The sequence below is a fragment of the Onychomys torridus genome, chromosome 16 (genome assembly GCF_903995425.1).
Source record: "Onychomys torridus chromosome 16, mOncTor1.1, whole genome shotgun sequence".
NCBI classification, from domain to species: Eukaryota; Metazoa; Chordata; class Mammalia; order Rodentia; family Cricetidae; genus Onychomys; species Onychomys torridus.
This window is the reverse complement of record NC_050458.1, coordinates 7,148,502-7,252,326: the sequence shown is the minus strand read 5'-3', so window position 1 is coordinate 7,252,326 and position 103,825 is coordinate 7,148,502. Positions and strand designations below refer to the sequence as shown.

At 44.6% G+C, this 103,825-nt stretch overlaps 1 protein-coding gene and 1 non-coding gene across 2 annotated transcripts; both read left to right on the top strand.

Annotated features, from left to right (window-relative positions):
* Positions 1–5,334: 5,334 nt before the first annotated feature.
* Positions 5,335–5,525, top strand: LOC118597542. The gene has a single exon (XR_004946845.1). It is a non-coding gene; the product is annotated as a U2 spliceosomal RNA (small nuclear RNA).
* Positions 5,526–13,112: 7,587 nt separating this feature from the next.
* On the top strand, positions 13,113–90,029 carry Dpys (dihydropyrimidinase). Its single transcript, XM_036208465.1, has 10 exons — positions 13,113–13,409; positions 27,712–27,870; positions 30,450–30,629; positions 32,695–32,884; positions 44,082–44,238; positions 45,188–45,329; positions 47,557–47,699; positions 79,779–79,986; positions 87,782–87,921; positions 89,617–90,029. The coding sequence occupies exons 1-9, from the start codon at positions 13,146–13,148 to the stop codon at positions 87,908–87,910; spliced, it is 1,572 nt and encodes a 523-aa protein (XP_036064358.1). The 5' UTR covers positions 13,113–13,145; the 3' UTR covers positions 87,911–87,921; positions 89,617–90,029.
* Positions 90,030–103,825: the final 13,796 nt, after the last annotated feature.

The window sequence follows — 103,825 nt, the reverse complement described above, 5'->3', positions numbered from 1 at the left end:
TGTGATGGAGCCTACCTGGGGTGTGACAGCGCAGCCAAGGTGTGATGGATCCATGGGGTGTGACGCAGAGTACCTGGGAAAGTGGGGGAGATGTGATGGAGCGCACCCAGGGTGTGATGGATTGTACCCAGGGCTGTGAGGGTCCCAGCAGCAATTCTACTGTCGATTCCCGCCATCCCTGCCTAAGCTGGAAATAAAAAGGAAGGAGTACATTGAATTCGCTTGCTGCATACTGGGTTCCCACCGCAGCCACCTGTTCATGCTTTGCTGCCCTCCAAGCAATCTGCCCAATTGCTTCTGGTACCATTTCCCTGAGTTCCAAAGAAATAACATCCTGACTCCAGCTGTTTTGGTCAGGGCCTGTTTAAAGCCCAGTGGGAGACAGTGGAAAGAAGCCTTTTCCCAGAGTCCCCCAGCTCTCAACGGAAGTACACCCATGACAAGTTAAATTGGAATGTTGGTTTGGATTCAAAGTTGACCTTAACTTCAAGGTGCTGGAAGGAAATCTTACAGGGTTTTAGAATTTCCTTGGCCTCAAATCTATATCCCCATGTTGTCACATGCACATACATGAAACCATATCCATGTATGCGTGGCGGTTTGCCACTGTGCTATGGTGATATACGATGTTTTCTCTTTAAAATGCTAGGACCTTTTGGCATGTGCCAGCTCCTGAACGTGATGTGAATCCCAGGTTCACACTATCACAGGGCACTCTGAGAGTTTTTTGCTGCCTCTTCTGAAAATTCTGAAGTAGAATTTTCAAAGCAAATTAATCCATTTTTAAGTGCCTGTCATTGCCCAAGTCCTTCACAGTCCTGAGACACATAAAACACTTTTTTTCTAGCAATGATGACAGGATTAAGGTCTAACCTCATTCATGTCTTACTCAGCAGTTGAAAGAAGAATCACAAGCGAAGTTAAATTAGCAGTTGAGAGAACACTGGTCCCAGCTCATCGTGATGAAGGCTCGTGGAACCTGGGACTCATCCTAATACATAATCTGCACTATCTCATGAGATTATTGTAGGGAACAGACGTTTGTCAAGGTCCCAGGCCGTCTACTGCTGTGTGGCAGACTGTCCCAAACTTTCTGTTTAAAACCACTACAATCCTGCAAATCAGAAACTTGTGGCTGGGGAGTTCCTACTGGTTGCCGGCTAGGAGCTCAGGAGTGTGCAGAGCCTGGGGTGCTGTAGGGGAGTCTGTCCCAGGGTCTTGGTGTGCTTCCCTACAGCATGGAAAGCAGGATCTAGAAATAGTCAATGGACCTCTACAGGAGCAGCAGGCTTCTTATAACTGACTGAGTTACAGACCTTCTAGAATATTCTGCCACATTCAGTTTTTTAAATCAATAGGGCCAACCCAGATCTAATAGGGAAGGAAATCAACTCCACAATCTGTCATAGAAACAGCAAAGAGTTTGTGACACCCCTCCATGTCACATACTGACTCATTAAAAACATTGAAGTGCTATTATAATGCTTAAGTAGAAAGACAGTCCTATTGTCTCCAAAAGAAGCTTGTTTGCTAAAAGAATATGAAATCAGTTCCACTCTCATCTGCTAAGTGTATTGATTGTATCCTATATTTCTTTATTAATTAAATTTTAATAAAACAGCACTGGATAGGGATGTAGCTAAGTGTGGTGATTTGAATAGGAATAGCCCCATAGACTCACGTGTTTGAATGCTTGGCCCACAGGAAAAGGGACTATTAGCAAGTGTAGCCTTGTTGGAGGAAGTGTGTCACTGTGGAGGTGGGCTTTGAGGTCTTACATGCTCAAGCTAGGCCTGGGGGGACAGTCTCTACCTCTGCCTGCGAATCAAGATGTAGAACTCACAGCTCCTCCTCCAGAACCATGTCTGCCAGCATGCTGCCATGACAAAAATGGACTAAACCTCTGAACTGTAAGCCAGCCCCAGTTAAATGTTTTCCTTTATGAGAGTTGTAGTGGTCATGGTGTCTCTTCACAGCAATGGAAACCCTAACTAAGTGTCATAATACTTGCCTAGCATATTTGAGGTCTTGGGTTCAATTCCCCACCATGCACACAAACCAAACATCATTTATGCAACTTAAGAGAAATATTTTGGCATTTTGTAAATACTAATGATGCACAGGTTTTACACTTATAATAACTTCTATCTCTACATGACATTTTAGAATTTATTGGAGGCAGCAATATAGTAGCTCAAAGTCCAGAGCCAACTTGCCTAGATTGTAATCTTTTCCTTCTCCTTACAACCTAGCAAGGCACTTCATCACAGAGAACATATGTAGGATTGTTGTTGCCAAAGGCATCTTCTGCATCTGCTGAGATGATCTTGTGTGTTCTGTTTGTTTGTTTGTTTAAGCCCACTTATATAATTTATTAGATTTATCAGAATTAGCCATCCAAACATCATCATGGACATCAGCAAGTGACTCTGTCATGAGAATCAAATGTAGTATAACTTTAGAACCCAAATTAATTCCTCCTGAACTGCATTTTCACTTGCAGACCCATAGATTGGTTTGCTATTTAGATTTGAATGGCCGCATAATAAAAGTTCCTGTTGTAAGAAGATTAATAACACTTGACAGTCAGTAGGATGGCTGTGATGAAGAGAAGAAACAGCAAGTGTTGGCAAGGAGAGCTGGAGAGCTTCTCCAGGTGCCACCAAGCCCCCGCAGTCCCACAACCTACGTATAAAATAATCACTCAGAGGTTTATATTACTTATAAACTATATGGCCATGGCAGGCTTCTTGTTATCTACTTCTTTTATCTTAAATTAACCCATTTCTATTAATCTATAAGTTGCCACGTGGCTTGTGGCTTACCAGTACCTTACATCTTTCTTGTCATGGTGGCAGCTGGCAGGTCTCTCCCCAGCCTTCCACTTCCCCCAATTCTCTTCCCTGCTTGTCCTGCTTCCTGCCTGGCTACTGGCCAAACAGTGTTTTATTTATTAACCAATCAGAGCAGCACATTTGACATACAGAACATCCCACAGCACTTCCCCTTTTCTTTTTTTTCAAAAAGGAAGATTTTAACTTTCACATGGTAAAATTACAGATAATAAAGCAATTATCAAGCAAGAATTACAGTTACACTGTCTAGTCTATTTATAATAACTAGTCTATTTGTATTTGGCAAAATTAGAGAAGATATCCTATCTATCTTATATTTGTGAATCTAAGGTTTTATATCTAACTTATCTTTTATCATAACTAAGGAAAATTGTAACTATCTAGCTTCAACTACATCAAAGACCTCAGAAGGATATAATATTACCTGAGAAATGGGAGAAGGATGCAAGCAACTTTCAGGAGTCTTGCATGGTAGACAGAGACAGCTGGCAGCCTGGACAATCACCTAATGTTCCTTTGTAAAGTTGGGGCATTTGTCTTCAGCCCACAGGGCTAGAGTCTCTCAGTCACTTCTCTCAGTGTCCTGTAGAATGTCTGGCAGTTTCCTCTGTGAAGCAGGAACCTGAAGGACCATTTTGTCAAGCAAAGTTTAGTGGTCGCCTTCCTATGGGTCCTGCATGTCCAGTCGATCAAGCAGTCCAGGCAAGAACAGTTTCTTGCCCAAATGGCTATTTTTGTCAAGGTGAAGATAAACTCCATATGAAGTGTCTTCAATGCCCATCCTCCTCTCTGAAGTAAAACGGTGTTGCCAGGAGCAGACATGTCTCACTGTGCAGAAAAGGCTAAATTTTTAAAATATTTTAAATGCCATATTCTGTAGGTCTTTGAAGTATTTGAAGATTACCTATCTGTCTGAAATACATCTATGAATACTAGAAGACTTAACTAACATGGCTATGAGTATGATTATCATAAATGACTAATTATTAATCTATTTTAATTATTCATTACAATTTTAAATGAGCTGTACAAACATAATACCTTAAACAGAGTAGAAATATACACACAGTATAACAAAATTAACTTTAAGTTTGTATCAATAAACTAAATCTATACCAATGTAAAACATTTTAAACAAGTTGTTGCTCTTTAAAAGTAGGTTCAGCAATCTACCCTTTTATCCTATCATATCTATATCATATCCCCTTTTCTTCTTTAGAAAGAGATTGTATTTATAATCAACCTGTTTTAAATAAAAATATTGGTTTTTATCTGTCCCACACCAGAGGGCTCTTCTGATTTGGGACACAAGAATCTCTTAATTTTTTTTTTTTTTTTTTTTTTTTTTTTAATCAGTATGTCTGGGTTTAGAGAAAGAGTGAGCCAATTTCATCTCCAAAGCCAGCTTGATATATTTGGGAATTTGGGCATAGTTTCTCCTACTACTTCCTGCTGGAGGGGGTTGCTGTATCTTATGGGGACATAAAGAAAATTTTAGGATTATGGAGTAGTCCATGAGCATGTATTGTTTGAGCCAGTTGCCTTGAAACTGTTTTGGATGTTGGATCATCTGGGCCATTCAGGGGGTCTTGGCTGGTCAAACCTGATGTATCTTAATCTGGAACAAATCCATAGCCTCTGGCTTTCTGTGGAAACAAAAGCAGAGACTCTTTTCCAAAGCAATATATCCTTATATCCAAATTTTGAAGTCAAGGTACCTTTAAATTTACATATTTGTTTAACTCAACAGCTTTTATGATCAAATCTTTTTTTGCAGTTTAAAATCCCAAAGACAACACAATTTCACCAGATATTGGTGAAATTATTAAGGCCACTCCACGTAGTTAAAAGGGAGGTTTATTTTGTGGGGTAGCTTACAAATGAAGGGATAGGTTAGGTTGTAGGGTCTGGCAAAGGTATGGTGCAGTCTGGCAGTGTTCTCTGGAGAACTCTGCTCGGTCTACCTCCAACGTCCAGGGTCCAGGCACCAAATGTTCCCTCGCATCTCGATCCTGGGTCTTCAGCATCCTCTCTCAGCCACGCCTTGTAGGTGTGACCGTTTACTGAAGCCTCAATGGGGTTGGAACTTCCAGGCCAAGGCTGGAATGGCTACCCACTACATCTCCCCCTTTTGTCTAAATAAGAAGGTTCTAACCTAATACAAGACTATATACAAAGAAATGGCTATCAAATATTGTCCAGGAGTAATGAGGGATAATGACCTAGATAAGATGGAACTACAATCAAAACAAACAATATCAAGCAAAAACCACATACTAAAATCCAGGGAAGTCTAGAGCATGGGTAGGTGGCTTGTTACAAAGATCATTCCAAAAGATGTCCTAACCTAAAGACCCTGAGTCTAATACTTAATATATTCTATCTAAGATATTATATATGTATATATACTAAGTTGTAACTATAACTGCTAGTCTTCAATCTCATCAAAGACCTGAGAAGGAATATAATAATACCTGAGATCGCTTCTCGGCCTTTTGGCTAAGATCAAGTGTAGTATCTGTTCTTATCAGTTTAATATCTGATACGTCCTCTATCTGAGGACAATATATTAAATGGACTTTTGGAAGTAGGTGTTGGAATAGGAGCTTGCTCCGTCCACTCCACGCATCGACCTGGTATTGCAGTATTTCCTGGAATGGTGTACCCCCTTGGGGGAAAAAAAAAGAAAAAAGAAATAATACCTGAGAAATGGGAGAAGGATGCAAGCAACTTTTGGGAGTCTTGCAAGAGTAGACAGAGACAGCTGGCAGCCTGGACAGTCACTTAATGTTTCTCAGCATCGTTGGTGCATTCAAATTGGCCTCAGGCCTAGAGTATCTGACAGACCATTTTCAGAAGAAGGAATTCTGAAAGACCATCTTACCCTGTCTTGGCAAAGTATAGTGGTCGCTTTCCTTGTGTCCCGCTTGTCCAGAAAGGACAGCATTTGTACTGTCAGCAGTTGAGGCAAGGGCAGTTCTTTACCCAGTAGGCCATTTTGTGCCAAGAAGACAAACTTCCAAATGGAAATGTCATAGAAGCCCAACATTCTCTCGGGATCAAATTGGTGCTGCCAGGAGCAAATGTGTCTCACATCAACAGAATTCTAAGTTATTTAAATGCCATATTCTCTAGGTCCATGAAGTGTTTGAAGATTACCTGTCCATCCGACCTATGTATCTATAAATCTGGATAACCTATCTAACATAATTATAGAGATGATAAGCATAGGTGACAATAACTCTATAAGTCTTATCTACCTAAACAACCTAAGGACTAAGGCTTCATGTAAACAAGGCAAACAGTCTGTAAGCAAATGTACAGTAAAAGGACAATGACTTTAAAATTGTGACAATACACAAAATATCTTTAACAGAGGTAGGAATGTATAGTGCAATATGCAATATGACAATAATCCTAAATATGTATCAGTATACAGAATATCTTAAACAGAAGTAGAATGTACATTACAATATGACAGATATAAATTTACATTTGTATCAATATACAAATATTTCAAATTAGAGTAAAAGTATGTGTACATTATAACGAATATAGTTCTGTATTTATATTAATATACAAATTATCTTAAACAGGAATATAAAAATAGTTTATATTTGTATCAGCATATAAAAATTCATAACAGTGCAAATTATCTAAGGCTGCTATTTTACTAAATTTGTTTACTAGTATATACAATAATCTACCATAATATCTTATACCTATCCATTCCATTTCTTCTTTTCCTTTTTTTTTTTTTTTTTGAGACATAGTTTCTTTCCTTAAGGAGAGTACTGAGTTTAACAGTTTCTTCCACCCCCAACCCTATAACCATCATCCATGACCCTGAGAAATATGAAACCTTAGGGAGAAGGGGCGTGGTTTTCTTAGAATTGCTTCCTGCTCTTTAGGGGGCGATGTTATCTCTGTTGGGTATTGTGAGAAAGCTCAGATAGTTAAACCTCAGTTACACTAACTGTAGATTCTGCAGCAACTCTCAGAGTAATGGGTAAGATTGTCTGAAATTCTGGCAAGAAGTGTAGTATGATGATTACCATGGCATCATTCTGGATTGGGTAGAGTTGTTGTTGTCCCAAATCACAAGGGTGTGGAATCGAACGCTTCACACACTCCTGGTGAGGATGTGAAATCATGCCACTGCTTTGTAAATACAGTCTGGAAGAGCCTCAGAAATCAACATAGCCACCACATGAGCCAGACATGCTATTCCTAGATACAACTGAAAACATGTCCGCACAAAAACGTGTCCGCAAATGTTCATACCAACATTATTTCTAAAGCCAAAATGTGGAAAATCTAAAAGCTCATCAACTTCATAAAAGAATAAACATGACCAAAAAGGCTCACAAATGTGTGTAGTCCCATTGATATAAAACATTCAGAAGGAGAAGCTTTATGAAAATATAAAGTTTCTAAGTGGTTGCTTAGGGCTAGGAAGGAGAAATGAGAAGTAAGGTGTCAAAAACTACACAGAGCTGGATGGTGGTGTCGCATGCCTTTAATCCCAGCACTCGGGAGGCAGAATCAGGCAGATCTCTGTGAGTTCGAGGCCAGCCTGGTCTACAGAGTGAGTTCCAGGAAAGGCGCAAAAGCTACACAGAGAAACCTTGTCTCAAAGGAAAAAAAAAAAAACCTACACAGGACAAGCAAGACAGACTGATGCCCTAGAGGACAGGTCATTCATACCTCCTAAAGTCAAGTCAGAGCGAGCGAGCGAGCAATAAAGCGCTGGAGGACATTAGTGAGTCTGGCCAATAGGGTCAGGGTCAGTTTACCTGTGTCTGGTTGGCTCCTTCCACAGAGACTGTGAGACTGAGAAACTGTGTTCCCTTATGAGTATGTTCAAAGGGGCAGGTCTGAGGCCCTGGACGAACCAGTCCCAAGTTATGTAGCTTTCAAGAAGCTGTGAAAAGATACAACCACACTTAATTGGACAAAGAAAGATTCTCCAGTTACAGTGCTGCTCTAAGAGGGGCTTGGGTGGGATGACTGTTACAGGGTAAAACGCCTTAAGGTTTTCTTGACTATATGAGTATAAGGCTTCTCTGGGAGATGACACTATCCTAAAATTAGAGATAAGAGAAGCTTGCAGATCTCTGTAAATATACTAAACACCATTGAATTATAAATGTGTCAACTTTACGGTACATCAATTAAATAACAATAAACTTAAGAATTAGCTCTCTCTCTCTCTCTCTCTCTCTCTCTCTCTCTCTCTCTCTCTGTGTGTGTGTGTGTGTGTGTGTGTGTGTGTGTGTGTGTGAGAGAGAGAGAGAGAGAGAGAGAGAGAGAGAGAGAGAGAGAGAGAGCATGCACATGAACATAGATATAATGTCCTCCTTTTGTTCATTTTTCTAAAACTGTTCTGTAAAGGAATTTACTTATTCTGCAATAATAGACTTTATCAAATTAAAAGCAACAAAATACTGCACATCACCATGTGGTGGATTTAATGCAGTGACCGTGGCCTCCTACAGCCTTAAAATCAGATCAAAGCAGTGTTACTTCAGCTGCAGCCGGAGTAGCGGCTCTCCCCTGTCAAGTGAAAGTGGTATTCCCACCTGATTTGGTTCATTTGTTTCACATGTGTGTACATGCATGTGTGGATACAAATGTGTGTGACGGATGTGTGTGCACCTGACTGTGGAGGCCTGAAGCCCTTGTCTGGACTCATCCCTGAGTGCTGTCTTCTGTACTCATGAAGATGGTCTCTATATGAACCTGGAGTCATGGGTAGGCTGATCTAGCTAGCCCATTTGTTGTGGGGAATCCCCTGTCTCTGCATTTCCGATGCTGGAGTGCCCACTCAGCATTTCGGTGGATTCTGGGAATCCAAATCCTGGTCTTTGCACTTGTATCTCGAGCACTGGACCCTCTCCCAGCTACCACCACCCCATGGAGCTCTTGTAGAAATGAAAGAACATGAAAAGGCTTAAACCCATGCCTCAAGTTCTCAGTTTCACCAAATGGTTCACAGACATTTATGGAGGGCCTGCTCAGCCAGGTCTTGTTCTAACTGGCCCAACTTCTGTCTGACACCGTGAGACCTGCCTTGGAGCAATCTTCCCTTGATATCGACCAGAGGCTTCACTAAGGGACAAGGGACACATGTCAGCAGGGAGCCAGGCTGCTACCTCACTCAACTGTAGACCAAAGTTTTGGGCACCTACAATCCCAGAATTTTCTGTCAAAATGGCTGACATGTAGTACAGACTGGTTGGCCTCTCCTCTTGGTCTGTCTTGCCTGGAGCTGGATAGTGTCCACAGGCCTGTATATCCACACAAAAGAGCACCAGGTCTTTCCCTGGACAGGACTGGGCTGTCTGGGAAAGTAAAGGCTCACTGTCCATAAGCCTTCCCAAGTCTGTCACTGGGGATGGAGTACCCAAGACACACGTGAATCTTGTGAAAACTGGCTACCAGTTAGAAGGAGATTTACAGTCCATTTGCCTTTTTTTCCCCCCTTAACTCCTTAACGTGTAGCTGTGAATCTGAAACTTCTCTGTCCCCCACAAAGGCTGCTTGCATTTTAAAAATTACTATAAATGAAGAATCAGTGCCTTGAGAAGGTGTATACTTACACTTCCTTTATAATTAACATGCCTTTGCTCACAAAGAACATCCAAGGCTTTCGATTATGACAATAAAAACACATTTTCCCCAAAAAGCCACTTGTTCAGATTTTTCATGTATCATATGCTAAGGTGTGTTCCCACAGAAAAAGGTAAATGTTGATAGGAACAGCTGGATGATAAAGATGAGAAACAGTGGGTGGAGCATACAAGGACTTCAAAGAGGTTACAGATTGCTGGACTCTATCTCATTACTTTTTTCCTTCATTGTATGTGGCGTCAACAGCTTGACTTTTCTGCAGATGTCCAAATACACGTCAACTATATTTGATATGAACACTGTAGCTGACATGAAAGCTAAGTCCCAAATAAGATTATGAGAATCAAAGGTAGGACATAATGTTGGAAATGCAAGACAGGGGCTCATTATGTGAAGGAGTCCCAATGATAATATCTTTTAGGTGAATAATCACTCTCAATACATTTTTTCTTGATCATAATACAGGAAATTTGCTCCATGAAAAAGAAAGTACTATATAAATCCAGAATGTCATAATTTTATTATATGAAACCAAACTTACAGAGTCCACAAAAGGATGTACTAGTCATAGTTGAGGAAAGACTAACAATTCTGTATTGATATAGATGCTCAATTCCAAGGACAAGAGCACACCAAACACACAGGTAAGGTTTCAAGAAGCCGGCTGTGGTCTGGCTCAGTAGAAGCACATTTGCCTAGCCTGCCAAGAAGACTGCGAAGGGACAGCGCCATCTAGTGGTGAACATTGGCATTGCCGTTGCTTTGCAAGGTATTTGGTTCAGTAACTTTTCAAACTTAACTACTTTGAAGTAAAAAGTGAGAATTGAAATGTAAAAGATGCTAAAGCTGAGTTCTGAACTCCAAAGAGTTTAAAAGACACTTTTGATTACAACATTAATACAGACTAAACGGCCCTTCATAGAGTCCCACTGCACCAAGGTATAAAGTTCGTCTTACACAACACTCTACAATAGACCTTTGCATCCCAAATGACATATGACACGGCTCCTGCTTGCCAGAACGTCACAGATCAGTGGCCTTGAGTAGCTGGTGACTCAACACATAGACAGTTAGCTATTATTTCCCCCACAGCAGCACAGTCACTGTGTTTGCAAGAGTTCACAAGAGTAATTTTATTCCAGCAAATACATATTGAATGTGAGTTGGGTGTCTAATGCAGAGGGGAGATACAGCCCCCTGTCTTCTCTTCTTTTTCAGGCACACGGGTCATGCCTTGTCTGCCCATGGCTGGGGCCACTTCTCTGATTCACATCCAGGTCACCAGTCTTCCCAGGCCACTATTGTCTTTATAAATATAATATAGGGCCGGGCAGTGGTGGCGCACACTTTTGATCCCAGCACTCAGGAGACAGAGCCAGGCAGATCTCTGTGAGTTTGAGGCCGGCCTGGTCTACAGAGAGAGTTCCAGGACAGGCATCAAAACTACGCAGAGAAACCCTGTCTCAAAAAAATCCTTGTAATGACTCTGAAGTGGAGCCTGATCCCCTGACTCCAACCAGAGACTCTCGGGGTTCCCTTCTAAGTTACAGTTTATCCCAGTGCATTCTGCCTTAATATTGTATGAATTGGGTCAACATGAATTAGAAAGTGACTTTCTTGCTTCACCAAGTGCCTGACAGGAAGCAGCTTCAGGAAGGGTTTGTCCTGTCTCCGTCAGGGGGACAGAGTGTGTCCTGGAGAAAGCATGGCAGAGGGAACCCAAACCAGGTCACACTGTATCTGTAGTCAGGAAACAGAGAGAAGCAGGAAGTGGAGCCACTCCCAAACCTCGAGGCACGCCCCTAGTGACTTGCTTCCTCTAAACTGAGGCTGCATCTGCTAAAGATGCTCCAACCTCCTAAACCCACCATGAGCTGAAGACCAAAGATTCAAGCCCAAGAGCCTCTGAAGGACACTTCAAGGTCAAAACACCAGACACAAATATTCAAGCCTTGACACTTGGCTGACGGCTGCCTGGCATCACTGTGGCATTAATCATAGCTCCTTCCCAAACGAGCCTCTCGACTCAGGAGGAAGAACCAGAGATAAAATGGTTTTGAGTCTAAAAAACAAACCCTACCTAGTCTCCAGCTCACTGCTGCAGCCTTCCGGAGAGTTTAATTCTAGAAATACCCAGCAGCCTCTATTTGAAGACTCTCAGAATGTAAAAGGATGCAGAAGAAGGGTGGGCTTATAACCTTTTGTTGTGCATCACTCTTCACATAGGCAGGATGAGGCCCTGGAGTGTCTGGCCCACGCTCCACAGCAGTTCATATCCAAGACAGAGTCTTAATCCTAATTCCTCTCTCATTTTCCTTCCAACCCTCGGTTCTGCCTGTGTTCCCAAATCTCACTTCCATCACCCATCCAGGTAGAAGCTCATTATCAGGCCAGAAAGTTCTCTCCCACTACAGAGTCACCCAGGGAGCTGGAGTGTCAGCAGAAACAGGCAACAGTGTGTGGAGGCCAAGTGCCCAGACTGAGCACAGTTGTTCAGGCTCAGCCTCCATCCTGAAGGTGCTGAGTGGGAAGGGTGCCCCCAGACCAGCGACAGCCTCCTGTTCCAGCAGCCAGCATCCTTCTTAAACTCGCTCTCTTTCCTCCTCTATGGTTGTCTGAGAACCATAGTGAGCCATTTCCTCCCACCTCTGAGATACCCCACCAGCTTCCAGTTAATCAAATGTGGGAAGTCTGTGTTGTGCTGTGTCATGATACGAAGTGTCCAAGATAAAGAAACCTTTGAAATCGTTCATGTGGACAATTTCGGAGACTGTCACTGCGGCAGGGACATCCAATCGCGCTCTCCTGGGGGTTATTGACTGGCCCAGGCACAGCTCGTACTTGTTTCTTTGTGTATAGAATTACCCCTTTCACCAGCACACAAAGGTCTCCTGATAATAATTATATAAGCTTTCTGAGGTTTTGGTGTTTTTCCCCCCTGTCTTGACAGCCAAATGGTTTTTAATCATTTTGAGGCGTGGATACGCTGATGCTTTGGGAAATTTGACACAAGTCTGCCCAGAGGTCCGTCTCTCAGGCTATTGTAGATCACACCCTGCCTGCCTTGGTCTGCTCTCTGAGGCCTTCCTCGGCAGCCCCAGGCCTCCCTCCCTGTTTAGATTCTGCCTCTGTTCAGCGCCATCCTCTCCTTTGCTTATCCATCTAGACACCAGAATCCCAAACATGCCAGCACAGCCTGCCAGTCACAGACACTGCGCGGGTTTGCTCAGGATTTGTGAAGGGGGAGCCAGGTCCACGTGGGTCTGCTCTGAGGTGTGATTGCTGCTGGTGCTGTGGACTTATGTGGGCTCCCTCTGTCTTTTGGTGTAAGAGTGCTCACAAAGGAACCCAGTCAATTTCTACCTGTCACTAAAGTACCTTCCCTAGGAAGGTAAGCCCCTGCAGTCTTCAAATTCCCAGACCTTTCCCCTCTCTTGACTCGTAAACTCTGCTGACACCTAGATTCAGCGCATCAGCCTGGGGCTGTGCTCATGACTTTGTGCAGGGCTGTGGCAGGCCAGCCCTCCCCTGGGGTGGAGCCACACCTGTGTCCAGCACTTAAACCCTTGCAGCCCAGCGGGTGCGCGAGTTCAAAGGAAAGTCTCCTCCTCGGCGGCTCGCAGTCCCGGGCTGGATAGATCCCCAGCGCCCCTGGCCATGGCACCGCAGGAACGACTTCTCATCCGCGGGGGTCGCGTGGTCAATGATGACTTCTCACAAGTGGCCGACGTGCTGGTGGAGGACGGCGTGGTCCGGGCGCTGGGGCGGGACCTGCTGCCTCTCCCGGACGCGGTCCCGGGACTGCGCATCCTGGACGCAGCCGGCAAGCTGGTCCTGCCCGGAGGCATCGACACACACACGCACATGCAGTTCCCGTTCATGGGCTCTCAGTCAGTCGACGACTTCTACCAGGGCACCAAGGTACCCAACTCCCAGGCCTATTATCCGGGCTCTCTAGCGGGCCCACCTCGCTCGCTCCTGCGCGGCGCTAGGGACTGGAGTGGAGTGAGACACCTGAACTAGCTGTGGGCGCAAAGGACGCCCATCTGGGGTGAAGAAGCTGTATGCTGAGGTCTGTGGTGCAAGCCCAGCATAGAGCCCCTCTACTCCTGGGTAACCTGGCACTCTGGAAGCTCTCACTTCCCTTGCATTCTTTTCTCTGGGCGCCATCTCCTGGTGTCTGAAATCCCTTTTGGTCAAGATAGTCCATGGAGGTATCGAAGGCGCCAACCGTCTATGTGATTGGCTTGTTTTTCAAATAGGCCCTACCAGCGTTTTCTCCCTGTTCTCCAGCCCCGAACAAGGGAAAACTCCGTTCATCTAGAACAGTGGTTCTCTACTTTCCTAATGCTGCGACCCTTATTACAGTTCCTAAAGTTGTGGTGACCCCAACCATAAAATTATTTTTGTTGTTATTTCATAACTCTAATTTTGCTACTGCTATTAATTATAATGTAAATATCTCCTATGCATGATGTGTGACCCCTGTGAAAGGGTCATTGGACCCCCAAAAGGATCATGACCCACAGGTTGAGAACCACTGACCTCGAAGTTCCTGTTGTGGTTGGAGAGGCCTGGGTGTATTGGAAGCCCACGGAGTCTACACGGGACCCAGCCCAACCCTGTAGAACATCCTGATTTTGAAGATAAGCATTCTAGGAGTGCTCTCCAACCTCACTTACTCCAGGGTGACCTCTCTAACCCCTTCTCCCACCCACTTGCTCCAGACAACAGCCAATATGGTTTCTTGCTGCTTAAGTACCCGCCCTTAGTGACGTGCAGGACACAGCCAAATCTGAATCCCAGGAGAGGAAGGCATGGGGTCTCTAAAGGAAGACCCAGAAGCTCCAACCAATGAAATGGGTCAGAAAGGTTTCCTCCGAGCTTCTGAAGCCAACAGGGGGTTAGCAAGGTTACAGGAAATGAAAATTGAGTCCTCAGCACCTAGGCTGAAGATGTCAAACCCACGCTGTTTTTAAGTCTTGCCCTAAGCTGCCTTGAGAGAAATGTCTTCTTCCAAAGGGAAGATACACTGATTTCCTCAAAGCCAAGGTTTTTCACTGGATTCCTCTCTGGACTGTGTCTTGGTGTATCCAGCCACAGAGGCCTAGTACAAATCGACAGCCTCTCAGAGCAGTCCACAAGTTGTTTATTTCAGTTACTAACCTGGTTTGTGACCCTTGACCCTCCTCACACCTGCCCCCATCCAATTCCCCAGTCCTCCAGAACTAACCAGAAGAGTTCACAGAAAGGAGGAAGGCAGGCAGATTTGACCCAGGGAGAAGGGTTGGGGGCAGTCTGCCTAATGCAACATTCTGAACACTTGTTCTTAGTTACTTATTACCAATGTCCATCAACATGATAATAAATATCTCTTTTGGCAGGGAAAGCTGTTGCCTTTCAAAATTAGAGTACTGTATTATGACTGTATCTTTTCCCTTTTTACAAAGTGTCATGAACTGATTTTTATATTTGGAATGAATCTGTCAGCTATTAGAACAATTCATGATTATGGATAAGTAGAATAATAACCGATAAGTTTTAAAGGGGGGGGGGATTGGGGCATTTAGCTCAGTGGTAGATCGCATGCCTAGCAAGCACAAGGCCCTGGGTTTGGTCCTTAGCTATGAAAAAAAAAATATCTCCAAGCACCTTCTCAACAACCACCCATGTTTTGGTGTATTCTCTTATGCTTATTAATTTTGTATACTGTAGATTCTTTTCTTCCTTTCTTCCTTCCTTCCTTTCTTTCTTTCTTTTTTGGTTGTTGTTTTTTGTTTTTTGAGACAGGGTTTCTCTGTGTAGTTTTGGTGCCTGTCTTGTAGACCAAGCTGACCTCGAACTCACAGAGATCCCCCTGGCTCTGCCTCCCGAGTGCTGGGATCAAAGGCATGTGCTGCTGCCGCCGCCGCCGCCGCCGCCGCCGCCGCCGCCGCCACCGCCACCACCACCACCACCCACCAGGCCCCATACTGTAGATTCTTGATACCATTTGGGGCAGATGTGTGTGTGTGTGTGTGTGTGTGTGTATGTGTGTGTATATGTGTGTATGTGTGTGTATGTATGTGTGTGTGTGGTGTGTATGTGTGTGTATGTGTGTGTGTATATGTGTGTATGTGTGTGTATGTATGTGTGTGGTGTGTATGTGTGTGAATGTGTGTGTATGTATGTGTGTATGTGTGTATGTGTGTGTGTGGTGTGTGTGTATGTGTGTGTATGTATGTGTGTGGTGTGTATGTGTATGTGTGTATGTGTGTGTGTGTGGTGTGTGTGTATGTGTGTGTGTGGTGTGTATGTGTGTGTATGTGTGTATGTATGTGTGTATGTGTGTGTGTGGTGTGTATGTGTGTGTATGTATGTATGTGTGTATGTGTGTGTGTATGTGTGTATGTGTGTGTGTATGTGTGTGTATGTATGTGTGTATGTGTGTGTGGTGTGTATGTGTGTGTATGTGTGTGTGTATGTGTATGTGTGTGTATGTGTGTGGTGTGTATGTGTGTGGTGTGTATGTGTGTGTATGTGTGTGTGTATGTATGTGTGTATGTGTGTGTGGTGTGTATGTGTGTATGTGTGTGTGTGGTGTGTGTGTGTATGTATGTGTGTGTGTGTGGTGTGTATGTGTGTATGTGTGTGTGGTGTGTGTGTGTGTGTGTGTGTGTGTATGTGTGTATGTGTGTGTGTGTGGACTGTGGGCACATAACTTGGAAATGCAGCTTCGTGCCAGTTGTTCCATTGACACTATTAGCCTTTATTAGCCTTTTCTGTTATCTCAGACTCAGCATTGTTAACAGGTGGCTAATGTCAGGCATGTCTTTGAGACCCCCCATCCGCAGGGCAGGGAGCGGCTGCCCTGTCTACCACTTGCCAGACTCACTTCAGCATCCTCTTGAAGGCCAAGCAGTAACTTCCCGTCCTTTGTTTCTGGTCAGGGTTCCAGATGCAGCAGCTACACAGGGGAGCTTGGAATGCTGAGGACATGGGACACGTCTTGCCTTTCTTAGGATCAGCTGTGTGTGTGTTACACCCATTCCTTGGACTTTCTGGAATTTTTACAGCAAAGAGGTTCACAGCTCCCCCCTGAGAAGGCATCCCCTTGCAGCATGTGATAGAATGCTGCCAGAGCAGGACGGGACTTACCCAGCGGCTGCCTCTTTAGATATTTCTCCATTTAAAGATTGTCAAATGTTAAACAAAACACATTTCTTAGTGAGCCCAGGATGTTAAGCAGGAATTGATATGAGCAGAGCGAGTAATGTCGAAGGTTTTGTAAACACACAATGCCAAAGAATACTCACAAAGAGTCTGAATTGCCAGTGTTGACCTTGAAAATGGTTGCTGGATCTCAGGATAGCAGTTCAGAATGGCCCAGAAAGAGACAAGGCTCCGTAAGGGGACCAGGTGGGCAAGGGCCAGAGCCACATAAGCAGCTGTGCAGGGGCCTGAGTTCCGGGAGGAGAGGCCAGGAAGTCCTTTGTCTTCCCGCCTAGTCTTCACAAGAGCTCTCAGGGTGGTGCTGATGAGCCAGCCCTTGGTTTGTGAAATTAAGAACAAAGAGATCGTTTGTAGAGAACAAATGTATTACATATTTCAGGTCCTAGAGAAACACCATTACAGTGCTGTTTAACTAACGTTTATCCCATGGAGACCACGCTGTACACCAACCGGGCTAAATTATGCATTATCTTTTACAACCATAGGTGTCCTTATCTACATTTTAACAACTGAATAAAGAATTAAACAAGTTTGTAGATGTAATTCTAAACAGACTTATTAAATAATGCAGAGTTGAAAGCCCAAGAGGTCCGAGCAGTAGCTGAGAGCTGAGACTAAAACCTTTTCTTACCCTTCGCTGCCGCTGACGTCCTTCCCCTCAGAAAGAGAGATACTTCCTGTGTGTCTGTCATTTTATTGACTTTCTGTCCTGCCTTCTCATTGGTTGTAAACCCAACCACATGACCTCCTCATCACTGCCTGTCTGTACAGACCTCCAGGTCTTCTATGGTTAGTATTGAGATTAAAGGTGTGTGTCTCCATGCTGGTGGTATCCTTGAACACACAGAGATCTGCCTGTCATGTGATTGGGATTACAGGTGTGCAGCACCACCACCACCACCACCACCACCTGGCTTCTGCTATGGTCTGACCCCCAGGCAACTTTATTTATTAACATACAAATAAAATCACATTTCAGTACAAATAAAATATCACCATACAAGTGACCTGCCTAAGGTGGCACACCTCAGAAATGTCCAAGTTAATGGCTTTTCAAAATTCAGCGCAGCTTGACCCCCGTCTCTAGAGTTCTGCCCTAGTAGGCTCTGTGCTTTTGGGGAAACAGCCAATGTTCTGGTCTATCAGAGTGGCCAATGATGGATGAGAGAGCTGTGCAGCTGATGTGTAAATGTGAGCTGCAATTCTCAGAAATAAGCACAGTCATCCTGAGGAGCTGCGGCTGCCCTGCTCTTCACTCCCCAAGCTGGAGGCAGTTGAAGTTATCAAAAGGAATACTTATCACAGGCCTTACATTCTTAGGGCATCTGAATATACATTTCCAGCCACGCCATCTTCGAGGGCATAGAAAGAAGTAGGTGCCCTATGCACAGAAAGTCATAAAGTAAATCTGATATATTATGCTTTCAGGAGATAGACCCAAAGGTTAGAGTAATGCTTCTTGCTTTCTGCAGCCACAGGGATGATCATTTATAGTATCTGACAAATAGAAGGAATACTGTTTGTGGTATTCTTTTTACTGATCACTTGATTGTGATGGGGCCCAATTTAATGAAATAGAGGCCAACTAAAGGTTATGCACTTTGTGACTCTAATTCATGTCAGGCATTGGTTTAAAGCGGTAGTGGGCTTACTTAATTACAGGGAAAAGCTTCTGTCTGATGTCACTAGTGGACACCGTGTCCTGCTGGGAGGGAGTCTTTTTCCATTTTGTCATCGCTCCCCGCTAAATGTAGAGCGATCTTCCGAGAACCCAGTGGCTACGGAGAAGAACAATGGGATTTTTAATTTAGTGGATTCTGTGAATTCAATAAACCTGAAGGAATTACATCTTGGCTCTTAACTACGTTCTGCAAGGGTTCAAATGTATGTATTTGTATTGAGACAAAGGCCCAGGTTGGGCGCGTGAACACGTACTCGAACGCAAACAGATTAAGCAGCTGCTGGTGGACCCCTCTCCTTATAACTGGGGGAAGCATCCCAGCGTGCTTTTATGCTTTTTCTTCTTTTCTGTTTTCTTCTGTTGCTTTCCTTTTCTTTTCTTCCTTCCTCTTTTTCTAAAGGACAGAAAGTTCTGCTTTGCTTTGGAATGTCTTGGTGAAATGCCAGGAGAGCGCTCACTTCCAAGGGGTGTGATTAAGCATCTTTACAGTTGTATTTATAGAGCTTCTTCACCTTGTAGAAGAAACCTTGAAATCCCCTTTTCTATTGTTTGCCAGAATTAGACTTTGCTATAGAGCTGGGAGGCTGACCTGGTGACCTCTGGCACATCACCTCCTGCCTTGGAGTGTTAGCATTCCCTAGGTAAATAATTCAACTAACAAAACTGTTTAGTGTCTGTTATAAATCAAATATATACTTACCATCCAGCTCTTAGTAAGTTGCTGGAGATTTTATAGACACTCAATATGTATTAATATAATAAACTTCATTTAAAAATAAAAATATGCGATAGAATAAAGAAAAATAGTATTTAGATGATCTACACTCTTAAGATTTTCTACCTATCCGTTCAGACTTTTCTTCGTAGGGAGACATACAAGCCTGTGTTTATTCTACGTTAGCGGTGTGCGTTAAATGCTTCCCTGTGTCATTAAATGTCACAGGTATATACAACTTTGTGGCCCATCATTCTTGTTCAGACTGTCTCAATTTTTCCTGTTTAGCCTCTATATTTCTTGAATATCAAGGTGTATTTCTACCAGTCTTTGGACTTCACAACTGGGGAATCTTAGAAGTTCTTCCAAGTCAGGGCATGGCAAACCAAACGTACCCACCTTCCAGGCTTCTCTTTCTGTTTTTCCAGCTATCGATGGCTACAGTCTCTTCTTCTCTGTGGAGGGTCCATGGTGGTTACTAAGGATTTCATTGTTGTTATTGTTGTTTGCTAGTATGTAACAGCTAGCCAGATAGGCCAGCCATTGTTCACATGCTCGCTAGTTGCCTGGGAAGTTGTTCTCAGAAGGCCTTGCTAGGACAGGTAAATGTTAGACAGATCTTAAAGGGGTTTGATACACTCAGAATAGTCATAGTTTGTGCCCCTTTATAGCCCCCACTCTACATCCTGGCCATTCCCACATATTGGCTTTATTTTTAAAATTACCTTATTTCTTTAATTACTAGACAGGCTAAGCATTGAATGTTTGTATTGTGTTAATGTTTGGATGTCCCAGCTCTGAGCATTTGTAATTTTGTGCTTTTTAAAAATGTGTATTTAATGATCACAGTTAGTTTTTGACTACTCAAAAGAAGGAGAAATAACATCTCAAAGATGAACTTGGAACTCTGATGTTCAATAGGGCTTTGTCCGTGTGTGTGTGTGTGTGTGTGTGTGTGTGTGTGTGTGTGTGTGTGTGATGTGTGTGTGTGTGATGTGTGTGTGTGTGTGTTGTGTGTGATGAGTGCGTGTGTGTGTGTGTGTGTGTGAGTGTGTGTGGTGTGTGTGTGTGTGAGTGTGTGTGTGTGTGAGTGTGTGTGGTGTGTGTGTGATGGGTGTGTGTGTGAGTGTGTGTGGTGTGTGTGTGATGGGTGCGTGTGTGTGTGTGTGTGTGAGTGTGTGTGAGTGTGTGTGGTGTGTGTGGTGTGTGTGTGTGTGTGTGTGTGTGTGTGTGTGTGATGGGTGTGGTGTGTGTGTGTGTGTGTGTGTGTGTGTGGTGTGTGTGTGTGTGTGTGTGTGTGTGTGTGTGTGTGTGTGTGTGTGTTGGTAACCCAGAACTTGCCTCCTTCTGCCGTTCAGGCTCAAACACTCTGTATTCTTTTACTTCCAGACTTTCTTCCTCATTCACTTGACTCCCTGGTTCTGTCAGGAAGAACTCCTTTGCCATCTTGGGGAGTAACTGGGAATGTGAAAGTTAAAATGGCAAGCGTTAGTTTAGTCAGAGAAGACAGATTTTGGTTTTAAGAACATTCATGCATGTAGGTGGGGATTTGTGGAGAAATGTGTTTTCAGCAAGTGCTTAGAACTTGGGGCTTACGTGCATCTGAAGAGAATATGAATGACTTCCTGATAAGGGTAAATGGGGAGGAAGAACACATGCATGGAAAAACAAATGAGTTTTAGGAAAGAGAACTAGACCTAAGGAAGCAGATAAGGAAAAGGACAGTCTTGACGTGATGTCTATTTAGGCTTCTAGGCCAGTGATGAGTCATCCATCCCTGGATGCAAAACTCCTAGAGTGGGTATTCAAAATAATTGGGTCTTTGGGATGGCTCTAATTGATGGTAGAGGTGAGAGTACAGAAAATACCTATCCTGAAATGTCTTTGGCTCAAAATTTTTATGCTGCAGTAGCATATTTTGGATACCTAGCTGCCAACTAATATTAACAATTTCTTTAGATATATTTAGAAATTATATTAGTTTAGCAAAATGGCTGTAGTAGGATTTTTTCTCTTGGGTCTATGATTTCTCCAGCCATGAGTAGTTAGTTGGCTTGGTTTACAGTATCAAGCATGAATTTCCTCCTTTTGAGCAGCCTTAAGTCCAATTAAACAGCAGTTGGTTACCCCCAAGACAAAAGTACCACTATTGCCCACCCAGTCATTCTAATTGTGGAGGTCCATTTGTTTACACCTGGGTGGGCTACCGATTCCTCTTCTCACTTGGCAGTTTTCATAGAACCTTCTGACACTATAAGAGACAATCTTTAAGGAGGAGGCTTCCGGGTCGGTTTCAGCTTGATTTCTTCAAGCCCTGCATCCAAAGTGTGTGGCATCTTCTACATCGGGTCTCACCTTCCAGTACTAGGAGGCAACCAAGACAGGGGAGGGGAAACAGACAGTGCTGTGGCATCCTTAGAGCCCTGGTGCACATTGATCTGGGAAACTTTATACAACACTGAGCATCCAGACCTTCCACGTTCATACTAAAGGATCCAAGACTAGGGATAGCCATAGTTCTGGGATATGGCATTTCCTGCTAACTTGCAACATGCATAAGTTTCCCAATTTGTGAATGGAAAAGTCAACCATTATTCTTCTATCTCAAAACTTTCGAGCAGCTTGGTCTCTCCTTTCCTTCTCCCTTAAACACTTCAGAGTACATTTATGAGCCCAGCACTGTAATGGGCACAGGGCATACAGAAATTAAGCAACATCAATAAATCTCAAGGATGGGGTCAAAGTTCCCTGGAGGTCTCTAGACTGTGACCAAGGCTGAAAATCAATCAGTAGGGAAGGTAGAGAAGGGATCAGGAGAGGGAGGAAAATGAACGGCCTTTCTCTCTGAGGTGGAAAGGGCCGTGTCTCAGAGAAGGAAGGACAGCCCTGTTAGGGAGGCATGGATAGGTTGGGAGGAGATGACAGCAGGAAGCTGGGGAAACAGGTAAGACGTGACACTCACCAGGACCTTAAGGGCTGTGAAACAGCTGCTCTCTTCATCTTAAGAGCAGAGCAAGGTCAAGGAAAGATGAAGCCCCAGTCTCGTGTATGGCAGGGAGACCCCTTATCTTCCAGTGGAGAGTCCATTCTCTTCCACCCCACCCCGGGTGGGGGGGAGGAGCTCAAACTGCTCACAGCCCACGTGTTGCTCTCTTCCTCCCTCCTCCCCCACCCCTTCTCTTTTCTGCTCTAGTTCATCTAGTTGGGCTAAGAACACGGTGACACGGAGCATGGGAGGTGATAGTGCAGGACACCTGAATTTATCAGGGCGGCCTTGTTGGGGGCTTGTTTAGGGACTGGATTAAGAATTGAGGGAAGAAGGATGGTAGGTCTCAAGTGAGACACCTAAGTGTCTAGTGCAAAGGGATAAATAATGTCCTCAGTATTTCAAACCTGTGGAGTTAGGAAAGCGAGTGTGTGCAGGCCACCTTCAAAACCCCAAACAGATGTGTGGGGTTGGGACTTACATTGAGACTATAAAATCTGTTCTCATACATCTTAGTGACCATAAGAAAGCTACCAATTCGGCCCAGAGCTTTCCTCCCTAAGGCCCAGCTGTACTGTGAGGTTTCCTTTTGTTTTATTTGGGTCCTGTAGTAGATTTTAGGGAACCAAAGTCACACTTTTCAGGATGAGTTTAGACAGGGAAAATAGCTGACACCATAATTAGAAGACTATGCTTTGGAGACTTTTCAGCAGTGGTTTACAACCCAATACACTCTTCAATAAGAACTTGTGTTATGTGACCTCATGACCCACTGTGAGATAGTTTATCTCTAAGTAAGTTCTACTGTATTTACATTGGAAACATGGTAGGTTCTTTCATCCCCCAAACAGGAGTTTAGATAAATTGGAAGTCTTTCAAGGGCAACCGGCCAAAGAAGTTAGGAGCTGGGAGAGTTATGAGCCAAGATTAGAAAGGTTAAAACATTTTTCTTGGCTGACAAGTAAAGGTGCTGTCAATCAAGAGTAAGGACAAAAGAAATGTTGGCTCCCCAGTGAGAGACTGTGCTCTCCCATTCCCTGGAGTCTCCCTGTCTGGGGGCGGGGGGGGGGGGGGGGGGGGGGGGGGGGGGGGGGGAGGCAGGAGAGGGAGGAAGAGGGGGGAGAAACAGAGTGGAGAAGAAACAAAGGAGATTGCTCCTCTCCTTCTCTTCCCTGCTTCTAGTTAATTAGAAGATGTAACGTTAGCCCCGGAAGCTGAGATCTTCTTTAGATTTCCAGGAGTGGAGGATCCTCTGCCTTCTAAAACGATCACCCACATCCCTGCCTATGATTTATATATCATAAACCTGTCTGTTTGCCTCTGTGTCATATAAGTGCAAGATGTTTTTTCTTAAGACAGTTAGGCTTTTAATAGAAAAATTAGCAGACATTAAAAATAATGTTTGACTAGAGGAAGTAGGAACTGACCCATCCCCATACCACCCGGAAATTCCCACTGAAGACGATTGTCTTGGCTGGGGCTCTGGTGCTCACTCTCATGGAAGCTTCTGTTCTTGGTTCCTGCACATCTCTCCCAGAGCCTCTCTAGCATCTGCTACAAGATGATTTCCCTTCCTTTCTCCTGCACCTTACATTCAGGGTGCTCCATCCTGAACGCGTGCTTCTCCAAAGTGCCTGGTGGTGCTCTCCTCTGCCCTGCCAGTGCTTACATTCTGAGTGTTACCATCAAGTCCCATTTTGCCCCCCTTTGCCCCACATGTAACCATTGTCCTGTCTTCCTCCTCTGGACACTGCCATTTTCTATGGCCCTGGATGGCCTTGATTCTGTCCTTTACCATAGCCTGCTGGGTTTCTGACTCTTCTCCCCATTTGCTTTCCCCAGGAACAGGCATGCATTCTGGAACACAATGGCTCTTCCCTACCCCGCTTTTGCCAAGTATTCTAATTAGCGTTCTCTGCTCAGTCTCCTCTATCTGTAATGAGGTTAGCAATGCTGGAGAGCTGGAGAGCTGACTGAGAGGATCATGTGGCAAGCATGTGCCGTGTGTTGGAGATCATCATAATTATTGACAGCTTCCATATGTACGTCCTACTCTTAGATTCAAACTTGCCCAGATCTCTGATTGAATTTTCCCCTCTGACTTCCCAGCAGCCTTTTCTGTAACTCTTCCGGATAATTTTGTAAAATTTTCCCACACTTAGGATTTTCTATAGTACAGTATATTGTATTATAATTACTTACTTGTATTTCTGTCTCCCCCTCTAGACCAGCAGTTCTCAACCTGTAGGTTGTGACCCCTTTGGCAACCCTCTATCTCCGAAAATATGATTCATAATAGTAGCAAAATTACAGATATGAAGGAGCAATAAAAATAGTTTTATGGCTGGGGGTCACCACTACATGAGGAACTGTATTAAAGGGTCACAGCATTAGGCAGGGTGAGAACCACTGCCCTAGACTGTCCACACCCTGAGAGCAAAAGAAAGAATGTATGGTTATTTGTGTGGCCCTTCCTGGCTTCTTCCATTCCATGTAACAGTTGTGTGTGATTGTGTCTTCTTTTATAACATTTTTATTAGGAAATAATTCAGATGCAATACAACTCAGCCCTTAACTGTGTGGTGCCATGGTTTCTGGAATATGGACAGTATCATGGAGACAGCACCAGTCTGTTTTAGAACATACCCTGCCTCTGTCCCCGCACCTGCCAAACTGTATCTTAGGACCACCCTCCTCTCCAACATGTCCTTCAGCCCAGCCAACCTCTGTTCTCCTGTCTGTCCCCATGGACTCTTCTCTCTGGAATGTTTCCACAAATTGTGCAATGAGCGCTCTTTCGTGACTGGTCCCTTTCATTCGACATCATGGTTTTCAGAGTTCATCTGTACTGTGTGGCAGAGGTCACTGTTTCATCCCTTTTAAGGTCAAATACCAGCCGTTGTTTGTCTACTCGTCAACCATGGGTATTTGGGAACATTCTACTGTTGACTTGACTCGTTGTGTGTAGTTCTTGAGGTAGGCATGTTTTCACTGATCTTGAGTATATACTGAAGAGTAGGTGCGCTGGGTCATGCTCGCTTTGTTTAACTTTCTAAGAACTCCTGAAGTGTCCACAGCATTATATCTTCTCACCACCTGGAACATTTGTTGTACACCCTGACAACACTTTAGAGTGGATTCATGGTGAACATGTGCTGAGACCATACAGTAAAACAATTATTTACAGAACGTTTGCACTGTATGGGATGATGTGAACGATCTAGGTGTACACACAGGAGGGGGTGCCTGTGGTATGTACATCACTATGCCATTGTGTATAAAGGAATTGGACACACACCAATCTTCTCTAACCCACTAAGAGCGGTAGCACCAATTCCCCATGTTCTGAGGGAGCGTTGTATCTAATTTCTATACCTCTCACATGTGGTGGGTTTTCTCTATCTGTAGACTTAGAAAAGATTTTTTCTTTCTCCTAACACTTTAATGAACTGTTTTCTACTTGAAAAATGCTTCCCATCCCTGAGGGACACTTTCTTGTATTTGAAAGGCACTTGAGAAAGGAAGAAGGTGATGAGATTAATCTCTAGTCAAATAAAAATACAAAACCTGAATTTTTTTCCAAGTCTTGTCATTGTAACAAAAGGATTTCTTGGGAAATGCAAATATGCATTTTCTGCATGAATAAGGACAATGTTATTTAAAGGTGGTAACAAAGTGTAGAATCTTATATAAAGAAGTAAGGCAGTTAAAAGTGGGAAGAAGTGGAAATGCACCAAGTGACTTCAGAAAGAATAAAAAATAAAGTGTGTGTGTGTGTGTGTGTGTGTGTGTGTGTGTGTGTGTGTGTGAGAGAGAGAGAGAGAGAGAGAGAGAGAGAGAGAGAGAGAGAGAGAGAGAACAGAGCTGACATCCCAGGCTATGAGGGCATTGGCTGCAGCTGGGGTGCAGTGTGGGAAAGGGGCAGGGCTGAGTTTGGAAAGCCACTGTCCCTCTTGGATTACCACAAAGCCACATCTCAGGAAATGAGATGTGATGTGTGTAAGAAAAGTGGAGCAATCTCAGGTCCTAAAGAAATGAAGCAAAGGTTCCTGACAGCTCTCAGGAGGCGACGGTGCTGCAGCCTTGCTCTGCCTGAGTCCCTCACTAGCCGAGGGTTTCAGTGCCGGCATTGCCCTCACTTCTGGGATAAAGAATCAAAGGATACAGAGGAAACTGCTCAAGAGACCCAGGCAGGCGTAGACTCTGAGTGGTGTACTGTAGAGCAGTGAAGCCCCAGAGTCCCTGCTCTAACACTGGGCCGCCATTCTTCTATGATTATGTTTGTTTTCTTCACCTACATTGTTTGAGTACAGCAATTAAAAATACATTAACCACCTTGTGATTTTCGTTTAAATTAAATCAATTCAAATAATGAGTCAAAGGCATTTGTTTTTGTAATAGTTTTTAATTACTTGTAATGTAGTGTAATATGCCACCAGGTCTATCGAGGGTTGAGGCAGGATACAAGGACTCGGGGACCAAGTTTATAAAGATTAAACCTCATTCCAGAGGCAACAAGAAGCATAAGTTTCTAAAAATTTCACTTGGCAACAGAATAAGCACGGACTTACAGAGTGCAGTATGTGGCCTGCGTTAACAGTGTGTAGAGGTAGGAACAGGCCAATTAGCAAAGGCCTCCAATGCTTAGCATTTCTTTGTGGTGAGGACATTCCACATCTTCCCTTCCAGTTAGCAGGAAACACACAGTACTCTTGTTAATGATGTTCGCTCTCCTGTGCTAGTGAAACCTGAATGTGTTCCCCTTGGTCACTCTACTGTGCTGTCAAAACCAGAGGGTAGTAGTCAGTCCCCTTACCTAATTGCAGCTGTGTTCCACACCCTGGTCCTTAACCTTCTGAGCTAAGTGGCTCATCTGCAGGCTGGAAATGCCCTCCACACTGAGGGTCCCTGAGTGGATGTTTAGGGCAGAACTAGCGAGAGAAAGACCAACTAGGAACCTGCTTAAATAGTTCACAGTTAGAGATGAAAAGGTTCTGAGGTAAAACCAGAGTAGGCAGTGACCACAGACATAAATCAAAGACAGATGAAAGTATCCCCAGCCGCTTCAGGGTACAGAAGCTTTATCCTGGGAAGTTTTCCAGGGTTCTCTGGATAGATCATAAGACTACAGGAGATGTAATTCCTTAAAACAGATCCCAAGGAAACGGGATTTTACAACAGCGAGTATAGTTGGTTTTTTGTTTGTCTGTCTGTTTGTTTTGAATTGCTTATATCTTTTCTGCTTTTCCCATCTGAGGGTTTCTGCTTGGTTGTTTTTTGAGAAATAGTCTCACAGCCCAGGCTGGACACCCACTCACAGCAACCCTTCTGCTTCAGCCACGCAGGGACTGGGATTGAGGTCATGAGCCTGCACACCCACCCATTGCCATTTTTCTTTACAGTCATGTTTCTTTTTCAGAAGTAGCTCCAGGCATTTTAAGACTTTGAATTTTAGTTTCTGGGGAATCTCTTCACGCCTCTTGGGTCTTTTTAAAAGCAAAGTCTTTGGCATTTCCTGGACCCATCAGATAGGCTCCGGGAATTACTGATGTGTGGCTTTCATAGAGTGACAGATCACCTAACCAGAGACGGGAACGACTAATTGGCCAGAACCCTCTTGTGATTGCAGGCTGCTTTGGCTGGAGGAACCACCATGATCATCGACTTTGCCATTCCTCAGAAGGGCAGCTCCCTCATCGAGGCCTTTGAGACATGGCGGAGCTGGGCAGACCCCAAAGTCTGCTGCGATTATAGCTTGCATGTGGCAGTAACATGGTGGAGTGACAAGGTGAGGCGGCTGACTTCCAACGAGTTCTGTCCAGTCCCCTCCCTCCCTCCCTCCCTTCCTTCCCTCCCTCCCTCCCTCCCTTCCCTCCCTCCCTCCCTCCCTCTCTCCCTCCCTCTCTCTCCCTCCCTCTCTCCCTCCCTCTCTCCCTCCCTCTCTCTCCCTCCCTCCCTCCCTTCCTTCCCTCCCTCCCTCCCTCCCTTCCTTCCCTCCCTCCCTTTTCCTTCTTTTCTTCTCCCTCCCTCCCTCCCTTTCTCTTATTTTGTGAGAGAGCAGAGGCAATGGTGATAGCTTTTAGCAGTCCCTGTCACACTTTATCAAGTGCAAGGATCTCCCAATACAGGTTCCCTTGTGTTCCTATGACCAAGGCTCAGTACAGCCTCCAATGACAGAAACTTATTGTCTCTCAGTCTTGAAGGTTAGAAGGCCAAGATATCTTGTGATTGCTTTGTCCTGAGGGCGAAAGGCTCTGTCCCATGCTTTTCTAGAAGCTTCTAGCTCTCTGTGGTAATCTTCTATGACCCTTGCCTTGAAGAAGGATCATTCTGACTTCTGCTTCCATCTCCTTGTACAAGCCTGCATTTCAGGTTCCTCTTTTCCAAGGTCAGCAATCTTTGGGAATTAGAATGCACATCACCTGTGGTGAGCCTGCTTCTAAATAAGGGCTTAGGACTTTTTGTATTGTTTTGTTTTTGGTTTTTTCAAGACAGGGTTTCTCTGGGTAGTTTTGGTGCCTATTCTGGATCTCAATCTGTAGACCAGGCTGGCCTCGAACTCACAGAGATCTATCTGCCTCTGCCTCCCAAGTGCTAGGATTGAAGGCTTGCGCCACCACTGCCCAGAACTTACTTCTTTAAGCCTGAAGGCCGAAGTCCAGTCTCAATACACCGGAAGAGGCAGCTTCCCATGAGGCTTCTCTTTCTGGCTGTGGACAACTGTCTTGTCTCTTCATCCTCTCTGAGCCTCCCCTCTGTGCCAAGGCTTGGTGCCCCACCTCACCCCACACCAAGTTGGAAGAGATTTTATTAGCTATGAGCAACACTCCTGCTATGTGTAGCTGAAGTTTTTTCTGATCCTGCCCAGCCCCATGGACCCTGCAGCCACATAATCAGTCAGAAGCTTATATTAATTAAAACTGCTAGGCCATTAGCTCAGGCTTACCACTGACTAGCTCTTACAACTAAACTCAGCCCATTTCTGTTAATCTATATGTTGCTATGTGTTCCATAGCTTTACCTGTATGTCATTACATGTTGCTCCCTGGACAACAGGCTGGCTTCTACTGACTCAGCCTTCCACTTCCCAGAATTCTCCTTGTTTGTTTATCCCACCTATACTTCCTGCCTGGTTACTGGCCAATCAGCGTTTTATTTATCAACCAATCAGAGCAACACATTCACAGCATACAGAACATCCCACAGCAGATATGCTTGCTGTACTTGTGTGTGTGTGTGTGTGTGTGTGTGTGTGTGTGCATGTGTGTGTGCATGTGTGCTCATGAGTGTTTGTGTGTGTGCATGTGTATATGTGTGTATGTAAATGGAGGCTTTTCTCTGTCCCATCCCATCCCATAGGCATTTTTATATAATCACTCAGAGGCTTATATGAATTCTTATCTATGGTTAGCCACGTGGCTTGGTGCCTTTTCTCAGTACAGCATTCTCATCTTGCTTCCTCTGCCTCTGGCTGGTGACTCCTGACTCTGCTTCCCATCGTCCTCAGTTTGGCTTTCCTGCCTAACTTCCTGCCTAACTACCCTGTCAACTTTTCATTAACCAATAAGGGTAATACATATTCATAGTATAGAAAAGGATTGTTCTACAGCATGTATATGTGTGTGCATGTGAGTTTGTGTGTGTATGTTTGTGCAACTGTGCATGTGTGCATATGTATGCAAATGTGTGTGTGTGTGTGTGTGTGTGTATGTGTGTGTGTGTGTGTGTGTGTATGTGTGTGTGTCTATTTTGAGACTTGGGTTTGGCCTTCAAAGTCGGTTACTGGGTAGTTTTGATCTCACTTTGCTTCTGATGTTTGACAACCTTGAAGATCTCCCAAGCTGTGGCTGGTCCAGAATCTTACCAGTAATCACCTCCCAGGCACTCTGTCAGGGCACAACATTCAGTTTGTGGTTCCTCAGGCAAATCTGGTCTGTCCACTACCTTCCTCTGAGAACTCAACCTATAGCTTTCCATTCAAGCCCCAGCCCTCACCACACAGAAGCTTGGGTTCCCTCCAGATTCATAGCTGCTCCTCTGGCCGCCATGTGGTTTCATCTTCTGTTTCCGGAACAACCTCCTAATTGGAAGATAGATGAAGAGAATTTTATAATCAAAAACAGTAATGAAGTATTTGGGGGTACACTGTTAATTTCCCATGATTTAAGGGGATTATAGCAGCAGTTTATCAGGTAAAATGGGCTGTGACCTGGGAGCAAGTTTGTGGATTTAGCTGCGTGTTTCCAAAGGAAACACGCACCCTCAGGTTGCTTGTTTCTTTTCTGAATATAATCTTTTGAGGAGATGCTGAAATTATCGTTTACATCGGTGAGGGATGTGTTGTTGTACATGTCGCCCCTCCCCCAGGTGAAAGAAGAAATGAAAACTCTTGCCCAAGATAAAGGAGTTAACTCTTTCAAGATGTTCATGGCCTACAAGGGTGTGTACATGGTGCAAGATGAGCAGATGTATGCAGCCTTCTCTCAGTGCAAGGAGATCGGAGCAATCGCTCAGGTGCATGCCGAAAATGGAGACTTGATTGCAGAGGTGCGCATTCCCCTCCCAACCCTTCTGCAGACAGGAAAATAGCTGTGCCTTAAAGTGAGGACCTTTGGTCCTGCCCTGGTATTTGCTCCGCCCATGACCTTGGGCTATTGGGCCCAAAGGAGGCGGTGCTTCCTGTGGTCGTTCAGTGACCTCTTATAAAGCGAGGAGAGAGGGGTCATGTGGTCCTTTCTTCGTTTATTTATTTATTTACTTTTTCCTGGTGTGATCTCACTCCAGCCGGCCTGGGAACTGAACCTGGTTTACCGGTTCCTCTGGAACATCAGTCAGTGACCCTTACTTTTCTTTATAAGAGGTCACATACAAGGGTGCCTCTTTGGGCCTCATAGCCCAAGGTCATGGGCAGAGCAAAGATCACAACGCAGCCCCACGAAGGCAGACTCAGCCCTAGGAAGAGCAGAAACCAAGTCGCTCTCTGTCTGTGTCACACACATACCTGACTTGATTTTCTTGGTCACTATCTTTGATTTTATGCAGTGGGTCTACATGGTTAGGTGAAGAATTCTCCTTTTCCAACCAGCTACCTATATTAAATTTTTAAAATGTGCTGTCATAAAAATGTGAGTTATTTTCTTTTAGACTGATGTGTTATTTATGTGCATGTGTGCCTGCATGAGTTTGTGTGTGCCCTGTACATGTAGATGCCTGTAGAGGTCAGAAGAAGTTTGGTCCTCTGGAACTGGAGTTACAGATAGCTGTGAGCTGCCATGTGGGTGCTGGGAACTGAACCTGAGCCCTCTGGAAGAGCAGCCAGTGCTCTTCACCGCTAAGCCTCCTCTCCAGACACTGTAAATCATTTATTTCCTTTACATCCCTGAGCACTGGTTTGCTGTCTGGGTTTTCAGAGGCTCTGGCAGCTGGTACGGAAGGCTGGTGTGTGGACCTCAGTGTGGTCTGATGAAGTGAGCAGATGGTACTTTAAAGCTTTACACTTTCCAGAGACTGGGTATTAAAATGTGCTCTGGAGGAATCTAGAGGATATTTATTTCTCATGTTAGCTCCATTACTAATGCCCAAAGGGTATGCCATCTGCAAGATTTAAGGAGCTGTCTCTAACCCTCTGTATTAGCTGATTTTTTTTTTTCTTTTCCCCAAGCTTAGCTCCCATTAAAGCAAGTAAGATTGCAGTCCAGTAGCCAGGAGGCAGTGGGAAGAAGGAGAAGGGAGTGTGAGCTATAGATTCAAACAGGCCACAGTTTAAATTTGACGATGTGACTTCCTCACTGTGTGACATGGGCAAGTGGTTTCATTCTCTGAAACTTGACTTGCAGCCCTTTTTGTGAAAGAAAGAAAGAAAAATTTGAAGAAATAATGGATCTAATATTACTAGTGGATTGACTTGGAGACTTCGATTCAGAAAATAAAATGAATTAAACAGTATATTACAATGACTCACTTCAGCAAGGGGCTGGAGTAGTTCTGTTTTGTTTAACTGAATTAAGATATTAAGACTCAGATATGGACAGTGCTGGGCAGTGCTTCTTAAAGAATGTGAGAACAAACTTCATCTTTTTCAGAGGTGGGATAGACAGAGAGACAGCCGGACTGTGGAGACCAAAGGACAACCTCAAATGTCCACGTTATTTAGAGACCCGGTCTCTCACTGACTGGGAATTCACCAATTAGGCCAGACTGGCCAGCTGTGGGTCCCATGGTTCCACGGGTCGCTGCCTCCCCAGCATTACAGTCACACACACACACACACACACACACACACACACACACACACACACACACACACCAAGTCTGCCTTTTTCACACGAGTTCTGTGGATTGAACTCAGATTCTCATGGTTACACACACAGCAAGCACTTTACCAACTGGACCGACTCCTGGGCCCCTCCCTTCCCCCCACCTTTTCAAGTCAAAAGATGCTAACGGTAAGAGGATACACAGGGGATACTATTCATGTATACCATACTCATATGTGCACTCTGCCCCCTATACACCTAAGAGTCTATCAGAACTTTTAATTTCCAAAAGGATCATCACATTTGCCCTTAGCAGTCCTTCCTGCTATCTTTTTACACCCTTGCTGCCTTTTTAGGGGGCAAAGAAGATGCTGGCGTTGGGGATCACAGGCCCCGAGGGGCACGAGCTGTGCCGACCCGAAGCAGTGGAGGCGGAGGCCACGCTGAGGGCCGTCACCATAGCGAGCGCGGTGAACTGCCCTCTCTACGTCGTGCACGTGATGAGCAAGTCCGCAGCGAAGGTGGTAGCCGACGCCAAGAGAGAAGGTGATCCTCAGTGGCACCCCCGGCCCCAGGCTAACGAGCTAGCAGGACACACATGCTTCTTCTGCCTAGCGCATGAGGAAGTTGTTTCTGTCTACCATCCCCATCCTTACTCCTTTCTATTATCTTCAGGGCCCATTCGCTCCCTTCCCGTTACTTCTTCCTTACGCTCAGGACTTCAAACTACTTCAAACCCATAATCTGTCCCTCAATACCATAAGCAGCCGCTTTTAAAAACATGATAGTGAATTTCAATGTTAAAGCTAGTTTTGCAGCGATTTCCATATCTCCTGATCATCCAGCTCACCCTTGACAGCACCTGATGGGGCCAGGGCACAGTCCGTGCTCAAAAACTTGTTTTGGAATCGAATCAGTCTGTCTGACAGCACCTTGGATCACCTGAAGCAGTAATCCTCGAAGCACTTTAATGATTACTGTTTTGAAGGTTATTTTTTAACCTTAAATTGATTGTTGCCTCAATTCTCTGGTTCAGTCTGAATATAGTCATGCAAAAGAAAGAAAATATGTCCTGCACCAAGAAAAAAGTCATTTGTTTGCTAGTTCTGGACAGAGCTGGTGAAAGCCACAGTGTGCATTTCCTTCCGTGACCTAGGCCTCTCTGGATCCTCCATGTCCCTGGCAGAAACAGGTAATCCTGCAGCAGGAGTCATCCTGGTGATTTCTCGCCTGTGAGCAGGTGGATAATGTATCGTATTAAAATCATGGGGTGGATTTGGTACGTTTGCAACAGGCACCAAAGTAAGTTTTGTCAAAACCACTTGCTGCAAGAAGGTTTAGAAGTGGTTTTGTGAACCGTATTCATTTCTAGAATGTAATCCGCCATATCATGTGTTAGGAATAAGGTTAATTTCAAATGAGCTCACAAAGTCTTACTACCAACTACTGCTGGCCTTCCCTCCCACCCCCAACCTGTATCGGGATTGCGGTGAATCCCCTCGGACCCTTCACCAAAACAAGAACAGAAAGTCGCTGAAAAACCTAAGCTGCAGTTCCGACTTTTCTCCACCAGATGGTGATGTTGCCAGCTCTGTGGAACTGCTTTTCTGTGACGCAGTGTTAAGCTAGCGTGAACACTAAAATCTGCAGAAATGCCAGTCTTAACCCACCGTCAAGATATGGTTTTGAAAGTTCAGGCTGGAAGCTGTTTCTTGACAGTGTGTGTTTGTTCTATCTGAGGATATAATTCAATTAGGAGCCTAGCTTATAAAGACCTAGGGACCAAATTCATCATAAGTAACAGGGATTTTGATTTTATTTTAAATTAGTTTTAAGTACAATTTTACTTCGTGAGTGTGGGAACTGTTTACCATTAGTCCAAGTTTCAAAATTATATACAAAAAACTTCCAAGAAGTTTTACTTCCTTCTAACTCCTCGTCATATCCCATAAGAAATAATTTTTTTGTACATTTATTTCTGGCTCAAGTGTACAGTTTCTTTTTAAAAAGTAAAATTATCTATATCTCTGGATTTTTTCTTCTTTTTTCCTTCATAAAAATTTTTTTTTTAAAAAACCCACCATGTTAGTATTTGCCTCTTGCTGATTTTTCTGTTAGAAATATGTCCTGTCCTTGAGGTTAGCCTTTAGAAGATGATGGACTTCCATCATTCTCATTTGAAGGTCTGGAATATGCCACTGTGTTTATTCAAATAAACCTCCATTGATGGTCTGGTGAGGCCACCACAGAGGTCACCTTCTGCAGAGACCATTTAGTATTTGCAGAAGGCATGACATTTTTATTGTCTCTGTAAGAAATTGCTATGAACTTAGTGACTTAAAACATGACCTTGTTATCTGGCCCTTCTAGAGGACAGTACCCAGTGTCTGGAGAGCCACGCCCCTTCCTTACCTTTTCCAGAGGCAGAGCCTCAGCTTCCTCAGCTCATGGCTCCCACCTTCCGGAATGTTCACCTTGCTGGACGGAGCGCTGTTCATGTCATCCTATTCTCGATGGCCTCTTGTCTCTCTCCTCTACTTTAAGGGTCTTTGTAGAACATTGAGCCAACTCCATCAAGTTAGAATGATCTCCCTGTCTCGAGGCTCTTAGCCATATCTAAAAAGTCCCTTTCACTACATTAGGTAGCGTATGAACAGACTACAGATTGGTATGTGAATATCTTTATGGCTCTATTATGTGCCTAACATAAAAGAGTATCTTCTAGAAGTAAGATTGCTGGTTCAAAGATTAAATGGGCATGTAAATTCATTTCCAAGGAACTATAAGCAATCTGTAAAAACACCCTAGTACCCAACTGTCAAAGAGACAGCGGAGCTCCAGAATGATTCAGCATGAGCTAGCTCATTCTGTGACTGTAACCCCTCCTGGAGCGTGGAGGGCATGTGATCCAGAATGATTCAGCATGAGCTAGCCCATTCTGTGACTGTAACCCCTCCTGGAGCGTGGAGGGCATGTGATCCAGGGGGAACCGAAAGGAATAGGAGAGAGACTAACAGACCCAAACTTTTCCATGGTGACTGCATCAGTAAACTCAAGAACAGACCCTGGAAGTGCTAATGGCTAGGAGCCCATGGACCACACTGACCTTCTGTGAAGGATTCAGGTACCTTATCTGTAATTCATCCTCCTCCATCAACATTTCTGAACACCAAAGTGCAATACAGACCTGTTATTTGCAACCGTTTTTAATAAGAAAAATTTGTCTTATGAATTTATAATATGGAAATATATAAATACTTTTATAACTCACTTCTTTTTTCCTGGGCCCTGATACTAACAGTGAGTCTCAGAATGCAGTGCTGACGCTGCCTAGAAGCAACACACAGAGCTTTGGTGCCCATCCCAGACCCACTGAATCTAATGTGCATGCCTAGCTGAGACGTCAGGCAGTTCATATGCTTAGTAAGTCAGAATCCAGGCACAAAGGTTGTCTGATCATCGATTGCCTCTATTATCACTTAGGGATACAATGATGTTAAATTTGACTTGATACCTCAATTGCCAAATGTATACCTAGAAGAGACAGGCTGTGGTCCTAACAGCTAACACAGTATGTGCCGCACAGAGTAGGATTCTGTTTGTTTCTTTAATCACTCCAGGTTTTACTCATTTTATTTTAGTATAGTATTGTTTTAAACTGTCACCAGACTATTTCAATTTCAGCTTTACGACTGTTTTGTGACTGATGACATTGAGGCTTGGGAAAGATTGGTAAGCAAAGCTCAAGATAACATCAATGGCAAGTGCTAGGTCTAGAGGTCGAGTCCAAGTCCGACAACCCAAAACCAAATCTTCTCATCTTATTAAAAGAGTGTGGTCCAGAGCTGGGCTGTGTATGTACCATGTTTTATAAGTAGCTGGACATTTAAAAAATTACCTGGTTTGGGGGTTTTGTAATTAGGTTTGAAAATTGTATTGGCGACATGATCATTTTGGCATTACTGGAAGGCTAGAAATGCCAGAATGGGTTTGCTAATGCATTCACTGGAAAGTTAGCTAGCTTGCGTTTCTCTCAGCCATTCTTTGGGGCAGGTGATTACGGCCACATCTACTTTTAGGTTTAAGTAGCCACCTTCAAAATTCTAGACTGTAAGTATGTAGTAGTGGCTTTGGGATTTTGAGTGGTATCAGTTACCTTCCAACCATGGAAAATGAGGAACTTAGCTCCTGTAAACCTTACCTGCCACCCGAGATTTGTTAGAAATAACTGTCAATTTCAAATGGCATAAGTTTTTGTGCCTAGCTAGACTGTCTTTGCCAGCCGCTTCTCCTCCCTGAGGGTGAAGACGGACCTCGGGGGCTGTCGTTGCCAGTGCGTTCTTATCATCTTGGTATGGCAGCGTCCTTCACAACATTCATCCCCTTCCCATAATTCTGACACTTCCCTGCTTTGTCTGTAGGCTAAGCCCAACATTCAGATACAGTGTAGGAGTGCGACACTAGTCTTCCCTGGCGAAGCCATCCGTGTGAAGAGAAATTTACCCACTCAGTGAAGCGCGAGCCGGAGTTATTCACATCAACTCATGGAGAGGCAATTTCCGGCACCAGGGTCAACTGCGTTTCCTTCACGCCAATAAGGTTCCAAAGCACACCTAATTTTAGTTGGCTACATATTTAGACCATGGTTGTCTTACAAAGTTTCTTGGTTTTCCTGGAATTTTTCCAGTTAGCTCTTTTTCAGTAGGGTTAGAAAAGAAACACAGGCCTTCTGGACCGTGGCGAGCAGTTCCAGCGTTCTCTCCTGCCTCCCATTAGATGTGAGCAGCTCCTTCCGCAAGGAGCGTTTTTTGGCGGGGGAGAAGGGGGTAATCTCTCCCCCTACTCCCTGCCTGACTCACTTTCTCTTTACCCTCCTTCTGTCCTTTTGTCTGGGGTTTTTTGTCTGTCTGTCTGTCTGTTTGTTTTGCCCTGGCAGGGATGGAACCAGGGCCCTGTGCACAGCCCCTCCCTCAGTTCGAAAGAAATCAAAATCTGCTGTATGGATCATACTTACCAGGTAATATCCTAGGCACTTCTTGTGCTCATATCTCTACTTTCTTGAATTCTTTGAGAATTCTCAGGTGATTTTTTTTTTTTTTTAAAGCAAGGTGTGTTGAAGGTGGATTTTCAAATTTTCCTCCTGCTGGTTCAATGATGTGAATGAGCACAGAATTCTGTGTCACAAACTACTCCTTCTGGAAAATGACAGTTAAATTTTATTCCAGCATTGCTACCAATATAGCACAATTATTTCCCTTTTCTCTCTAACCAGTCTTAATACCTGGAATATTCTCATTTTTTTCTCATCATTGAGATACAGCAATTTCATTAAGCCCACATTGGGTCACAAGTGTTAAATAATCCCCTTCATGTTTAGGGCATATTTTAACCTGAAAGCTGAGCTTTGATTCTGAATAGTCTGCTGCTGATATTTTTTCCACATTTATTTTTTCTATTTACTTATTTACTTTCCCCAGAATCAACCCCCACCAGCATCGTTGTGACCTTCCACTTTTTTCTTGTTTCTAAAAACTGTCAAAGCTTTGCTTTACATTTACAAGCTGTCTTTGTTTGCTTTCTCTGCCCTGCTAATGGGTTTTGTCTTGCTAATCTTCTGTTTGTTCATTCCCTGCTAGTTACTGCCTTTCTCTCTTTTTTAATGTTCTTCTTTTAATTAGAGATATCATCTTGATATCTCTAAGATTATTAATGAGACTCTAAAATTCTCTTTCATTTCCTGTTTTTGGTTTTTGTTGTTCTTGTTTTTTAATAAATTCTTTGCTTTTTTCTCCATGGTTAGGAAGATGGTTCAGTGGGTAAGAGCATTTGCTCGACAAGCATAAGGACCTAAGTTCAAATCCCCAGCACCCACAGAAAGAGCCAGGAATAGAGGTCTATGCATGTAACCCCAGCATTGGGGGTGGGGCTTGGGGAACAGAGTCTGGTGGGTCTCAAAAGCTCCCTGGCCAGCTAGCTTAGCAGAAAAGTCCAGGTGAGCTCCTGGCTCAGTGAGACACCCTTGTCTAGAGGCATAAGGTGGGGAGCATAGTGGAAGACACCAGACTTCTTCCTCTGACCACCACATCTGCACAAATGGGTGTACACACTTGCAAACCTATGTGCATGCACCATGTACACATGTACCACACATACACAAGGGACACATTCTTAGTGTTCCTTTTTGTGTGATTCATGTTCTTAATAATTTTCATTTATTAGTGTGTGTGTGTGTGTGTGTGTGTGTGTGTGTGTGTGTGCACATGCCATGGTACACATGTGGAAATCAGAAGACCGCTGTTGTACCTCAGTCAGAAGTCAAGGTCAGCACAGGCCAGACCTGACCCACTCTCTATCGGGAAGTTTTCCTTTTGTTTTGTTTTTGTTTTCTTTGTTTGCTCTTGTTCCCTTTGTTTTTGTGGGGGTTTTGAGATGGGGTTTCTCTGTACAGCCCAGGCGAGCCTTGATTTCAGGGTTACAGGAGCAAGCGACCACTCCCAGCCGTAGCCTCCTCTTGACCCCAGCAGTGTGTGTGCCAGTGTGAGCTTCCGACGTCAGTGACTATTCTGACCTCACTAGCCTTGACTGTCTCAGTCTCAGTGCTGCACGGGGTCCTCAGTGACCCTTTAGAAAATACGTTGTGCCTCCTCTCCACCCGCCAACAGAACTTGCACACACATGGGTTCCAGTGCTTTGCTTTTGCTTAGAGTGGAGACACCGCCACTCAGTAGCTTAGCTCGGTGATCTGCTCGAATCAGTCTGTTACAGGTTCTCACTGTGACTGAGATTTTCAGCCATTCCCCACCCTTAACATGACTTATTAGAATTCAGCCTTATTTTATATCCAAGTTCCTGTCTTTAGGGGGCAAATATGCCTCTTGTCTGAACATATGGATGGAACATTTTCTTTATGCTTTTCATAAAATCCAAGTTACGGGATACAAATGTGCTGACCGTGCTGTGCTCCGGACTGGATTTCAAAATTGGATTGAGATCCTGTTAGTTCTTAAGCCACTCACTGTGAGCTGGACCTTGTGGTTGGTTTGCTATTTGTTTGGTTGCTCGTTGTTTAACTGGTCTTGGTTTTTCTACAGTACAAAGCTTCCTAGTCAAGCTTACTGTCGTAGGACAGAAAGTTCTCACACAGAGGTTCGGGGTACTCCCTACTTTCCAACTCCACCCTCCACATGTTCCTCTTGTTTTCAAAAGACAGAAGAGAGATGCACAAAGGGCCACATCCTCTCAAGTGGTCTTGCCCGTCACTGCTGAAGAGCAGTAAGCTGAATCGTGTGTCTTCTACACTTACAATGCACTGACCCTCAATGACCAGGGTTGGGGAGGGTGCTGTGTGACTGAGTCCAGGGGGATCTGAATCCCACCTTGTCTCTTTTCTTCTGTGGTCTTGCACATCTGAATATCTCACTGTCTTTTAAATTTACCAAATATACATACAAATATATATACTTCAAAGCAGTTGAAACTGGCCACTTAAGAACATTTCAAAAACTGGAATCCTGTGGCTCTAAGGAAAACAGCACCTGTGGGGTGAGTAAACAAGGCTACGATCACAAAATACTACCACCCTTAAGAGAAGCAGCAAGGATCTGTTTTCCCAAAGTCCTGGAGGTGGGCTATCTGGGAGGAAAGTGCCAGCAGTGCCAGTGTCTTCTGAGATGTGGAGGAAGCCGTTCCCCAGATCGTGTTCCAGGCCTGTCTCCTTGGCTCCATTAGGAGGGGATCTTTCCCCTCTGCTTTCAATGTGTTCCTTCTATTGGTGACTGTGTTGCAACCCCTTCTTCTTACAGGACCCCAGTCCTAGTAGATCAGGCTCTATCCCAGTGGCCTCACTTCAATGTCATCACCTTCATCTAGACCTTCATATGCTTGAGGACTTCAAGACTTGAATTCTGGTGTGCGGTTGCTTGAATGAGAATGGTCCCCATAGGCTTATGTGCTCTAATACTTGGGTCCCAGTTGGTGGAACTGTTTGGGAAGGATTAGAAGGTGTGGCCTTGTTGGAGGAGGTGTGTGACTGGAGATAGGCTTTGAGGTTTCAAGTGACCCATGCTGTTCCCAGTACACTCTCTGCTTCCTGCTTGTGGCTCAAGATGTCAGTTGTTCCTGCTGCCTTTGTCCCGCCATCATGGACTCTAACCCTCCACAACTGTAAGCCCAATTAAACATTCTCTTCTCTAAGGTCCCTTAGTCACGGTGTTTTATCACAGCAATAGAAATGTAACGACTACACAGTGGGACACACGGTGCAATTTATAAACGTGAAGAGACCCCAGGCTTCCAGGGACATGCTAGATACTTTTGTATACATCAGGGTGTTTATTTTATTTTATTGTTGTTTGTTTGTTTGTTTGTTTGTTTGTTAGCCTTCACAAGCTTACCATACTAGAAACACATTGTAACCCTATTTCCTAGATAGGAAAACCAAGACCAAAAAAAAAAAAAAAAAACATTCATTCATCGTATGCAAAGCTAAAATATACAACATCAGGATTTGATTTGAACTCAAGTCTGCATAGACTGTTCTACCATCCTGCATCTTGTAATTTTCTCCTCAAATACTTTCTTCTTTCTAAAGAAATAAGATTTTGAATTGATGTGGCCCCGCAGAGCTTCACCCGGTTACTTAGTGGGAAAGTGACTTTGAAAAGTGTAGCTAGCCGGGCGGTGGTGGCACACGCCTTTAATCCCAGCACTCGGGAGGCAGAGGCAGGTGGATCTCTGTGAGTTCGAGTTCAGCCTGGGCTACAGAGCGAGATCCAGGACAGGCGCAAAGCTATACAGAGAAACCCTGTCTTGAAAAACAAAACAAACAAAAACAAAAAAACAAAAAAAGAAAAGTGTAGCTGTTGTCAGATTTTGTAGTCAAAGCACACGTGCACAGCCTCCCCTACCTTTTAACTTCCTCTGGTAGATCTCAGGCCACAAGGCTCAATACAGGCAGGAGCATCCTCTTCATCACTTCCCTCCCTTAAAGCTCTCTAGTGACTGAGAGTCCTATTGGTCTAACCTGCTTCTCAGCTCAGAAATCTTTAGAATCTCTCAGAGAGGTAAAGTGCAGTTAAGTGGGAGTTTGCAGTGAGATGACAGGGTCTTTGCAGAGTCGGTTTTGTGTCAAAGGGCAGAAAAAGACCATGGAGAACATCTATGGATGGGGAGCCTGAAACCTAACCAGAAAGTTGCTAGAGAGGATGATGGACATTTCTTTCAATCCCAAGAGTTACTGGAACACAATCAGAAGATAGACATAAGCACTGCTCACAGCCACCTCCAAAGCAGAGAAAAGGAGACCAGGAAGGGAAGGTGTACAATTGCTTGGTCACGTCTACAGACAGCTTGTGGTTTGCTGAAACTATTTAAAAATATATGCTCTTTGCCGGGGAATGGAGATGATGTTTCTCTTAGAGACAATGTGTATATGGTCTCATATCAGAGGAGGAAGGTTTTAATTCTGCCTGTGCCACTGCCCACGAGTGTATCTCCGGCAAATCAATTGGTTTCACTGAGCATCAACATCTTCATTTATCAAACCAGAGTGAGGTGTTGCTGTGAGGCCAAGTGAGGTCGTGTGCAAGAGTTTTGAAAGTTCACAGACCATCCCTAGGTTAGTGATTTCTCTTGCCGTATTATTAACTCAAATCTACCAGGACTTGTAATTGGAGTCTCCAATTTTTGGACTCCCAGACTTGTTGGTTTCCTTCTCTTTTATACTTCTTTCATGAGTTTTGGACTTCCCAAACTTGTGGAAGGGAGCAATGAGCCATTAGGAATTTTTATTTTTAATTTTTTTTTATGTTCATAAATATGTAATGCAAATAAAGATGGAAATAGACCCCTTAATGAAGAGCTTGTGTACACTAAAAAAGAAGCTTGTCACATTTGAAAGGAGCTTAGCTCTTCTGAGGAAATTACCTGTCATCTGCTTTTAGAGCAGCCTGGCAGACTCCCGACAGATACTGACATTTAATTTTTCCCGAGAGCTATTAAGATGGGAGACACTTGGGAGCTGTACTCCCGTATCATCTCGATGTGCCAAGTGATTGAACAGAACATGTGACAAGGAAGGACCTCTCCTTGATGATGAAGCACCATGGAAAATGCTGAGTTGTCACCTCATGGAGCAATTGCAAATCAAGTCAGAGTCCCATTGTCCAAGCCGCTGGGAGGAGTGCTCTTGGGACAGCAAGTTCTCCTTGGAGTCCCAAACAGACATCATCGTGTCTGTCTTCATCCCTCTCGGTGGAGACTGATACCTCTCAGTTCTGTAGCCATGGCTGCTCTTTATCCCACATGCCACTGACAGATGCTAAAGTTGTCCCTGTTTTCTGCAAGCAGGGTAGGAAGGACCTGGAGTGGTGTGGGGTTGTGTGTATCACGGAAGCAAAGTGGATCAGCAGTGTTTCGGTTCCTGCACAGGCCCTGGTGTGGAACTTGGTTGCTTAAGAAGTCAAATTTCTAGGCTTCGGCAAGCCTGGCTTTTACTGTCTCTCTATTTCCTGGGCTCACTGGAGGAAGAGGGTAGTTTAGAGGGGGGATGGATCTGTGAGTTAATAGGGTGCTACATTTCCATTTAGAACATTTGGGCAGCTGGTGGCCATCCACTGCGCGTGTTCTCTAAGGAAATCAGTTAATTTCAGCTATATAATCTGGATTGTAACTAAAATTTAGCATCTGGTTAACCAGAGTGAGCTCATTTGGCATGCTAGAATCTCCTCACCATGCACTCTTTTTTTTTTTTTTTTTGATTGCTTGCATGTGATGAGGTTGATGCCAGTGCATCTATTATTCTGACAAATGCTAATCAGATAGGAACCTGATTTTAAATTCAAATTCATTGTGCACTATTAAGTTTTCTAACATTGTGTGCTTTGGATGGCCTCATCTGCATGATTTTTTAAGTGTGTATTTCAGGCTATAATTTTATTATCTGAGTGTTCTTTTATTGAATATAAGTCTTCTGAGAAAGTTCCTTTTGAGGATGTGAAAAGGTTATCAATTAATCTACAGTGGAGATACACCGTGGTTGGAGTCTGTATGGCTCTATTGATGGGAGTTTGTCGTCTAGCTACAAGGCATAGAAGTTGAGACCACTGACTCAGAATTCCTGGGTTCAAATCCTACCTCTCCACTCTACCTATGTACCGTGTATATAAAGTAGCTGCAGAGGAATCATGTAATCCTGTAGCTTTATCTTTAATTCAAGGTAGCGAAAGCATTTACCCAGAGGATTTTCCAACTGCATTATCAATTCACAAGTAGCCCCCAGCATCTTCTGGGTTATGCTTCAATAACAGTGGGGCCTAAGTAGGAACAACTTACAATGGGAGGTTTTTCCTCTTCCCATTTCTGTTCATGTCTGTCGTGGGTTGCCTCTGTCTCCACCAGATAACCTCTGTGCTCGGTGGCACTGCCAGCATCATGACAAAGAAGAAAAAGAGATAACAGAATCAAAGACGGTTTTAATAGCCTACGCTTGGAGGCAGAACATGACATTCTTCATCAATCTAATTGATCAAAACAAAGCAAGTGGTCAGCCTGATGTCAAGTGGCTAGGAGGATGAACACAGGAAAAGTTCAGTAGTTGTCAGTCACTATCTACTGAGCCCTGTTCACAAAACGATTGAGCTACAGAACCGTCCCCTACTGGGACAGAGAAGACAGTCTGTGTGTTAGTCAGATGGTTTTCTTAAAAGTGTGTTAAGGGGCTGAGTCCTGCCTTTGGACATTCCAGGAAAGGTGGTCTATGGAGAACCCATTGCGGCAGGTCTTGGTACCGATGGCACGCACTACTGGAGCAAAGAATGGCGCCATGCAGCCCACCATGTCATGGGACCTCCGCTGAGACCCGATCCTTCAACACCTGGCTTTCTCATGAATCTTTTGGCTAAGTAATAATTTTTCAGATGACGGTAAAGTATTTTGGCAAAAGATAATCCTTTGTAAGTCTCATCTTTGGGTGGAAGAGAGCTGGCCCTATACCTCCAACTTCCACAGACCCTTCTGGTCCTCTGCTCTGTTTGACCCATGCTATCTGGGGAGCAGAAAACCCTGGACTTGTGATATTTTGAGCTGACAAAATCTAGAGACTACACTGTTGTATGGACAATAGCCCTTTCTAGTCATTCTGAACATTCTAGCATGTCCCATTCACATGTGCCCAGATTTGAGTTAATGGGGGCCTTTATACAACAACAAAAAGTTCTTACCCTTTTCTGACCTCCTTCCTCCTTCACACTTCTGTATCCCAGAGATTACCAATAACCCAAACTGGTATCCAGCTCTTCTCAGCCAGTCTTACACCTGTGTTCAAATGGTATGGACATCTGGTCCTGCCTCCATTGCTATAGGTCACCATTATGACATCTTACATGGCATTTTACTCACAAAAGAACTTCTACCTACGTTGCTCCTGGTGACCCTGTTGTTAGCATTGTCGGGCCCATGCAACTATCAACTTCTAGGTGGGACAAACTCACAGTCATGAGCTCACAAGTCTTGGGGCAGAGTCTGGTATGCACCCTATAATCCAGATGATTCCTTCCTCAAACTAGCCATCTTCCTCCAGCTAGCCTGGGAAATTGAAAAGCAGTGAAAACAGGCTTGCTGAGGATTCTGCATGGTAATCCTTAGGAGCATGTTCTTGAAAAGTACTTCCTATGACAAACACAGAAGAGAGGTGAGATATGTACCCAGAAATTCTACTCACCCCCCCTCCCACTGCTTGGTGTCCCATGGAGGAGGCAGTCTGGTCAGAGGCTAAGAAACACCAAGGAGTTTCCCTCTATGTGTGCTACCTACCAGCCTTCTCGCCAGTCTCTCCCTTCTCATTCTTTACAGTGGCGATCTGAGCACAACAGGGAGTGATAACTGCACTTTCAACACCTGCCAGAAAGCTCTAGGGAAAGACGACTTCACTAAGATTCCCAATGGGGTGAACGGTGTTGAGGACCGGATGTCGGTGATATGGGAAAAGGGCGTGGTGAGTTTCACAGGAATGAGCCTAGTTCACTCAGGGTCATGACCTTCATAGAACATCCCCCCCCCCCAAAATAAACTGGGAATCACACTGTCACTATCAATTCCAACCCTTCCCTCCTCCAGGACTTTATCAGCAAACAAGCAGTTGATCTTTCCTCATAGTTTAGCTCAGAAAACTTGTTATGTCACTGTCACTGGGCAGAGACATTGAGGGCTAATTTACACTGGGTCCAGATAGGGTTATTCTTTGTGTCATTAATGTAAATATTTGAACTGATGAAGAATATATGAAGGATATTAAATTCACTGTCTGAAATTATATAGATAATGAAGTCTATGGGCAAAATGATTTTTAAAACAAATAATAAATGAAGAATGAATAATTTTTTCTTCCCAAGGCTGGAGCAGAATCACACAGACAGGTGTCAGGTGTTAAGCCATCTATCCAGGTGACATGTGTAGTTATAAAGATCTACAGGAAAACCAAGTAGGTTCCCACTGTCACACTTTTCAAAGACCCCTCTCTTAGATGATACATTAATCATATTTCATACTTGAGAATTCTCTTTGATGAGTTTCTCCGACATCTACTATCGTTTCTAATTCTCATTGTCCTAGTTAGAGTTTCTATTTCTGTAATGAAACACCATGACCAAAAGCAAGTTGGGGAGGCAAGGGTTTATTTGGCTTACACTTCCACATCATAGTCCATCACTGAAGGAAGTCAAACAGGGCAGGAACCTGGAGGCACGAGCTGATGCAGATGGTGTGGAGAGGCATGCGCAGATGGCTTGCGCAGTCTGCTTTTTTTTTTTATAGAACCCAGGACCACCAGCCCAGAATAGCACCGCCCACAATGGGTTAGGCACTTCCCTCATAAAGCACTAATTAAGAAAACACCCTACATTCAGATCTAATGGAGGAATTTTCTCAACGGAAGCTCCCTCCTTTCAGATAACTCTAGCTGTGTCAAGTTGACATGAACTAGTCAGCGCACTCATTATTCACTGAGTCCCATTGATTTTGTTTTCAGAATGCCTCCTCATTTCTATATTCATGGATACCGTCTAATTGGAGCTCACATTTTGTTTGGACCATTCTTATAGTCTCAAAGCTGGTTTCCTTATTCCCAGGGACCAATTGTTCCGGCTGTTCTAGCTGCTTATAACGAAGCTCTCTGTTCATGTTACTTCCTTCTCAAAAACACATCAGTGCTGTCCGTGACCAGACGGCAGTATTGAAGCAATCGATTTAGTGCCAGGGTCTTCAAAACCTCTCTCTAGTTCTAACTTCTGTTGACCCCCCTTTCTCCATCTACTCCTACCACTAACACCCCCAATTATTCCACTCTCTTTCCCCTTGCTTCAATATTCTAGAGTATAATCCAACTTTCCTCCTTAAACTTGTGTTATTACAGTAAATATCATTGTAACAGCAGATTTTCATAATCCTTTATAGTTCCCATCATACATAAAGGTATAGTTATATAATCTTTAAATATGATCTTTAAAACACTTGAGTATTTCCCTAACATGTATGAAACTGTATAATTTTCTGAAACAGTAAGATGATTTACTTCTGGGATTATTAGAAATAATTAAATAAATCTTAGAGGAAGTCTTGTCATATACATATATGAACCCTATAAAGGTTCTATATTAAAATTTCTTAAAGTAGATTTGCCAACATTTCTGGTTCACATAAACTTAAGTTGAACAAAATTGTACCTCTTATGCTTATCTTTTATCTTCTCAAGGCATTGCCACCTAGTTTATCAGCATCATAACCTATTTTCTTTTGAGTATTTGGTATTTTATCTAATATTTACATGATCATCTCACAAATCTTAGGTCTGCAATAAAAAGGGCAGATAATAAATATCGTAGGTGCTAGCAGAAAGCTTTAAATGGGAATGGAAAATGAAGTTGTCAGCATTTAAACCATTGTGTGTAGTAATCTGGTTTGTCTTTTAACGTGATGGGATTTTTGAAAAGTTATCTTCAGGCTTCTATGTGCCATCATCTTCATCAGTGATGATGCAGCTGGTTTATACTGAGCATGCACAGATGTAGCTCCTTGATGTAGGAAATAGGATACAGTTCTGTTTGGGTTAATAGAAATGTTTTTCTCTTTGGGTTAATAGATAAAAGTCGTTCACTTTGATCCCCAGAGGAGGCTTAAGTGTTTGATCATCACAACAAATGCATCTTCTTTGAATTGGTTTACAGCACAGTGGTAAAATGGATGAAAACAGATTTGTGGCAGTTACCAGCACAAATGCAGCCAAAATCTTTAATCTTTATCCAAAAAAAGGAAGGATAGCTGTAGGCTCCGATGCTGACATTGTGATCTGGGACCCAGAAGCCACAAGGTAAGTCTGAGATCTTGCATTACCTGGTTTTACCCTTGAAGAAAGGCACTAGCTTGCACAGAAACTTTGCCTGGGCTGTTACCAGCCTTTGCTTAATAGGTGATTTATTTCGCTGTGCTCAGGGATTCTAAGCCTGTGCACAAGATAAAGGTTTTGATGTACAAATGTTTCTTTGTTTTTCTTGGCATGGAGGGTGCAAAAGCTGTGTATAACTCTCTGGGAATGGATATGTAGAGAAAACCAATATGAATTTGCCATTCCAGTGCCTGGCAAGTGCCCGAGTTCACACGGAGGGAGTGTGCTGGAGCCCTGAAGAAAATAAAAGGCTTAATTTGAAAAGAGCTGAATTGGAAACTCAAAGTAATTACAGCCTTTTAAACGCTTTTAGATAGAAAGATTCCAGCACAAAAGACATCACTTTTAGTTAGCCAAACTTTCCAGATGAGCTCAGACTCAGCCTGTCATTCCCAGAAAGCTTAAGCCCTTTGTTCTCAATTTCCATATTTCTATGTTAATATTGTGGGTCTGACAAATTCCACCAAATCAAAAAAGCATTTGATGGTGGTTGAGTTGCTGCTGAATTCTTTCTGCAGAACGTTGTCCCCAACAGTACTTGCTTGCTCATTTGCGCTTGTGCTAAACACTGGTAAGGAAGGAAATGCCACACACTTCAACATTTTGTGTGCACATGTGTGCGTACACGGAATTTGATGGGCCTTCTGTCTTCACTATATGGCATTTATGCAAGCTCTAGTATGTTTGGTTTTACCATAGTTAGCCAAAGTGCATAGTTTCTGGGAAGCAGTATTGTTACAGAGCTTCAACAGAAGTGCCCTTGGGCCACCTTCTGGGAAAAAGATGGCCATTTGGAATTTGGAACATGAAGGAAGGTACTATGGCTGAGAGCCTAGAAACAAGCCCCAGATGGTCTTTTTGTGGTTGGCACTATCCTCAGGACACTCATTGTTCCTACCTAGGGTCCAGGTCGTGGGATTGGCAAGCCATGGTCACAGCAGGTAGCCTTTGGCCAAGGCTCCAGCATTACACCTTGCTGCTTTCAAATTCATGCAAAACAATAAAAAGCTGTGTGAGAACCTTAGGTCAGGAAATACCCTGAGATAACAGCCAGTCATAACCCAGGGCCTTTGCTGCTGTGGTAACACAGAGTTACACTTAAAGAATCAATACCTGATAAAGCTAAATGTAGACAGACTTTCTACTAGTCTGGGAATGGAAAAACATTGCTTGTCTTTCTGGACTCTGGATGACCTGCGCTGGCTGCAGGTTGGAGAACTCCTGATTCTGTAAATTCTGCTCTGCAGGGCTGCTACTGCCCAGCAGTCGTCTGCAAATTAGGCCATTGCTCCAAGGCTGGAACCAGGTAGGTCTTTTGAAATACCTTGTGGCTTATGAAGATCACAAGGTTTAATTAGAAAACCCAGAAATTCTCAACGTTCTTCTCTTATGGAAGGACTATGTGAAGAGTAATGATTCCCATTTGAGTCATCAGGATGTTCATTAGTAGTAGTTTGTGCAAGCCAAATGGACCAAGATACTTTGATGTCTAAGACCAAGAGCGGTGATAAGAAAACTGTCTATGAACAGTGTGTGCGGGCTACCTGCGGGCAGTGAGCCCATGGCTTTGATATACAAACCTGTGTTTAGTACTTATTCTGCATGTTCTAGTTCTTTTATCCAATGGAGGGCAGTTTGATGCAGTTCTGTGTTTTTCTGTATCAGAGTGGAAGGAAAATAAAGATATTCTGTTGAGCTATGAAACTCTCCGGTCTACTTTCTAAACCCATGGAGAGCACCAGGAGGCCCCTCCCATGCCTCTTGTCCTTCTTCTTCTTCTTTTTCTTTTGTTGAGGGTGTATGTGTGGAGGCGGGGGTGGGGGGGTTGAGACAGGGTTTCTCTATGTAGCCCTGGCTGTCTTAGAACTTGCTTTATAGACCAGGCTGGCCTTGAACTCACAGAGATATGCCTCCCAAGTGCTGGGATTAAAGGCATGCGCCATCACAGTCTAGTCCTCCATGACTCTTCTTTTTACTTTTTTTTTCCCCCCCCCCCCGCAAGCCATTCCAATTTTTTTTTTTATTGAAAATAGATTTAGATTTCTCCATACTATATACTCTAATTATGGTTTCCTCTCCCAGATCCCCCATTCCCCACCCACCCAAATCCACACCCTTTTCTCTCATTAGAATCCACACAGGTGTCTAAAAATATAATAAAATAAGATAAAATAAAAACAAAGAAGCTGGAGTAGGGTGAAGCAAATAAACTATCAGATTAAAGGGAGGCCCCCAATATGAATTATGCATGTGGGGGGACCCAAGGCTGTCCAGACCAGGGCTCCCGCCAAAGGAAAAACTTGCGGGGCAGATGGCGGAGGGACACACGTGGAAAGTCATTCACACCCAGGAGTTGCTTCCACATAGAGAGTTTATTATAGCCGGCAGTGGTGGCACACGCCTTTAATCCCAGCACTCGGGAGGCAGAGGCAGGTGGCTCTCTGTGAGTTCGAGGCCAGCCTGGTCTACAGAGTGAGTTCCAAGAAAGGTGCAAAGCTACATAGAGAAACCCTGTCTCAAAAAAACAAAACAAAAAACCAAAAAAACCAACCCCCCCCCCCGAGAGTTTATTATAATAGAGAAATGAAGAGAAACATAGGAAAGAGGGAGAGAAGAGAGAGAAAGAGAAAGGAAGAGAGAGGGAGAGAGAGAGAGAGAGAGAGAGAGAGAGACACCACAGGGCAGACACCTCCAGGGAGTGGAGAGAGAGCGTGGATGAGAGGGAGGAAGGGAGGGGTTTTTCCTTTAGGTCAGGACCAGGACAGGGAGGCCTCAAGGGGTGAGGTTTCAAGGGGTGGATCAAAATACCAACACCCTCTCACCTCCAAAAAGCACAAGAAACACAGAGATGCAGAGACACATTCACACACACATAAAACCCATAAAAACACAATGCTGGAGGCATAATATATGTACAAAGACCTGGAAGAGGAAAAAAGGAAGAAGGGAGGGAGGGAGGGAGGATGAAAAGGGAGGGGGAAGAAAAAGAAAGGAGACATCCAGACAAAGAACTAGGAAACAAGGGACCTCTAAAATGCCGCTGAATTTGTTCTGAGTTGCTGGGGCCTCTTTTTAAGCCTCCACCTGGGTGACTCCAGCAGGGCGGAGTTGAGAGTCCTTGGCTGTTAGAGTTCTGCAGGTCACATCAGCTCAGGTACAAAGTGTTGTCTTCCTCAGACAACTGGACAAAGAGAAATGACCGGAATGCAAGGCTGTGACTAATTCCCCCCTTTCTTTTCCACATTTTGCTGCTTGGAGGGTATTTATAGGCTGTGATTGTGCCCCTGAGTCATGCCTTAGGCTATCCAAATTGAAATCACTTTCTCCCAAGCTCCAGTCACTAATCTCTGTAACACTCTTTTGTCTCTCCTCTTGTAGTCACTTGCTTCAGCGTGGTGCGTAATGATCCAGATGTTTGGCTATTTTTTTCATCGTCTATATGTTAAGTACTTAATTTCCCTCTGTTCAGTCTAAGAATGACTAATTTAAGGTCACACTCAAGGCTTCTTTTTGTACTACATATGCATTTATTCATAACCATCTTCTCTGTTTGTTCTTTACCATTTTTTACATAACAACTGCTCTTTATATAATGACTAAATAAAGTTACATATCTAAAATCTTTTTTGGTGAATGAATAGATGCATACAGCCTTTAATTTTGAGTGCTCCGTCTTCATTAGTATAGACGTATCCTTTAGCACGACCAAGAACTCTCACGCTTTCAAACCAGGTCTGCTCATCGTGAATACCCCAGGGCCAGAAATAATGAAAACCAGCACAGGCCAGTGCGACTGGCACTAGACCTGAAGTCCAGCAAGGGCCACTGAAAGAGAGCTTGCTGGGCTTGCTGAAGTTCTGGGCTCCATCCCTGACACCATGCACACCACATAAAGAACAGAGGAAATTAGGTCATTGCATATCTGCTCCTCTCTCACAAAACAAGGTAACTAAAAATGACTACATATATCACAAGATTACCATGAACCAACAAATGTAACATATTTTGTAAGCTAAGATCGCCCTTATAGGGTGCCTGTTTTATGTAGGAATCTGCAGGTTCAAGTCCCAGCATAAACCAGATGTGATGTCACATTACTGTAATTTCAGAACTTGGGAGATAAGACAGGAGAATCAGAAACTCAAGGTCATCTTGGGATATATAATGAGTTTAAAATCAGCCTGCTAAAAAACGTGGGGTGAGGGAGGGGTGCAATTAGCGTATGTTGTTATTGTGGCCTTACCCTTTTCAAGTTTGGCTGTGCTTTGCCCAGTATTTCAGCTAATTTGCCTGTGTTGACCAAGCAGCCAGGTGAACCAAGGGATTCAATTGTACTGATCCCCACATCCTCTCAGAAACCTACAGAACCTCTCATTTTCTCTGCCTCTTATCCAATCGCAGGTAGAAAAATACCATCAAGTTAATGAACGAGCTGAGTCCTCTTTGGAACTTCGACATTTTAAATCTGTATGATTTTTCTCTAATTCATCATAATAATATTTTGCACTAATATGAAATTTGTAGAGTGTAGAGAAAAGTGAGAGGGGGTTGTTGAGGGGGAGGCTTCATGGGATGAAGGATTAGATGAACATTTAAACCATGAGAAAGAGTGTTTTTTAATAGTCCATATTTAAAGGGAGAAACCACGCTGTGTATCTGGGTCGATGACAACACCTGCTTTCTCTATTCTTGGCCTGCTTAGTGTGGGACAGGTACTCAGTTGGGCTATCTGTTCCACCCAGAGTTTATGCAGATGACCTCAACTGGAGCATTTCTGATGCACCACAGTATTTTTAGCCTCTCTGCACTCATCATCCATAGCTTTCTACTGTCCTTAGAGGTAGAGAATGGCCATCATCGACACTGTCTACCTCTCCCCACCCTGCACACTGAATCTTAGTGAATCCTGCACACCTGCTCACAATGCTGCACCATCACTTTCTGAACCTTTGCTATGTTCTTGAGGTGTAGGTGCATTTTTCAAAAGGAATAGGGGTCACAGTGATGGTGTAGAGGACCCCTCTGGACCCCCCAGCTCTTCTCCACTATTACTACCTGAGAGAATGGCATGGCTGTCACAGTTAATGAGCTGACACTGGTTATGAGAGCCTATTCTTCACTCAAGCTTGCCTAGCGCTTACCCAGCATCCGTTTCTGCTCCAGAATCTCACCCAGGATCCTATATTACTTTTAGTCCATGTGTGTCCTGAGGCTGGTCTGAGGTGTGACAGTTTCCCCGCTTTGTTTCTCATTACTTTGCCATTTTTGAGTAGCATCTTGGAGAATGTGTCTCTATTGTGTTTTTCCTCCCAATGTTTTACCCTTACTAGCTCAGGTTTGGGGAAAGAATAATTCAAAAGCCAAGTCTTCCTTTCTGTAAGCCATAAAGAGTGAATGAGGGAGATGTGATGCCACAAGGCTGGGGCTGAACTGGGGTTCCTGGCTGAGGCAGGCTCCTGCATCCCCTGTATTGTTCCTTGGGAGAGGAAGTTGCTGCACGCAACCCCCACTTAATGAGTGAGGTGTTATGCTCTAGACTTCTGTTTGAATTAAAACTTTAAAACCAAGGCGTGGTCCAGCTTAGCCCAGAGTAGAATCGCAGTGAAAGCCGCTGAACAAAATAGAAGATGGTGGTGGCCTTCCACAGGGGGCTGCTGTGACGAGCCAGTGGCTCTAGGGACCCTGGGAAGATTGCCTTCAGCAACAGCTGGGCCTGGAGGAATAGCATCCCTCACGCGTGCTCTTAACTTACTGTACAGGATCCTCAAATGACTAAAGAATGTAGGCACGCAGACAAATACCAGTAAAAATAAGGTTTTCTAAGTGTGGAAGGGTGCCCCATTTTACCCTGTCGTTCTCTTGAAGCAATCTTTTGACTTTCATGTTGAGAGCGGTTTGTCAGCCGAAGTAGACGGGCTTGAAGAGAACTGCTTTTGTGTGCTCACAAATTCACTCTGAGCTGTTTCTCCTCAGGAGTCAGGCTCTGAGAGCCGAGGACATACAGGGTCAGTCCATGGAGAGGAGAGAAGATATAAAATGAAATATTCTCAGTCTCAGAAAAGATGTGCTTAGGATATCATATGAGAGGCTAAAGTATGATGTCACAGAAGTTCAGAGCATAGAGATCATGTATGAGAGCAGACAGGGGCATAACATCACATGACATAAGAGTGGGTGAGCCATCTGTCCTGAGAGTCAAGACTGAAGCAGAAGCAAAGTAAACTGAGGCACGCAGGGAGGAGTCTGGAGTGAAACCATTAAAGCTGAGGACTGTCTCGAGAGAGAAGGCCATCCAGGCTTCAGAGAAGGGAAGGTGAGGCCATCACAGACTGCCTCCGGTTTTCATTTCATTTGCCATAGAGTGAGGTGATTTTTCACAAAAGTTCACCTTGGGAAAAGTGTTATTTAATCAAGGGAAGAAATGGACTTGTCTGAAAGGTGATATTCTGTCTTGCAAGAAAGTACTCCTCTATTCCTATGAATGTGATTTTAACTACAGCCACATGTTAGGTGTGCTTTCTGTTCGATCGTATCATTAGACACTAGATGTTTTCCTGTACAGTTCCTCAAATGGTTTTAGCAAAAATGTTTGCCGGCATGGACTGCAGATAAAAGCAATGTGCATTGAACCCTGTATCCTGGAGGGGGCGCCCACAGCCCACACTGGGCCATCTGAGCGGCTGGTTACATAAGCACAAGGCAGTCTCCTGCGTGGGGGTGCATTTGCTAACGACCTGGGGTCGTCCTGGTACCTAGATGCTTTCGCTTGTTTGGGGTTCATGTTGGTTATTAATGGCATGTTGAAATAAGTGTGCTCGTCACATCATCTGCTGCCTTTAAAAATGAGCTTTACTAAAGGCGCCAAGGGAGATCAGCAGAAAGAAAAGCAGGGAATCCTTACTTCCGTCTTTCCGTTCTTGTTTTGTAATTCTATAAAGAAGCTGCAAGCCTCCAGAGTGAGGAGGCATTTGGCATGCGGTGACGGATAGTGAGAAAGGACTGGAGTGGGTGTGTGAGGGCAAGGGTTAGCTATCCCCATGAGAGATTGATTACCTCAGACATAACTGGCCTGTAAAACAGTTCCTGCAAAATCAACTGCAATACCTCTTCTGTGTCATTGCACAATAATATAAAAGAGAGAGAGAGAGAGGGAGTGTGCAAAGAGGGCATCAACCTTTTATTTTGAAAATGAAGCGTTCCCTGTATCCAGCTTGACAGCCCATTGAGCCAACATCTATCGCTTGTGACAGGAGTATATGTCCTAACGCTTCGCTACTCAGGTCAAAGCTGTAAATCTAAGGACATAGTCCTTATCTGGTTGTTTGACCTATTTTTGTAGAATATTCTGGTTCTTTGATTATGAGGAAGAAATCAGGAGTGTGATTATCATATGGTATTGAGACAGACTCTTATGGTGTCATACAGTCAAAACAGAGATCAGCGAAAGTGGCCAACCTGTTCAAAATCTGATTAGGGAGAAGGGCATGGAAAGCTCCTTGCAGGCCTGCAGGAGCAGCAGTAACTCATGTTCAGGCAATTGAAGGCTATCCTCTGAGCTCCCATTCTCCGGTATTCATTAAAGAGCACTTAGTTACCATGGCAACTGTCCCCTTTCAGTATTTATGAGCGACAGGGTATCTCACAGCATCTCAGGCACACAGGCTCACAGCTGACTACCATGTGCACTGAAACATTTGATGAAGACTTCTAGCTGCTCTGTATGCTGCAGAGGAGGCATATTTTTGTTTCCAGTTGTTTGGGGTTTATTATTTTTTTAAAATTCAATTACAGCAAGCTTTGACCCCAAATACACGATCCTTGAAGGCATTGTGCTGCCTCTCCCACTTAATTTCCTTCCCTTTCTCGTGGGAGATGGAGATAAACGAATTGAACATTTTATTCACAGAAGAGCAGCGACTTGAAGGTTGTGAATATGCCCCTGGCTTCTACTGGGGAGCTTTGTAGGAAACTGAGCAGGAGAGGAAGGCTTTCCACCCTCAGTGATTGGGGATTTTAGGGGAAATGAAGCAATGGGCAGTAAACAGCAACAAGGCTCAAACAGTGATGCCTAGGGTGTGTGACTCCAGCCATGTCATCAGGGGTCGCTTTTAAGAAGCTGCTGGGCATTTTCCTTGAAGTGGCACACTGTGTGCCATCTAATTTCAGAACCATAATCCTCTCTTCTTCCTCTACACACACACACACACACACACACACACACACACACACACACACACACCAGCCCAGCAATCAGCGATTCTGGTTTGAAAAGTTGGTCAGCATGAAGATTGCTTTCCATGCCTGTTGCTAACAGTATCTATGAGGAGCTCCTCAACCGGGCTCATATTATCCCAGCACACATGGGAAGGGATGGGGAGTGGGCACATGGGGCTTGTGTAGGTGCCTAAGTAGAAGCAAGGGTGGTGTGCACCATGATTCCTCGCTGTGTTGTCATGGAGACAGCAAGGTGTTGGGCACTGCTAGTGGACCTGCTTGTGTTTTTGTATATCTGCAGGGGTGTCCTCCACACACTTGTTATGACAGATGTATGTGGTTCCAGGACAGCTTCTTGGCAGATGATAATTTATAGTAAAGTATGTTGAGGTGTGAGTGTTTTGTTTTGTTTTGTTTAATTGTTAATCCACACAAAGTCCAGCCCACTATCCAGGCAACTGTGGAAGTAATAATGTGGTGGGAGGAAAAAAATCTTTCTAGTAAAACCTTCTCTTTAGAAAGGTTGGAGGCTAAACAACTTCTTTGTCTTTTCTGAGCTGGGTGTAACATTGGGAATGCTGCTTGGCTTAAAACAGCATTAATGTTGTTGTTGTCGGCCACCCTGCTGGGCTTAGGACCCTGTACACAAACCCTCCTTGACACGTGAGTGATGCTTGAAGCACTTGGTACACAGCAGTGCTCACTCATGGGCAGGTGGGCAGTTGTTGAATGAGTGGGAGCTGTACCTAGCCAGAGCTGTCTTTCAGAACGCACTGTGTGACGCCTTCACCCAGGCAGGGACTGGAGAGCACTGTTTCACTGAAGACAGATCACCTTTCATAGACACCTCCAGCTTTCACCAAGATAGACTAAAACTGAGAAGTTTGCTGGGTCCTTCTGGCTAAGACAGCCTGATGAAATCAGAATTCTTTGGTGCCCCCAAGAGCTGATCTCTTAAAAATTAGTTCTAGTGAATCTGCGCAAACAAACCACCTAAGATTATTTTAATGCCTTCAGAAGACAGTTGCTTAAAAATAAGTTTGTACTGCATGAAATGAAAGTCTAATTCACACACACACACACACACACACACACACACACACACACACACGTAAATTATCAACCACTACTCACTGCACATTGTTTCAATGTGTTCTTATGCAGCTGAACCTTTCAAGTGAACTAGGAATGATTTGAGGACTTCCCTAGCTGTACTGTTTGGTGTGTGCCCAAAGAAACACAGCTTAGCCGGAGTCACAGAGACCCACCCTATCCTGAACATTTCCTATGCAGAGTTTATGTTTAGCATTAAAATAAAAACCATAAGCCCCAAAGAGAGGCCGCATAAGGGGTGAACTGAACACTTGTCTTCCCCCCTGCCCAGTACACATTCTTGGTTTCTTGTCTCCATATTGGCCTCCATCCCGCTACAGTTCCGGGAAAATACAGGAGCTCAATAATTATTTGCTGAGTGAATGAAGGAGATTTTAGTGCCCTCAGACTAGTGAATAAATAAGTGTTTTTAAATGTTTTTGTTTGTTTGTTTGTTTGGGGGTTTGAACTTTGTTTAGCCGCTCTTGGTCCCTGTTTTGCAGGCCTCAGAGACACCCCTACTTCCGGGTAGTTATCCTAACAACCTGGGCTCTAGGTTATGGTGAAACCCAACAGGGTTCGTGGGGACCAGTGGAAATCTGATGTCAGTACCTACAGGGACTCCTAGGTGTGAATAGTCTGACCCGCCCCTTGGCCCCGCCCTGCATCCTGACGGAAAAGCCTCGTTTTAAGGAAAAATCCCTCTCCTTCCTCTCTCTTCCGCTTTTTCTCTCCATTTCCATGAGGTGTGCACCCTCAACCCCCTTCGTCTCTCCCTTTTTCTCTACCTTTCTCTTTATCTCTCTAGTATAATAAATTCATAAAGAGAAAGATAGGAGAAGAAAGGAGAGCGTAATGGGGAGTCGAGGGTGCACACCTCGCGGTGATGGAGAGAAAAGATGGAGAGAGAGAAGAATGAGGCTTCTACATCCGGATGCAGGGCGGTGCCAAGGGGTGGGTCAGACTATTAACACCAGTGTGGCTGAGATTCAGTGTGCCCTGAGAATCAGTGTGCCCTGGCTTTAGAGAAAGCCTCAGCACAAACGGACCACTCCCTCCCGGAAACGATCGCAGATCAAGTATTTCCGAGAAAGGTCGTTTTTGTTTTTGTTTTCTTGTGGCTTGAACAAGACATCAAAATTCATAATTCAAGCTTTTTGTTTACTCTGTTTTGTTTATTTGCTCCTGCCTTTTACGGAGGAGAGGTTTCCAAATGCGGTCCCTGGACTAGCCATGCCACCACTGGGAATTTCTTTCAAGTGTGGATTCCTAAGTGCTATTCCACATCTGCTCCTTCAGGGGCTTTGGAAACAGCCTAGCAGTCGTGTTTCAACAAACCCTAAGGGGCTCTGATACACACGGCAGTTCCAGAAATTCTGGTTTAGACGCAAAGAACTGGGTAAGATTTAGAGACTCATGAAGTTGACTGAGCTCAGCTGACCCCGAAGGCAGAACGCTGCATCTCACTGTTTGTTGGTTTACTCCTTGAGAGTCCGGTTCTTTCTGGACAGAACTTCTTCCGTATTATATTTTGTTTTGTCCTTTGCTCATTTATTCTATCGCTTAAACCAGTAGATTGGGCCCTTTCCAATGATTAATATACAAAGTAGAAAGGCAAAGTGATAAGACCCCACTTTTTACACCCAACTTGTAAAAGCAGGGTTGCCAAAGAGGTTGTAGCTTTTTTTCCCCCCCTCAACTCCTGTTTGGATTTTTTAAAAAGTTTTCTAAATTTCTCTTCACTCGAGACTGGAAGAGTGGGCTAAGACTGTGATAGTTCAATAAGAAATACCCAGGCATAGTATAGTAGTCACTTTCTTGACAGAAGCAAGAGAGACAGGGTTGGTTTTGGCTCCTGGTTTGAGTCTCGGTCACCATGGTAAGGACGGTCTGGCCAAGCCGCCCAGCTCACAGCAGCAGCGGTCGGGGCAGGAGCTGTTTGCCGCATGGTGGGGCAGAAAGCAGAGTGGCAAGAACCAGGGCCAAGCTACAGCTTTAAAAGGCTGGACCCTACTGACCTACTTCTGTGAACCAGGCCAAGTCCCACCACCCAAAGCTTCCACAGCCCCCTAAAATAGTGCCACCCACTGGGAAACAGACATCCCAGACAAGAGCCTGTAGAGGAAATCTCAGATTCTGACCATGACTCATGGCTTCTAAACCTGCACGCACTTCTGGAGGCCAATGTATGGAAGGCTCACATTTCAGCCCATGTGGAGCATGTGGTAATCACGTGTCTACTCCCGGAATACCTTACTTCCATGGCTCCGCTGCACATTCTCTGAGGTTCTGTTGCTTTATTGACCAGAAGCACAGCCAGCCAGGCTGCCATGGTCCAGCTACTTAGGAGGCTGGGCACAAAAGGAGTTTGAGCAACTGGGCAACATGGCCAGACCCCATTTCAAACAACCAAAAGCAAAGGCTCAGGCTGTGGTTCCGCGGCAGAGCATTTGCCTCCAATGCATGATGTCCCAGGTTCAAGCCCCAATATGGCCAAAAAGTTAAACTATCCCCAAACAAGCACACTGAGTATAGAGGTGAATAAAATACAGTACAGACCCCAGGAGCTTAAGGACTAGGGCACAAATGAAGACACAAAACATCAACCAAGCCAGACTCACAGAAACTAAGCCTGGGGAAGCAACTCAGGCTTGGATCCCTCCTCCCGTCCTTTCAGGGAATACAAATATCTACTTTTAGACTCAAGTGTGTATCTGTCTTTGTCATTCTAACACTTGATCCTCAAACTATTGTCTCGTACCCGAGACACATGAACACAGACATGGGACTGCTTTCTGTGAACCAAGGTCATGATTACAGACATGCACATTCTGAATAAACATCCACACTGACCCTTGGGTTCCTGACCCTGGTCACATATAAGCTGGGATTCCAAGGTCAGGGCTTCTTCCCTATGTTCCTGGGCAACAGACTGCATGTCTCTCCTTGGCTGTAAGAGTTCCCTTGGCTGGTTCATGGCACAGATTCCTGCAAATCCGCCAGGGCGCCTGGACCCCAGCCCAGAGCACATCCGGCTGGGCACATGGCTTCTCTGGACACCAGAAGGCAGTTGACTTTCCAATTTGAAAGACTTTGTGCCTCTCAGCGTCTGCCCAGAGAAAAAGTGGCTGTACACAGGAGAGACAGCTAGGGAAGGAGCTGGGGCAGGGCAGGTTTGTAGCTGTGAACAGAGTCACATCGAACCTGCTGCCTAACTTCCTTCCTCCAACTTGATTTCTCTTTGGCAGGGGGGCAAATAGATCAACACTGCTTTTTATGCTGTGATTAAGTTGCCTGAAGGAAATTTTCCATTGGTTCACCAACCCTGCCTTTAGTACTGTACCTGGGGCTGTAGAGCCTCCTTGGACGTGGTGGGAGGCTTTCCATCTCTCTAGAGCCCACAGAAAGCACCTTCTGCAGGGGGGTCAATTAGGCCTCCCCTCTCGGGGCTAAGTGTGGCACTTCTGCACGGGATGTCTGTCCCTGTGTCTCTGCCTGTTGTCTGATTCTGGTGGCTTTGAGAGAGCAGAGGCTGTGGCTCCATGGTAAAGCATTTGCCTCCAATGCATGATGTCCCAGGTTCAAGCCCCAATATGGCCAAAAAAAAAAAAAATAATAATAATAAAATAACTATCCCCAAACAAGCACACTGAGTATAGATGTGAATGAAATACAGTACAGACCCCAGAAGCTTAGCATCTAAGGCACAAATGAAGGTACAAAACTTCATGCATGCAGCAGGAGTGGGCGATACATAATGGAGACAATGGAAACATCTGCCAGTCTGTCTTTTGATCTGTAATTCCCAGCTGCCCTGTGAACCCTTTCCTCTAGATGTTTTTCTGTATTTGTAATGCTCGTTGTCTCTCCGACTCTTTGAAGGGTGGCTTCTTTACTGTGCTGTTACATTTTCTCCGTGCCTGACCCTCATCTTCTCCCCCTTTTCTTTCTCAAAAGGTAAAGCCCTGACTTTGCTCTCAGCTCTGCTCTCCTGCCAAGCATTTCAGGGAAATTAAGCCTCCCAAAGGAAAAATAATGAAAAGGCAATTTATCCATATTTTTTAAGTGGAATAATTTGGTACAGAAGGTTACTGAGTTCCACATGTCAGGGGAAAAGACAACACTTGTAGTTACCTATAAACATAGATTTATTGTATGCTTACTATGTATCAGAAATTTCTGAGCACATAGGAAACATAAATACAAGGTATAATATATGTTATCTATCAAAAAGGGTGTGCGTTAATGGGTCAGGCAAGACACAAATGTGGGAAATGACAATATTTCAAAAGGAAAAATGGAACCATTCACATTAGTATAAGAGACGGGGAAGAACTGAATACTGGTGGGAAAGAAAAAAAGAGCGAGATGATAATCCTGAGCAGGGTTCATCTGCAGTGGCTCCACACAAGGCTGGGTTCTGCTTGAGCAAGGGCACTGGGTCAAGAGAATCCTTGAGGGTGGCTCTGGGTTTGCAAACGGAGGGCAGGCAGACTACTGTAATGAAGGCGTCCGGCCAATGAGGAGAGTGAGGAAGGTTCCCTCAAGAAATCATAAAGACACTACAGGGAGAGGTACGAATGGCAGGGAGGTGAGCGCAGGATTCTTTTGCTCACACAGCCAAGAGCTGTGAATGCTGAATTGAATACAGGAGAGTTTCTATGATGCAGCTCACGCAATGGAACATTTTCAAGTAATAGTTTGAGTTAATCTAAACGCGGGCTTTACAAGCTTATTAGTTACTTTTCTGTCGCTGTGGTGAAGTAGTGTGACCGAAGCAATTTATAGAGAAAAGAGTTTATTTGAGTTTATGATTCCAGAGCAGTAGGAGTCCATCATGGTGGGAGGAGGGAAGCAAGCTGCAGGTTTTGCGATGCCAAAGCGGGAACAATATACCTCGCAGGTTAAAGTTCCTGTTTGTAGTTAAAGAATGAGCTCTTGTTTGTCCTGTGTTCTGTCCTTGCAAGCTAAGGTTTGTGTTTGTAGTTAAGAATAAGTTCCTGTTTCTTAGATCTTATATAAACTGCAAACGTGTTTTTCAGCCTACACTAAACTTGGGACCCCATTCACATGATATACCGGCCCCTTATGTTGTTGTTCAGCTTTCTATGGCCCCACATTGGGGGCCAAAATGTTGTTGATGTTTCATTACTCTTTATTCTTTTTGGTCTTTTGGGGGGCCTGTCATCCAGCTCCCAAATAAATACACACACAGAGGCTTATTCTTAATTATAAATGCCCGGCCTTAGCTTGGCTTGTTTCTTGCCAGCTTTTCTTAACTTACATCTACCTTTTGCCTCTGGGCTTTTTCCTCTTCTTACTTCTGTAGACCTTACTTTTCACTCTTACTCCATGGTGGTCTGGCTGTGTGACTGGGTGGCTGGGTGGCTGGGTGGCTGGCCCCTAAGTGTCCTTCTCTCCTTGTTCTCTTGCTCTTCTTTTCTCCTCCCAGATTTCTCCTTTCATTTATTCTCTCTCTCTGCCAGTCCCACCTGTCCTATCTCCTGCCTTGCCATTGGCGGCTGTTCAGCTCTTTATTAGACCATCAGGTGTTTTAGACAAGCACAGTCACACAGCTTCACAGTGTTAAACAAATGTAACACATCTTTGCATCACCAAATGTATGTTCCATAGCATAAAGAAAGTAACACATCTTAAAATAATGTTCTACAACACCCTTGTTCCTTCCCTTTCATTATATTTCTCTAATAATGTAACAGCCGACTCTCTCGTCCCCGTAAACACTTTATCTCTTCCATAAAAGAGACCTCAAAGGCCAGCAGGGGCTGCTCTCTAAAATCCTGACTTAGGGAGAGCTACACCCCAAAACAGATTGCTCATTTGGACAATAGAGGATTTGGGTTTGTTTGTGTGTTTCCCCCACAATTCTCACTTTAATACAAGTCCAGCCTGGGCAGCCTAGTGAGACTGTCTCAAAATAAAGAAGTGGAAGGGCTGGGGAATGGCCCAGTGTTGAATGTTTACATAACATGCAGGAGGCTCCTGGCTCACTTTCTAGTAGCCAAGAAACAAATACCCTCAGAAGCCATGAAAAGGGGAGAGAGAAAAAGACACCAATTTTAGAGATTTTTTTTTTCCCTCTCAGGGAAACTCTCTCCAAGAAATTGATGAAACACTGGAAGTGGAATTAAAAAGAAGGGACAGTTGTTAATCCTACCAATCGAGAATAAGACCACTTCCACAGTTTAAAGCCAAATTTGAAGCAAGCTTTAATTAAATACTGGCAGGTTGATGGGCTCTGGCCAGGTCCCTACCCAGGTTCCTGGAAAATAGCCAGGATCAAGTATAGCAAGGGCTTAAGAAAGAAAACACATAATTCATTGGATTTCCCATCAGGTCCAACCAGGGGCAAGCATGCATCCTGACATACCTCCAGTCTGTGAACCTCTGCTCTTGGGAAGGGTTTGTAGAAGGGTCAAACAAACTTGTTTAGGGAAGTGAAAACATGTGGCCTATTATCTCCCATAAACAATATCCTCCAGCATTTCAGGAACTATCTGCCCTTGGGCAAAGGGCTTACAGATCAGAGGCATTTTTGTTTCATGGATCTCTTAGGCATAGTAATTAAAACTTAAAATGTAACTTTGGCTCTCACACAGTGTTGCTTATTTGTGACCCATAATTAAGTAAATACCAGGTGAGAGTAATAGACTGCATTCAAAATCAAGTGGTAGGTTTTAAACTTAGGATCTGATTGAGCAGATAAGAAACCCCCCTTGGGCAAGGAACTACTCAGACCTCGGTAAAATGTAGATTTTCTCTTTGATAAAATGCAGATATAATAATGATGGCACCAATCAACCTTCAATTGAAAATAATGTCTTCAATTTGGTGTGTAGCATCTAGTAAAACAGAAAGAAACATTAATGCAGTCATCATCGTGATAAAATAATGCCAGCACAAGAGGCTAAACCTAGCAGGAAGATACCAAAGTAAACAACCAGGAATGTGGGATCCTACAGGCAAACAAAGCTTAGAGAATCAACAGCAGGCTCAGGGTCCCAGTTCAGCTTGTCAATCACAGCTCCATTGCAGTCCTTGCACTGACAGGTCAGTCAGGTGCAATTTAGACCACAGTGCCACCAGAAAGTCCCTTGGATGCTGCATTGGGCTGAGCCATTAAATAGTTTTGGGGTGATCCAAATATGTTTTAGAATCCTTTGATTCTCAGGTGCTCAGCTGGACTGCATGAACTGTGGCCTCAGGGAAGATTATCTAGAAACTTCTCTGTGAAGATCCTCTTTGGGGTCCCTGATAATGAGCACCTTTTACGATTTTTAAAATTTGCTATTTTAAAACTGAACCCTCCAGATTATTTCCATTGTAGAAACTACTAAAGGTAGACCCATTCTAGCAAACAGCACACTCCCACAACAGCACAATCTTTCACTTCCCTTTGCTTTTTTGCTTCTTTTATATGTAAAAATTATTACCTTTCAACTGCAAATTACCTATATTTGAGCACTAATGAAGCTGAGTACCTTTTCATTTGTTAGTCACCAGGTTTTTGTTTTTTTCTTATGAAGAAATGTCTATTCATGCCTATTGTTACTGTTCCTTGGATGATATAATATTATTTGTCTATTTAAGGGTTCTATCACACTTCTTACAAAGCTCTCCAAACCTCTTTTGAGAAATAAATGCTGTAATTATGGAAAGTGTTCTGGGTAAACTGTGAAATGCCATGTGCCTGTTACTATTACTGAAATTCTGACCTTGTTCATTAACCTATGTTAGAATCCTGTTTCTAGCAAAGAAAACCTTGTTAATTCAGAAACGATATGACTAGAATGTCAGTTGCATGGGCCAGGGGTTTTCATCTGTTCTTGGAGCATCCATGGCACCTAGAACAGTGACCGGCATGCAGCAGGTGGGCAATGCACACAGAGCAAATGAGTGACAGGGGGCAAGTTTTTAACTTAGGATCTGATTGAGCAGATAAGAAACCCCCCTTGGGCAGGGAACTCCTCTGACCTTAGTAAAATGTAGATTGTCTTTTTGATAAAATGCAGATACAATAACAGTACCATAAATAGTTAAGAATGTGCTACATTCTTCTGTGGAGGGACCCCCAAACAGCTTGACTACACAGCAGCCATGACAGGCTTAGGGGCCCAGACATAGCTTCTGTGACAGGCTTACTGGCAGGTGCCACCCAGATCCAGGATATCACCCAGGGATCCACCCAGGGCTGGGGAAATACCTAACATCCCAAACATTCCAACCAGTATATAGGATGGCCAGATGTCCTTGAGCCTAGTACATATAACTATTTCACCTTCTTACCAAGATACCTCTAGACAATTGTCAGCCAATCAGGGTCCTGAGCCCTGGAAATTCCCTCACCCCAACCACTGCTATAACAAATGCTATGATAAAAGCCCCACCCCCACTGAGCACAGAGTTCTCAGCTCTCACCACTATGTGGGACAGACAGATCAAGTCCCAAAGCTTGAAAATAAAGGCTTTTTGCTTTTACATACGGGATTTGGTCTCCATGGTCGTCTTTGGGGGTCCCCTGATCTGGGCATGACACTTCCACCAACATGAAGTTTGTTTGGCTTTCTTTTTATCTTCCTTCCTCCTTCCTTGTTTCTTTCTTCCTTCCTTTCTTCCATCCTTCCATCCATCCATCTTTCCTTCCTTCTGAGAGGACTGGTATCGGCACAAGATACTCCAAGACCAAGTTCTCGGGGCAAAGGAGACTTATTTGCCCCAGAAGGATGAAGGGAAGGGATTAAGAGACAAACAGGAGATGCAGGACACGAGAGAAGTGGAAAGGAACAAGGAGGAGGGGAAGGGATATTTGTCTTTGGTTAGAGAGGAGACAGAAACGGCCCATAGGCAAATGGCAGTTTATAAAGGTAAAAGGGAACACACACACACACACACACACACACACCATCCCCACCCACCCCCCTGTGCTAGGATGAGGTGGTTACTTTTGGTTGGACAGGTTAATTAGGGTCGCCAAAAGGGGGCTTTTGGTTACTGGACTTCAATACTTTGATAGCTGGACGTTGGTGGTCAGTGGGGGTGGGTAGCCAAACAAGGGACTAGACTTTGGTGGCTGGCTTTAGGAATGCAATCTAACAGTTTTTAGCAAGGAAGAGGGACTGGGGAAGGGCAAGGCCTGTTTGCTGTGCTCAGGCCTGCCTGCTGGAGTCCTTTCACCTTCCTCTTGAAACCAGAGCTGAGTACAGTGCTGTAGACAGAGTTCACAGGCCACAGCTGTGAAGCATTGTCCTAAAATCTTCAACATACAAAACCCATGTCTAAGAACCTAATTTCTCTATGGTCACATCACAGGCCTAATTAGCAATCTAACCTCATTTATTTGAGAAATAAGAGACAAGAAAGGTTTAATGTTGCAGGAGTAGCATTCAATGATTTAACAAAAGACTCAAAGGTTTACTTTGTTTTCAATTTACCAACATCTAATTCCTGAATATACGGCAAACCCGCTCTCCTCCTATGCCCCACTTATCACTTCTTTCATACTTGTGAGAATACTGTGTATGCAAGGTCTGGAAGAAAGCACAGTGAAATGCCTTCATAATGATGGATTCTTTGATGACCTCTTTGGGGGAAAGATTTTAGATAGATATTTATGCTGATAAAAAATGAAACGTAATGACTCATGGGCACCTGGGACACTTCTTCTTCCCCAAGGTTTTTCTAACATGTTTTGATGCCAAGTTTCCTTGTAAGGTGCCCTAGTATTTCTGGGAAGATCTGAGGAAGAATTTCATGTGTGTTTATCACTTCTAGTGGGAAGCAGCATACCATGGCTAACCTCTTGGCATTTGAATCTCCTGTTTACTCCTGTGTATGGTTAGGGGTGAGTAACCCAGTTTCTCTGAGCGTCCGTGCTCCCACAGAGCATAATGAGGATTAAATAAAATAATGTATGAAAAGCTTCTAATATCAGAGTCTCAAAGATAAGCATGCAGTAAATGGAAGCCATAATTAAATATCTTATCATCACATTTATCAGAGATGACCTTGACCCACGACCTTGACCTGAGGTGCTATTAGTAAATGAGAGAAAAACAAGTGAGTTCAAAGGTGAATGCTTTGAGATTTTAGAAGAGAAAGAAAAATAGATCCTTATGAGCAACAATCCCAGGAGTAATTCATCTAGGACATGTCAAGGTTCAGTCTCTAGAAGTGGAAATGTTTATGTATCAGTGGACATTCATACACTTCTTACACTTCTAGGTAATGTTGACCTTCCACATTCTTTGGGGATGCAGTCAGAAATGTTGTATCTGATGCTGGAGCTTGAAGTCCAGAGGACAGGCTGCTGGTATGGAGATACAGGTCTGACACAAGAGGAGCAAGGTGAATCACAGTGTGAGAGATTGCAGAGACAGGGTGAGGCCCAGTGAAGTTCTTGCTCATGTGTCTTCAGGGATGTAATGGGGTCTCTGCCATTGGTCCAGGACCCAAGCACACATGTTCGGCCCAGGAGCTAGAGCACATGAAGAAGGATGCAGAGGAGGGTGAGCATTGCAGGTCTGAGCCCCACCTTCCCACAGGCAATGTCTTGGTAGATGACTTTGGCACCAGGGGTTCCTCACAGGAGTAATGCCCCATGCTGTGCGCCAGCATGGATGAGGATTCATGGAAGTAGGGTCACTGGAGTTTCCTGTGTAACTTCAGGCAGCTATGCTGTGCACGAGTCCTCTCTTCACGTCAAGTGTTTACTAGGTAAAACCCTAGGGAGGGTCTCCTGAGTTTTACAAGTTTCATTGTCGGAGTCCAGCTCCATCCTGTCAAAGGGTTCTTGTGGGGAGGAGAGAGGAATGAGGAAGTGTTAGATAAAAATATAGGTGAAGAAAAAAGATAAAGACACAGGATAGCTTCCAATTTTATTCCAATAGGCTTTTTATACATCAGCAAGAGGAGAGGCAAAAGACCTCCCCCTTTCAAGATCAAGTGTTGACCCTTCAAAACACCTGGTAACCACACCCCTGGCCAAATCATCCTATTATGCAGCCCTGCTGGGTAAAGCAAGCTCAGACATTCTGAGCTTGAATAAAGCCTTACTAGGGAGCCTCTGTGGGCTCCCACATTTCATGAACTGAGCCCCTCCCTTAGGGCCACAAGGAAATTCTTCAACCTGGAAAAAAGTTATCCAACAAATGCTCAGCACAAAAATGACTGCTGTCCCCCTCCATCCTTTGAAATGTGTGTGCCATCATCCACGTGAGTACCATTCCAAGATCTATTTTAAGGATGAAGGTACTGAGAGGGAGACAGTTTGAGACATTTGTCCCAACTCATCCAGCTGAAAAGACCAAGGAAGGGCTTTAGAGCAGGTGTAGTGGTCTTCACTGTGTGCAGACTATAAAGAAAGCCACAGGCTCCCCAACGGGCAGATAGGGAAAGGTTAAGACTTGAGCTCTGCTGCTGGGCTGCCTGGGCTGGTAACCCACATCCAATGGCTGAGGGAAGTGAACACTTCAGCCTTGGTTTGCCCCCACATCCTCATCAGACATGTGGGAATGATTATAGTCCTTCTATCAAAGCTGCTAGGTCGAGCCAGGGAGTTAATACACAGGAATTCTCTGCAATGGTGCCCAGAATTCCAGGCATCCCATGAGCCCCAGTCTTTTCAAGTCAGCGGACCTCTGAGTATCTGGCTGTGACTAACTCCCGATGCCCTCCTGGGTGTCCTCTGGGTGAGTCTGCCTGTGGAGAAGCTGAGTCAGACTGGCAGTCTGCACTTCCGCTAGTTTGCGATTTTTGTTGTTGTTTGTTTTGTTCTTGTTTTTTAAGTTGTTGTTTTGTGTTGTTTCCCCTCACCCTGGAAGCCTTGTACCTGTTTGGGATAGCCACGCTCATTCGATGACCTGGGGGCCAGCAGAGCATTAGTTATTCTTCTTGGAAGCAGGTGTGCCATTTGGTCTGGGTCAAGCTCAAGCCATACAGTGTGTATGAGATTCAGGCTAACTGGGATTCAGGCTGTGCTTTGGTGTCTGATAGAGCCTCAGAGATGCTCTCTATCAGGAGGGTAGATGAAGTTCTAGAATGCACCAGAAGAAGAAGATGCTGAGCTATCTCTGAATTCCCACCCAGCTGGAAAACAGCTAATTACCATCAGAATCCCCAGTGTCCTGCTCATTTTTGCAAGGAGTGAAGAGTGTCTAGCTATCTTTTTCTTTTTCTTTTTTTTAAGCAGGTGCCCAGAGAAGGCATCCTTGTGCTTGGTTTCTGTTCCTGACACTTAGGCCCTGGGTGACTCCTGAAAAGTTGCTCATCTTCTGTCAGTTTCCATTTCTTCATTGGTTACAAGGACATAGTACTGTGACTGCAGAGAAATCAAGTAAAGCAATGCTCACGAATGTGCCCGGGGGCTGGCAGGTGACCGGCCCATGCCTAGAACTTGTCGAAGTGGTCACTAAGCCCACAACTTTTGGGTCACATTAGCTATTACTGCCGTCTTCCTTTTAATGTGCTCTAATTGTTTTTCCCTTGCCTCCTCCTTTCCCCCTTTCTGTTCTTACCCGCCATCTTTTCCTGCCTGTGGCTCTCCTATTTGCTATGCTTTAGTCAACCCCCCCCCCCCCCCCACACTCACCCCCCACCCCACACTGTGACACACCTTGCTGCACTGTGCACCCCCAAAAGCATGTTCTTCTGTTCTGTTTTGCCCTTGGAGACATTTAAAAGATCAGAAAAGTAAAGTTTTTTGGTAACTGTCCAAATACTTCTTGCAAGCTGCATGAAGCATGGGCTCTGCTGCCGCTGCTCAGCTCTCTGCCCCTGTAATGCACTTGCAACCACAGATAAGTAAGTGAATGCGGGGGACTGTGTACCACTGTGTACCAATAACATTTTCTTGAGAAAAGCAGGCTGTGGGCCAGATTTGAGCTGCAGACCAGGGGCTGGAGTTGATTGACCTACAGATTCCTCACATTGGGCATCCATTCTCTGACATCCTGATCTCCACTGAGACATCAGGAAGCCTTTAGTGCCTCTTGGGCTATGTTTTTCCACAGTACAGGTTTCAGACAGTAGTTCAAGCAGTGATTGGAGAGGCTGGCCTGTGTTGCCTATCAAGTTAGAGGTGGTCCTGGGCTACCCAGAAAGACCCTGATTCAATTTTAAAAAATAAAAGGAAAAGAAGGAGAAGAAATTCTCTTTGTTCTTACTTGCATATCTCATGTTTAAAAAGTCTAAAGAACTTCTGTTGGGTACTGGATTATAAGTAGCACTGTCAATTTAAAGCTTTGAATAGTCACCATAGGCAAAGAAACATAGAAGCATATGGCGGCCCCTGAGTATTGCAGGATTACTGTGTCTCAGGCTGTTTCCAGCTAAGTGTGCATCGCCTTCCCTGAGCTGTGGGCAAGTGGCTTTCCCTGTTCACTGTTGAATGGCGGTCTTCAGGGAGTTCTGGATCTACCCCTGTCAGGCGCCACGCCACTCGACTCTTGCACAGTCCTCTGCTCCAGCTTGGAGTCGCCTGTGGCCATCTTAAATCATGGCAGGTGGGATCACTGAGACCCTCCCTACATCAGGCATGTGATCTTTCCTAGTGGAGGCAGGACTTTCAGGGACCTCTGGAAGATTCTCTCCGGGTGGTTTCTGGGGTGAAGGGGCTTGCTTCCGAGCCTGACAACCTCTGCATTCCCAGGACCCACCAAGGCTGCTCTTGAAGTCCTAAGAGTACCCTCACTGTGGAGGTTTTTAAGCCTCAATGGTTGTGCTAATAATTTTGCTGTCATGTGATTACTGGAGGGTTAAATGAGGTAATGCTTTAAGTCTGACTTCAAACACATTATTAATCTAAACTGGACAGTGGCTTGGAACTCTGTTGCTACTCAGTAGATGACAAACAGTAAATGTAATTTAATCAATGCGGTGCACACATCGCCTGAAAGGAACAAAGGGACCGACCATGCTTAGCACTTGGAGGTGTGCTGTGGAGACCATAGTCTCTCTCCACTCCACTAGCCACTTTTTTTTCCCTCCAAACCCTCTGTGGATTTCCTCCAGTTCTTGAGCTTTCTGGTACCTGCCTGGTTGTACCTATTCCATTCCCTCTGCCATCAATTATGCCACTGAGTTTTTTTTTTCCTTGTCTCCTGTGGTGGGAGAGGAGGGAAAATAGGTCAGCTTCTTCCATCAAAAAAGAAGAGTGAATTTGAACGCCTCAGCTATTTCTTGGCCCATCTTCTCTTTCCCTTTTCCTTTGTGGAGAGCTTAGCTGTTTGCTCTCTTACTCAACAATTCCCTTCTGAGCCTGTGATTCAGAGCTAGCACCGAGTTTAACAGGTACCAAGCCCGTCGGGTACTCTTAGGAAGGGTACTGCACAGTGGTAGCCCAGTGGACTCCTGGGTAAGGAGCAAATCCTTTTCCACTCAGGCTGTGCCTGGGGAACAGGTCAAGAGATGTCATCTTGTCAAAGGCAAAGCAGCTCCCCAGGAAAGTCACAACATTATAAGACCAAGCCTACGTGCTGCCCAGAAAGCTATTTCTAACTCTTACTGACTGGCCACGCCAGTAGACTAGCCTTCCAAAACCTAATAACCATTCCTCATCTCTAAGCACTTACCTGTTCAGTATTCATAGGATGTGCCTCCTCATATTCTGATAGCTTGGCTGGCTCACATTCAATTCCTATTTCTTCACAACATTAAATTATTTTTAGTTTCCCATTTCCTGAAAGCCAGTGATTAAAATATGCAGTATTTATGTTAAGTAGCAATACAGAAATTTGCTAATAACTTACTTTTATATAAATGAGGATGCATGCAATTGCCGTCTAGATGCTCAGCGCCGTGTGAGGTACACAGGGTGAAGGACATGGTCCCTACCCCAAGGTCAGACTTCTAGTGTCTGACACAGTTTATGCTGTCAGTCTATACCACCATTCATGGTCTATATTGTGGCCAAGAGCAAAAGAGCAGGTTACAGGATCCATTTATTCCTCTAAGTCAATGTTTGGGCAGCATTTTTAGGAAGCTGCGTTAAGTGTTTTGTCCTTATTAAGTATCACTCAAGTTCCAAGCAATTGTCCAATTTAGATTACTAATGTGGTTGAAGCAATTCCCATCTTCTTTTCTGTGGGAAGCTGGTGGAGAAGTCTGAGCAGAGGAAAGCGGATTGATGGAGCAGCAACTTTGCTTCATAATGACAATGTGCTCGAAGCAGCACCAGTTAGCATTTCCAGAGATGTGCTTACTCTGCTCCCGTTTATATAACTTGTCACGTCTATGAAGCTGACAGAGGAGGGAGTTGGAAATAGACAGCTGGAACACGTGTCCGGAAGACAGAGCTCGTTCACTGTGATGGCACTGAGAATGACTGGTCAACTCCAGCCACAGAATTTCCTAGCATCTGAAGTCCTTCGACACCACACAGAAAACAGACCAAGGAACACCAAGAAGGATGGGAAGAAGTGAGTTCCTATTTATTTAGTGGGGTGAAGAATGTTTTCAGCAACTGTATACTCTTTGCAGGGCTCCTCATAAAGCTTGAAGGACAGTTGTTCCCAGCTTCTGAAGCCACACAAGATCCTATTATAACGCATATCTGTACCTCAGCTACATGAATGTAGGCTGTGTGCCATGGGTGAAGTATTAATCCTTTTTATACCCAAGCCTCCTTCTGTAGCACAGGAATAATAATTGCACCTACCTTCTAGACTATAGGAAAGATTTAACAATGAACTTTAATTCACAAAAAAATGAACTGTTTTGTGTTGAGTGTTCAAGGTGTCATAATGTAGAGAAATGAGATACGCTTTTAAAGATGCCATTAATAGCACCAGGATGGTTCTATTGACTTTCTTTTTGTATTTTGTTTCTCCTGGCAATCACATAGGAATCCATTCATGCTATGAATAAAATGAAGGAGTTAGAATACAGCAGAATGCCTAGACAGGTCACTTTTGGGGGTCAGGAAGACCCGCAATGCTCTTAGGAGAGTTGCATCCCTCTTGGGATGCTCACGGGTGAGGTTACTGCCTGGACTGGCTTTGCTTCAGTGATCTCATCTATAAGAGCAGGCGGCTGGCTGCTTGCTAGAAAGCCGTTTGCAAAAGGACACAATGTTTTTCTGCAGCTGTGCTGTGGGTGGCATCAATATTGACTAAATCAGAAAACAGCTTCATGTTACCTTTGAGGCCTCTGCTTCCCCGTGGGCATCATCAGCCTTAGATATGTATAAATCATAATTGGGACTTAATAAACAGAGGCAATACCCCTCCAGAGTGAGACCTGCCTGCCACTCATGTGATGCAGGCTCAAGGTGAGCTTGACAAAGGTCAGCTTCCCCCTGGTCAGTGACCAGAAGAACAGGTTCACTGTGAATCTGCTAACAACCCGGGAGACAACAACCCGGGAACCCAGCTCACTGCAGGGAAAGAGGGGTGTTAATCGCTGAGCAGGCAAGACAGCTATTGGCCAGTAATGAGACAGAAGGATGTGAACAAGATCCTTTGCATGCTTACGAGGTCAGAAAAATCCCTGATAGATCGTCTGCCCCCAAATGGAAGAAGGGTCTTGCCCACATTTGTATCTATCCTCTAGGCTTATAATTCTTTTCTCTATTCTGGCCCTTTGCACTCTGCCTCATGAACATCTGTGCAGATTCAGCCTCATTGTTTTCCCCTGCCTGTCTGCACCATTGATGTCTCTAATGATTAATATTCTATTTTCAGTTAAATGATTTTTGTTGTTGTTATTTGTTTGTGTTGAACTTTACATCTGAGAGGGGATGTGAGACATTTGTGTTGAGCTCACTCTACTTAACATGCCTTCTACTGGTATCCATTTTGTTGTAAATAACAGTAGTTTCCTATTTTGTGGCTGAATAATATTCCACTGTGCATGTATATCAGGTCTTCTGGATCGTTCCAGCTGTTGACGAGCGTTGTGGCTAATTCTATAACTCAGCTACTATGAATTGTGCTGCAATGAATATGATGTGCATAGAGCTCTTTGTTAGCTGAGTTATTCTCCTAAGGACTCTCTGTCAGTCTTTGGCTATGGTCAAACTGTGCTCACTGATGTAAAGATACTGTAGTCTCTGGAAGGCCAAGGGGAACCCAGAGGCTCAGTCATTGCTTTCAAAGGAGAGAGTCCAGGCTATCATGGGGCAGCCTATAGCAGAGTGTGGTCTGTGTGGGGGGTTGTACCCTCTAAACATTTCAGCTTTTCTTGTAACTGGGAAAGAAAACATCCCCTCCCATCTCTTGGTTAGGGGGTAGGAGTGTACCAAGGCTGAGAGTCTCACCAGATTCTCTGCATGAAGAAAAAAGGAACACTGGAGTTCTGGCCTTAGAAGACGGGAGGAGACTGCTCAGGGACAGTACCCCAATACTCACCCCCACCCCACCCCCAGGACTGTGGGCGGGGCCCACCTAAGAGCAGAATATACCGCAAAGACACACAAGGCTTCCTCCAGCTGTCTCCCAGTCTGCTGACCCTCACCACGCGATACTTTTGACCGACCCCCGTGTAGTCAAAGCCAGGACTTGCGGGCCACCTGCTTCTGTCCTTGTTGCGACGCTGCCCACCTTGCCATAGCACGGGACCAGACTGGCAGAGGAGATTCAGAGTCTGACCTTGACCTTCACGCCAAAGGCAGCCTCTTTTAGAAACTTTTAAAAGCTGAGGGATGTCACGTGACAGTGAAATGACCGTGCAGGGAGGCGTCTGGAGAGGAGGGGACTGCTTCCCCATGCTGTGACAACAGCCTTATATGAGGCCAAAAGATCAGGCCTAGCACTCATCTCTTTCTTGAAGGATCGGCTTGCAGGTGACCTCAGACTCGACATTCAAGACGGACTTCAGATTTATACTTTTGTGATGGTTGTGAAAGGGGATTTCTGTCAAAATCCCAGAGGCCAAAATGAGCGCTTTTTCCCTTCCCTGGCTTTTGTTGAGGTATTTTATCACAGTGGCAGGTAAGTGACTAAGACAGCAGGGCTGTACAGACGGATGGTTCTTCAGAGGTGAGAGTGTTTCCTGATCCCTGCAGTGTCTCTGGGTATTGAACTATGTGAGCCTCAGGCAAATTCTTTTAACAGCTCCACAGCAGAATCACCATTGGAGACATGGAGGAATAAGACTTTGCTTATACTTAGGGCTGATCATAGTGTTATTGCCAAGGGCTGCTAGTGCCAATGAACCCCTGCTTTGTGTAAGTGGCTAAGATTCGGCTGAGGATGATAACCATAGCATGTTTACTCATTTACTTCTAATTAACAAGGACCACTTACCGGAACTGTTAGGCACTCAGCAGAACTCCTAGACTGTGCATTTACTTCCGGTTTAACTTGATGTTCTGTTTCCAGAACACAGTCATGTCACCAAGGTTAAGAAATAAACTGACCTGAATAAGCAGAAAAATCCTTTGATGGTTTTGTTTGGCCGTCTCATATCTATAAAGCACCTACTATGGGATGAGCATCAAACAGCCTGTTCCACCACTCACAGTGTGCACCCACTAGGAAAAGAGCCTGTCCAAGATGTCCTGATCATCCACTTAAATTAGGGCTGGGTTGTGGTGGCGTGTTGGCTCAGCATGTGTGAGGCCCTGGGTTCCATCCCCATAACTACAGAAATAAAAAATGAAACAAAATAAAACTCAGAGAATTTAGGCTACAAGGGAAGAATTAGTCAGTTTCTCCAGAGCACTGGGGTTGGATTCTGGGGTCCACAATTCTTTCTGTCGTTCATTCAGAGGATCTAGTGTGACATTTGTTTGCACATACGTATTGCATGATAATTAAAGCAGGCCATCAATTGCGCCACTTATCATTTCTTTGTGGGAACATGGGCAGAGGCAGAGTATTGGGGGCACCCTAATAGGAGCGAGGAGGGCATTCAGGGTAAAGAGCTTCTAGGGCAAAGATGCAGACGCGTGAACACTCCTGAGCACGCAGAACTGCAGCCCTGGCTGGAAACTGGGTGTCGATGACATCCTGTCAGACACCTCCCTGCCTTGCGAAAGTGGAAGCGACTCTTTCAGCTGCTGCTGATCATGCCCGGAATTTACACCATGTGCTAGTGTGACTGCACTTAGAGAATGCCTTACGATAAAGACTCTCTTAGATGTTGTCTGATGGACCCTTTTCTCTTGCTAACCCTGAGGGTGAGAAAAATCAAAGCCATGACCTTTATTTGACGTGGAGCAGAGAAATCTGATTTGATATTTTTCCGTGTCAACCTCCTTTTAAAAGTCCCACTGCAGGTCACAGAACCGGTTTAAGAACCTGAGTCCTCCAGATCCTTGTCCCCCACAATTGTCCACCTATGCATATGTTTTCTTTCTAGAGGTGGTATGCACACCCAATTCCTGTTTTCTTTCTGTTTAATATAAAATAGCCTCTCTCCTGGTCTTACTTTTCATCTTTCACAAATGTCCACTCTTCGGTTGAAGAATCACTGGGAAAGTGTTAGGCTTCAGCTGTTCAATAGCGTGGGCTGTGTTGTAATGGCAGCCACTGTGCATAGATCAATTTCCTCCGCCGGTGTGTTCTCCTTCATCTCAGAGATTCCTACTCTCAAGTTTTCCCATCTTTCTCTTCCATTCATTTCACAGAGGCATTTTAGTATGCATTAAAGATTCTTTTGAGATTGTAATTTGATTATATTTCTTTCTTCCTTTGCCTCCCTCTGAGCCCTCCCTTATACATCTCCCTGTTCTCCTTCAGATTTGTGCCCTCGTTTTTAACTGGTTAGTATTCCATCAACATGACTTCCTTTTCTCAGATACTACATCCTGATTACAGTTTCCCCTCCCTCTACTGCCCCCAGTTCCTCCCCACCTCCCCTCCCTTTTGGGCCCATCCCCTTTTCTGTCATTAGAAAACAAGCAGGCTTCTGAGGGTTAATAAGAAAACCAGATAAAACAAAACCTGACATCTCGGAATAGGACAAGACAAACAAACTAAAGGAAAAGAGCTCAAGGGAAGCCACAAGGAACAGACACAGACTCAGAGACCCACTCGGGCACACACTCAGAATCCCACAAAAATGCTAACATATATGTGATGGATCTGTAGGGTGGAAAGAGAGAGAAAACCCTATATAAGTAAGTATATTTAAATAAAAAATAAAAATAAAACATAAGATAAAACTTAAAAAGAAAAAAGCCCTGATGTGACACTGTGAGACAAGGAACCTCCTCCAAATATGCCGTTGAGTTCACTCTCTGTTGGTCATCTCCTGCTGGGCATGTGGCCTACCCTCAAGAGCACTTCGTTTCCCCAGTGAGACTTCCTTGGAGAAAACTAAGTTTTCATTTCCAGGTGGTTGTCAATTGGAGATTGCTTCTGGGTAGAGATGGGGCACATGTCCGATTTCTTTCCAGCTCCCTAAGGTGCCATCTGGTACAGGTTCATGCAGGCCCTGTGCTTCAGCATGCATTTTTAACCCTTTCACCTTCTTTAGGGAGCAACCCCAACAATGCATCAGTCCAAACACTTTTTTTCACTGATAACCTTCCTTTATTTTGCAATATAAACTTAACAAAGTCTTTACAAAAATGTCCATCTTTCACATCTTTGAAAACACAAGTGAGTCAGATCCAAACTTTAACACTGTACTGATAGGAATGATTTAACTCAGATGAAGGCCAATCTAGAAGATTTTGCAGGATAAAAAATGCTCTTGGTCCTAAATCCTTTACCAGGAATAAGCCTTTCATCCATCCCGCCCAAAGGCAGAGCTTTGTCCTTTTCCCTTGTGATCTTTTGAAGTAGCCACGTGTCCTTTGGGTCTCCAGTGAAAAGGCTTTCTCAGAAGTGGCTTCTACAGCCTGCCTTCTACAGCCTGCCTTCCTTCTACAGCCTGCCTTCTACAATCTTCCTTCTACAGCCTGCCTTCTACAGCCTGCCTTCCTTCTACAGCCTTCCTTCTACAGCCTGCCTTCTACAGCCTGCCTTTGTCTCCTGCTCCTGGTACTTCTTGAGAGTGCTTTGTTGCTGTTTAAGCTGCCTTTTTTTTTTTTTTTTTTTTTTAAAGCTTGTTTTTAAGTTTGACTTTGCTTGATTTTATTAACTGGTAAAAGCTTGGGACCAGTTTTTTATTGCTTCTGGTCTTCATTCTTCGGCTGTAGGAAGCCGGTCTGCCAGGTTCACCAGGGGGCAAGGGTCCCCTTGGCATGCTGGAAAGCGCCAGTCCAAGAGCATCGAACAGTAAGAGCCACAGAACTGTAGCCTAAATCTTAGGAGGGTGGCACCCAGGCTGTGGGAAGGTTTGACACACACACTGTATGAGCTGCAAGAAGTCCCTCAAACCTGAAAGTCTGGCCTTCTCTAAGTTGTTTTCTTCTTATTGTCCTTCCTTCCTTCCTTCCTTCCTTCCTTCCTTCCTTCCTTCCTTCCTTCCTTCCTCCTTCCTTCCTCCTTCCTTCCTTCCTTCCTTCCTTCCTTCCTTCCTTCCTTTCTTTCTTTCTTTCTTTCCTTCCTTCTTTTAAACTTTTTATCAACATATATTTCATCATAACTCATGTCTAATGTCTTCAATGTCCCATTTAGTAACCGGACACTGCACAAGCGCTTCCCTCCCCAGTGTGTGAAGCTACGGTTGTATTTGCATTTCCTCCTACTCAGCATTGATCTTTAAACAGCCCCTCCCCTGTAAGGGCCTTTTGTTGTGGCTTGGGAGTACCACTCCCACACAGCAATCCCACTCCTGGGTCTTCAGGGTGGAGAAGCCTTCACACAGTGAATATAAAATATTCTTTACAAAAATGCCATGTGAGGCAATGTAGGAGTTAACCAGCCATTTAGTCAGTCCATGGTGTTTACATCAAAATAACAAGTTGCCCACAGCAAATGCATAGTTTTATCTACCAATGTAAAAAGTAAAGCAAAAGCCGGGCAGTGGTGGCACACGCCTTTAGTACCAGCACTCGGGAGGCAGAGAACTCTGTGAGTTCAAGGCCAGCCTGGTCTACAGAGCGAGATCCAGGACAGGAACCAAACTACAAAGAGAAACCCTGTCTCAAAAAACAAACAAACAAAAAAACCCAAAAAACAAAACAAAACAAAAAACCCAAAAAACAAAAAAACAAAACAAAGTAAAGCTACTGGGGTTGATAATGAATATGCAAATATGTAATACAAAAGGCTAAGTGATTATTTTAACATATCTATTCCAATTGTTCTCAAATTTCTAATTTTGCCATTGATCAGGGGAAATTTCTCAAAATGTGTTTCTTTCCTTGAGAACTACTAAATTCATTTTGATAGGTATTGAGTAGTAGTTACCCCTCGGGGAATGAAAATGGGATTTGGGAGGTGATGTCAAGGGAGCCTCAGCTGTGTCTGCCAAAGTCACCATTCTGTAGAACTGAGTGTACACCCAGCATGCGCCTCTGCATTCAGAATGTCCTGTAACTTAAAAGTAGGGAAATGCTGCTCTTTGAAATACTTCTTAAAAAGTCTCAGCATGACAGACAATGCCGTTTCCCAGTCTGTCTTCATTTGTCAATCTTAAAGATGGGTCTCTTGGGTTTTTCTCTTCAAGAATGTAATAACTGTAACAAAACATAAGTGGCCTGTTCTGTTCTGGAAGCCCCTGGTTCCGGGATGAAGCCCTGCCTAGTGGAGTTGCTGAGTTTCCTTCTAAATCAGCCCTCTTGTAGTATTCTGCATTCACGAGACGAGCCAGTGATGATCTGAATTTGTTCTGGTTTTACAAACGCAGGAGAATCTCAGCCAAAACTCACCATCAGGCCGTTAACTTCAACATCTTCGAGGGCATGGTTTGCCATGGGGTGCCCCTGGTGACTATTTCAAGAGGCAGAGTGGTATACGAAGCAGGTGTTTTCAGTGTCACAGCAGGAGACGGGAAGTATATTCCACGCAAACCATTTGCTGAATACGTCTACAAGAGAATCAAGCAGCGAGACCAGGTGAGCCCCCACCACAGTGACCAGTGCTGTTTGGCCACCCTGGGTGTCAGGTTTGTTATTTATTGCTCATGGTAGTGGCATCATGTCACAGTGGATTCAACATGCTCCTGGGGTATCAAGATTGACCAGAGAGCACAGGCACACCCCAGCTTTCGATCAAAGAACTTCTGGCTACATGTTTGCAGACGTCTCTCTTATAGTTTTCTTGACTTTTTCCCCCATGGTAGGGCCCTATTCACCATTTGGTAGTCAGGGTCTTCCGAGAGCCAGGCCAGAGGGATCAAGGGGGGTGGTTGAGACACCCGTGAGAGAGAAGAAAAAGGAGCTTGGAGACACCGAGAGCCAAGAATGTGATTCAAGAATGACCTGAGAGAGGAAAGGAGGCAAGAGAGAGAGGGGGCACATTCTAGATGGCTGGGGTTCAGACCAGGCTGGGCTCTGGTCAGGGGGAATCTTTGAGCCACCTCTGAGCGTCCTACGCAGTCATTGGCTGGGAGCTGCCGTGGGAGGCATGGCCTGTCTGCATGTCCTTGGGGATCTTAACTCAGCTTCCTTTAGCTAAAAGTCTGCAAGGTGCCTTCTCAGGGTGACCACCAGAGGTGGAGTTTGGGCAAGGGGGATCTGAATATGAACACTCCACATTGCCCAGCCGTATGGCCAGAGCAGGTTCCTTGTCATCTTTGGGCTCTACTTCCTCACCTGAAAATTAAACATTCCTATCCTCAAATAAGATTTTTAAATGTCAGAACTAATATATGTCTGTCCTGTCTCTTTGCTCTCCCATAACTGATTCTGTAACGAAGGCTCACAATCTTTGCAACAACTCAGTGATAATAAAAAAGCGTTTTTTTTTTGTTGTTATTTTTTTGTTTGTTTGTTTGTTTTTCCAGACAGGGTTTCTCTGTGTAGTTTTGGAGCCTGTCCTGGATCTCGCTCTGTAGACCAGGCTGGCCTGGAACTCACAGAGATCTGCTTGCCTCTGCCTCCCAAGTGCTGAGACTAAAGGCATGCGCCACCACTGCCCGGATGAGATATTTGTTTTTAATTTTTCTTGCATTTTCATGTTTCATTTGTGCAAAATTTTAAATTTTTTTAAATTGCATCAAATGCACTAAAATATTGAAAAAAAAAGTTCAGATGAAAAGGTTTAGAATTCTGTGTTTGAGGGTGGGGAGGCAACACTGTCCTCTCAGTTTGCACTTTCAAAGTCCCCGAGCTGCCTAGCCGGCCCCACAGAGTGTTCGCTCCTGTTCTTCTCCCGGCAGGCTTCCCTCACGCTCGCCCCCACAGGGTCTTTGTAAGCAATGGATTCCTTCCGGAACTCACCCCTCTTTCCACTTTTCACATGTGTATGCCTCTCGAGTGTTCTGTAGCTGTTTTCAATTTATTTCATTTAGTTCTTATGGCCTCTTCAGTTTCTGTAGAACATCTTGTGAATTTGTTTTATTTGCAGATTCCCAGAGTCCATTACACAAAATACCTCCACTTTTCAAATAATTTCCTAAGGTTTTGCTTAGGTAAACCTGTGCTCCTAAATACTTTAAATTCTTCCCAAATGCCTCAAGTCTATTTTTATCTTTCCGCTTTCCTTTTTTTCCTCATGCTGGGTGACACCTAGGACAGATCCTAAGGCCTACATTTTCCGGCTGAGCCACACCCTGGCCCTGTAGTTCTTTGTCCACTGTCTCCCAGTCAACAGAGATGATGTTTAAGATGGTGTTGCGTTTGCTGCGGGGTTAATTTAGAAACGTTGACACTGACAGGTGACAGGCGGTAGCTGCAGGGATCCCAGGTATTTCTGCGTGTCTGTGCAGTAAGTAGAATCCCTTCTATCACTTAATGAGCTTCCTGAAGGCAAACCACGCTGCTAAGGACTGACCACAACAGACAGACAGTGAGCCAAAGGCAGAGGTGTCCCTCATTTTAAACATTAGAAAACCGAACAGTCAAGGGAAGTGGAGGCAGTTTTTCAAAACTTATTCTTTTGGAATATAGGTAGCTAATCTTGCCCAGAACTTTTAAAATAAGAAGTTTAAATTTTGCATAAAAAGCTATTCAAGGAAGAGCTCTAACAGGAAGGAAGGAGAAATGAGAGAAATAAAGGAAAAGACAAAAGTAACAGAAACTTAGGTATTTCAAGTCTCCTGACTGAACAGACTACACGTTATTAATTCCTTACCAAACACAAAGAAAGCTCTTTGATTTCAGATGGATTCTATCCCTGGAAGTTTTGTGTATTTAGAGTACTATGATTTTCAACAAAGGTTCCCTAAGCTGTTCTCAAACTATTCCCTTACTCTCTTCAGCATTGAGCCTCTGCCACCTTTCCCGGAGAACACGGTCACACTGCACTTTATACAGAAGCCAGAAGAGCTTCCTGCCGAAATATATGGCTTCAGAATACCACTGCCAAAGCTCCTAAATTGCCTTGTGTCTTTGCAGCACTAAGCATAATTTTCCTTCTAGATAAGAAAAAAAGTCGAGTGGATGACTGACTCAGTCCTTGAAATGGGTATTTTCCATTTCCAACACCATAGTTTGCCAACGCCTTTCTCAAGGTGGTAGTGCGAGAAAGGCATTTAATTTGTGTCACCAACCGCCACGCAATCCTGATTCACCAGACTGGTGGCTAATAACAAGCAAGGGTGAGGCTTACGCTGGAGCGGGCTCTTGGGCTTGAAAGAGACACATGGGTGCGTCTCTGTCTGAGTCCTCCTTCATGTCAGTTTGGAGGCTTGAAAGCAGATGGAATGCTACAACCGGTGTGTTAGACCCGGAGAGAAAGGAGGAGGGCTTGAGGTTGCCATTCACCAGGCCACTGCTGCAGGAGCCTGCTTTCCCCGAGACCTGAGACATTCCAAAATCTGAAGCAGCAGGAAACTTCAAACGTCAAATTTTATAGCTAGCACTGCCCAACCAAAACACTTCAAGATACAAAAGATGTCTCGTCTCAAGTGTTTCTTTCTTTGCTTTATCTAACCATTCAATGTTATTCATCCAGTAATACTTATTAACCATCAATTAGGTGTCATAGTTAAATTCTTACAACCCTGGAGATAAGTGGTGATGGTCTCATTTTAGAGATTAAGAGATGGAGGCTCACGGTAAAGCACATTAATCACTAAGTTTCAAAACTGCTCAGTGCGTAGCTCCATCCCCCCCCCCCCAGCCTTCCCCACCAGTCTCTCAGATGGCTTCTCAGTCATCCCCCTGCAGTGTGTAGGGTCTCACTCCCACTTCTGTTGACAAACATAACAGAAGAGCCAGCCCCCAAGTAAGAGGGTTCAACATTGTTGCACTGTCCTTGGCATATTTTCACAGCATATTTTAAGAATGATAGTCCTTGGTCAATAGTTCACCGCATATTTTAAGAATGATAACACACATATGTCATTGTCCAACCTTCTCTCTTCTGTTGAACCCATTAGCTGCTCACATTGTAGTGACTCGCTGGGAACCACTGGGTAGCTCAGGTTAGGGTGTCCAAAATGCCCTCTGACTTCACCAGGGGCAGACTGGATTTCATCCTCGGTGCTGTCATTCATTTTGACTGCCACAGGTCAGGCCAGTATGGGCTGCTTGGCATTTGGAGTTCCTGCTGTTTTTGTGAATATTTGAGTGTCTTGGTCCCCGTTGGATGACATGGTATCAGTTATTCCATTGAGGTCTAGCGCGGCTTCTCTATTCTTCCTACTACTTTCAGAAATTCTAGCATTTCCCATTCCACCCTCAGTAGAAAATACAGTCACATTTTCTATCAGTTTACATGCTCCTCTTCCCCTGATGAACTAACCAAAAAGGATTTCTGTAATTATGTAGATATAATGATGATTGCAATTAATGTTTATTCATAGCACTGCATATAATTCTCATTTTGGTCTTTCTATTAACACATCACAATGACAATCATAATTAAATATGATGAACTCAAATTGAACTCTCATCTGCTAAAGTAATCCACCCATATTCTGTCAAGTGAAGGGCTATTTTTGCTTTCTGTCATTTAGGGCACCCTTTCACATGTATTTACCTTCAAGCCATCTTATTTGATGATAGTTCTGCTGAGATGTAAACCATTGGTGCTGAGTGTGATTGCCAAATCTTGACTAGGGTGTACTGGAAAGAGGGTGTACAGGCATGACCCATACCTGATGTGTCCTCAGGTCCCCAGTGTCTTGAGATGTAACTTGAGGAAGTTGATGAATAATTTTAAGTAATGTTGCTTTCAACAGAATGATAAAAATTCCTAGACGTCCAATGACCCAGCACCCTTGATTTGTTTCACAAATACTTGTTGACCCCCAGGCATGACTCAAGGAGCTAGGATACAGGGACCAGGAAGGCAGTGGTCATGATGCCAGAGGCTCACATCCTACCTCTCTCAGCCCCAGCTCCTCAGGTGTGCTCAAGTCTTTGTTCATGACCTACTTTTTCACACCTCCCTGCTGTGGTTTTCCAGCGGGTTTTATCTGGGAATCTAGAGCAGAAGAGAGAAAGGCTGGCAAGTCATCAAATGTAGATTTAAATTCCCAAGTCCAGGGTCACCAAGGCAACTGTCAGACAGAGAGAAAAGAGGGTTCCTATGGGTACTGAGGGACCACAAACCTTCAGAGATGAAGGCTAAGAGAAAACATCCAGGGAGCTGGAGAAGGTTGGCCAACGAGGCAGAGCAAATGAGAACATGGTTCCCTAGAGCAGGAATTTAAATCCACTTTCTATGTTCAGCCCAGATCATCTCTCCTCATATAGGACCATGTGTTTTATGCTGCATTAAAAATCTGCTGAGAATTAAGTATGATAGCATTCTTTTAGCTGGAGAAACTGGGACAGGTTCTGTGAGCCAATAGCATAATCTCTGAACATTGGTTCCTGGTCCTGCTGGATCTGCAGTCCATATTATGCTGGTATTTTATGTTTCACATGGAAATTAGTCACTGTCATTAGAGGAAAGACTCAAGACTCAATTTCCTAAGTGGTAGGTTACATTTAGTAGGAAAACAAATGTTCACCTGGACTTGTGATGAATAGCATTGACAGTGCCGCAGGGCGAGTACCATTTTGTCACAGTGAATGTCTTTTGAGGCTCTGAGATGCACATGAAGTAGGATGCCAGGGTAGGAGAGAGCAGAGAGGAATGTGATTTGAGTCTAGTCAGGACAGAGCTTACACAACCCACCTCTAAGGAAAGGAAAATATCAAAAGGTTAAAAGTTCTGGGAAGCATGAAGCTAGACCTTCATTACCATAGATTCCTGCAAAAGCCTGAATTGAGATTTCTGGTGTAGGCCCTGAGTCTGCAGCTGGGATCCAGGGAAGGGATCTTTAGGCAGCTGACCAGCCTGTAGGACACTGGTTCTCAGGCAACCCTTGGGGGAGGGCATTGAATGACCCTTTCACAGGGGCCACCTAAGAACATGGAAAAACACAGATATTTACATTAGGATTTATCACAGTACCAAAATTACAGTCATGAGGTAGCAGTGAAAATAATTTCATGGTTGGGGGTGTGTGTCACCACGCCATGAGGAACTGTAGTAGAGGTCACAGCATTAGGAAGGTTGAGAAACACTGCCATAGAACAAGTCCACTGGGAGGGAATGAGCAGACCCCACCCCTACACTCACACTTGGCCTGAATCATTGGTGTTGTGGTCTGTTCTGGAGGCACTTAGGACAGACTGAAAGGTAACAACTGAGCACAGTTGTAAGTAGTTAAGGTCCAGGAACTTCTGCAGAAAGAGGTAGATAGAGCAGAGGCTGGGGAGGGCCAGGTTGCACTCAGATACATGCACAAACGTCTGCACACTTATGTTAGTTTCCCAAGAATGCTCACTGAAATACACCATGCAAGAGGAACAGAGAGAAAGGCAAGACCTGGAAGTAGGAGGCAAGACGGGGTGGAAGGTGGGTATGGGGAACATTCTTGGTTTGTTTGCAGGGCATGGGTTATGGCTGTTCGGTGTTGGGTACCCTTTGTCCTGCTTTGGGTGGTAACTCTGTAGGCTTCAGTGACATGTCATACAGCCTAGCTTGACAATAGAGCCACATGAGGGAGAGAGTGGTGTGCGGATGAAGACCTGGGATGGAAGATGTAGTCAGACACCATGGAGCTAGATGAGTTTAAAGTCTCAGATGTGACCAGAGCATCACTTGAGTGGCACCTATGGGAGAATGACACTGTCTGGATGTCTCAAGATGATGATAGGACCTGTATGAAGGAAAGGTATGATGGGGATCCAGGAAAGCCTCTGACAGACCTAGAGAGAGCAGAGGCACAGCCTGGTGCTCAGAACCCAAGCTGTCTGTGCCCTGCTCTGTGAAAGAGTGAAGAAAATGCGGGCCTCTGGAACTTGTCGCGTTTCTGAGAGATGGTTTATTTACCATTTCATGGGTGAGGATGCAGACCCAGGGACATTTATTAACTTGTCAGTTCTCTACAAATAGTGAGTAGAAAGAGAAAGTTCCAACTTCAATCAGTATATTAGTTTGAGTCACTGATGTGGCACCCATAGTAATTTGTGTGCTTATGTGTGTCTGTGCATACTATCAAATTGACTGAGAACATATTCCATGCTAGGCATTCTTCTGCATGCTTTATGTTTAACCCTCCTAACAGCCCTTCAGTGTAGTACAGTCTTTCACACCAGCTAGTGCTAGGGGGCTGAAGCAAGGTGTGAAAAACTGTTCAGGCCACACGGCTCCAGAACCTGTTCTTGCAACCACTGAAATTGACAGCCTCTTGGCTAATCAGTGAAGATATGTGCATGCTTGTAAACACCTTGATTTAGTTCCTTCTCGTGAATTCTTTTGCTCATAAGTTCAGAAAACTTTTCAAGTTCTGAATTAACTCTATCTGAGTCTGTTGCCTCGGGGGTCACTGAAGAGGTGAGAGTCTGCTGAAGGCCTGTTATGAGCCAAAGCAACCAGGAAAATGAAGCACATATGAAAATTATTCTGCTGTGCAGCCAAATATCTGAAGAGTTGCTGGAGAGAAGAAAGCACTCAGGGACTATAGGCAACTGGGATGGAAACAAGAAGAACAGGCACTTGGGACTGGAGAGATGGCTCAGCAGTTAAGAGCACTGGCTGCTCTTCCAGGGGACCTGGGTCAATTCCTAGCACCCACACGGCAGTTTACAACCATTTGTAAATTCAATTCCAGGGCTTACAAAGCCTCCTTCTGGACTCTATGGGTACTACATGTATATGGTGCACAAACATACATACAGGCAAAACATGCATATACATAAAATAACAAATTTTTGTATATTTTATAAAATATAATAGTTTTTTTTTTTAAATAACAATTTTTTAAAGAAGAAAGAAAAGATAGGATGAGAAAACAAGCTATAGGGAATGGTGAAAAGTTATAATAGTGTGAGACCAGATGGAACATTTCCTGGCTTTCTTTCCTTTTTCCAGGAATTTTTTTTTCCGCTTGTATATATGAGTGCTTGAATGAGTGTGGACACAAGTGCATGCGTGTGCACACGTCATTCACATTGAGACTCAAAGTCTACATCTAGTGCCTTCCTCTCCGTACTCTTCCATTTTTATTTAATGAGAGACGATCTCTCAGTTGGACCCAGAACTCACAGATCAGCTAGTCTAGCTGGCTAGCTTGGCCTGGAGAACCGTTGTCTCTGCCTCCCTAGAGCCAAGGGTAAGAATGTAGGACGCCTATGATAGACCACAGGTTATTGCTCTCACAGCTCATAAGAGGAGCTGCGGCTAACTTGGGCATCGAGTGAGTAAACCAGAAGAGAGAAATGGCTTGCATTCTGTGGTCTGTTTCAGACCTGCACACCTTCGCCAGTACAGCGTGCACCCTACAAAGGAGAAGTCTTCATGCTGAAATCCAGAGAGACAGAAGAGGATGGCAGAGCTGAGACCAGGATGCATTCTTCATCCGGGTACTGTGGTTGAACAAGTGCACAGTGAGTGTTCTGGAGTATCAACCAACATACGATTACTAGCACATAAAATTAGTATCTTTCTTCCCAGGACTATGAAGAGTCCAGAACTTCAAAGTGGAAAGAACTTTGATAAAGGCCTTGATGACGTAGAACGTGAGATGGACAATGGTGATTGACAGGCTTTAAGCTAGCTAGAGATTCATCCTCTAAAAGGTTAGGGAATATTAAAAAAAAAAAAAAAAGCAAACAAACAAAAAACCAAACCAAAACAAACAACCCAGAGAATCATCTATGAGTGCAAAGTGATAGGCTAGTTGAAGGCAGAGAGCCCTGCCTACTATACTAAAAGTATGTTCCATGGTCAATATTTAAAAACCAACTAGAACTTTATGTGGAAAAAAATGAATCTTTGCGTTGTAAATGCAGTTATGGCCTATGATCTAGAATGTGTAACAAATGAATAAAATTGAGGAAATAAAGGAAAGTTACATGACTTGGTGAGAGACAATTTTCTAGAAGTATTTGGTAGTATCTGACACTTGGTTTCTGGAGGAGCGTAGCTGTCACTGCAAAGATGTGCAAGATCTAGTCAGTCCTGTGTTGCCTTTTGACAGACAGATCTTCCAGTTTGGAAACTCCCACTGCTTCCAATTTTTTCCAGTTTCTCTCCCCTCCACTGTTTTCCTACTCCTTCAAATCTCTACTAAATGACGGTGCTATAGTTTTAGCATCTCTATAATGTCACTTCCGCCGACTTAGTAAAATGTACATTTTCCCATTTTGGTGACTTTTCTAGAGCTGGTTTTGTTTGTTTGTTTGTTTGTTTGTTTGTTTTTTGTTTGTTTGTTTGTTTTTTGTTTTTTTTTTTTTGCCAGAGCTGAGGACCGAAGCCAGGGCCTTGCGCTTGCTAGGCAAGAGCTCTACCACTGAGCTAAATCCCCAACCCCTGATTATTTTTTAAAATTGTGCTGGGCATTTGTATGTTTCAACATGTAGTCGTCTGGGAGAGTCTTGTACTATTAGCTGGCATGTTCAGCTGACAGCCTGTGGGCCACAGAACAGCTATTAATTAGTACAGCCCAACACACAATTATAAACGTAGTTAAAACGTTATGAGATGCTGTTTGCAGTTGTTTTTGGTAACTTGGTTGTGTGGCTCTCAGTGTAAACTTTATAAATGACAAACGTCACAGGGCAATGTCAAAGTGTCAGATACTGCTGTTGGAAGTTGACCTGATCAATGAAGGTGTGTGTGTATCAGCTGGAGCCCTGCTGGACAAAGGCCTGGTTTCCTACCTACTCGGGCTCTGCACACACTCACTTTTGACAGCCTGTGCTTCCTGATTAAACCGTGTGACAGTGGAGATTTGGATAATGAGCACTGGAACATTCCAGGCCTGGCGCCCTCATGCAGCGCGCTCTCTCATTGTTGGACGTTGTCTTTTTTTTTTTTAACAACACTAGCTCCAAGCTTCAGGATTTCTATCATTTCCACATTACTGAAATTATTCACGTGATTCAGAAAGATTATATTTAAAATTCTGGAGATTAGCAAGAGAAAGAAGCAGTGCTGGGTGTGATCACATGCTCCTTGCAGCTTTTGTAGGCCTAGGCTTAGTGTTTACTTTGATTGGAACATTTCTTGGCATTAGCTTGAATTCAGTCTCTCTTTGTGAGGGAGAATGTTACATTGAGTGCCTTTTATTCTCTTCAAAGGTAAAAGCCGAGCAAAGGCTCTCAGGGCCCCCTCCCTGCCACGCTGTCAGCCCCTGGAGAAGAGCCTGTTATTTCAACTCCCCAAGATCCTTTAGGAAAAATCATCGCTCTGGGCCTCTTTGATTTTTCTCTCAGAAGCAATAGCTGTCTGCCTCACAGTGCCTTTGTTGCTGCAGAAGATTGAAGATGTAAATGAATGTTATTGGGATGGGAAGTCTGCATGGAGATTCATTGATGAGTCCTTTCAAATGTCATCTTTTCTCACACTAGATGTCTTTCTTTGGGTTTTTAAAGATAACTTTCCTGTGTAAAGATTTGCTATTGTTGTTTCATTTTGTTTTAATGGCTATATTTGTTCAAAATAGCACTGTGATTTTACATTTGATTGCAATTAATAAACACTAGGAGCTTCATTTTGTGTTCTGGTATCTGAGTTCCATGTGTCTCCTTCTACCTAGTGGGTGGGATGAGGACCCAGAGAACCAGTTCAGACAAGAGAACACGATTTCTTGAATTTTCAGTGGCTCCTGTAAGTCAAGTCCCTTGATGGATCCCAGGAAATCGAATCAGGTATTCAACCATTAAATGAGTCTGAGGCAAACTATGCAATCAAATCACATCGATAGATTCAGGATTTGAGGGGATTAAGTGGAATTGGCATCCTCTGGAGAAATGTTGACCTGTTCCTCCCAAGCCCTTTCCTGTGTCTTAGTTCCTCTGTGCATCAAGGTTGGGTTTCTCTTTCTTTTTCTGGGCAGACAGGCCAAGAAGGATGTCTTTGGATGTACTCACACTCCGACACACACACACACTATCCCACAAGAGGGTGTGTTTGCACCTTTAACAGAGGGGGGGAGGGGCTCAGCTGTCATTTGTCCTGAGCTCACAGAATTGAGGATGATGGTAAGATGCACCCAAAGAGAAATCTTCCAGCTCAATTAAACTGCAAATCCTTTTGTCTTAGGTTAAAAGAGACCACAAAACTATTTGTTTTCTTCCTGCACTGGGCCTGACAGAGGTAACTCTACAATAGAACACAGAATCCTGAGCCAGTGAATAAGTCCATTGCTTTCTTACCCAGAAGTCAATCCTCACATGCTTCATTTAGTGCTCACTTGAAATGTCACCTTCTCCCAGAGGCTTTCCAAAGCAGGTTAGGTCCTTCTTTTACTCAGCTCCATGGTAGGGCCAACATCCACCCATCATCACACTATATCTTATGCAGTGTGCAGATCCCTCTGTGTCTGTAGGTTCTATGCCCACGGATTCAGCCAATGGATCCAAAACATCAGGGGGGAAAAAAGTCTGTACTGACAGGAAGCTCTTATTCCCAGACCTGATTCTCTGAACAATACAGCATCTCAACCTCTCCGGAGCATTTACTTCACATTAGGAGGTAACAGTAATAAAGAGATGGGTGTCAGTATAAGGGAGGGTGATGTCATTTTATATAAGTAGTGTGGGCATCCTCAGAATCGGAGATCCACCCGGTCCTGAAGCCAACTCTCCATGCATACTCACTGAGGGAGGGACTGACTGCTGAAGCTGCTTGTTTCTCTGCTCTGTCTCCTCCGGAAGCTAGAGGGAGGGGCTTGTCTGGTCCCCCATACCCAGCACAGTGTGTGGTCAGTGATGAGTAATGGGTGGTTAGTTTTTAGTTTTTAAATAAACAAGGAAGTGAAAGGATCCCTGCTAAGTTCTTTGACTGATACAGATGAAGTTAGAGAGTTTTCAAGGCAACAGAATCAGCCCTGTGGTCTTTGCTGCACAGCTCTCCAGGAGAAGAGGGAAGTGATCACAGGGTTCTGCACAGCAAAGCCCTTGGAAATGCACATGGCTCTTCTTTGTGTTTTACAGATTGCTGTGAGACCAAGCCCCTTTTCCGTATGAAGTCTCATTGATCTTCCTAAACCTACCTCAGTTTCTTCATTTACAAAACAAAAAACAAAACAAAACAAAGATTTGCCCTCTCCAAAGGGTGTCCCGAGGCCTGTCATATCCAAGCCCTACACAGCTGCAAATGCTAGCTCCCAGGCTCTCAGTGTGCTGTGTCAGTACAGACGTGCTGTCCAGAAAGCCTTAGAGGTTTTATTCTTTCAGTAGTACCAACTCCTTAGTGGTGGCAGAAGAATAGAAGCCACAAAAAGGAAGGGGGTGCAAGTCTAGACACAAGACAAGGGTATGTGGCCATCATGGAAATGTCAGTGGGCATGATGGCCAGGATGTGGACACCATGAGCAGTCTGAGCAGAGGTACACGTGGAAGCATGGGGAAAGATGAAACATGGAGGCAGCCACATCCTCACAGAAACTCTTCTCCCTGTGTTGGAGAAGGCAGCATTGTGGACTTGTCAAGGGCTTGAAGGTTGCAAAAGCTGCATTTGAACCAGCCGAGCAAGACACGTAAACATTCCAAGCTTCAGTTCTTCTATTGATGAAATGGAAATTCAGTAGCTAAGACTATTTTCTATGCACAGATGTTGAAGACTATGATACTATGTATAACGCCAGTCTCTCTGACAGTGACAGCCCAGAGGCACACCCTTCTTGTCCTTCCTCCACGTGTCTTTCCCCTCTTCTTTCCAAACTACCCAATGCTGGGTCCCAAAGAGGGCCCACAATATAATAGCCAGATTTCTGTTTGTCAAGGCCCTTCTCTCCCTTTACTTCTCTCTGGAAAATAACTGTGGACAAGTCTTTGAAACAGAGTGACAAGCCATCATTTAGTGAGTGCCTGCTGTTTGGAGAGCGCTGAACCAGACCCTTCATTTTGGTGCCCTCTGCCCCTGCAGAGCTGCACAGAGTGGCACAGGGAAGAGCTCAGGGAATTTGGGTTGAAGGGATGGAGTAACTGTGCAGATAACAGGAAGCGGAAGAGGAGAAGAGAGTTGGGTACACACAAGAGGAATAGCAACTCAACAACAAATTGTGATTTGTGTTCACGGTCTGGGCTGCATCTGGCGAGTCAGTATTTGTAAAAATGTAACTGCATGGGGACTGGCCCTCAGCCTCTGAGACAAGGGTGTTTGTATAAAAACTAGAGGGATGTGGCAGGTTACCTGAGCTTTCTCAAACTGTGAGGGGTTTTGTTTGTTTTGTTTTTTCCCCTTACAATGGGATGTAGTGTCCACAAGAACACAGGACCTCTGGGTTTTTTTTCTTTAATGAAGCAAATATGCTCCATAGATCCTAAATAGTAACACCTATTAGGCCTTCATTATGGGCCTGCACCAGGACTAAGCTCTGTAGATTCTGTCACCTAGTTCTGTCTACAAGTTCATGAGATGCCATTGCTCTTAGGTCACAAGTGAGAAACCAAGAGGTTGAACAAAAATTGCCCAAAGTGTGACAGACACCCATTTGGTTTGCAGGGACTCAAGATGTAAACCCTGGTCCATCGTAAACAACTGTTCTCATGGAGTCCTTACTCAAGGACTTCTCCATCCTGAAAACATGACACAAAAAGAACCCACAATCTCAGAGAGGAAGGAGAATATCTACCCCAGACTGGTAGCCACAGAGAACACCATGGAACATTACGGTGGCTTGGGGTCCAACAGCCAGCGGTGATCGGCAGGGACCACGGCCAAGGAACTGAGTCACTCTGGAAATGGAATCAGCAGAAGAATCATTGGGGTGTGGTGAGGCAGAGGAAGGAGAACGCGCATGAAGCAGTCAGCACAGATCCGGAAGGGAGTGGGCACCTGGCCAATTATCCAGCCGGTGCCGTTTCCCCGTGCCATTGCCAAGCCTGGGAAGGGACTGGAGGGAAGCAAGTCTCACTTCACCAGGCCCATTACTCAGCCATTTTCCCACTGGACCTGCTCAGATTTGGCTTTTGGGGTGCAACCAGCTCCCTCAGCCCGCCTCATCCCTCAACCCTGTTCTTGCAGCCTCTTATACTTCTCTCTCAGCGTGTAGACCAATGAGTTAGGAGTTATTCATGCTGCTGGCCTCCACCTCCCCACGTTCTGCTTTCTTTTCTTAATGGTTTTCTGTGCAGCTTCACACCTTGGGACCAATCTCACCCTAAATAATTCTCTTGTCTTGGGAACTCTTGGTGCAAGAAGGCTTGTTTTCCCTTTTTAAGGAACACACAGGCACACATGCCCACTGTGATCAATATTTATTGCTCTGCACAGGTCTGTGGAAATGAGGGAGGTTCACGGCACATTAGGAAGACAGGAACATAAGCCGCAGGGGGAGCGCATGGTAAAAACATTGCCGTGGAGGCATCTGGGAATGCCTGCCCAGCAGGTAGGCCTGGGGCTTCAGGGCATCCTGAGAAGGGGGAAGCCTCCAAGGATGGTCTTGTTGCTTTGTTCCATTTTGTTTGTTGGCAATTGTCTTAGTTAGGGTTTCTATTGCTGTGAAGAGACACCATGATCACACCAACTCTTTTAAAGGAAACATTTAATTGGGGTGGCTTGCTTACAGTTCAGAGGTTCAGTCCATTATCATCATGGTGGGACATGTAGCCTGACATGGTGTTGGAGAAATAGCTGAGAGTCCTATGTCTTGCAGGCATCAGAAGTGGTCTGTTTGTCACACTGAGAGAAATTTGACCAGACGAGACCTCAAAGTCTGCCCCACAGTGACACACTTTTTCCAAGAAGGCCACACCTCCTAATGGTGCCTTGGCGGGAGAAGGGGGGGCATTTGCTTTCAAATCACCATAGCAACAAAGAGCAAATGGAGACTCTTTCATCTTCTAGGATTCTAGAATATACAGTTATGTTCCTGAATCTGAAGGCTAAGGAGGGAAGCAAGAAAGGTCTTGGTGGTTTTGTTTCCTGAGGTTCTTTGGTGGATGCTGGCTTGCCTGTCAACAAGAAAGAACTCATAGGAAGAGCAGATGATGGTGATTCAGAGTGCCTCCTGAGGTAAGAACATACAACATGGGGCTGGAGAGATGACTCAGCAGTCAAGAGCACTGACTGCTCTTCCAGAGGACCTGGGTTCAATTTCCAGCACCCACATGGCAAGTCACAGCTGTCTGTGACTCCAGTTCCAGGGAACCCGACACTCATGGTAAAACACCAAATACACATAAAATAAAAATAAAGAATATATAACATGGACGAGGGAGAAGACTTGGTATCCATGCATCTAAGGATGCGGATACAGCCTGGGGGACATCACTTACCCTTTCTGAATCTTAATTTCTTGATCTATGAACTGGAGACTGTAAGAGTTCCTCTGCTTCCTTGACTGTATTGTGGAGGAATCCAAAGAGATGGCATTTGCGAGCAAAGCAGTCAGAGTGTAATGAGTGAGACATAATGACAGTGTGGACGGTGTGCTCAGTCGGGTGCTCTGGAAATCGGTAATAAGGGAAGGCATGGAATGAGGGCAATTAGAAGGCAGTGGGGGGGTCTAAAAATAGACGAGTGAGTTCACAGTCACACAGAAGGGCCCTTCTGCGAGGAGAGTGCCAAGCGTTGGAGAGAAAAATGTGGGCAGAAAAGGAAGGTTAGCTGTGGATCCGGGAAGTGGAGGTGTTGCCCGCCCCTCTGGAGGAAGCTAGAGCTTTTTGTTTAGTGGTGTGCAGAAGCTTGGGGTTGGGGTGACAGCTCATGATGTGGCATTTTCTGAGTCATGATACCATCCACACTGATAGTCACATGCCCAAGCCAGAGCCAGATGCAAGCCTAGCAAAGCCAAGGTCAGGCTGAGCTCAGAAATGAGGGGGAAGAGGCTGCACGTGGGAGACCAGCAGGGTGAGTAAGATGGGCGTTAGAGGTGAGTTCTGTGGGACAAGGCTAGCACGCGCAGAGGAGGCCGGCTACAAGGGACATGTCCCGCCACTGGGCTAGGGGTTAAGGGCAAGAAGACAAGAGTCCTGGGCAAGGTGATAGTGCAGCCTGTTGCCTGGGAAGGAGGCCTGGAAGAGATGGTGCACAGAACCAGAGCTACTGGGTAAAGGGAGGCTGGTTCTCTGGAGTAAGACAAACTGCTCAGGATGGCAGGCTCCTCTGGAGCCTTCCTGCCGGACTGTCGTCACGCAGAAGTCACTCTTAGTCCTGCTAGAGTAAACTGACAAGGTGGGCATGGCCGAACTGAAAATGTTCAGCAAGCCAGGCCTGGTGGCACAGGCCTGAGACCTCAGTTATTCAGAAGGCTGAGGCAGGAGGATTGTAACTTACTGGAACTCTATCTCAAAATAAAATATAAGGCAGTGGGCTAGGAAAGGTAGCTCAGTGGTAGAACACTTGCCTAGTCTGTGCCAGGCCCTAGGTCCAATATCACAAAGAGAAATAAATTAACAATTTAAAAATTTTCAGACAGGCTCCAAATTTGAGCCCTTTTTCTGGCTTTGGCAACAATGAGCTTTCTTTCCGGTACTAGAGAGTTAACATGGGACACTTCTCTGTCCCTCTTGGCTACTATGGGTCGTCTGTCTTGTTCTTTGTCTCACACTGTGGATTCAAAACAAAATAACAACAAACAGCTCTCACCTTAAACAGAGTAAGAGAGAGTTTATTCTAGAGCCAAAATTGTGTGACCATGGCCCTGAGACACAGACTTAGATTAACCCAAATTCCACATTCCAACACAGAAGCAGTTTCATGAACTATTATAGTCTTCCACAACAAAGAAAGTCATAAACGAAAATAAACAAAATATATCAACAAGTGCATCAGAGAGGCAGTTGCAGCAAGATGGGGAAACCTTTCTGTTGGCCTTAGAACTGCCTGATGGCTTTCTTAGCTTTGGGGTTGGTGGAAGCTAGTGGTCTGCCAAGTTCATACATTCCAAAAGGTTTTGTCCATTCGTCATGGGATGCTAGTTCTGTCACAGAGGCAGACAGGCAAGGAATGGAGCTAAAGCAGAGCTGAGGTAGGTAGTTGGCCTCTGGACCTGAACCATTCCAACCTCTTTGCAGACATGGTTTCTTTCCAGAAATATAATTCTCTCTCTCTCTCTCTCTCTCTCTCTCTCTCTCTCTCTCTCTCTCTCTCTCTCTCGTGTGTGTGTGTGTGTGTGTGTGTGTGTGTGTGTGTGTGTGTATGTGTGTGTGTGTTCAAATCTGGGACAATCCTCCTCCAGCTTCCTGGGTGCTAAGATTGGAGGATTATGCTGTCATGTCCTACATCACCCCTTCCTTCTCTTTATATCATACAAGGTTTAGAATTGCCACGCTCCATTTAGTGGCCTGTTTCCATGGCAACTTGTTTCTGCATTTTGCCATTCTCAATCTGCCTATAGTGCTATGGCTGATTCCAACTTCTAAGCACGGCAACACTCAGCCATGTTGACATCCTGTCCTGACGCAGAGTGTCTTGAAAGGGAACACTGTCTTCCCAAATAATTAATTTAAAAATACATTTAAACACGTTAAGGCATGATCTTTAAAATGTAGAAATAGAGATTTTCTTCACACCTGCTAGTCAAAAAGCAACTTTCCTTGTCAGACATTTTCATTGGCTCATTCCAGGCTGTTTGCTCCGGGCATAAGAAATGTGGTGGCTTGGATGAGAATTGCCCCCTTAGACTCATGTATTTGAATGGTTGGTCCACAGTGGATCAAACTCTTTGGAAAGAATTAGGAGGCGGTGTGGCCTTGTTGGAGTAGGTATGACATTGTTGGAGGAAGTGTGTTCCTGGGGGTAGGCTTTGAGGTTTCAAAAGGCCATGCCACTTCCCAGTCAGCTCTCTCTCTGCTTCCTGGTTGTTGTCTCAAAACACAACCTCTCATCGATTGCTCCAGTGCCTGCCTGCCTGCCTGCTTCCTTCCTCCCTGCCTGCCTGCCTGCTTCCTTCCTCCCTGCCTGCCTGCTGCCATACTGCGCACCATGGTGCTAACAGACTAACTCTATGACACCATAAGCAAACCTCCAATTAAATGCTTTCTTTTATAAGCTGCCTTAGTCCTGGTGTCTCTTCACAGCAACAACACAGTAGCCAAGAACTTCAAAGACAACCAGGGAAAGGGTTTCCAGGAGACCCTAGGCTCCAAGTATAATAATTGGCTCCCAGAGTTTCTTGACACATTCCATGGTGAACAGAGCTTGGTAGTGTCCCCATCCTTAGTGATGCAGGCCGGGACTTGATCTCGGGCACATGGAAGAACAAGAGTCTTGGTGAAAATTCACTTTTCTCTCACTAATATGTGTGTGTGTGTGTGTGTGTGTGTGTGTGTGTGTGTGTGTGTGTGTGCTTTAAACTAAGAAATCATTATAGTTTTTTTTTCTCCTTTTCACATGTATGCATGGGAAAGCTGAGGTTGATATTAGAAATCTGCCTCCGTGGCTCACTCACCTTATTCTTTGAAGTAGGATCTGTCAATCAACCTCAGGGCTAGCCAATGTGACTAGTTTCATTAGCTAGCTTGATTCCCCGTCTCTTCCTTCCTGGACTGAAATGACAGAGAGCTGCCACATCCACCGGATCTGCTTGGGTTGTAGGGATCCAGACTCTGGCTCCCTTCGTGCGTAGCAAGCACTTTCCCTGCAGAGCAGTCTGCCCAGCCTGACTTTGTGTTTTCTAAGCCCCTTGCATCTCTCTGCACTGCAGAGAGGCTGAGTCTGCAGAGCCAATACTCTCCATCCTATTGTTCTCCTGGGTTGACTCTAGACCATGGTCTGCATTGGGTTTTGCTCGTTTTGTTTTGGGCTTTTTAGCTATAAAATTGCAAGACTTTTAAGAGACGCTTGGATGGAGGCACACAAATGCTGGTTGACAGTCAACTTGCCTTTTCAGAATGAATTTCCACATTTTCTAGCAGTTCTGTGTGCCATTTAGCCTTGGCAGTCAGTGTGGATCAATTACCTTGTATTCACAGTCTATGCCCCAAGAAGCCAGGTTCAGACACCAGGCCTCAATAATAACAATTAGAATGGACAAATTAATAGTAAAAAGCAGAAATATGGGAGTTATTCAAAGTGGCCATATTTGGAAGAGTGATAAAGAGATCCTGTGGCCCTCTTCCAGTTCATCTTTGGGATTCTGAAGTGAACCCCAGGTTTAAGTAAGGGCCAGAGACACGCATCTTTTAAGTAGTCCCAGTCAGTGTACATTACTGCCCATCGTTGTCTGGGCTCCAGTGTCCCAGCCAGATGATCTGACAAGTTCTTGGTGTTGCATGAAGTCACTTTTCTGGGTGCAAAGTTCCTCCTTTGGCTGGCACCAGCCTTTAGCAATTCTCTTCCCCAGTGTAAGTTTCCTGGAGGAATCCCAGTTTCTTGGGATCCACTGTGTCAATAGTCTATACGTCAAAACAAGGAACACAAGTGTCTCTTCAAAATATGATTCCTGCCAGGCCAGTTACATCTCCACTTTGGTGTCATTCACGGGCACGACTTTGTACTACTCACTTTTCTATTACGATAAACACCATGACCAAGGCAACTTAGAGAAGAAAAAGACTATTTGGGCTTATGTTCCAAAGGGTCAAGAGTCCATGGTAGCTGAGTGGAGTCATGGCAACAAGCCAAATACATGGCGGCAGGAGCAGGAAACCTGAGGGCTGACATCTTGAATGGCAAGGATGAAGCACATGAGCAATAGACGACGCTTTATCACCTCAACGTTCACCTTCAGTGAAGTACTTCCTACAAGGTCACACCTCCTAAGCTTCCCAAACAGTGCCACCAACAGAGGGGCAAGTATGTAGATGCCTGAGACTACTGGGGACCCCTTGTTGGAACCCCCACTGCATTTAAGGGCATGGCTCAGAGTAGTGTGAAGGTCTTCTCTTTGGGTTGGTTCCTCACTGCTCCAAGAGACTACAGGGAGTAGACTCATCATTATGTCTGAGGGGCATTCCAAACTTTTTAGGACAGCTGTCTTCCAATTTATCAATACCTGAATCCTGACATTTCCTGCCCTTTCCATGTCTGAACTTACAGACACAGGAAGGTAAACAGCATTCTCTCTAATGGTGCAGGTTTGATGCTTGCAAGGGCGTCTTTGCTAGCTACTTGATGACTTCTGTTCCTCACAAAGCTGTGTTCAAACTCTTGTTTTGATTTTGTTTTTTGGAGACAGGGTTTCTCTGTGTAGCTTTGTGCCTTTTCTAGAACTCACTTTGGAGACCAGGCTGGCCTCGAACTCACAGAGATCTGCCTGGCTCTGCCTCCCAAGTGCTGGGATTAATGGTGTGTGCCACCACTGCCCAGCTGCTGTGTTCAAACTCTTATCCCCAGTTCCTTAATATAGCTGGCCCTTTCTATTCATGGGCTCTGGTTCTTTGAATTACACAGCATTTTCAGAGTATCTCTAGCTAATCTAGAGATAATTTACAGTCAGGAAGACACATACAGGTTGTGTGCAAGTGTCATTTTGCACAGGGATTTAAGAGAACATTTGATACAGAATGAAGACTATGAGAACAGACAAAAACCTAAAATCACAGTGCTGAACGCACAGAATGCCAAAGACTTCCGCTGCCACCAGATTTTGGAGGAGGTAGGGAAAGAAGTTTCTAGAGATTCTGAAGGGAGCACAGCCCTGCTGACATCTTGACTTGAGCTTTTAGACTTCAAATTTATGAGAGCATAAATTTATGGATGTCGTGTTAAGCCACCTAGTGTCTGTTTTCTGGTTACAGCCGACTAAGGAAAAGGACACACTCAGCAAATCCAACACTAGATAAAGCTGAGAGGTGTGAATTCTCCAGAATCTCCTACTTTCAAAGTTCAAGTCTCCCAAAGATAGATGGAAATGTGCCCAAGTTGCTTTTATACTTCTGGATGGGAAAAAAAAGAATAGACTTTTTTTCAGCCCCGAACGCTGAGTGATAGAATTGACCATAATACATTCAACACAGTATTTTAGAGACTGCAGCACCTCTGGAGTTTGAATGCCTGACATCCTGATGTGGGGACTACTCGAGAGCCAACCTGACCCTGCTGTAAACTTCTGCCCTCCGCCCATGACATGAACATGACTGCTTGGAGTGGTCCGACACACCTGCAAAGGCATTAGACAATTTGGGGGTTGGCTGTGATGTGTGACGGCAACCATATGAATTCATTGCAAATTCTCCTCCAGGGAAAAACCCTGAACAAAGTGCTTCAAATTGTTTTTTGTTTTGTTCGTGGTGAAGAGGCTGGGAGGAGTGTGAAGCTGTGGCAGAAATGGAGACAGATGTCGTGGTGGCAGTTGGTGAGGGTGACGGCAGTTGGTGAGGGTGACGGCAGCTGCTAACAGCTCGTCCCAAGGGGAGGAGATGCAAGGGATGCTTAGGTGATGGCACTGATTGGGTTTAGACCCAACAGCGCTACAAACAAACCAGGCTTGTAGTCGGAGACAATTGGAAGGAAGATACTGGGATCACCGGCTACTCTGGGGAGCTGATCTCTAAGCTGAAGGGCGAGGAAGACAGGGAGGTTGAGGGTCTTCTTGCCTCACAGGTTCATGGAGTTTGGTAGATGTCTCAGGTTATTGCCACTGAAGCAAATTAATATGAAGTTCCATAGCTAACACTGAGCCAGACAAATATCAGAATCCAGGACTCCTGTCAGAGGCCCACGCCCATTCCAATCTAGAAGTTAAGAGTGAGAGAAAGCAGACAATCCCCCCCCTTTTTAAAAAAATTATATTTGTGTTTTAATTTTACACATCAGCCATGGGTTCCCCTGTCCTCCCCCCTCCCGCCCCCATCCCCACCTTCCCCCCATCCTCTTCCCTCCATTCCCATCTCCTCCAGGGCCAAGACTCCCCTGGAGATTCATTTAAACCTGGTGGATTCAGTCCAGGCAGGTTCAGTCCCCTCCTTCCAGGCTGAGCAAAGTGTCCCTGTGTAAGCCCAAGGTTCCAAACAGCCAGCTCATGCACTAAGGACAGGTCCGGGTCCCACTGTCTAGGGGCCTCCCAAACAGTCCAAGCCACTCAACTGTCTCACTTATCCAGAGGGCCTGTTCCAGCTGGGGGCTCCACAGCCTTTGGTTCACAATTCATGTGCTTCCATTCGTTTGGCTATTTGTCCCTGTACTTTTTCCAATCCTGGGCTCAACAATTCACGCTCCCACAGTCCCTCCTCCTTCTCAACAACTGGACACACGGAGCTTCACCTGAGGCCTGGTTGAGGATCTTTGCATCCACTTCCATCAGTCACTGGATGAGAGTTCCAGCCCGACCGTCAGGGTGTTTGGTCATCTGACCACCAGACTAGGTCAGATCAGGGAAAGCAGACAATTTTAACCCCAAACTTCTACATTTTGTAACTTCTACATTTTGTAGAGTCTCATTTTCTAGCTGATTAACATACAAGATCCCCAAAGAGCAATGGAGCAAAATTCATGAACAAAAGTTTGTGATTTGGGCTCCACTCTATTTTAAAAACACATTAAAATCCGATTTTATTTCTAACATTAACAATTAGGCGAGTTCCCATAATAATCTGGGACTCTGGCTGTTCTGGGAAAACTCCCTTGCTCTGTGGGAAATGGAGTAAGAGCTTCCTCATGCAGCAGATGAGGTACAAGTGGGCTGCCCTTCCACACCTGCCTGGCTTTGTTAACTTACACCATCTGTCTACCTGGCCTGTGTAGCCTGGAGTTTGCAACCCCTGGGACTGGGGGAAAAAAAAAACAGATTCTCAGAGCCCTGGGCTGACAGTTGAAATTTCATATTACAGAAGTGAGGGGGTGGGATGGGGAAATGGGCAGCAGAACACTAAGCAAGAAGGAGCAGAAAGCCAAGGTCACAGAAGCAAAAGGTCTTGTCCAAAATCCAGGGACAGAGTTTTCATCTATTTCTGGATGAAAGAACAGGATGTGGGAACCAACACTGTGGTCAGCTCTCTTCGGCAACACAACAGCAGTGACTGAGGCAAAGCGTCCTCTTTCTATTTTTAACTGCATCTTGGAGCTGCGTCAGAGGACCTGGCTGCTGACTAATCTTGTGGAAGCATCCTTTTCTGAATTGCATAAATGCCATCTACACAGGCTGAAGAACATTGGAGAGAAAAACCGTGAAGACATAGGGCATGTTATAAATAGTGGCTGAACAGGAGCAGGGTGTTCTGAGCCATGGCTCTTTGGAGGTTCTCTAGGATTTCATCGTTGAACCACGCAGACAAGAAATGAGAAGTCATTCATTTGTTTAAGATGAAGTAATGGCCGGTGGCTTTTTGTTTTGTTTTGTTTTCTGTTCACTCCCCTCCCCCTTCATTCTGAAGTACAAGGAGAGCTACTTTTTTACACTATATGAAAATGTATGCAGACTTTTCAGCAGAACAACTCTTTACTTGTGTATCCCTGCGCCACAAGTGGGCATTTCATTGGAGGAGAGCAGTCAGGAATGAGAACAAAGATCTTTATGGCCAGAGCTCCCTTCTAGCCAACAAGAAGCCATTAGTGGTGAGTGAGGTGGCCACGGGTTCCAGCCCATCACAGTTCTCTAATGGGGAAATATGGGTGAAGGATGATCCTAATTAGTCTTACTGATAAAAACCAGGAGTCAGACATCAGGGTGATAACCTGAAAGATCAGTGAACAAAGGAGCAGCCACCAGTGTCTTCTTACGTCTCCTGATCCTCTGACAGAATGGGTTCTGAGATCCTGTCTCCACCCAACTTATATTCCTGTCTCCATCTCCCAATTGTGCTGGGATCAAAGGCATGAACCCCCCAAGTGCTAGGATTAAAGGTGTGAGCCACGACCACCCAGCCTCTATGGTTAACTAGTGGCTAGCTCCACCCTCTGATCTCCAGTCAAGCTTTACTGGGCAGAACACAAACAAAATAAGAGCGTACACTGTTACTGTGAGAATCTACTCCAACATCACTCCACTGACAGCTTTGTGTTTCTGCTTGGAGTTTATTTCACAGTTAGGGAAAGCCCTTGGTGCAGCCTGGAGTGCCAGGGACGAGCCGGTGCCCAGCACTCAGCTGCCCAGCGCAACTAGCCACTGACAAGAGCTGGTGCCTTGACCCCTTAGTGCCGTTTTTCAGTTCTTCCACTCTGAAAGGGCGAGAGGTGGTTTCTGCCAAACATGCACTTGGAAGTGAAGGATGTGATAGTATGTCTCTCTCTCTCTCTCTCTCTCTCTCTCTCTCTCTCTCTCTCTCTCTCTCTCTGTGTGTGTGTGTAACTGAAACATACATCTATAGTTTGTATATGTATAAATTGTAAAGGCATCTGGCTCTCTCCCTGTTCCACCCAGGTAACCACAGACCGGAAGGGTTCAGAGAAAAACACACTGTGTCTATAGGGCAGAGTTTTTGTTGTTTTTGTGACTCCCTGAAACAATATCGTACAAAT

Excerpts from the sequence above, each read along its gene's own strand:
- Dpys (XM_036208465.1), top strand. The coding sequence starts at position 13,146 with ATGGCACCGCAGGAACGACTTCTCATCCGCGGGGGTCGCGTGGTCAAT. Across the intron at positions 13,410-27,711 it reads ACTTCTACCAGGGCACCAAG|GCTGCTTTGGCTGGAGGAAC; the intron begins GTACCCAACTCC and ends TTGTGATTGCAG. Across the intron at positions 47,700-79,778 it reads TGGGACCCAGAAGCCACAAG|GAGAATCTCAGCCAAAACTC; the intron begins GTAAGTCTGAGA and ends TTACAAACGCAG.